This window comes from Glycine max, chromosome 11 (genome assembly GCF_000004515.6).
Source record: "Glycine max cultivar Williams 82 chromosome 11, Glycine_max_v4.0, whole genome shotgun sequence".
NCBI lineage: Eukaryota > Viridiplantae > Streptophyta > Magnoliopsida > Fabales > Fabaceae > Glycine > Glycine max.
In genome coordinates, this window is record NC_038247.2 from 37709643 (window position 1) to 37852242 (window position 142600).

The window sequence follows — 142600 nt, forward strand, 5'->3', positions numbered from 1 at the left end:
CATTTAATTATTTTACTTTTCTTATTTCCACATTCTTATAAAAGTAACTACAACGAATATTATTACGTTGATATACTTATATATATCTTTGTAAATAATATATTTGTAATTAGTAATACATAGAATATACTCTATTTAAGATAATATTTAAATAGATAATATATAATGACCATGAAGATAATATATTGTGTATTTAAATTAATTTAATATTTAAATAGGCAATTTATAATGACCGTAAAAACTATAACATTTGTTTGTTTGCTTATGACATCTCTAATGGCATCATTACCACAACATATTTTAAAGTATTTTATTTATAATTACATAGCGCATGAAATGTAATTAAATGATTATTAAATAGTATCTTTTATGAATGAATATTAATATTAATGTTTTAATGCATTTTAATTTTTTTTTATAAAAAAAAACCGCAAACTTTTGGAGGGGAAATTTCTTCTCCCATGTATGTTACTATAAGTAATAAAGGAAGGGTCCTAGATTTGTGTTCCTCTCTGCACATGAAAAAAAAAAAAAAGCAATGGCAGAGAGCTCATCAAATTCAGGGAAGGGACAAAATGTGGTTGAAGACAACCAAGCCGTAAATGAAATTCTATTTAAAGATGAGTTGCAGCTAGAGTTCATAATGAGCGTGGGCATTGTGAAAGACTTTGAGTTGAGCATGCCATATATGACAAAACTGAGCAATTACAAGTGGAACCTATGCTTGCCCGTGCAAGGGTTCGAAGACATCCTCTTAGGGTTCTTTAAAGAAGGTGAAGATGTTAGAGAGGCAATTTCAGTGACCGTGTATGACAAAGGTTGCCATGAGTTTGATATGATGCTCAAGAAAATGGGTAAAGGATTCCAACCATTACTATGTGCCAAACCTGAGGGTGGTTCATTTTCTGCGACCAACAGTGCTTGAGGGAAAATGATCTCATCGCCTTGCGCACCTTTCGCCATGCAAAAACTGACATGTTATCCTTAGTTGTTACTTTCAAAAGAATGAGGTAAGAAATGGGAAGAATATAATAAACCTATATGATTCTTTTCCAGTTAGTTAATTTGCCATTTTGTGTATGCATGGCTCTTTATAATTATAATAGCAAGCTAAATTGCACCAGAGATTGTTGCAAAAATAGCAGTACGAATAAGATAACGGAAATATGATTGGTTACTTGATAGGAATGGACCTAGTGAGACCCAAAAAGGTAGTTTAAATACTAAATAACTTAGGTGTTATCCTTTTTATATTATTCAGTTTTATTTTATATTTGCTAAAATAATAGATTATGACAAGTGTATATCATCCATCAGGGTTATTTATATAATGCAAGATTCGCACTCTATTGAGATATCAATGAAAAATATATATGTTTATCTTTTAGCTTTTCTTTGTAGTTCTAATGGTATAGATAGAATAGTCTCCTTGAGCCTATCATTACTAAATTTTCACAGCAGCCACCTATTAGTGTGTTAATGGGTCAAAGTCAAATCACAAATTCTTGCCTTTTGTGTTAACTAGTATAGTAATCCGTGGGCAAGAATATTATAATTTACTAGCCAAAATTTTTTGTTTGAAACTGCCATTCTTTACTGAATACCTTTACAACAGCAACCATGATATCCAGAACAGCATAATCAGGCATGCATACTTTGCTTTCACAGTAATTCCTCAGTACCTGTCAACTTGGCATATTCGTTCTCATCTATGGTCCCTTTCTTCAATTTCTTCAATAAGCGGTATTCCTGCATCAACTCTTCCTCGTCTTCCATTGTCTGCTGAGCACGTCTCTGTCGGGCTGTTTTCTTCCGCGTGGCAGTGGGTGCAATTGGGGTTTTCTTCGGTTTTTGAGGTTTTGGCTCTCTCTCTTTGGCTTCTTTCTTTGCTTGCAGGTTCTTCTTCCTTTGTTTCTCCCGTGATTTATCCCTATATTATTGAAGTTAAGCCATCAGCATGGGTTTCTAAGAGAGAAAGGAAGAGTAAAGACAATATGAATCCAGGACACTCATATTAAAGTCAATTGTAAATCTTACAAGACAAGAAAGTAAATTCCATCATTCTATGATCGTAAAAGGGGAATTGGATAGCATTGGAACAATTGATTCTTATTAGATGTACAGCCATTCATGAGTTTTAACCTATCAGATTGACTTTTTGGGAACGAAGGTTCCTGACATGGTATTAGAGACTCTTGACTAAGTGTACAGGACAGAGAGTTTGACATATTCTATCTCCATTCTTCAAATTAAAAAAGATAAATTTTAGCACAAGGTAAGGTGGCCCAGCCCTTTGCTTAAAGCCCAAAAGGCTCCTATGGCATGTTAGACATTATATTCAATTATTTATATCATTCATAAGCTTTTGGGGAGAAATGGTTCTTGACAATGCTTTTACCCAAGAACTAGAAAAGTTAAGCTATGAAAATGTTTTTACCTGTACTTAATGTCCACCAAATTGATATCTTCAACTGGCTCAAATCCATCCGTGGAAAGTGAGTGGTGCTTTACCTCCGGCATTGAAGGAAGTTGTAATAAGCCAAATCCCGTAGCCAATTTACCAATTTCAAGTTCTTTCCACCTGCAAGAGTGAGATAATTAGTTTGATAATGATGATGTTTCATTATAAAATGAAAGCAACATTAAAAATGACTCACCTAAAAATATAGGAACAGTGATGCTCTTTATAAGCACGGATGTAAGAAACAAAAGCCTTAATTCCCTTTTCCATGACATCACGATCTTTTTTTGCGGCAGAACGAATCTTAAGCAAGTTTAATCAATAGTGTTGTTATCGGAAAATTGGAAAATGGTAAATCATATACAATTTGCAGTTTGATAAATATAGGACTGGTAAGCATGTTTACTCAAACAAGCAATAAAAAAAAATTCCAAGAGTGAATGAACAAAATCAGCATTAGCCTAGGTGGCAATCTGGGCTTCATATCATGTTGTATCAGGGAATTTATTTCCACTAACTATTTAGTTGACTCTATTAGAAGTCAGAAAAAAGGATTAACTAGTTCATATATCTAATGAGTATCACTAACCATTAACCAGCATGCAAAGGATCTTTCTACTGTGTTAATACAAATATTATGACAAAATAAAAAATTAAGATTATAAAGGCCTAGAGCAAACCTGAGGAACAACATCGGTAGCATCATCAGAACATATTCTCTCTTGAAGGGGAACTCTTCTTATACGCAGGAATTCTACATAAGATTCCTCCTACACATTTGTATAGATTACATTACAATAAAATTGACACTTGAAAAGAATACTGCATGGAATATCAAAAGCATTACAGCATTAATATACTTTGACCAAACCTTTGGTAATAAGAAGACAACAGCATGACCTTGTTTACCCAGCCGAGCAGTTCGACCTACTCTATGTATGAAAACGTTTGGATCTTGAGGAGGATCATACTGCACAAGAAAAAACATTTTAACCACACTGTATGGTCTATTTTAGCAGCCAAGGGAGAGAGAGAGAGAACCAAAGAAGATGAAATGCAATAGTCAATAGACAGTATCATATACAAGGTCACAGAAGCACAGAGCTACCTGCACTATACAATCTACACCCGGTATGTCAAGTCCACGTGCAGCAACATCTGTACATAGAAGAATTCCATTTGAAAGGGTTGTAAATGAAGCTAGTGCTTTCTCCCTGGCAGACTATATGACAAAATAAATAAATAATCATGTATGTAAACAGTAAGACACTGACAAAATAATGGGAAAAAAGAAAAACAATGCTAATTAATAGAATATTATGCTTCAATATTGAAAAATGCTAACATCCAAAACTATACCTGCTTCATCTTCCCATGTAGGGGAATCAAGGAGAAGCCTTTCAAAACAGAAAGACAAGGAAGGACAGCTCCCCAATAATCAACGCATGCACAAGTCATGAAATATCTGCATTAGAGTCAAAATGATGTTGAGTAAGATAAATTATATCTGATAAATTACTCTTCTACTGCACAAATCACATCATTAATTATCAATGTGTATCTCACATTATAATTTTTTTTGAGCGATTCTTAATAAGGATATCTAGTAGCTGTGATGGCTTCTTATCTTCCTCGCATTCCAAGTACTGCAAACTCAAAAGTATGAGAGGATGAATATATAAGCAAAGGATAAACATAATTGTGTATCTATTAGCAGTACATGAAACCTATTATATGGATTCCAGTAAGACTGTAAGACAGAGAACCACAGGTAAATTACCAAACAATATTGAAATGATTCTGCTACTAAGATGAGAAAATGAAATCATTGGATAGCAAAGTTACATTTAAACTACAGCATTAGGGCATGCCTCATAAGTTTTACCTCAATGTGAAGTCCTGAAGGTGTTTTGGAAGATTCTGGTTGTTTTGATGATGCGGGACCCTTTTCTGATTTTGTTTCTGCTCGAACTTCAACCCTCACAGGGTTCCTCAATCCTGCCTTAGCAAGCTCTTCAATAGCCTCAGTTTGAGTAGCAGAGAACAGACCAGTTCTCCGAAGCTTAGGCAAGAGAGATATAATAGAAGTTATCTGCTTCTGGAATCCCATATCTAAGAGTCTATCAGCCTCATCCAAAATCAAAATCTGTAAGAATAATCATAATAATGTCAAATTGCTAAAATAGTGTGTGTGTGTGTGGGGGGGGGGGGGGGAGGGGGGGGTGTAATACACCAAATCAAATAATCCAGAGTAAAAAAATTTCCAAAAGATCAGAACTTCACAACAGCATGAAGTCATTAACCCATGTTCCTCTGCTAATGCGTACATAGAATAGAAGACCAGGGATCTTGAAACAGGATGCAACAACATCAACTAAATATTATTTTGTCAACAAGACCAAAGAAATCTTCATGTCCTATGTATATAAACAATGTCAAATCATACATGAAAATGAAGCATGAAACACATACCTCAAGGTTTTTAAGATCCAAAACATCCATCCGATTCATTATGTCATATAGCCGTCCGGGCGTGCCAATCAATATGTTTGCTCCTTCCTCCTCTATTTTCTTTATGTCTGTTTTTACTTCTGCTCCACCAACGAGGAGCATGGACTTAACATTCATCAATGTTGAAATGAAGGACTGTGCAACATGATATATTTGAGTTGATAGCTCCCTTGTAGGGGATATAATTATTCCTAGCACCTACAACAAGTGTACACATAATAATGATTATCCTAATTGCTTATTAGATTATTTATTGCTATTAACCTAATTATATCCAAGCTCAACAAAATAAACTGGAACTAACTAAAACACAAGTATTCCGCGATGCACGTATTCTTAAATTCCAATATCACGCTACCTTGTGAGGCTTGGGATGAGAAGAGGAGCGACGTAGAATCTCGACGAGAGGAATGACAAAAGCTAGGGTTTTGCCGGAACCGGTGGCGGCGTCGACGGCGACGTCCTTGAAACTGCAGAGCAAGGGAATGGTGGCGGCTTGGACGGGGGTGCAGAAGTCGAAGCCGGAGTGTGATAGGGCTTGGAGAACCGGTTCAGAGAGTGGCGGATTCAGGTCGGAAAAACGCACGCTTGTTAACGCTTTGTTGGGGAACTCGGAATCCATGGTGGCGCCGCCGTTCAATGTGTTCGTTGCCTTTATGCAATTTCCTTCCTTTGTTGTACCTGTACCTTCTCTCTGGGTGGGTTTATTTCATGGGTTAATGAAAAAAAAAATCAAAATAACAACGAAAAAAATCAAAAAGCAACTTTCTTTTACTAGTAAACCCCTAAATTAATCCTCAAAATTATATGGGTTGAGCATTTTAGTACCTAAGATTTAAAAAACCCTTTGTTAGTCCCTGATTTTGCAAAAAGTCATTCTTTTTATCCTTTTCAGCTATAATTTTCACTGTCATTTTACACCAAAAAGACTAAAGTAAATGACGTTTTGTAAAGAGACAGAATAACGAAGAGTTTTTAAAATTTCAGAGACAAAAATGGTAGAATGACTAATTTGGAAATTTACTTGTTTGTTCAGATTTAGAGTGCTAAAGCCCCCCCAAAAAAAATACAGATTATATTCAGTATTTATGAATTATGTCAATGACCATAGACAGCTAAAAAATAATACTAATGGATGGAACTCTACTAGCAAGAAACCAAAGAAATAAGTGTGACATGATGGAGCCAACCTGAAACCAAAGTGTGGTATCGTTTACTTGCCACTTCGTAAAATCTACAAGCACCGAAATAAATATGAAAAAAAAAGCTTCAGTCAGAACTTTATAACTGCCATATCCTTACAAAGTATTCATATTTTAAAGCTAGTAAATTGTGATGTAAGAACCAATGATCCCACCAAGGTTGGCCAAGTGGTGGTGGGGTTTACGTAGTTTAAATTACCGGTGGATAAGCGGGTCGGTTCACTTCGCGTAAGGCCCGTTCGCATAAGTTCGTATTGGTAATGGACCGGATCAGTCTGTCTCGCTTCTTACGCGGACCAAATAAATAAATAAATTGGTCTGCCGTCGTCCCGCGGACCCCACGGGTCAAACAGGTTTGTCCGCAGGCATAATTTTAAAAGAATTTCAATTTTAATAAAAATACAATACAATCAAATTAAGTTCAATACATAGGTAAATAAAGTCTCAATAATTAGTCAATTACACTAATAAAATAAATAATGTCTTAACAAAAGAAAATTCAAACAATAAATTTAAAATATGAAATTTAAACATGTCCAACAACAAATGATTTCATATTTGAAATAGTTGGAGTCTTCTCCATCTTTACATTTAAAAGTACAACAACAATGAATCAACCCCAACAAAAAAAATAGGATAAAAACAAATTGTAGAGAGAAGAGAGATGTACTTTGCGTGGTGGTGGTGGTGGTGGGTCGAGGCTATGGTGCTAGGTGAGTGTGATTTGCACGCGTGACTACGTGGTGGAGAAAGACCGTGCGGAGAAAGTGCTCTTAGCCTTATTACAATGATAACAACTAAATATGATGTGAATTATTTTTTATAATAAAAGTATATTGAAATATCTTTAAAAATATTTATTTAACAATTATTTTTAGCTTAAAGGATAAGAATTGATATTTTTATTATTTATGACTTGCATATATCAAAAGGATAAATTAAAAGATAAAAAGATTGAGGAAATATTAAAAAGGAAGATTTTTAACATGTTATTACTTATCTTTTTTATCTTAATCTTTTATTTTTCTTATTTTATCTTATCTCTAAATCTTTTATTTTTATCTTTAAATCTTTATCTTATCTAATATATTTCTTTATCTGTTATTTTAAAACAAAAGTTTAAAGTGAAAAAAAGAAAATCAAACCTAAAAAAAACATAAAAAAATCAACTTATGATTTCAAGTCTATTGTTCAAATATGAGAGAGAGAAAATGTTGCTCCATCAAGAATGAGTATAGGAGGATATAAAAACTAAAATCAATTTAGTTATTAAAATATTTTAAAAAAATATATTGATTTTACTTTTTTATATTTAAACTTCATCATTTGATATAATTTTTTCATGAACTCTTATAATTTGAATATGTTTTTAAAAATTTCTAAATCTTTTTTAAATCTTATAAATTTATATAGTTCTTTTAAATCTTTTAAATTCATATGATATACATTAAAATTCAAACTATCATAAAAGTCTTATAAAAAAATTAGACAAATTATAATATTTTTTCATGATCTTTAAAATTTATAAAAAAAATTTATACTAAAATAATATTTTAAAATCATAATCCAATAGGCTTGATTGTACGACTAATAATATATTTTTTTTCATCATTAGCATGGTGATTTTGGGGAAATTGACTAGTTAAATTTAGTAACAGCGGTAAATGTAGGAAATTAGCGAGGTTTAAGAGTGGTCCCCAACAAGATGTTTTCCATTTGTTCCTCTTCTTTTCATTTCTCTTCCTGCACCCCACACATCTCACACGATTTCACCTCCCTTCTTCACTCTCAGCTCAAAACGAAGCAGCATGGAATGGAATAAATAGGCGTGTGTTTTGACCCTTCCAACAATGGTGGCTCAACGCATCATCATCGTCATCGTCACTCTCTTCACGCTTTTTCACCTAACCTCGGTCACAGCCACTGCACCTTGCCAATTCTCTTTTCTCGACGGGAAAAAGCTCTACAATTACACCCTCTCTTCTCCCATTCGCAACTTTCCTCACGGCATCCTCAGCGAAGACGGGTCTCTTCTCCTGATCTGCCCTTAACCCCCTCTCTCTATCTCTCTCTCCATGTTTGTGTTGCTGTTCCGTCTTTTCTCCTTGTTTCTCTGTTTTCATAACCTTTTCATTGTTAGGATATACATATTTCTGTAATTTTTTTATTAATTGAATTATGATGTTTTATTATTCCTTGATTCATGTTTAGAATAATTCTATTTCCTGGGATTAGTTTAATTCATGCTATAAGATGCTTGCTAGAGTTTTGGAATTTAGTTGTTTGGAGGATTTAATTTTCACTCAAGTTAGGATTTTAACAGTTAGTATCTGGATTCTCTGCTTTATTATTGTGATTTGGCATTGTTTTACAAAGACAACAATAAGCTTTGAACTTGAGACCTCATTTAAACTACATAAACCCCACCACCACTTGGCCAACCTTGGTGGGATCATTGGTTCTTATATCACAATTTACTAGCTGTAAAATATGAATACTTTGTAAGGATATTGCAGTTATACAGTTCTGACTGAAAATTTCTTTTTTCATATTTATTTTGGTGCTTGTAGATTTTACAAAGTGGCAGTAAACGATACCACACTTTGGTTTCAGGTTGGCTCCATCAGGTCACACTTATTTCTTTGGTTTCTTGCTAGTAGAGTTTCCATCCATTAGTATTATTTTTTAGCTGTCTATGGTCATTGACATAATTCATAAATACAGAGTATAATCTGTAATTTTTTTTTGGGCTTTAGCACTCTAACTCTGAACAAACAAGTAAATTTCCAAATTAGTCATTCTACCATTTTTGTCCCTGAAAATTTCAAAGCCCTTCGTTATTCCGTCTCTTTACAAAACGTCATTTACTATAGTCTTTTTGGTGTAAAATGACAGTGAAAATTATAGCTGAAAAGGATAAAAGGAATGACTTTTTGCAATATCAGGGACTAACAAAGGGTTTTTTAAATCTTAGGGACTAAAATGCTCAACCCTATAATTTTGAGGATTAACTTAGGGGTTTACTAGTAAAAGAAAGTTGCTTCATTTTTGTACTCCAATGACTGAATTAGTGTTTGTTATATATGTAACTATGCAAGGTCAATCACTTCAGTCGAACTTTCTATGAACAGATGGACTTTCAAAACACAGCATATATGTTTATACAGGATACAATAGTCTTAATGTAGCTTAAAGTTTGTGCTATGTTGATCTATAATTGAATTTTGTGCATTGGTTGTTTGAGCAGCTTTGCGATGGAATGATTTTCAATCATGATCCTCCAATATGTGCTGACTGCTGGGTAAATTTTTCTCTTTTCTGTGAAGCTATTTTTTCTCTGTTGATTGACATATAGCAATCATAATTACTCGTGATTTATGAATTATGATCATACTCTATATAATTAATTATGTTTCGGATAAAATTTAGTTTTATAAAGGAATAGTTTATGGAATCACAGCAGTTGTAGATATATTTGTTGCTTGTCTTGTAATATATCTCAAATATACTATTTCCTTTTTTCTTTTCAGTACATTTTTTTTTTCATCAAGTCATTTTCCTTTGTATTTATCTATCCTTTTTAAGCTTTCTTAGAAAATTGTATAGTAAAAATTATTTCAAAGATCTGAGCCTGTATAAATAAACAGAAACTTAAATATGAAGCTTCAATGCATGCATACTTCCTCTCACATGTATATATACTTAAACAAAGAAACTCAACAACAGATAACTGTGAAGTTGTACATTTTTTAATAAGGAAGAATATGTTGTTAGATTAGTTACCTTACAATCAAACATGATTTGGCATCGCAATCTAATAATGTATGATAAATGTTCCAAAAGATGAAGATAATGGGAAACTATATTTAGTTTAAAACAATTAACAATCATTCAGTCTAGCTTATAGTGCCTAGTGGTCACTGTTAACATAAAATTGATGCTACTTCAAAAGGATGAGATGAAAAGGTAGATCATATCAATGATAAATAACTTCAGGGATAGGCATTGGGTAAGGATTTTAAGGCTGTTCAAAGGTCCTGCTGCAATTTGCATTAAGTAAATTATTTCATGAAATATCTTGAAATAATGTAATATATTTAATAATTTATTGTCCCATAGTTTTACAAATCTTTCTGCTTATTTGTTTGTCTTATTGTTTGCATTAGGATTGTGGAGGGCCAAAACGTTGTGGGATGGAGTGCAATGCTCTTGTGGCAAACAACGTTGGGGGTAGAATTCCTGACATTTCTATTTTCTCCAATTTACTGTCTACTGCTTTATGCTTGTGGTAGTTGTGGGAAAACTGAATAGTTCTGCTGCTTTGTTTAGTTTTTGTACCTTGCAACATAGGCAGTTTCTCATTATGAATGGAATTATATGATAAGTGCGTGTTTGACCTTGGTATGAATTTCTCCAATTGCAGAATTGTTTCTTCAGAAGCATTTTTTTTAGATCATCATTAAGTAAAAATGCAATTCAGGTCATTTTTGCTTCGAGTCTCTATTGCTATTTCTCTCTCACAGATAAATATATTCTACCACCACAATACACAATTTAGGCTCCATTTGGGGTGGTTCTTAAGTTTTAAAAACTAAAACCAGTTTTTAGTTTGTCATTTTAGTTTTTTTCCCCAGTTTTAAAAAGATGTCGTCAATCTTATTATAATTTTCCTTTAAAATGTTAACTTAAAAACGATGCAAGATCAGATCGTTCGAGTGAGGCTGTGATGAGAAGATCTCAAGTGAAGCATAGCAGAAAAGAATATTCTGTCTGCATCCAAAATGGTACCTGATTGATTTCATTAAATGGAAAGTTAGAAACATGGGGTGAAGCAGGGGGGAGCTGACAAAGGTGTTGGGGTCAGTGCGGGTGGAGGAACTGCAAATGGAGGAGTTGTGGGAGGGAGAGTTGTAGGTGGGATGGAGGTGCTGGGGAAGGGGATGTAGGTGGTGGAGAGGCTGGGGGAGGGAAGCTCACTGGTGGGGATGTGACAGTTGGCGGTGGAGACTGAGTAAGTGGAGGTGAAGAAGGACAGAGAAAGGTGGAGGAAAGTATTTAAAGAGACGATACAATTTCTAAGAACTTAAAACTAGAATTAGAATCTTTTTTCCTTCCTGTTTCCAAAAGTGAGTTACAATTTGACCCATCTTTTATCCAAACATATTTTGTTTTAAAATTTAAGTTTTAAAATAATGAACTGGATACTTGCAACAACCCCAAACAGGACCTTAGGTTAGCTAAAAGTGCTTCAATTTACTATAAAAGTTTTTTATATTGAGTGATAGCATTACTGAACTTGTTCATAGTAGCTAATTGCACTTACAGAAAAATAAAAAAAATTATCAGACCTTTTCATTTCTGCAAGTTTTATTGCTAACAATATTTTTTTTTTAATTTTGTCTTTCTTCATTTGTTTCTCATTTTTTGTACACTGCTTTTGGTATAAGAAGAGCCTATATTCTTGTGTGTTGCTGATTTTAATTACTAATTCATTTGCTTCTATGTGTTCATATGTGCATTCTTTCACTTTGTTATTGAAAATTCTGAAAAAAATATGTCCATACATGATAAAAGAAAAAATTGTTTCAGCTTCTGTACAATGGAAATATTTGTAGAGTGGTTAAGTTCTGTAGTAGAGATTATTTTAGGGTCTAAATAACATGTCCCCTTCATCATCTGTAGGCCAAGAAAATTAATTTTGGGGTTATGTCTCTACCTTGCTCAACCATTTAAAGCTTTTGATACATGAACTGTATCCAATTGAAGTCAATTTTTGTGTATATCTTAGAGTGAAATTTTAAGTAGGATGGAATCTTCATCCTCTAACAAAGTGATAAATGCAGGTTATCATGTATGCACAGCCATAGGACGTGGCCAAAAAATAGATGTTGACATTATTGGTAAGCCTAATTTTCCCATCTGTTTCTGTTTTTTTATTTGCTTTAATCCATGGTTTTCTTTTGCTAATTTTGGGTGCTTTATTTATGCTCCTCCTGTTTTGTGTATTATGCACTATTTGATTTAAGTGATTTTGAATAATGCTTCTAAATATGAAGTAACTAGATAATATATGATTCTAATGCTATTCCAATGGCAGATAAGAAAAATCCCCACACTGGTGTCATTGTTAAAATGTCGAACAGTGGCCCTAAGTACAACTGTTCTCTAGCTGTGTCTGTTCTTTGCAATTTAAATGGAGTGCAAGTAGGTTTTTTATTCTTTTTTTTTTTAAAAAAAATTAATTGATTAAACCAGAAATTATTAACCTGATACTGATTGGAAAGTTTCATTATAAATCTTCTGTTTACAGGGACCGCGAACTCTGGAGAGATTAGGGGCCTGTGATTATGTGAGTACTTTATTTTGGGATATCTTTTATAATTAGTGCTTCCTTTCATATTGTTTGTTATCATATGATACTATGATTTAGGTTTCCATCATCCGATCATAGTTCTTTTATGTCCTTGTGTAGTATGTATTTTTATAATTTGTTAACTTTGAAATTGAAAATCACTGACAATTGTTGGAAATCTGGGAAATGTTGAATTTAAAACAGCAAGGAATGTGATTGAATTTGTTGGATTTTCCTTTTCATCTATCTTGTAGAAACTTCATAATATTATCAAATGATATTATGGTCCACATTCCATTAGTGTGGTATATCCTCTGATATTGGCTTTCTTTTATTTACTATTATCATGTTAGTTTATCTTGCTGGCATCCTATCTTTGTCTCTCTTTTTCTGTGAATTAATTTACCAGTTGAAAGAGTTATATAATTTTTTTTTCTTATTTTTCCTTTTCCAGCTATTTTCTTCAACTACCATGTCCCTCAATGATGTGAAGACATTTATTGTTCTTTACTCATGTCCCTGTATTCTTGTCGATTTGAGTTTTAATTGTGAAATTAAAAGCTCAAAGACAAAATGTTTTTTTTCAAGCTATAGATGTTGCATATACATGGCAGGAAAGTTGATAGATTTCACAAAATTGCAGCACAGATCTAAGCTAGCAAGCTCTCGGCTCTAATAAACGAGATAATGAGTCTTTTTCTTATGTCTTCAATTCTTTTTTGTTCAAAATGGAGAAAACTTGACAGAAATTCAATCTCTTATTCCCCTGCATTGATATATATATCTAATGGAACCTGAAAATACGAATGGTGGCAAGGCAAAAGTTGAAAACAAAGGGCAATATGAAGGTGATATGTCTTTTTAAACAAAAGAAAACTATTATTTACTGTTGTAATTTTCTCAAGCAGGTTACAGAGCTAAAGCACCCATCTGGCTGTGCCATCATTGTAAATGTTCATGGAGGAGGGTTGGGGTGGTTTGGCACCTTACTGATCATGTAAGGGTTTTACTGTCGTGCCTGAGACTTAATTATCACAGGGGGCTGTGATTTGGCTAAATTACTAATAGTTGTTTCATCTTATCTCATTCCAGTGTTTTGTGTCTTTTTGCTGCATATCTCTTGGCTGGTATAGTTTACCGATTTTTCTTCCTCGGGATTCGTGGTATAGATGTATGTTCTCTCCTGTCCTTTTGTTTTTTACTTGTCTTGTACTCTGTTTCTTGGTAGGGTATGTATGTCTGTTTTCATTTTATTTAGTCTTAAGTTTGTTTTTTGTTTCTAAACATATGCTTTTTTTTAGTTCTTATTTTTAGTCTCTAAATTTAACAAAAGTATTGTGTTTATAGCCTCTCGTTAAGGACCAAAAACACACAGTTTTTATAAATTTTAAAACTAATAAGATTTAAACAGGAATTGATTTTTAAAAATGCCATTTTCATGGACCAAAAATATATTTAGTATAAACCTTTGTGTGTTTCATATAGGTTTTGTGAATTATCTACTCCGTTATTGTTTCCTTATACTTGCTCTGTCATTTGAATCAACATTGCATAATGTAAACCTTCTGTCAGCAGCTCATAGTGGACTTTTCTTGTTGCCATTTATGTATGCATAACTTAAATGACATGGCTAAATTTTTGCATCTCACGCTGAAACTCAAATTCATTATTGTCCCTTTTTTTCTAATGGTGGGAAATTGCTTTTTAGTTACACACCCAGTCATTCTGTTTGTAATTTTGTTTCTTAAATGGTTTATGATGTTTTAAAAGTTTAATTCCTTGTCAATCATTCACAGCACTTTTTTAGAGCATTAAAGCCACCTTTTGTGGGACTTTACTGCAATTGGGATTGAATATTCTTTCATTGACTCTATGTTACAGATTATCCCTAACCTGGACTTCTGGGTTAGCTTGCCTAGGAGAACACAGGTATTCTTCTACATGAATGCTTCAATTTCAGTTTTTCCAATCTGACATTAGGAAAAGATAAAATAAGTTTTTAAAACTTTAGTTCAATGATATGTACAAGAAGGTTGGGAGTTGCATTCTTCGTGTAAGCATTGTCTTTTATTTTGTCTTTGCAGAGTCTGTGTGCATCTTTGGCGAGGAAGTTTAAGGGACCGTCTGAAGGTCACCGGAGCACTTATTCTCCTGTGAACTTCTGAGATTAGATTTTCGATTCTGGATTTGTCTGATGAATTCTTTAAGGCTAATCTCCAAAACGAGGCCAACATTCTGCCGACAATGCAGAAAACCCCCTTTTCAGATACCCTATCGATCAGCTCTGGGCTTCCTTGATATGGAACATTCCACAGAAATCTGTAATTCTTGTTTTGATTGTCCCTCCATGAATTTAGCATTTAACATTCTTTTGTCTCTCTCTGAAAGAAGAGAAAGAGGAGGAAGAAGAAGAAAAAGAAGATAAAACAAAAAAAGAAGGTCTAGCATAATTCTTATAGAAAAGAAGAATTGTAATGGAGCTAATCTAATCATTTTGGAAGACATTCTTTGGTTGATAATCAGATAATTGAATGAAATTGTAACTTGTTTTTTGTTACTTTGACCATTAATTCATTCTTGTTTCTCATTTTGTAATCATTCTTGCATTTCTAGTTAGTTTTATATGGATGGGGTGTATGAGTGTATCTCTTCATGCTGTTAGCTTTCTGCCAATGAAGCCCGGGTATATTTTAAACTACAGGTCTTTGAACCGTTTGATAAATTTTAATCAAGTCTTTAAACTTGTATTTGTTTTTTTAATTAATGTAAGTACGTATGAAATTTGATCATTCTCTTACTATATTTTACTAATTATATTGTTTAAAATATAATAGAATGAAATATAGCTTATGTAATGCTATTTATTTCATGTAGTACCCCACTTTTTCTTTCTTCCTTTCTTTTCAATTTGTAAATTATGGGGTAGAATTACTTTTACTTTTTTATTTTATCAGAAAAATATTCAAACAATGTGAACACTTCAAAAAGTTCTTTTAGATTAGAACTTGATTGCATGAGCCAACCACCCCTTTTTATAAGCTTCCTGAAAAAGTTATAGTTTTAGATAAGAGCTTGATTGCATGAGCCACTGTTGGCTATTTATGTTTATGTTTATATTACAGTAATAGCAGTGATTATATATCGAATTGAATGCTTGATAAACTTAGTTCAATAAATTATATATATTTTTGTGATAATTTTTATAAATTAACTTCAATATTTTTAATCATATAATTTAACTCCAATATTTTGTGATAGTCTTTATTTCGAAAGATTATCCAGTATTCTTCAAGTTCTACTACATTGATAAATATTAATTTGTTAGAATATTAATTTTTTTAATAGAAAATATTGAATCCGTGATTTTTTTCTTTTTTTAGACCAATAATAATAATAATAGTAATAGCTAGTAGTAGTAATAATAATAATAATAAAATGTAATGTATGCATTGTATATGCAAACTGGAATCAATCATCAAATGCATACAATTAGCAATAGAACAAAGGACTATTACAACTCATTTATTTATTTATTTTTGAGGAAGATTAATATTACAACTCATTAGTCATTATTACTATGTTAGTTTACTCATTTTCAGTTGGCCCATGATTTAATTTTTTTTTCAGTGTCCAGCTAGCACAGCAGCATAATAATAATAATGATATAAATATATAATACTCTGCAGGGTCCAAATATTCTTTTGTTGCTGTGAGAATTAAGAACCAACAGAGCAGCTAAATTCCAAATGCAACGTTACCTAACGCCTAATCACCCTCTACCTAATAATTTCCAAACCCTTATTCATAACCCAGAGAAAATATCCACATATATTCGTGGACACCTTTTTGTTTCTTTGATGTAATATGTATATCCTATTTGAACAGGGAAAGCTATTATTATTATTATAATTTTTTTTGGTTCTTCCTCTCTGTCATTCGGTTAATTAGGATACATAATTTAACTGTGTATGACATTATTTTTATTCAAGTAGATGCATGTCTGTCTCTGGCTTTGACAAACCAGCTTGGCTAATTAATTAGTAAGGTAATCTCTGCACGAAAAAGCACGAACGAAACGTGGCTCATTATTATTGACTAACTGTACTAAGTCATATATTGAAAAATAAAATTGATATATGACGGAAATCACGGTGGATTATTGGTATAAACTTGTCTTCTCTAAGAAAAGACATATGCAGAAACTCCACAATGATGGCTTCAACTGACCAGTTTAGCTTTCACTTTTAATTTAAAATCAGAAAGAATTGTAGGTTCCTATACAAGAATATGAAATTGTTGTAACCAAAACCAACACAACTCCAACAAAGGTTAGGGTTCATGCATGCAAAAAATGATGAAGCCACCTTCTTCTTCTTCCTTCCCCTCTCTTCTCAGAGTCAAGCCTCGTCTCTCTTCTTATCTCTTCACCCTCTTAGCTTTCATTCTCTTCGCCGCCATCCTATATGGCCATGACTTTGTCTTCATCTTCCGTCCACGCCTCCACTCCAACGATCACACCACACAAACACTCTTCTCCACACCCGGTGAGTTCCCTCGTAAATCAAAGAAACTCTTTTTTCTTCTTTCTCTCTTTTTGTTCTTGGCTTTTCAGTGTTCCTAATTATTATCTCATATATATATATATATATATATATATATATATATATATATATATATTATTTTGATCATTTAGTCGATGTGAGATCTTCAACAACAAAGAAAGAAAATACCGAAGAAAATAAGACGGCGGGGACAAAATCGAAAAGGGAGGAAGAAGAAGAGTGTGACGTGTTCAACGGAAGGTGGGTACGCGACGAGTTGACTCGGCCACTGTACAAGGAATCGGAGTGTCCGTACATACAGCCACAATTAACATGTGAAGAACACGGTCGGCCTGATAAGGAGTATCAGCGGTGGCGATGGCAGCCTCACGGTTGCGATCTTCCCACGTAAGTAGTGCTGATTTTCTTCTCTTTTCTTTGTTCAACAGTTCTACGGAAATATTCTCTAATCTCTACCACGTAATTGGATATAATAATTTCGAAATATCTCCTATCGAAAGAAAAAATAATAGTAGTATAATAATTTCGAAATATTTCAAAAGGGAGAATGTTAAAAAATGTGTCGTGCCGTGTGTGTGGTTTTTTCACGGGTTCAAGTTGTCGGTGCGTCGGAGTGGGGTTGTTGAATTCGTTTCATGGCAGCCACGTGTGGCACTGTATGGTGGTTGAACGCTATGAATGTTGTAGTCATAACACGTCATTTATTGAATCACAATTAAATGATTGCATACCAACTATTTTGTACCAGTTAAACCATGCAATGATGGTGGAATCGAATCGGTCGACACTTGTAGTTGTAGCTCTCTTTTGTAGGACGTTATGTATGTTTTCCATTGGTGGGACCTTGTAGCAAGAACATGACATAATGAAGTAATTAATTGAGGATTCCCCAGTCCCAGTTAGACAACTTGCATTTCAATACTACTAATTTGATGTTTTGTGACATTTTCTATTTTAATTTATGTCCAAGCCAGTTAATTTCTTGGACTTGGTTTCGGGTTGATTATTATTGCAAGTTTGAAACAGAAAATTAGACATCTTAAAGTTGTGGCCACGTTTTTTCCTTCTTTCTGGAATGACTATTTGCTTTTGTGATTGAAACTAAAGGAGTTGTAGGCGTTGGTTAGATAGATTTAATTGGTAGGGTCTTTGAAGTTAAGTGTACGTTTAAGAATCCAATCCACAAGCAATGACTTTACCACAAACGAGTGGATGCCAGATGAGGGAGAAGGCTATATAATTAATTGTTTAGTCTCAATGGATCTTCTATAGACTAAACAACCAAATAGTGTAATCAGACATACCTACTTTTTTCTTGTTTAAAGTGAGAAGGAAAAATGGATAGATAAGAAAGTTAACTTCTCTTGTATACCCGTTAAGGCCGTTAAATGAAATAACGCTAATTAAGAGTTTCCAATGAGAAGATATAGAGATCAAATTAATATTGGTACTTCAGGCAAGAAATGAATCAATTCTCTTAATGAGATTAAAATGATATGAATTACGAAGGTTACATCAAAATTTAGTATGCAAATAACTTCAAAAGATACTTTTGGTCCGTTGTTTTTTAGTTATGATTCACTCTTTACACCTTAAAGAACTCAATCCATTGAATGCTTCAAGGAATCATAATTAATTTAAGCTAAACATAACACATTTTTACCAAAATGCAGATTCAGTGCCAGATTAATGTTGGAAAAGCTTCGTGGGAAGAGGATGATGTTTATTGGAGACTCCCTCAATCGAAGTCAATATGCCTCTTTGATATGCCTTCTCCATCAACTTATTCCTGAACATGCCAAATCCGAGGAAACCTTGGATTCACTCACTGTCTTTTCAGCTAAGGTAGGTACACCTCTTACTACTTGCTTATGTAGAATACATAACTTCATTTCATAGTAGTGTTAGCAACAATATCATGTTAGCCTTTTTTTTTTCTCCCTCTTTGTTCATTGTGTTGTATTTAATTAGGAATACAATGCCACAATTGAGTTCTATTGGGCACCTTTTCTTCTTGAATCAAACTCCGATAATGCTGTCATCCATAGGGTAACTGATAGGATTGTGAGAAAAGGTTCAATCAATACGCATGGTCGTCATTGGAAAGACGCTGATATTGTTGTATTTAACACTTACCTTTGGTGGATAACTGGCTCTAAGATGAAGATCTTGTATGTTTCTCTACTTTACTTTACTCAAGCAATTATTTACTTTGCCCTCTATCATTTCTTTGACATTGCCATTGCAAAACATTGCTTGAAGTTTTCTCAAATTTTTAGGCTTGGATCTTTTAACGATGAAGTAAAGGAGATTATTGAGATGTCAACAGAGGACGCTTATCGTATGGCTATCAAAAGTATGCTTAGATGGGTGAGGCTGAACATGGACTCCAACAAGACAAGAGTCTTCTTTATCAGCATGTCACCATCTCATGCAAAGTGAGTATAGTTCACACACATATAATATACCAATAACACATTTTTTTGTGCTAAACATAATGGCATATCTATATTCTGATGTTGCTAACCTTTAGAGTGAGATTGATATGTACTTCTCATTATGCTATTTTCAAGAGAGTATTGTTTATTGAAGAATTTGTTGTATATGGAAGCATCAAATTGTGAGGACTCACATCGTTATGTAAATATGTGGGCAGAAGCATAGAGTGGGGAGGTGAAGCAGGAGGGAACTGCTACAATGAAACAACACCAATTGATGATCCCACATATTGGGGTTCTGATTCTAAGAAAAGCATAATGCAAGTAATTGGGGAAGTGTTTAGAAAATCCAAAATACCTATAACTTTTCTCAACATTACCCAACTATCCAACTATCGTAAAGATGCACACACATCAATTTACAAGAAGCAATGGAATCGGTTGACTCCAGAGCAATTAGCTAACCCTGCTAGCTATGCTGATTGTACGCATTGGTGTTTGCCTGGACTTCCAGATACTTGGAATGAGCTTTTGTTTGCCAAGTTATTTTATCCTTGAAAGTGAATCAAAATAAAAGATCCTTGTTAACTCGGTTCCTTGTGTGGCATGACATGAAAAATTGTAAATGGGAGGCTACAACCTATGAGCTTTAGAAATGGTAAAAGAGAAAGAATGAATGCAAAGAGGATTTGTGTAGAATAATAGTACATTAACATTGATGAAGGAGGAGATTGTATATATAAAATTGAGTTTTTTTTTCTTCTTGTAATTGGATTGACAAATTCCAATTTTTGCTAGTTAATTGTGTCCCCTAGCATTGGTGCTATGCTAACACATATATAGATGAATTGAATTGCTATGGAACATTTGTTTTAACATTAGTACTTATGAAATCAAACATTAAAATTATTTGTTTCTCTTTCTATATTGATAGTTAATGCTGTTATAACGTGGGTTGGTTGGATCTAATTCAATCTTATAAGACTGGTTTACAAGATGAGTAACTCACTTTTTTAAAAATGAAAAGTTATAGTCATGAATAAGAAGATGGTTCCAGTTATGTTGGCACTCACCTCTTGGACACCCTCAGTAAGTCATAAATATATTGAAGACGATGAAAATCGAAAAAATATGAGAAGATTATACCAAGTCCCATGAGGAGGAACAAATGAACAAAACCTGTAGTTAGGACAGTCTAATCTATTGTCCATATAATCATCTATACAAAAAGGGAGAATTGAATCCCACCAAGAGAAAGTGTTAATTGAGAGACCATAATTAGCTAGTATGTCAGCGTTGCGATTACCTTCCTTGCAAATATGAAAAATGCGAAAGAGCATTTGAGAAGTAAAAAAACAATATATAAATGTTGAACTTGAGAACCTTTCGTTGACATTTATATATTCTATTTAGACATTATTTTTTATTGATGTGAGACTTTGAGTAATTTTTTTTTCAATAAATGCTGAGCTTGAGAACCTTTCCAATCTTGTATCTCAAAATAGTTGAAGTGATCCCCAACGTCTCCCACCTGTTCAAGATTCCTTTCTTTTGCATCTCTTCATTAATTTTTTTAACCATAATTAGACTCGTAGTATATATATATATAAAGTTTCAATAACTTTTCTTTGAATATAAACAACCTCATAAAATATGAAAAATGGGATCATATATAGATGTGAATCACCAATCCAAAGTTCTTCGGTCTGCATAGGACTCAGTCCCAAGTCACCAAAATCATAGACTTGTAATAAGGAGTTATAAAATTGGTTTAGTGGTTAAAGAAAGAAAGAGAAAAATATTTATTGATTAATAATTAATATTTATTGATAAAAAAATAGAGTCGACAAAGCTGATTTCTCAAGGTTGAATTACTTCCATCGTACAGATAATTTCTGCTCCAAGAATTGCACGTGCCATTCTAAATGGCTTTGTTTCATCTTCCACTTGAGAATATCACAAAAAAACACTTAACCTTAAGTTCATACATGTTCCATCTATCCAAGCCTAGAAGCAAAACTTAAAAAACAATGTGACTAAGTCCAAAATTCAAGGGTCCTACTTAATTAATTCCCTCCAAAATATACCGGAATTGTGAACCAAAACACGAATAGAGTTTGAACTTTTATTTGAAAGCGGGAGCATAGCGATCATGGAATATCTAGAAAATCGAAAAACAACTAGTCTTAGGATTATTTTTTTACCAATATCAAACTAATCAAAGTGATTAAGAGAGAATGAATAGTTTTAATTAAGTTAAAATTTCATATAATTGTTTTATATGAGTTTTTATGTCTACTTCTCTTGGTAAATTTTAAATAAAGAGAACCTATAAAAGTCAATGAAAATATATTTAAATAAAAAAAATTGATGCATGACCTATACTTGAGAGGATCTTCACTCAAGATGTTAGTTTTAAGCCAACATTTTACCTTGGCAAAGTTAGGTGAATTGCACTAAGGTTCCAAAAGGCATGAACAATCAGTGGAAGATGTTGGTGATATGGAAATCGGTAATATGTGTGTAAGCATGTAGTCGTGATAAGCTCAAGTATGGTTGAAGTAGAGTCAATAAATAAATTTTAAAAAAAACTACATCATGCATAAAAACTGTAACTTTAGACCTAAGAATAGACATTTAATCTAACAAAAAATTTCATCTCTATCGCATCGAATATCATAGTCAAAAAGAGAGATAAAGTCTAAAGGGGAGAATCTTTTCATCAATAAGTGAAATAGTAAGAAATATTACATACACAATTAGTGCAAACATGTTTGGATTGAAGTTAGAAATATTATATACATATTCCATTCCAATACAAATTCAACAAATAAAGATCATAATCTTTTGATAAAATTACTTTTACTCAAAAGTACTTTTTCACCTTAAATCTAAATATGCACTGAATCCATATATGAGAAATTATCGGCAATTTGACGAAGTCTTGTGTGGTAAAATGAGTAAATGACTCATGGGACACTAATTCTTGTAACAGTAATAATAATATATAACAAGCCAAGGTTCATGAAACATTAAAGAAAGGTTTTGACGCCCACTCGGAAGCCAACTTGCAATTCCGTCCATCCCTTCCAACCTACAACTCACATTTGTATAATCAAATTAATATATTGAACGCAAAAAGAGAAAGAATATTAGCTTCGGCAAAGAATAACAACTTGGCATTGTCTGCCCAACAAGTTGAGTTTTACTCGATGGCAAGTTGCAGTTCAGAGGCTGATTCTACAAATTAGTTTATTATGACGTCGTAATCCGTAAATTAATATAAATATGATGATCTATTTGTTAATATTATACGCTCCATATTACGTGCATGGCTATATATCAAAGAGAAATTAAATCTCATTATTATTATTTTTGAAGGAAAACAAAATGCTTTTTCTAGTATCAGGGCTTCAGTTATCCTTTCGCTGATACGTACATATGCACTGCAATTTAGTAGAAGCCAGTGCCCACCGTTTCACCAATTAATTTCCACGCTCAGAAAAGATCAAATGCCTAATTATATAATTTTATTAATTTACTTTTGAAAGATGCATGACAAATATTATTTATATATATATAAATCAATCTGTTTCGGTTAAACATTCGGCTGGTAGTTAATTACTCAATGCATGCCAATATAATTTAGGAAAATGTTCGGTGTGTGTTCATAGCAAAAGAGAAAGAAATAAAGGAGAAAAATAATAATAAATGTGATTAGAGATAAATTTAATTTATATTTTAATTTTATCATAAAAAATATTACATTTGTAAAATAAAATTTACATTCAATGAAAAAAATGACTGAAAGAAAAGAATCTCAATCAAATTTTTTGATAAATATTACTTATTAATAAAACTAATGAAGCTTTGAGGCAGACAATGGGCATGCAACTTGATAGCTTTGGACCACAAACATTGAAGCATATCAGACAGTTTTTGAAATTAAAACACGTGAAGTAGCAACTTGGTTGTGCTATAAACATTGTGTTAAACATTGTTCCCTGATAGAAATTATTTCAAGGACTGATCAATAATGGAGTACTTTCTTGTCCTCATGCTCAAACAAATTGATAAGAATTATTACTAACCTTACACTTTACCTGATCAGTTGGTGAACTGAAGTACATTCGCGCAAACTTTTCAGTGACTTATAATACATCCTCAGTCTTCTAACTTTGCAGCGGTTTATCCGGCGGGTATTATATATATGCATTGTGACGAATGGCGATGGGTTTGGTTTAGAACATTAAAAAATTGCATTAGAAGGTGATGATGATGATCAATCACGCCAAATTAATAGAGAATATTAAAAGTATCAATTTGCTGATAGAATTGTTTTTTTTTTCTTTAAAGAAATGATAGAATTGTTATGTACTATGTATATGTACAAGTGTGTGTTAAGTTGCTTCCTTGGACTTCTTGTCTTGGTAATAATAATGTATTAATGTTCTTGTAAGTCACTTTTCAATAAATGAAATAAAAAAATCACATTATTATTTGAATTTAATTAGAAAGTACTGACACTTTTGTTTTAAAAATAAATATTTAGAAGTCATATAGTTATGATTTCTAATTAAAACTCTTATTCTTTTTTAAACCAAAAATGGACACACCAAATCAACGTGGTAACATTTAAATTTATTACATTTTTTCTTCTCTTTTTTTAAATTAACGTAGCAGTTGGTTAATTAACTCACCAGAAATTATTGAGAATCCAGGTGATCCTTGAACACATGGTCCCTAATTAATCATCATATGACATGTTACTAATTTACTACATACTTTCTGTAAATTAAAAAACTTAAATACATGTTATATGTAAAGATGGGTTGAATTAATCATGAATACTTTGTAGTCTTAAATTACCTAACAATTGTTTCCTTCATAACACTAGCTTTCTTTTAATTTAAGTAAGAATGCTCAGACTATATATGGGATGATATGAAGATGTAAGTAATATTTTATAAGCTTGATCATTTGTTTTAATAAAATATAAATGTTGGAAGGGCGATCTTAGCTAGAAGTGGATAGAGTACTGCCCTTTAAAAAATATTTTGATTTAGATTTTTATTATATGACAAATTTTAACAATATATTATTTTCAATAATCTATTTAATATTTTTAATTATTAGGTCTTTTTTTGGTGAAATATTTAATATTTTATTTATTAGGTCATTTATAGCACATCTCAAATGTAGAATGTATATACCCTGCAGAATATCTAGTAAAACTTACGTAAAAGATATCCAATAATAAATAGTGTATTAAAAATATTTTTTAATTACTAATTAATATATCCATCGTAACATATCGTCCGTACATAATGGTTTATATACTCTTATATTTTGGTGATCGCTAGACCGGGGTTGATTTAGGTGACAATGTTTACATTGAAATATATATCTCTTTTATTTCTACAAATAGATGCTCGAGTGTCCACAATACTTCCTTAATTTAGCTATATTTTTCTTTTCATGTATTGTTCACACGACTTCATATATCGTTTACCATTATTATTGGATTGTAACATTTACCATTGCTGTCAGCTCATCAATTTTCCATATCTCGAGAAAATACGTACTAAACACGAAAACAAATTAGCTAAATATATAGTATTAAAAGGTTTAACATTATTAGCAACTAATTGGTTAATTCATAATTATTATTTACGGTGTGAAAGAGAATATACACAAAACAAGATGAATACACCTCGGATGCTAAGTTCACCGCAAATAGAACACCATCAATCATGATAAGAGAGCCAGGTAACTAGGTAGAATGAAAAAAGAAAATAAAACTACATCATTTGATAATTTATATGAACATTAACATATATTATATATTTTGCATATACATATCACATTGATTCAACCATTGCCGTCCGAAAAACCCTACTGATCTACCCATCCATGCATATCAATTCCAAACACGGGCTTAAATCTAAGTTCATGGTGCAAGATCCGAACCCGAATTTGAAACAAAAAAAAAGAAAGAAAAAAGAAGAGGAAATGAATGATATGGTTAACACTTAACACTGTTAACAACTTGTTAAGTTAACAGTGTTGTGCAGTGTGTTCACAGTTATTGGTTCTGTTCTCAGCGATCTGAGCCAGCGACTGCAAGTTACAACGTACGATTGTGTCGACGAACACGCATGTTTCCTCCTTAGTGTTACCCTGCGGTACGTCAACGACGTATGATTCGATGACAAGTGTCCCGTTCCCGTTGGCGTGGAGCGTCGTCACCGACTGGTAGTTCCTGAGGCGGTGGTCGCCGCCGACCATGCTGAAACTGATGACGTGGCGCTCATCGTCGAGGATCTCCAGCCGCTCCGTGCTCGTCTCGGCGGGGAGCCCCGACACCACCCGCACCTCGCGGACGGCGCCGACGCGAATGCCGTCGCCGGTGATGACGTGGCAGCTCCTCACGAAGTTCTTGTATCCCTGCGGGTTGTCGAAGCGCCGCACCACCGCCCAAACGGCGGAGACGGGGGCGTTGATGTGCTGCGTCACGATGGAGCAGCACTGGTTGGGGTCCACCACGTGCGCGTGGTGGAGCGCCACCGTGTCGGGGGCCGCGATTCCTCTGCCGGAAGAGAGAGAGGGAACCACGAGGCGACGCGCCGCCGTGGAAGAGGGCGGCGCTTGAGGCTGCTTCGGACAGTTTACGCCGTTGGCGATGGCGACAGTGGTGGCGGCGTGGGTGATAGGATTGAACCTATCAAAGTGAAGAGAAGAAGGCATTATTATTATTAGTTTGAATTTATAATAAAAAAATATCTCTGGGGCGATATAGATATGAGTTTGTTGATGTTGAAGCAAAAGCATATATATGAGAGGCAAGGCATATATGGGTTAGAGAGTTAATATTTGTCTAGTACAAGTTGCATTATGGGAAATGAGAGGTTAGAAGGTTGTTGTTGTTATTAATCTCATGCAAGTGGATCCCCAACTTGCTTCTATTTCTACCTTGGACTTGCTTTTTATCAATTAATACCCTTTTCTTTATTTCAAACTGCAACTTTGCCTCTATATATTTCTAAACAACTATCATTACTTTGTTTCTCAACATGCATGTATCACTTTTAATTTTTTTCACACGCGCATCTTTTTTTTTTTTTTTATCAACTTTCTATATTCTATTTTATTCCATTATTTTTATCTTTTCTTTCTTTTTTTTTTTATTATAATTAAGTTTATATATCAATATAATTTTTTTAAAATATGAATCATTTGATTATCTTCTTAATATTATTTAATTTTAATAAAATTTGATACAATTTTTTTAATAATATGTAAATATAATTTAATTGCTAAATCAATAAAAAATATATATATTTTATATTAAATTATAAAATGATGTAATAATTGTGTAAATTAATTCAATATCATCCTTTCTAGTATATGTTACAGAGAAAATCAATGTACAGACTAATAATTAGCATCTTAAGGTTCCTCTTCATCGTATGACTTATATATTATAGTTTCTGTTTTGGTGTGTTAAAACCTTTGTTGTTATTTGATGCATGTCTCTAGGTTTTTTTCACCTATAATTGTTCTTACGAGGAGATATAATATTAGTCCATTGGTTGAGAAAAGGGGTGAGAAAAAGGAGAGAAAAACTAACATTTCTAATAAAACTAACAAATTAATATTAATCAATTATATTTTTTATTGATGAAAAATATTATACAACCATAATAAATAGTCAAAACTACATGGTTGCATGACTATTATTAGCCTCTTGTGGGAAGACTTTATTGGGGTGTCTATCGCCACAGATGTTATCGTTTAGTGGTCAAGGCCTCCCCTTAATAAAAAGAAAAGTCATGTGTATTTTTTAATATTAACATTTAAATATAATCGAATAATTTATAATTATGATTTACCCGATGCGATTTTTCCCACCCAATGTGTTCCATTTTTAATAAAATAACAATGATAAATAATAAATCACATTAATTATTTAACACACGCATTATATATATATATATATATAATCTTTTAGCACACGCATGATACATGGAAGACATCGCCAGTTGTTTTTATAATCTAAAAAACAAATTAAGGTCTATTTTACCATCACTCTTTTACTTTTTTAGTTTCGGTAGTTTTTTTCTCTTTACTTTTCTTCATGCAAAACAAATTCCAAAACCCCTCCTTCTTCTTTTAATTTTTTTCATCCTTCACTTTCTTTACATTCTTAATTAAACTGAGAAACATACATGTGCATGCATCGGGTATCTTAATATGTAGTTCGTATTGTGAAGACTGGGTATAGAAGTGTATATATGCCAATTGTTAGCTATATTGCTCGAGTGTGTTAGATATATACATTATATTTCATTTATTTTTAAAATATTGCAAAAACATTAATGGAGCCTTTGAATACTTAAGATTATAAAACAAAATCATCAAAATTCTGAAGTAAGAAGCAAATTCACGTGTGATGGCGAAACCCATTATAGAATATGTTGGACTGAAAGGTACCAAAATATGTTTTATTGCAGAAACCATAAATTTAACCTTTTGGTTGGATTGAAAAGTGATAAATCATGCATAATAATAATCGAAATATGTAGCTTTTGATTAATTTAATTCAATATATATATTCTTGAATTTTTCAAAGATGTTTAGCAAGGGAGGAAAGCTAAAAAGCACGAGGGAAACTAAAAAAAAAAAAAGATCAGAAGGGAAAAAATAAATACCATATTTAAAATGGAACAAGAAATACATAAATTGACCATTGAATGTCTCTTAAAATATTCCATTGATGTATACATCATAATATATATTATGGATATAATGACGATTGAATAAAATGGATATTCGTATTACGCAATAGCATATTTGTCTACGCAAAAGAGACAGTCAAAAGTGCTAATTAGAAATCGCTCCATAATAAAATTCTAAACCTTTGAAAAGTCAAAATCAATTCTCAAAAGGATTTGTTTTACTTATCTCAGTACCATGCACCATGGTTCATCTTACTGTTCTGTTTAGGAATTTTCAAAGTAACGCCGACAATTTAAGATTGGGCTAAAAATCAAACATGGTGTCACAACTATATTACTAGTATCATTAATTATGTGTATTCATGTTGATATGCATTGTTATGTTATCTTATGAACTAATTAAGTTTCCAAATTCATGTTCGAGAGTACAATTAACAAGCATAGGCAAGAGAAAATTTGACATGTATGATAACGAGCAATATTATATTTAGAGTTCAATATTTAGTTGATGACTGATCAGAAAATCTTCTGTGTCAGCCTCTTATAATTTATATATAATACAAGAAACAATTCAGATTTAGAGGCACGTGATCGAGGAGCATACAAAACTGAAGTCTAACTCTGCTTACGTACGTCACCTAATAATTTATCAAATTATAATATGTTTAGTGTTTCATTGTAATCTCCAAATCATTATTTAAACAAACATTTCGATTCGTACAAAAAACAAATTAATCTGACAACCATCATAATTTGGAATTTTTCAAATGTAAAGCCAAACACATACTTGGGGATAGATGTCTGTAAAAGCTTTTAAGAAAATTTATTTGGACTTATTTCATTTTAAAAACCCTGAAATTTATTCTGATAAATTTATAAAAGATATTGAAATAAAGTAAATAAATTATATGAGTCGATATCAAAAGTCATTTTTTTTACCTTAATCTATCAAAACAATCTTAATAAAAGCACCTATATATAACAAAAGCTCCTTGGTTATAAACTCTTATCGAAAGAATTATTAGTTAAATCATTATCTTAATTATAAAATTCCAATGTTAAGACTTTTATATACAAAAAATAATAAGTTTTATTAAGTTTATAAGTGTTTATAAATAAAAGTTATACGATTTTTAGAGAGAAAAAATTAATGAGATTTATAAATTGATTTTAAATTATGCCAAAATTTAATTAATTAATTTTATGTCCTTTGATCATTTAATGTTCTTCTATTATAGATTTATGATTTATCCAAACTCTTATTTATTTGGGTTGACAAACAAAATGAAAAGGAAGAAAATTCAAAGATAGAATTTAGATAGACAAAAAGTAGTGAAAAAATAAGTAAATTAATAAGTTGTTTGCTATGAGACAAATATGAAAAAACTTACAAGAAAGAAAAGAAATATTATTTTTTCTATTTATTTGATCGAATAGAAATGAAAGGAAATGAAACAGCTAACGATGTCTCAAAATAAATCAATTTTATAAAAAAAAATATTAGTAGAAAACAAAAAGTGGAGAAGGGTAAATATGGAAATTGAAATTTGAAATTCTGCTCTCTACCTTTTCATAAACATTCTTGCTAAAGATGGAAAGAAAAAGTGAGTTTGGCCTAATTTATTTTCCTTCTCGTCTAATTTTCTATAAACTAATTAAAGGATAAGTCAACTTCTCTCTCCCTTCTTTTACTACATACTAATTCTCTAATGATAAAAAAAAATACTAATTCTCCTACTGGTCCCCCTCCCCCCGAAAAAGAGGTGTCGACACATTAAAACATTTTGATTAAAGATCATAATTTTTAATTATATACACTAAAGCTTAACACACGTAAAAACATAAAACATAATCAACAAAAGTATACAAATAATAAATGTATAATCATAATTTTATCCATTTTGTAATCATTAATTAAAAAATTATTTAAAAATAATGTATATTGATCATATATCATTTTTAAATTTAGCTGATGTAAAATAGCAAATTATACATGTATCTTAATTTTAAAAGAAACAGTTTTGCTTGAAATATATATACAACTATTACAAATGATAAAATTTTATCTTCAAATTGCAACTACATATTATAACAAAAATTGATGCCACTAATTAAGTTGTACTAATCACACTTCAATAAAATATTCATGCACACCCAAAGATATATAAATATATAATTTTAAGATTAGAGTAAAAATATAATATAACATAATAGTAATTGTTGGAAATCTTAGGTCAATCAATAATATGGACAAAATAAAGTATTTAAGTGGAGAAATTTTCACACTCAAAACTAACTTTTAATATTAAGTTAGATTAAAATTCAAATTTAAAGACAATATCAAATAATCAAAACCTATTTTACTAATTATTGTTGAGTCCATCGAATCATCTATTATTGGTTGTTATCAAACCACTAGTTATCAAGATATTATTAGACCACCTGCATAGATGTCTAATCCAACAAATTTCACACTTAAGATGTATAGACTTTAGTGTGAATAATGTGTATTAAATATCCTATACTATAAACTAGTGATATAACCAAATAATTATCTGTTTGAATTTTTTAGGTTGAGTTAGACTCAAAATCATATTTTAAGAATAATATATTTAGGTCAATACTTCGGTGGACAATCTTGCATATGGTCCATTATGAACCACTTTATACATTAATCACATCTACACCCATATGTACCAAATTACCACCCTTCAAAATGAGTTAGTTATTGATATTTCTTACTCATCACAACTCAGCCACTGCCATGGCCAACAAGGACTCCTCCAATGAGAAAGACAAGGACTCCTCCAATGAGAAAGACAACTACTCCAACCTCATTAACCAAAACCACCCGCAAGCCTATGTCCGTTCATCGCCATCGCAATCTCGTCAAGTAGAACCATTGCAAGCAAAAAAATGATAATAGCAGGTTCAATTTGGTTTGCCTCGTGCAACTTCGTAGCGGTTGTCTTATGCAACTCTATAACTTCGTAGCGGTTGTCTTATGCAACTCTATAACTTCGTAATCCCTTAAGAGTTATATTAAATAATTTGCATTACAAGCAGAGATGCATAAATAGGCTAGACAATACCTAGACATGAATTACTTAGATATTCTTCCCAAGTTCTTAGCATATAAACATTTCTCAATATCTATATCTTAAAATAATACATGAAAATGGATGATCAGACCACAAGTATGTGAATGAGCATAGAGATGAACAATAATATCAACATCATATTCATAGATAGTTTAGAATCGTTACATCAAAGAGAGTTTGGTTTGTAAAGCTTTCAACAACAGGTGGTTTTAGCCTTTCATTGTCATGAGAGACTTAGAAATAATATAAAATTAGAATGAAAGGGAAGAAAATGAAAGAGAAATTGATTGAAACAGATCAGTCAAAGCTCCGGAACTGATTTCATTCAACAATGGCTTCTTTGCTTCCTTGCTCCCTTGTTCCTCTACTTGCTTTGTGCTTAAGTATTTCAAATGTTTCAATTTTTTTATATGTTTCACCAACTGATTGACCAATCAAAACTCTCTTGTGAGCTTAGCCCAGCACTCGTGTTGAATGTGTATGTCCAGTTGGATCAAGTGGTCACGCATTAAACACAGGATGCATGCTTAGTGTGCTTGCTCATGACAGCTGTCTTCTAATGTGGCTTTTTGCGTTAAGTGAATTACTTAAGTTGAATGATTTTGACTCACTAAGCGAGGAGGTTGAGTTGAGCATGACAATTCAGTTCTTCAATCCTCTTTCATGCCTCTGCTACAATTTTACATAAAATTCAACCAAAATTACTATAAAATTATTAACATTAGTATCTTCTGGATAAAACTCGGAAGAAGTTGTATTCTTGTTGTTTTAATACAAAAGAAGCAATAAAAGAAAAGAAAATGAGATAATTATTATTATCTGATTTCAGTATACAAATAAAGTATACATAATACTTATCAAACATTTATAATGCATAATTATTTAAATGAGTTATTTATTATAACTTTATGAATCTTATAATTTCACATAAATTTAAATATTTTACATGAGATTCACTCTAATGCTAGGTTGTTGAAGTAGGTGATTAAATAAATTTTGCTTAGTAAGAAAAGAAAATTAAATGAGTCATTCTCCCTAATTTCATCTATCAACAACTAGGCATATATTATTATCTCTATGGATTTTTATCTCCTTCGCTATTGGTTTCGGCTTTAGCGTTTATTTTACTCCTGCAACTTTTCTAATGATTCGTTCCTTCTCATGAACTTTCTTTTTCGTCCTTTCGTAACTTTTCCCCTCAATGCTCACCAACTTCCACCAACTTGAATTTCTTTTTCTTTTTAACTCAATAATTAACCTTCATCGATCCCGGATTGTCCTTCTACCCTTTGAAAATTAAAATAAAGCACATGAAAAAATAATAAAATAACCTCGGATGATAAAACCTACTTACTACTTTCATTTCTTTATAGAAAACTCCTTTAACCAATTAACAAGAACAAAAAATTAATTAATTAAATTAATAATATTAAATTATTAACAATTTGAATCATTTTTCCCAAATCACTTTCAAAATTATTGAGACTCAATATCTCAATTTTTTAATTTAATTACTTTTCACTTAATTAATTAAATGTGAAGAAAGAATAATAATTATGTAGTTTATCTTATTAGTTTATACTAGTTATCTTTCTCAACCCTTATAAGAAAGAAAAGATAATTTATTTTATTAATTTATTATATTTATTATTTATTGACTAAAAAATTGAAAAATAATTAAAAATATTTTGGTAGGAACATTAATATAAGAAATAATTTGAAGCGAGTCTTATAGAAAACAAAAACATTTTTTTTAAGAATTCAAAATGAAATATGGAGGAATGAAGATAGTACCTGTATAGCAAATGAATGTGGGAGCGGCTGCTCCTAAATTAATGCCAATTGATATTTTCAGTTACAGAATACAGTATATATTTTTAATTAATACCACTTGATTCAAGTTTTTTAGAGTTCTATAAAGAAAAGTTTTTTAGAGTTGAGACTGCTGCTAACTACTTTTGTACTGTAGAATATTTTATACTCATTCAATGCACGACTGGATTCCACCATGTTTCATTTTGAAGCAAATTAAGAGGTTTTTTTTTCCTTCTTAAATGTAATTTTAATCTCATATTTTTTAAAACATATAATTTTAATCTTTTTATTTTAAAATAGAAATATTTAATCTTTCTATTTTTTAATTCTACAATTTTAATTTTCTGATTTAAAAATAAAAACATATAATCATTCATTTTTGTAAAAAAAAATATAATTTTAATTCTACCATCAAATTTAAAAAACATTGATCCATAAAAAAACTAACTTATTATTACATAAATTTAATAGTATAACACAAGATAATTTGTATAATTTACGTCATAATCAATAGTCTCTTAATAATCAATACTTTTATTTTAAAAGGAGAACTAGAATGATATATTTTATATAAATAGGAGACTAAATGTTTTCATTTTAAAATAGAGAATTAAAATTATAAATTTAAAAAATAAAAAGAATAAATATTTTTATTTTAAAATAGATGATGAAAATTGTAAATTTTAAAAATTAATGGATCAAAATTACATTTAACTTCTTTTATATATATATATATATAAAGTTATTAAGAGGGTTGCGAGTAGCATATTCATGACTCAAAATATTTTGACCAATTCTTTTGTAGAAGTTTTGACGAGCAACTCATCTTATCTTTAGTCAGCTTCTATATGTTCTATATTTATAATCAAATATTCGTATGTATTGCGCCGTTCTAATATTCCAACTACAATGTTACAGTACATGTGTATGTATATCCAACATGCACATGCATGTTTCCAGTGATATAATTTTTTTTAAACATCATCTGTATAATAAGAATTTTCAATCTAATATTTTTTTATATAATAATGTTTAGTAATTAAAAAGCTATTTAAAGGTGTAACAATACTTTTGACTTACATTAATAACTTAATACGAATTAAATTAATCCTTCCTTTCTCTATTTAATTATGTGTATCTATAATTTCATGAGAATTTTTAATTTAATATTAAATTGAAAATTTTTATTACATATAAAAGTTATTGATTAAAAAAATTAATTTAGTTATGTGTTTGTTTGGCGTAGCTAGCTAGTAAAATGAGTGAATTATTACACGGAGTGAAAATTCTATATATATTAAAATCTTCTATTATACATCCAAAAAGTTCACAATTTAAAACGAACGAAATGTTTTGCTTTGAATTTTTTTTTATTTCAATCATTTAAAAAATATATTTATCCGAAATGAGTGACAAAATCGTAATTTTACGATTTTGTCCTGTATATATGTTTTCTTGAATTATTTATACCGACATATAAGACTAATCAAGCCTTGATCAAATTCGAGGAATCTAATTTATAATAACATAAATATTATCCGGCTAAGTTAATTAATTACTCGACGCAATATAATGAGATATAACGATACAAGATATATGACTATAAAAATTGAAGCAATACCAGATACACAGTATAGTACTGTATCAAATTGAAAAAAAATCATATAACGGTGATAATCACTTTTTATATACCTATATGAGTAATATAAAGCAGATAATTAATCAGAAAATTTAAGGAAAATGCTTAACTTTCCGAAGAATGATCGCACGAAGACTTACGAATGTTTTTAATTGGCTAGTTATTTAATATTTAATCTTCTTTTGATTTCCATCAAATTCTAATAATTACTTGCTCACTTTAAAAAGCTTTACACGTGTACTTTCGTGCATAACTGAAACATAATTGTTTTAGATATAGTTATTTATATTAAGAAGAAAATCGATCCATTTTTTATTATTTCATTTTAGGTTTTTTTTAATAGACAAAAGACAAATATATTAAAAAGTACAAGGGTACTAAAAACAATTATTTTTTTATAAAAAAATTAGGTCTTTTCATTTTGGGTCTGGGACACTGTAAGTGACGGATCTAGGACTCAAGATCAATTAGAGATAATTTATTTTAAAAAATTAATCCAGTAATATAAAAGAGTGAAAAAATAGATAATAAATTTAAATACATAAAAACAAGAGATTTAAATATAAAATTTAAAGATAAATACTTATAATTTTAATAAAATAAGATGTGCATTTATTTATTCTCATATAAAGTATGTCAGGAGTTAAAACATATAAAATTAAAAAATGAAAAATATAAGATTTTAAAATAAATACATAATATACTTTATTAAAATGGAAAAATGTATTTGTCCACTCTCAAATACATATACTTCTGCCTATTGCTGTATGCCTGTATCAAGTTGGATATATATATGTATAGCTAATCCAATTCGCCAACTTGACATGCGCGTGTGGTTCATAGAAGCTTCTACCATGATATGAGGGGATTATAAAAGAAAATTGTTAAGTACAATACTTTTAATTAAAATAAAATATAAAAATATAAAAAGAATAATAATTAAAATTATGAGAAAAGTTTTTGCGGGGATGCTTCATTTTTTCATCACTCTCTCGTTTTCTCTCTTCTATGTTCGCTTTAGGTGTGAGAGCAAGATGTGTTTTGGGATTCTTGAATGTTCACCAATGGAGATTTGCTCTAAGAATGGATGTGAAACCAATTAAATACAAACAAGAGTGTTTAAGAAGAAAGATAGGATTCAAAGAAGGAATTAATTATTCTTAAATCTTCTCACGATTTTGAACCATAAGACTTTATTAAGTTCTTTTAGTTATGGCGAGTGCTTTCGATCTAGTGTTGGAGTTGCTTGATTGAAAACTTCACTCTTTCGTGCAAATTTATATGTCATAAACAGAGGGTTCCTTGAGTCTAGTAAGGAGAACCATGCGTGTTTGATGAAGAAATCCTTGAATGATTTGAAACAAGCTTCCTAAGACAATAGGAGATATAACTTATAAGGTTGATCTATTAGTTAAGGGAGAAGAAAAGTAAAAAAAATATGAAGTTTGAATTTTTTCGTTAACAAAAATTAACAATATTAATAATTAATATTTGTTTATAAAAAAAAAACATGAGAAGGAAGCAATGCTTTGCTGGCTTATCCCCTTGCGGCTTCGAAACCAACCGTGCCAAGGAAGCATCGGTGCTTTAGCATTTTTAATTAAAAAAAAAGGTTTTTATATCAAAATATTTTTTTTAATGTTGTAAATTTTTTGGTGGGATTCATTATAAGCATCAAAAGAGAGAGTTCTTCCATTGTAGAAATCAAGTGTTTAGAGTTACTTGTATTGAGAAAAATAAAATTAAGTAATGTGTACATGTAAGATCTATTGGAAGCACAAAAAATAAGTTGCTCCATTGTGGATGTTTTAAGTGATTTCTAGATAGTTTCCTTATATATTTGTTTTCATTTGTAGATTATATGTTTTTTGGCATCTAAAGCAAGGCTGAAATTGATAGTCTTAAGACCATGTTAAGAAGTGAATTTGAGACGAAGGATTTGGGTGCAACCCAGAAGAATTTGACCAAGAATTCGGTTTATTATGAAATATGTAAGTAAATTGATGTGAGGTTAAATTTCATTTAAAATGTGATTAAAGATAAACTGTTTTCAGCAAAAAAGATAACCACATTATACAATCCAGTAGATATGATGACTAAGCCATTGTCTATTGAGAAGTTTAAGCATAATTTGTACTTGCTGAATGTTTGCATATGGGTGAATTGGCACTATAGGAAAGTAATTATTGGTTCTTGCTGCTAACTTGCAAAAATTCAGGTCAAGGTGGAGAATTATTGAGAAGTCTTGAGCTCATGTACCTGACGCCTTAAGTTTTAAGTAGACATATAATGAGTGGTTTTGTCTAAACTAAAAAAAATATTTTTAAAATAAATATTTTCTTAAGAAATAGATATAATTTATTTTTTAAAATCAACAGAAATTTATTTTCTTAGTAGAAATAATTTAAACAAACATAGTAAAAAAATTACTTATTTATTAAAATGCATTTTTTTATAAAATAAGTTTAAATAAACGGAAGAAATACGTCAAGTTCTCTTGATAATCACATGGTGTGGATATCTAGGTTTATAATAATTATGCCGAGTAATATATCAACTATAACACTAAACTCCGAACACAAATGGAAGGTAATTAAGAATTAATTTAGATAGTTTTTTCAATAAATATTTAAAATAAAAATAATTAAATAATATAATTTATCTTTTAATTAAATTAAATCAACTTGTACATTTTATCTTTCTTAAAGTTTCTCTATTTAACTTCTTCGTTACCATTTCTAAAGTTACCAGTATTTTAGGTGTCTTTTTTTTTTGTTTTTTTTAAAGACCAGTATTTTAGTTTACACAAATTATATTATAATTAAATTTTGTAGTACATAAAAGTTTTCAACCTATAAATTACATTTTAGATTTATGATAATATATATATATATATATATATATATATATATATGTATGTATATATTTATGATATAATCCTATTTTAATTTTTTCTACAAAAATATTGAAATTTAATTTAAAAATAAAGATAAAAATGATAGATTGAGAGATATAATAAATTATGAAAAATTCTTAAAAATACTATGGTTGAAGAAAAGATCTAAAAAATGTTCTCCTAAAAAAACAACTCTAGAAAATGTTTTCATTCAGCATAGCTATTCTAATTTATTACTTTCTTGTAAATTAAAATTGAAATACTTCTGTCAATTGAAAATTTCCCATTAAAATAGAAATCAATTCAAGTTAGGACTAACATATTTTTATCATAATGGGTGTGTATCTAAAATTCGGGTTCCATAAGCAAACAGATCGTGCCTTGGCTAGCTCCTTTGTTTTTCGCTGTCCCTGATCCTGTTTCAAGTTTCGGACAAGGTCCTGTAAGGTATTATATGTATAGTATGTTAGTATTACTATTAATGACCATGGTTATCTGATATCCAAATCTGAATTTATAGTAGTATTACTTGTTAACAATGTCACCGGATAAGAGAAACCATGAATTCAATCCACAAAATGACAAGACTCAGACCAAGAGAGGACATGAATGGCTTCAAATTGTGCATTTTGTATTAGTGCTTTCAATTTTAATTTTGGATGATAAGTTTCTACTAAACTCGAACTTGCCCTGGCATTCGAGACGACAAGTGTCAAATCTGTCTCCAACACTGAAGGTGAATGCCAACAAGCATTCTAGTGATCTAGTGCAAACACTGTAAATAACACTAATAGGGAGAATGTAGGATTAAGATATATAAACATAAATTAAGCACATGTTTTCATATGAAAAAAGCGTAATTACCTCTCTTCAATTTATTGAAGCCTTTTCATTCTTTAGAATCATATGAATTGCTTTAGACGTGTCCTCCTCAACCATTTCCCTCAGTAGATCATCTTCAATGTTCTATGCTCGCGAGTGTGAAGGGTTCTCCTCAAAAGCCTCACTAAAAATCATGCTAGTAACCCACTCTTTCCAAGTGGTTCTTATGTACTTATCTTCCTCCAATGTGCCTGTTGCCAAGAGCTGATACACATAAACCATCTTTTCTTGACCGGGACGAAAAGCGCGTGCAATAGCCTGCTTCATCTTCAATGGATTCCACGCTGAGTCCAAGAAAATCACTCTAGAAGCTACTGTTAAACTAATGCCTTCAGCTCAAGCTGTAATTGAAGCAAGGAGTACCTTTGATGCTCCTCCATGCTCCTCAAACTTGTCTATCACTTTCCCGCGTTCAAAGATGTCTAGTTCCCCATTAATCAACAGAATCTCTCAATCTTTTCTCCAGTTGAAGAATATCTCAAATAACTCTATTAGCAAATTCACAGGTGCAAGGTTGTGGCAGAAGATAAGTACTTTCTCTCTTGGCATAACACGGAAAACAAGGCTCAAAACAAATTTAACTTTTGATCCTGCTTTCATATCATACTTGTATTCTTCTAGCAACTTCAGTTGGCCCACTGTGAAAAACTTATTTGCACATGCAGTTGTTTTAACCAACCATGAATGTATTGATCCGAGAGTTACCAAAAGCTCTAGCTCCAGAGAGTAACCAATGCACTCGTCCATTCTCGTGTGCAGTTTTAACAAAATCTCATGCTGCTTGTCAGTTGTGTTCATTAGCAAACCAGGAGTACTATCAAAATTCGCACTCTCATAAGCATCTACAAAACCATTTGTGGTTCCTCTTAACATGTTTAGACCTTGCACCCTCTCATTTTCAATACCCGAGTCAATTTTCTTAGCAATGTTATCTAAGAAATTTTCTATCTCGCGACTCTAGCAAATGGCGTGTCTGTAATGCCGTTTTTTGGCTTTTCCTTCTGGTATTCGGGTCTAATGTATCCAGCACTTCGTAGATAAAATTTGGTCATGCCAAGAAAAGGGTGTTGAAGTATTCACAGAAATTGTTCTGAAATAATGTACCGGAAAGCAGTATCCTTAGATCTGTTTCCACTTTCATCAACCCTTTTCTCAACCTCGACTTAGTACTTCTTGGGTTGTGCCCTTCATCAAGTATCAAGATCCCAGGACCTTCCCTTAATGCTTTAACCATATATTTTCTATGGGCAAACTCTGAACCCTCTCTCATTAATGCTAGAAATGCAGTATAACTCATGACCAAAACACTTGGTTTCTCTTGCCACAGTTTTATCTTTTCCAAGCAGTTCAAAACATGCTTGACCTCTTTATTTGGATTTGGAAAACCAGGAAGAGCAATTGAATTTTGCTCAGTATCTCTCTGAGTTCCACCACGCCCATGAATCGGATACACTGGCATAAAAATCTCCCACTTGCTGAATTCTCTGCACCAAGTGTAAAGTGTGTTTTTTGGAGCAAGGATAAGAGGCTTCTTCCCTGGGAATTGCTTTAAATAGCTAACGAGAAATGCAATGATGAGAAAAGTTTTACCAGCTCCAGGAGCATGAGATATCACACATTGGATTCCGCATCCATAAGTTTTGGCTCTAAAGACCCTCCAATATTTTGCCAAAGAAATTCAAAAGCCTTCTTTTGGTGGTGATGCAACTTTTCTCTAAGTTGGGGAATTAACTTCCAAACGTTGTCATGTTCCATAGAGTTATGTTCATCTGTAGGAGCATGAGTTAAGAACAGATGTAAATCATCAACTTTATTAACCTTTTCCTTTGACTATTTTTCATTGCATTGCTTTTCCTCTTGGTGTCTCACTGAGCGTTGCGTTTCAATCTGCCAATATGAACAGGCTTTTGAACAAATTAGGAGGTTATAGTCAATATGAGGAACTATGTTTATAGTTGCATAGGATTTTTGAAAAGTGAATTAAAGAAATCAAACCTAACATAGTTTTGAACTTGACTTACAAAGGGTGGCGTAATATATTTTATCTCGGTTTTCACAAAGCCACATCTGTAGCAATAAATTCCAATTTCTTCAGAGAATCTGTAATCATGTGGACAAGTGTGATTAGATTCTTCCGTAGTCTCAGCAAAATTTGGCACCATTTGAACCCTGATGAGATAGTTAAATCGAAATTACCTTAGAAAAGAAGATAAAAAAAGAAGCTAGAATATATAAATACAAATCAAAGAAGGACAAAACTTAGTAGCAATTTCATCAGTATTATTGGTGTTGTTCTCTAATTGAAGTTTTATCTTGATAATCTGTCTTAACATTTAATGCAAACTTTTATTATGTAGATTACCTAAGTAAAGCTTCAATTTTGATTGAAGAACAACACCAATAATATTTAAAGAATTGCATCTAAGTTTTCTCCGTAAAAGAAATGCAACATAGAAAAGGGAATCAATTGTCACACCTCTGTTTCTTCAAGATAACTTGATGCCAGTGCCATTTCCATTTCGTTCCACAACATATCGATCTCAAGAGATTTGTTCCTCATCCTCTCTGAGGTATCTCTGCTTCCTTCTTTTGGTCAAAGTTGCCTATTTTCTTCCACTGGTCTATTACAGGTGGATCTTCTTTTGTTAGTGTTCTGTTAGCATTCTTTAAGTATGAATCTATCATTTCCTTGTAGGCAGTTGCATTTAAGCTTCTATCTTTGTAATAACTGTGTCCAGTATCATGGCTCCTGCTTCTTGAATACCATGATGAACCATGTCTTTTCTCTCTAACTCCTTTATTGAAATTTATGCCTTCCCTTCCAGGATAAAAATCTACATCATCTTCCAGACCAACCAATCTCTTCTTCTTAAGCTTAGGGGTGCTGTAATATGCATCACTTATTCTAGTAACATTGACATTGAGAGGATGATACTCAAGGGCTAATGTATCACCTTCTTCAAGAAGAGGAACACTAGCAAGTGGAGTTTGCTTGGCCTCACCTGACTTTAATTCCTTCTTTTCATTTCTCCTCTGGTGCACTAAAATCTCCTGGCAAGAACTCACTTCATGACCTTTTGACTATTGCCACCATTCTCTTGTGCTAGTGGCAATGGCTCTTTATTGTTGTCGTCGTCGTCATCTTTCCTTTTGTTTAACTTGTATGGCCAGGTTCGAAAATTACCAACCTTTGTTACATCAGAAACATTACCACAATCAGAGTAACGTTCAGGTTGTATGTTCCTTCGTTTCGATCGTCGTAAGCCCTCAACACCATTAGATGATAGCACTCCATCATAATGAGAATCATGTTCATGTCCACTTGTATCGATCGGTGTCAGTATCAAATAAAGCAACTAGATGAATAATAATAATAATAATAATAATAATAATAATAATAATAATAATAATAATAATAATAATAATATAGTTGCGTAGGTCGTTTCTAATTTTTTTCTTCTCCTACTCAAATTAAGAATTAGCATCAGATAATAATACAAATATATTTTTAAAAATAATTAATTAGTATTATGGCCCTAGTCGATGCCTAATTTAAAAATTAGTGTTGTCTTGGTTAACACTAAAAATATATTTTTAATTACTACTCCATCGTTTAAAAATGGCAATAACTTTAATTTTAAAAAATAATAATATCACATAATATTTCCATCATTTTTATATAAATATTTAAAAGTAAAAATAAAGTGTTATTATCAAGTATTGTTAAACATAGTTGGGTATTATAAATCAAAATAAAGAAATATTATATCAGTCAATCAAACTATTTTTTTAAAGAAATTTTAAATGCATGAATTTTCATGTTTTAATTTATATTTTTGTTATCAAAACTATTTTTTTATAATTAAATGCTAGGCATAGTTTGTACAAATCTTTTTGTTCTATATTGCAATTCTTGTTGGAGAATCCTTTCATATAAGAAAATATTATCGTGAAACAGCACACATTAAAATTTACTATTGCCTATTTGTTGTATGGTTTAATTTTTTTTATTGATCCTCTCTCAGCCACTATTGTGTATGCCATGGTTGGTTTAACCAGTTATTCTCGTTGACTACACATGTCGTCATTGAACCATTTGTATACAAACTTTTGTTGTGCGATATTTGTGGCACGATTGATTAAAATTATACCTTACGAGACTAAATTGAAATTCACTCTTCTTAGTTTAATTTTCGTTACACACTGGCCTTAGCTCAGTGATAACATATCAATTCTCTTTCCTTGCAAAAATTTGTCGAAACTCCAACTCGGACATTTTGACTAAAGTTATCATTGCTGTAATTGATTTTTGAACCCGTTGTAATAACTAACACCACAATATCAACTCATATTTTACTAAATATAATTATTTTATTTGCCAATTTGATTAGAGCATATAAAAATGCACATATATGCTTTTGTCCTATCTATTACTTTTGTTCTCTCTTAGGTACTGCTGCTTGTGTTTGTGTTTGTTGCGAACACCAACCCAAGAGAAAAAAGGTTTGTTTTTATGGTCAACTAATTTGCTTGGTACAAATTAACGTGTATATATATATATATACACATATATAATGAGTGAAAGTTCCATCACATTGTGCCAAATCATTTTAGTCGGTTTATTCTCTAAAGCCCTTCATTATGTCCTTAGGCCTATCAATACACCCAAATTCATCTGTTGCGTCATCGTAAGCTTTTCACCTATATTCTACATTTCTCATATATAGGTTAATTTATTAGTAATTTTAATTATATTACTATTGTTCAATAAACATCATAATCTTATGATGTTAATAATTTTACAGGCTGGCATTCTGTTGGGGCCAACATTCTTGGGGCGCCATGAAGAAATATTGAGGACTCTCTTTCCAGTAAAACAATCTATGTTTCTAAATACGTTGTCTAAAATAGGCACTACTTATTGCGTGTTTCTCACATATGTCTGAAAATGGACATGGTGACAACATTAAAATCAGCCAAACGTTGTTGGCGATTCGGTGTGTTTACCTTCTTGGCTTCTTTCTTGGTCACAGCAACCTTGTTTTCTTTGTATTCTCCCAACGGTGATGCTAAACAAAGTCAAATGTCAATACCACTTCCCCAACATCTTCACCTTGAGCAGTTTTGCTGTTTTATCCGAAACCTTGATGGAACGCAACCTCGTGGCCACGGAATTGGGCCAAATTGCTCTATCTTCAGCCATGATTAGAGAAATATTGCAATGGATTACGATGGAACTCCAATTCAACACAAAATTCAGCTTGCAATTTACAATCGTATTTTTGACAGGTGCAACTGGATTCGCTGTGTTATTACTTCTTATTATACGACCACTAGTGAATATTGTTGTGGAGAGAACACCACCGGGGAAGCCAATTAAAGAATCATACATTGTCTTGTTACTTCTGGGGCCTTTGGTTTGGGCAGCTATTAGTGACACATTTGGCATATATTTCATCATGGGAACTTTCCTCTATGGTTTGGTTTTGCTCAATGGACCCCCCCTCGCCACAACAATTATAGAGAGATGTGAATTGATCGTGTATGAGTTTTTTATGCCTTTCTTCTTCTCGTCCATTAGCACAAATTAAGATAGATTTGACTGCAATTCATGAGCATTGGAAGGTGGTTTTAGTAGTTCTGTCTATCTTGTTTGTGGGGTGTTTGTTGAAGGTACTTGCATGTGCGCTCATTTCTCCCACATATAATATTAAGCCCAAACATGGCGTTGTGCTTGGGCTCATATTGAAGGTCAAGGGTATAGTCGAACTCATCTTTTATAGTAGAATGAATAAACTCAAGGTAATGTATATATATTCTCTTATTAATTTCTCTACTTTACTAGAAAAAAGAAAATTATTGTATGATATTAGAACATTGCATGTCTATGATTCTAGTCAATCCTTACATGACATAGTCAAAGTTAATAAGACTCAATCGTGTGTTACGTGGTGTAGATTGACAACTAGGATCCAAAATACATGATAGTTCTAGATCATATAATAAAATTCTTTAAAGTGATCTGAATATCAATACTCATGCTTTTTAATTTGGGTGCTATATATAATGTTAGTGCAATGTTAAACCTAATGTATGTTACGATGTTACTTTTTTCAGGTTATTGATACAGAAGTATTTAGTGTAACAGTGATGTATGTGGTGGTCTTGACATCACTGTGCATACCCTTGATCAAATGCTTGTACAGGCATCGTCGAGTGTGTAAAACGCAAAGGCATACAAGAAGGCAGCGTTAAAACAATCCAAAACATCACCGAAAACACAGTTCAACATGGTTTCATGTGTACACACAGATGAAGACGTGCACAACATGATTGCCCTAATAGAAGCATGCAACCCTACCACACAAAGCCCCTTATATGTCTACGTGGTACATCTCATTGAGCTCGTTGCAAAAAGCACTCCCATTCTTCTTCCCATGAACAAGAACAATAGAAAATCTTTGTCCGTGGACTACCCCAACACCAACCATATTTTACGTGCCTTCGAGAACTACTCCAACAACTCAAGTGGTCCCCTAACCGTTCATTCATACGTTAACGTGGCTCCCTACAGAAGCATGCACGGTAACTATTGATGAATGGTAAGTGCACCAATAGGTTCAAACTAATAAAATTAAAACAAAAGTTAGAAGATCAAATCTAAAGAAACTTTATTTATATTTAGGTAGATAAATATTTTATCAATAAAAAAATTAAAGAAAATCTAGTTGAAAAGGTTATGAAAAAAAAATAAATTAAATTGTCAAAAAATTAAATTAAACAAAAAGCAAAATTAAACAAGAATTTAAATTAAAAGACAAAAAGATTAGAGAATCTAATAATATTATAAAAGTAAATTCAGAAAATAAGAATGTTGAAAATTTAGCCTATTAGAGCTACTCTTTGATGTAATGTTAATGATTTTTCTCTATTTATAATTATTTCAATTTACATATACATCTACTAGTATACTCTAAGTTTGATCCCCGCATGAAAATGGCTTAATTTATTTATTTTCTCTCCCAAATTTCTTTGTAAAACTAAAATAGTAAATTGTATTAAGAATAGACATGTATAACAAGCTAAACAAATATCGACTTATCCCTAGTGATGACTTTATTTAGATATTATTTCCGGATACTATTAGATAACAATGTTTTCCAACGCTATTCCTAAAACTTATCATGCAAATGGGTGATCAAGGCATAAACAATAATATTAAATGTAATATTCATAAAAAAATAGGAAGAGAAATTACATCAAGAGTAGTTGATTATCACGTTCTCAAGGGGGTTTAGTCTCTCATTGTCATGAAAGCTTTACCTTTACAAGAGGAAAATATTTAGTAAAGGAAAAAAAAGAGAAAGGGAATGGAGGAAAAGAATGACTATCAATACTTCATTCTCCTTCTTCTAGCCTTTGTCTTCTTCTATAAGAAATTATATTCTCTTAACTAGAATTCCAGTGTGTCTTTTTCTTCTTATCTTTTCTTCTTTTATAAGTGCAGATTAGCGAACTTCTTGCACCAAACTTGTCTTTACTTTCCTTAATTAGTCATAGTTTCCTTAGTTATTATGTTTTCCTTAATTATTATTCTTTTCTTAATTAGTCACGTTTTCCTCAATTAATTTTTTTTAATTAATCTTATTTTTCTTAATTAGTCTTCTTTCCTTAATTAGTTATGTTTTTCTCAATTAGCTTACTTTCCTTAATTAGTCTTTCTTTCCTTAATTAACTCGCTTTCCTAAGTTTTATTTTATTCACTAAGCATCATAAATTCATCACTTTTAATATTCTATACACTTAAATGATGTTAATTTAATAATTATTTATTCAAAAATAAAAATTAAGAGAAAAAAATTACAAATTTTTATATAATTTAACCCCCAAAATGTACTTATAATTAACCCTTATTATAGTAACAAAATAACTCGGTGCATCTTCTAATTATACCATTTCACCAAAATGATCAAACTCTAGGAAACCACGTGGCCAACACCATTCGCAACCTTAACACAAAGGGTACGTCGGGGATACTAGTGGATAGATACTCAGTGCTAAGTTGGAGTAGCTCCAAGTTGTCTTTTGATGTTGGTATCTTCTTCATTGGTGGAAAAGACGATAGAGAAGCATTGGCATTGGGGATTCAAATGTTGGAACGCCCCAACACTCGTGTCACTTTGTTCCGGTTTGTTTTGCCCACAAAGCAAGATTCAAAGTTTGTTATATACGGACTTAAAGAAAATGAAGAGGAGGTGTTAGAGAGCACGCTGGATGAGAGTTTAATAGATGAGTTTATTTCCAAGAATGATATTAGTAGTGATATTATTAATGTTGTTTACCATGAGGTTGTGGTGGAAGATTGCATTCAAGTGTTGGAAGCAATTCGTGGAATGGAGAAAGACTATGCGGATCAGCTGGGAATTTTGGGGGATATGTTGGCATCCAATGAGTTTTGTAATGGGAAAGTTCCCGTATTGGTGATGCAATGCGGTGATGAGAAGCGGGTAAAACAATTAGAAAAGGTTGGCCATAATCAACTCTTCCTTTAATCTTCTAGGAGCATTTTTGTTGATATATATTAATTAATTTGTTTATACAACTTTCTTTGGATGCTTTTGGATTGCATTAATCCGTTTCTTTTGCTCATCCCTATGCATGGTTGTAATTTTTTTTATTTTAATCCTTCGGTCTATTAAACAAAAAAGATTCTGATTAATAAAATTTAATAACTAATTATTTCATAATCAAATTCGGATAATATCCCCTCATTAATCATGTGTTCACTCACTTTATTATGCATAATTGTACATTACTTTTTATTTGGAGAGAAAATTAAATTCATGATGAATGAGTATGCTTTTTTGGGGTAGAAAATGAATATTCCTATTCATTGTATATTAAATTTAAAATTTGTATCATACCATGAGTTTTTGTAATGTCGTCAAAAATAGACTCTATTTTAAGTTTGTTATAACACGAAATACCAATTATTTCCCTTATCACTTTTTTCCCACCTTAACTAAAAAGTAACATAATAAAAATTTATTTGTTGCATGATTACACGTTTCTTTTACCACTTAAAGTAATTAGAAAGGCTTTAGTTATGGTGATTTTTTTAAGAATGAATAAAGAAGACATTTAATTTGAATTCAAATGAATTTCACATGACTCCGTACATTACTTTTATTTTGGCATATATACCATGTGGAGTATATAGTATCACTTGTCCTACAACCACATTTGATGAGACTTGCACTTTATGTGACATGAACATAAAAAAACATTGAAAAACAAATGTCACATCTGATACAACCTTCTTTAAAAAAAAATTTGATACAATCTTTTTAAAAGTCAATTTGAATAGTTTTTCAACAGGAGAAAAAAAAGATAAAATGAATTAAATTTGTTCTAAAAATTAAAATCAAATTATACAAGAAATAACTTTAAGGAATTTTTTTTTCAAAAAGAAAAATAATAGCATTGATTAAGAATAGGCCTTAAGTTTAAGCACAAGGTTTGCCCAAATAAAGACCAAAAAAGATAGTACAGATTACAGAACCCAACAATGTTCAGAGCTAGGAATATGCATGTAAAGGCAGCATTTATAGACCATCATGATTCATGACTAGCAAATGTCTAAAGGCACATAGATGAATTAATCTATGCAACAAAATCTGTCACCAAGTTACTGTAGCAGAATCATGCTTTTGAGGGAAGTTAAATAAGAAAACTTTTAAAAAGTTGGAAATGCACAAGTTATGAAGTTTGATTTTTTTTTTCTTTCTCGACAAGTAGTTGTTAAGAAATTTATACAGATTAAACATAAATAAAGTTTATGAATATATCCTTTCTTTTCATTCCTTTATTAAAAAAAAAAAACATAGGTCGAAGAAGAGGCCACCTTTAGAATTTATGAAGAAGGCCCAAAGTTTAATTCGATGAGATTATTGGGCTAAAACTCAAGAGGGCTACTGGACCAGTACATTTGCCACCCACTCACATGACCATCGACAGTAGCTTTCTGCTTCTCAATTACAATAGTCTACTCCATGTTAATACTCCTCTATCAGCTTGCACATTCAGCTTGATGAAAACCTACAACACTATCCGAAAAGTAGTTATCTTTTTATCCCATAATCCATATGTTGACGACATTCGTTGAGGGATTTGAATACCTGAAGCTATGATATGCACCCCTATGTATATACAATATACTGTAGAAAATTTTGTATCAGTTTATAATCGCAAATGGTTAGGGGACTTTGAAACTTAATAATTATGACATATAATATATTTATATTCAATAGACCAAGACTAGTAAAAAAATAAAGAAAAAGAAATCCAGGGCAAGAGACCAAGAGTTGTAACAAAAAAAATAAAATCCAGGTGATATATTTATATTCAAAACTTGCAATCTGTTTGTAACATGAACTCTGAGGGAAAAATAACATCATCAATTTAACTGGTTGGGCTATGACTATTTAGATGGTATATATTTGGGTTAAAACCGCATCACCACCTTTCCTAGGTTTCAAACCCAATTTATCTGTCTATAAAAAGAACGTAGAATCAAAACAAGCAATGAAGCAAAAAAAAAAACCCTCCCAAAATGCAAACATAAACCAGCTTCCAAACTAAGAAAATGAAACTGCAAAACTCCAATTGTTGGGGACCAACGATTATTTTGAAATGATATCCTAACAAAGAGGAAGATCCAGCGGAGGAGGCTCTATGGATTGCAACTTCCCAACTCCGTTCTCCACCAACAACACCGTAGCCAAACCCCATCCGATGTGAACGTCCAAGTGACAATGCAAAAGCCAGGCACCTACAATTAACATACATTATTGCATTAATTATGCAAATAAAGTGAAAAAAATATGAAATGATTGAGTTTTCTCCTTTTTATAAAAAGGACATTACACAAAAGAAAATTAGAAAGATAATATTATTTTTTTTATATTTTTCCATTTATTGAGTTAGAGATGAATCTTATTCACGTAATTGTAATTGGTTTAAGAAGATTTTATATTCATATAAACAAAGTGAAACTCGTGTATGTGAATCCTTGGTTGGAAAGAAAGTATTATATATATATTGATAAAGAAATATAATGAATATTTATATTTTACCAGGGTTATCAGCGACAAATCGAATAACAGCCCATCCATTTACAGGCACGGCCACAGTGTTCCTCAAAGGTGGATCAACAAGGTTGAATTTGGCCGTATCTTTCTTGGCGTCGAAGTTTCCGAACCCCTCAGCAACGATGTAGAAATCGTAGCCATGAAGATGGATAGGGTGGTTCTCAGGAGTAACAATGCTAGTGTCCTGCAACACAATCTGCACCCTGGACCCAAACTTCAACTTGTGTGCCTTTGTCCCGGGAACAGGTTGCCACAGCGAACGACTCACGTTGCCGGTGTAATCAAACTTCACCGGCGGCTTCCCCGGAAAATCAGTGGTGAACACTCCGGGGATTCCGAGGTGGTGAGCCTGCAAGATGGACACGTTGTTCGGGAGAACGAAAGACACGTTGTTCATGCTCGCAGTGAACCTCGTCCCATTAATGGGTCCCTGGTATACAAAGTAGTTGAAAGAATAATTATCTTCATAAATGATTCTAGTTGTATATGAGATCGATCCATGTAAAGTTTGTGTAATGCATAGAGTAAAAAAGATTCAAAAGTGCTTGTATAAGACTAAAAAAAATATATGGTTTTTAAGAATAGTGACTAAAATGTAAAGTTTGTACAATTATACCGAGAAAATAAATCATTTTTGATAAGATACTTACATGCAATTTAAATTAATGATAATTGCAACAACAAAAAAGTTAAAATTTTGACACAAAAATAAAATGATAACAAAATTAGGTCAATAGTACAATACCTGACACCTCTTTGGTCCAAAGTTTTTGGGGCACTTGTTGATTCCTAAGCCCACAGTGAAGAACAGGCTCTGGTCGATTTCAGCGGGGACTTCAACTTTTCTAGGGCTTCTAAAGCTTTTGCTGAAGGCAGTGACTGTGTTTGTATCGTTGTAGGCAGGGAGTGAGGGCATGATCGGTTTGGTTTTTTTCTTCAGTGCTCCTTTGGAATGATGGTGAGAATGATTACTGTGATGAGGTGACTTGTATTCGAGTATGGCGGTGGTGGTGGTGTTGTCGAACGCGGCGTTTTGGGCAGATTGGTACGCACGCGCCGCCATGTAGTAGGGGGAAGGTGGCTGGTCGCCGGTGATCAATACATCGGTGGTTTGACCGGGTCCTAGCATGAGGACTTTGGTGGTGAAGGGTTTGAGGTAGGAGGCGTCGGCGCCAACCACGGTGAGTTTGTGGTTTGCGACGGTGAAGAAGAGAGGTTGATTGAGTGCAGCATTGATAACACGTAGAAGGTTAGTCTCGCCGGAATGGATTGGAACAATGGTAGTGTCTGCATTTCCATGTCAAAGAAAAAAGGTCATATTCATGAAATCAAAGGGTAAAACAATTTATTGGATCTATTTTTAGATTGAGTTTTTTTTTTTTTTTAAAAAAAAAGAGATACTTTTAAGCAAGAAAGGATCCTTGTAATAAAAAATAGTAAAAAATTTATATAATGATAGGATAATGAATGTTTAAATTGTTATTTAATTACAAATTAAAACTAATTTAGTGAATTTTATAATAATTATTTAAAAATTAATTTTCTAAGAAAATTTAAGAAATTAAAATGATACATCATCTAAATAAATGAAAAGTATGATTAACTTATGTTTTAAAATGCCTTTTTGTCATCTGCTTGTGCTCTTTTGTTATTGACTTGCGGGCAAGCTTGTTGGTTGCAGAAAATCATTAGAAGCAGGTTTCATGTATAAAATCTCTTCGCTTTAAGTCATTTCGATGAGTTTTTTTAACGGACAACTTTATAATATAATTATTTTGAAGAAAAAGTGAGTTTTTCTTTCTAATTTATGAAAAAAATATCAAATTATATATTTTTTAAATTTGTTTTGCTAATTTTCGCTAAAACTTGCAATTTTTAAACTATATTTTTTCTTAAAAGTCTTCTGTCTTTTTTTTTTATTTTTATTTGGTGGGGAAGACACTTTTTGTCTTTAAAAGAGAATAAAAAGTAGAAAGGCCATCAAATAGACGCTGTACCAAAAGGCAAACCTATTGTTGACTTGTTTCATAAATAATTGACATCTTTAATAATTTCATATCATATGTCTTTTTCCTAAAAACGCTTCTCTTTTTCATGACTACATATCTTGTTTTAATTATGTCAAATCTTTTGCAAAGTAAATTTATTAAAACAAGACATGTGACATGTTCATTGTAGTCAAAATTAAGAAGAAATCAAACCTTTGCTAGAGCACTTGTAAAGATCACCAGGTTGACCATTGATAGTGTATGCATCAGACACGTTTGGAGCTCCCCCAGTTCGCGTGGCCTGCCTCACAACATCAATAGGGTTTGCGTCCCACCATTCCCCTAAATATTCACCATCATCACTTTCACCGTTTAATCTTTGTCCAAAAGCAAATTAAACAACAAAAAACAATAATTTCTCTCTCTCTCTCTCTCTCTCTCTCTCTCTCTCTCTCTCTCTCTCTCTCTCTCTCTCTATATATATATATATATATATAGTCTCTTTGCTTCAAAAGTAGTATTAATTAATTCCAACTATCACAATCACTTTTTAGTTTTTAATTAATCTTAATTCTTTTTTAGATTGTTGCCTCCATGCATGTTTTTCATCAATGTTATAATTACAAATAGTGCATGCATGGGTAAATTAATTAACAAGGAAAAATTACCAAGAAGAATGGGTGTTTCGTGCTTAGGCTTGGGGAAAGGGTAGGGTTCTCCTTCCCTAGGACGAATGATTAAAGCACCGTAAACAGTGGCCCTTAACCATGAGCTATGAGCGTGCCACCAAAGTGTGCCTTCTTGTCCTTGAACGGTAAAACGGTAGGTGTAACTTCCTCCAGGACGAATCGGGCACTGAGTCACAAATTCTGGTCCATCTGCCCATCCTGTTCTCATTTGCCTAACACCGTGCCTAAGAACACATATTATAATTAAGAAAGAATACGAGCAATAAAAATCACTTTCAATTATATTAATTCACTCCTAAAATGAAGTCTTAATTTGGACTCTTTCTTGCTTTTAAAACTTTCTTGATGGTATCACATACGTACGTACGTACGTATCATGTGGTATGTATTAGGATTATGAGAAATTATTAGTTTTACATATGTGGTTGTCAATGCTTTTCATTTTCACATTCTAATGGAACGCATTCACCCTTTGGGAGATAGAAAAATGAGAATAGAAGAGAGAATACATGATAAATATCATGAGAAGGAAAGTAAGGTAAAAAATTAGAATGCCAAAAAGTAAAAAGTGTATATATATTTTTATATTATTCTTCACGTGGCGTAGAGAGAGACTCTTTCCATTTTAATATAAAAAGGAGTGTAAGGAGTAGTATATGTATATATAACGTACGTGAGAAAAATGTTTTTCGTAAGAGTGTAATGTCTATGTCTATAAATCGTGGTAAGGACTAAGGAGACGTGCAAAATTAAGTAAAGTGTCTTCATAATGTAAAATGAAATTAAGATGCTAGCTTGATATTATACCAATGAATGGTCACATTGTAACGAGCTTTGTTAGTGACTTTGACAACCAAAGTGTCTCCATTGTTGATTTCCAACGTTGGGCCCGGGTATTGCCCATTCACGGTGATGCTGTTGTGGGTTTTGCACAGCCTCTTCACTGGAGTTGCTTCAACCTATTCCATTACAATCAGCTAGGTAATTATTATCTAACGAAAAAGAGTAAAAAATTAAACAAGAAAAAAATAAGCCCCGAGAAAATAATTGAGAAAGAGAAAGAGGGTGAGAGAACGTACAACAAACTCGTGCTCGTGAATTTTGGCATTTGCTGAAGCTAAGATCAGAACAAAGATCATGGCTAATAAGAAGATGGAGGAGTGTTTGGCATTCATGTTAATGAACTTGACAGACTCCATTTTTTTTATGAGCAATTAACACCTTAGTGTGAATGCTGAAGGTTAAGGTTGCAATGCATGTAAGAGTGGGAGAGGGTGCTTTTATAGGGTGGATTAGAGGTGAGGGAGAGAGATAAAGTCCTTTGAGGTTGGCAGATTAGGTTAATTTAAGGTCAAACTCAAAAGGGAAACTTAACTTGGTTCAAGCATATAAGAGTTGTTGCACCCGCTAGTTAATTAAGTGCATGAATGCTTACTTCAGAAGTCTTTAGTTAGGGGTTGAAATTGAATTTGTCCCAAGAATAATTATATTGAGACTTTGTTTAGTTTATATGACGGGTTTTAATTAATATGCTGGTTTTACACTTTCTAGCTCGCATTCAAGAGGCACGTAACAAGGTTAATTAATCCCTTATTTTACCAAGACCATTATATATATATATATATATATATATATATATATATATATATATATATATGTTCCTGATTCATTTTTATTTGATATATAACTGATATTTTTAATTTATACTAAAAACTAGTTAATAAAACTAGATTATATATATCATGTGGAGATTGACTGTGAATAATAATTTTAGATTATGTGATAATTTCTCTCCTTTACCACTTATATATATCCATTCCTGTTTTAACAAAAGTATAACGTACAATCCAAAAGCAAAAAGACTAATTAAAACAGAAAGCATTTTAACTTTATTCTTTCCTTAGCAAGTCAAGCTCGCCATTGCAAATTACCAACAGCCTTAAATTCTTGAAAATTAATTACGTGCAGAAAACTGCATATAATAATTTAGTGTAAACCGTCAACTTAACATTCTTTTCATGTAAGGAATTCTTGTGATTTGTGGAAAAGGGTATATTTTGATGCTAAAGAGTTCAAGCCAAAGATCGTGCCACTTTTGCATTAGTCCAATTTGACTTCTTTTTTTTTCTTTTTCTTATTTAGGTGATTGATTGTGGGACAAAGCGCCCAATAATATTTATTCTCTTTGGTCATTAAAAAAAAGCTTTAAATCCTAACCTCTAATGATCATTTTTTTAATGAAAAAGTAATCCGCGTTATTCAATTATTCTTTATACCCGGATAATTAATTAGGCTAATAGTTTTGATTGATTATACCTAGATAAGTACCGTAGACTTCCATGATGCGTGCAGCAAATAAAATAAAGTACTATAATTAACTAAAGTGATTTGATTGCATCTAACAAGAATTTAGTTAGAGATACTTATGAAAAACATTTCTCAAGTATTAAATTAGGTGGTCTGTCATCCAACATAACTTAACTAATTTTATTTTACGCATGGATGAGATCAGCAAAGAATTACACGCACACGAATGTCATACTCAAAGATACGTACTTGGATGTACCAGGCACACATCATTTTTATTTTTGACTAACATTAGGTCACCATACTGCCACGTGTTCAGCTATAATACCATTACCATGGCTTAAAAATTTTCAAATGTTAGACAATATATAGGAGAATATGGTTTTTGCTATATTTTCAATGATCTGTTAATTGTTTGATTCCCCTCAATTGTTTTTTTTAACACAGCTCGAAAGCTAAGTAATGATCAATTACTTAATTGAAAGGACCTCTTTATGTTACATTAAGAATTAATTTTTCATTTGGTAAAAAAATGTTTTTTCATACCATACATATATAGGATACGATCAAATCATATTAGATGTGAAACTTTCACACTTTCATTACTTAAGAATATAAATTAATTCATATAATAATCATTGAGTTGAAAGTTTTTACAAAATAAAAAATTTATGAAAATTCATACAAATAAAAAAGTAATAATTATTTATTATATTATTTTTATTTTGATAGATAATCTTATTTAGAATATAAATAAATGCTTGTTGATGGCTCATAATATAACAAATGTTCAATTTATATAAAAAAATAACATGCATAATTAAAAAAGATAATATCAAATTACTTGAGACTTTCACTGGGGTAGGTTGATGAATTGTTTTTATTCGTAGGAATCAGAAAAATGATTTATAATAATTCACTTAATATGTTGAATCAATTCTACTAGATCCTTCTTTATAAGTTGCGATTTAACATAGGTAAACTAACTGCAATTTAATTTTATTTGCTTGGTCTATTTTGGGAGGATGAGTTGTATTTTATTTTGATATATGGTGGGTGGAATTTATTAAGAGAGGGACTCTTATAGTTACTCTTGGAATAACTTGATCAAAATAAATAGTTAACATATATATTTAAATGATTGTATTAACGTGATGATTATTATGATTTTGTAGAAAAAATATCAGAAAATGATAATGATTTCTCATAATATAATGTATTTGTATATTTTAAAGTTAGGTAGATAAAATTGAATTTAAATTGTTAGATATAATTAAAATACATTAACATGACTTTTAACAAATTGATATATAAACACTTAAAAAATTTTCAATTAATGACTATTTACATATATTGTTATTATGAAAATAACACCAATTACTAATTAGAAATTATCATTGACATTGCTTTTAAAATAATTTTATAAAAATCGATAAATTTATTATAATATAAAAATTGTTTAATAACGTAAGTGTACATCTTATTTTCTAAAATATAAATAAAAATTACTAGACCAAGCAATATGGACCTTGTGCTTTCTGAACATATATAACACGAAAATTGCATAATTATTTTTCCACCTTCAAGCTAAATCCGCAACGTACTGTGGACCCTCATGAGTGTGAGGATCTTCCACAGGTCACTCACTTGCTTTGACATCTGAAAGATCCTTCTCGAGTAAATCGTGGAAACAAGAACAAGCTTGGACTGGTCTACGATTTAGTGTTCTTATTCCAAGTAATATAAAAATCTTAAATCTCAAGGAATGATGCAATGCTTCCTCTAATTGTCAGATATCCCTCCCACGCACCTAATCTGAATGTTGTGTCTAAATTGGCATAAAAGGTTTGATTGATGAATGATGTCTACATGTGAGTTTGATAACAACAGCTACCCCTTAGCCAAGCCACTAACTAGGACATTAGTTTTGGTTGGTTGTCAGACAAACCGTTAGACCCTGAGAACGAAAGCGTGTCAAACAAAAGATAATAGACTTCAATTAATATAAAAAGAGATGATCAGAAACCAAATTGAGATTTGATAGGTGAACTATAAATCATGACAGTGCATTAGACAAGTTGGTAGAGTTTGTTACTGACCCATCTGATTCTTAAGAAAGGCAAAAATAGGAACTACACCAGATGTCGCTAGCTAGCGATCGATAACGTGCAAATTATAAATAAATGGCTTTATTTGAAAGTTCATCTTCATATGGTTAGTTATAATTGGGTCAAATTCTTAATTTATTAGAAACGTGCACTTCATTTTGAGTGTATAAAGTTGGAAGAAGAAAAGGAATATAGAAATTAAAAAAATAGAGAAAAATCAATAGATGTAATTATTAAATTTTATAGTGCAGCAAAGACATCCGAAAGGTCCCCTTAAAAACTAGTTCATAAGGGGGTGGTCTACCCAGCTATATAAACACTTATTATGTTGATGAATTACCCGATGTGAGACTATTCTTAACCGTAATAATTAAGTTATGTTTATGTTATGGAAAAAGAAGACAAAATAAAAATGAGAAGAAATTCCTATGAGATTGAGAAGATATGAATTGTATTTTTTTAAAATGATATTTGTATACAATAATTTTTGTCGAAGAGAAGATTAATCTTTAGTAACTAACTAAAAATACACATAAGATAATTATTTTTCTCGTAACATAATTTATTTCATAAAAAAGATTAATCAGAATTCAAATATTGATCATTTGATTAAAAAATATAAGTTGTTAACCAGTGTATATTCATATACAAAAATCCAATTAACTATCTAACTTTTGATTCCACCACACATCAATATATATTCTCTCTGACCGAAAATTATGATGGTTAGTAAACGAAATTAAAGACAAATACACCATGTTCTTTTGTTTCAAAATGGGGCCTTCTTAAGGGTCACGCCCAATGATACGTTGTTGTTTAAGTTGTTAAAATGCATGTTACCCTCCTCATGAAGCTATAATAGGTTTCAGAGATAGTCTTTAGAAGTTCGATAGAACATGTGGATCTGGGAGTGAGAGTGAGGTCGTATGTCGCTATAATGCTGTATAAACTTTTGGTGAGCATGCATTGCCATTTTGTGGGTTTCGGTGATAGTCTTCTCAAGTTCATTAGTCTTTACAAGTTCAATATAGATAGATAGAATTTGTGGACCTTGGAGTGAGAGAGGTCGAAAGTCACTATAATGCTGTATAAACTTCTGATGGGCATCCAATATGTCCCCTAGGGGCAACAGGGTACCTAATTAATTGGTACCACAACGGGGAGAAAATCGATCAACACGTTTCTGGAATATACATATATACCTAGAATTGAAGGGCAAGCTCAATTAATCAAGTTAAACATGAATTCAACTAATAGAAATTAAATTGAAATTTTGTTACTCGGGACCATTAGTTATAATAAAATGCGTTGCACAACTTCCAACGCTTTTGGCATAGAATTAAGCACTGATGGTAATATAAAAAATACTTTTAACCTCAGTTATTTTGGATTTTTTGTTGAGTAAGTCAATCAATTTTAAATTTTGCTTTCTAAATCAACTATTAAAAAAACTAATGCAGAAATACATCTACATCGTGGCTAGAATCGATCTAGAAAACTTTTTTTAATGTAATTAATTTCTAACTTTTTGCATCAATATTATGAATAGAGTCAATCTAAAAAAAACTATATATATTGGTTCTAGTCTTTTGGCATAGCTACAACTGATTTAAAAAGTGACTTTCATTGATTACGATTATACAAATGTGGAAAGACTATTTAAAATTTATATATATGGAAGAGAATTCAGATGTTTTAAGAGTAAGTATAAAAAATTACATTAAAAAAAAATTCATTGATATATTAAAAAAAATCATAATATTATAAAAACCGAATAATTGAAGACGTGCACATTAGTAATGTACTATGGTAGAACATCCAATGCACATAATTGTTTGTTGGTCAAATGATATTGGCAGTACTCTTTGATCTACCCATGAGATGGTGTCTCTTCAGCACCAACTTAGAAGTGTTAGTCTGAAGATTGTTTGTATATGTGGTTTTGGTTGATACTAGGTTTGGCAGTGGTTGAAAGACATTTCCTCTTGGATTATCACACAATCATTTGTGGAATTTTTTATGTTTTGCTTAAATATTCTTCATTTAAAGTTTCATTACTAATTATCAGTTTAAGAAATAAATAGAACAAGTAGTATTGATATTAAATTTTGCAAATTATATCCAAACCTAGTCGCTAACAATATCTGAAATATTGTTACACTTGATTGTGTGATACTGTGATCTATTTATGTTTTCTTTTTTGACTGATAAGTCTGATTTAACGATAGGGTTATTTCCATCCTCTTTTTAGGCTGACATTATATTTGGATAAAAGTTAGAAAAGTATTGTTGTGATTTGTGAATTTCAATATGCATATTTCTAAATTTCGATGTACAAAATGAGAAAGAAAGAAATTGTTGTTTTAGAAGTAAAACTCTCTCAACTGAAGTACAAACATGAACTGAATCTCTTGTGAGGTTTCCACATGACATGGGGGAAACAATGGGTGAATAAAGATTGGGTTTTGTAAGACTTAATTTGAGAATTGAGACAGAAGAAGCCTTATTTGTTTGTGGGAGAATACGAGTAACTGACATGAGAAATGTGGCAATCTGCAACTATTAAACCAAAGAAGATTATAAAAAGATATATATCAAAACCTCAAACATTTGGATAACATTCTTAAGCTTGTAATATTAATGTGCATAAGAGACTTTCACAATGACAGATCTGCTTAAGCTTGTAACATTTGGATAAACATTCTTTTTTGTTTCTTTTTGTCATTGGTTATGAATTAGTGTATGCTTTCTTTGTTTATGGGTTTTGTTTCCAAGTAAATTTGAATGTTAAACTTTTTATTGAGTGAATTTTGAAGTTGGAATTATGTCGGGTGGTTTTTTCTTTCTTCTTTTTTTGCCATAATAGGTTCTAACTTCCTTAACTATCCGTTATTTATCCCTTTTTTCTGGGTCTCTTATTTATTCCAGTTAGAGATTTTTAATTCAAGATGTGATTCATATTGTTCACATCAGTTCAATTTTATATTTCTATCTCCAATAGATAAATTATATAAAATTAGTTCAAACGTACAGAGCCAGTAGTGTTGGAACTAGGAAGTCATTATCTTTGAAGTTGTTGTCATAGTTATCAGATGTGAATGTGGAATGTTTGCAGGAAAATAATATTAGTAAACTTGAAAGAATTTACAATGAAAGATGATGACTTCACATGTATAGAAGGTAGCAGCTGAGTGAAAGAGAATCTCGAAGAATAAATAATGGATGCTCCTGAGTGAGCAACTATTTCAACTATTATGTGCCTTGGAGGAAACAGAATTACACACCAGCTTTGGGGGTAGAGGCAAAATTAAACAGAAACTACACCTTATTGTAGTATGTAGTATGTACAATTTCAAGCATTCAAACAGGCAAAATTAATATAAGAATGAAAGAATCATAGAACATATATATAGTACTAATAGTAGTAGCCTGTTCGGATACAAAAGGTAGAAGGTGCTGCTTTTAAGAGCTTTTCAAAACATCTCAACTGGAAAAGCTCTATATTTCCAGGAGATAAGTTTTCAAAAGCACTTATGACTTGTATCAAAACAACTACGTTTGGCACAAAAAAAAAAATCAATGCAAAAATTGTGCTATATGGTATCGTCCCCAGGACTGGCTGTGACTGATCTCTCTGGTCTAATCTCTTCTAGCTGCTGGAGCACTTGATGAACTTCCGGGCGTACTGATGGAGAAGGATCAACACAGTGCAAAGCGAGCTTCAACGTGTTCAGCAACTCATCGCCAACTGTCGATGCATCTCTCATCATGTCTGCATCAAAAACCTCATTTGTCCACTCCTCTTTGACAATAGAGGCAACCCACTGAGGCAAATCTAGTCCATTCATAGACACCCCAGGTGACTTCCTAGTTAGGAGTTCTAACAAGATAACACCAAGACTGTATATATCAGTTTTAGTGTTTGCTTTCTTGAGCTTTGAGAGCTCTGGTGCCCGGTATCCCAATGCTCCAGCAGTAGCTATCACGTTGGAGTTAGCAGCAGTTGACATCAACCGAGAAAGACCAAAATCTGCAATTTTAGCATTTGTGTTCTCATCAAGCAACACATTGCTGGATGTGAGGTTCCCATGTATAATGTTCTCCAGGGAATGAAGACAAAACAAGCCACGAGCCATGTCCTGTGCTATTTTCATCCTTGTTGGCCAATCAATGAAGGTTTCAGTTCCACCACCTGCATCAAGATGAACAAGAAAATACTTCACTTATTGATAAGCTATATGAACAAAACAAATATGATTAAAACTAAGGTATTGTTCATTAGGTGTTTTTGTTTGTACTGTTCTCCAATTAGAATTATACATATTACTAAGGTAAGTAAAACTCCAATTCTAATTATGGAACAGCACACACAACACTTAAAGAACTATGCATATTTAAGTTTTCTCCTATTTGTAATGTAATCAAACTTAAAGAACTATGTATATCTAAGTTTTCTCCTATTTGTAATGTAATCAAACTTAAAGAACAGCACACCAAACTTACCATGTAGGAAAGAAGCAAGACCTCCTTTAGGCATGTAATCAAAAACCAGAAGCTTTTCCCCTTTGGGTCCCAAGTAATAGGCCCTCAGAGCCAAGACATTGGGGTGTCTAACTTTTCCTAGAACACTGACTTCTGATTCAAATTCTCTGTGACCTTTAGTGATCTTTTCCCTCAATCTCTTCACTGCAACTTGGCTTCCATCCTCCAAAATAGCCTTATACACTGTTCCATAGGTGCTCTTTCCCATGATCTCAGCAGTTGCACACAAGAGATCATCGGCTGTAAAAGCCAATGGTCCATCAAAATGGACTAGTTTCCCTCCAGCCTCCCCACCTGCTTCAACATCACCAGCAGAAACTGGAGGGACTCCTTTTTCTGTCCTTCCAGCGGCTGCTCTCCCCGTGGCTTGTCCGTTCTCAGCCTTCGATGTTGATCTCTTTCTGATCAAGCAGAAAAGCAGGATGCAACAAAGTATAATCAGGACTACTAGGAGAACTCCTGCTACTATGAGAATTATGTCTTTGGTACTGAGGTTCCTACGATGGTGCTGTTCTGACAGTACTTCTGGAGTTGGGGCAATGACTCCTTGTGATGGAGCTTGTGAAAGACATGGGGTTGAAGGGCTATACCCACATAGTTGAATATTTCCCACAAATGAGCTTGAGTTAAATTTCTTGGCAAGTAGAGGTGGAACAGAACCTGAAAGGCTATTGTAAGAAACATTGAAGAAATCAAGACTACGTTGACTTTCAAAGGAGACTGGAATTTCTCCACTGAGATTATTCAGTGACAAATCAAGCTGCCTAAGCATGGAAATGTTTGCAATGCTTGAAGGAATATGTCCACTAAATTGGTTCCTACTCAAAATCAGAACAGAAAGATTACGCAATGTACCTAAACTTTCAGGGATTTGATTTTCAAGGAGGTTGTTCTCTGCATTCAGCAATGTAAGTGAGGATAAATTAGAGAGGGTAACAGGCAAGCTCCCATTGAAGGCATTATTAGAAATGTCTAGTGTCTTAAGCCTAGAAAGAGTTCCTATTTCATTTGGAATAGCTCCACTAAACTTATTATGACTAAGGGAAATCTCACTGAGCTCTCTTAAGCTACCCAAAGAAGCAGGAACATTACCAGTGAAAAAATTATGATCTAGGATCAAATTTTGGAGCCTAAAGAAGCCACTCTTGGGACTCCCACCCCAAGAGTTAGGAAGGTTGCCAGAAAGATTATTATTTTGAAGAGAAAGGAAAGTGAGAGAAAATGAGTGAGTTAGGCTAGTTGGTAAAGTACCAGAGAAGGAGTTGAAACTCAAGTTAAGCCAATAAAGCTTGGTGGAATTGGCAAGGCTATAAGGGATTGCTCCTGTGAGCAAGTTGTTGCTGAGGTCAAGAGACTGAAGCAAAGGACAGAAACCTAAAGAAGAAGGGATGGAACCAGTTAACCTATTGTTGAATAACTGAACCCCTCTAAGGTTGGGAAGAAGTCCCAAAGTTGAAGGGATTGAACCACCAATTTGGTTATCATGAAGACTAAGCTTCCTAAGGCCTTGAAGTTGGCCAATTTTGTCAGTGATTCGACCCTTCAAACCCTTCCAAGGAAGCTGGATCACGATAACCTGTCCCTGAGCACACTTGATTCCAACCCAACCTCCTGAACAAGCACCATAGCCACTGTCGTTCCAGCTCCGCAAGAACCCTTCTGGGTCCACCAACTCTTGCTTGAAAGCTTGAAGTGCTAAGAGGTTTGATGCTGTCACAACCACTCCGTCCCAACTTTCATCTTCACACAAAGCTGGTCTCACGCATGAAGGGAGCACAACAAGACTCCACATACATAAGAGAAACAAAACACGACATGGGTTGTTGTTGTGTGTCTTCCATCTTTCTTTCTTCTTATCAGAAATACGGTTGAAGCATTGTGAAGTGAGGTTGGTTTTCTCCACTAGTAACATAACGAAAAAATCAAAAGAATAAAGGTAATGAGAATGAGAGATTTTGATTTAGTGGAACAAAAAAACACTGTGTGTTGTAAGTTGAAGAATGGTTTTTGTAGTGAGGAGAGAGAGGAAGAGTGAGGAGGAGCACGTGATGACATAAAGAAGTATAGGTGCGCGCGCGGGTTGAGAGCGTGAGAGAGAGAAAATGAACATGCGGGGTTCAGAAGTGAGGCTCTCTTCGTTGTTAAAGAAACAGTGAGTAACGGCTAGTTTTCCTTGTAAATTGTGACTGTAGTGTGTGTATAGTTGTTTTTTTCTTTATTCAAACAAATATAGATCTAGTCAAGAATGGAACTCATATCTCAAGAAATGAGTTCAATTTTCATTATGAAAGAATATTATTGGTAAATAATCTGATTTTTATGAACGTTATTTAAGTTTTGAGGTATACTTTAATTTTAGTAAACTCTGAGATTTAATTTATCTAATTTTTTCTTAATACAAAAGTGAAAAACAATTATAAATTGACCAAGATAAAAAGTTTTATAACATTATTCAATTTGTTAACTTTATAATAATTATTTAAAATTATATTAATAGTAAATTATGATTAATCCCATACATGACCATTAAATCCATTAAAAAAATTGTTTTTGTTGGCAGGATTTATTATAGATTATGGTAAGCTCTTTTTTTTTTTTTCCTTCATTGAAACGGGGTTAGATCCAAGAAAAGGATTACATAAGAATAGTTCTAGAGGATTCAATCACCAGAGATGCCTAAAAAAAATGAGGTTGTTGCTGGGAAACCATAGTGCAACCCTCCGTATTGGCGCCCTCTTCTTTTATTGCAACACCCGCGCCTCTCCATCACCAACGGCTATTTTCTTCTTCACTACTTCACACTTAGTAGGACCATACTTCTTCTTCCTTGTTTTCTTGCTTCCACTTCCACACACAACAAACACTGAAAAGCAATACTACTAGCTTTAATATTCTCACGGGTAAATTGTGTTTTCCGTCATTAAGATCTTGTCAAAATTATTCTTAGTCTCTCCATTCTAAAAATGGTGGTTTTGGTTACCATGTGTTCTGAAACATCCTGAATTTAATTGAGATAAAATGAAGTATAAGATTTGGAACAAAATTCAATATATTTTGAAAATACGAATATCAAAACCACTTTTTCAGATAGAGGAGACTAAAACTAATTAATTTTAACTAATTAAACCTCGAGAAATCTAAAACACATTTTATTTTTATTTTTTATTTTTTTACAAATAAAATAACTAATTATCTAAAAAAATTCATTTTTTTAAAAAAGAAATTCACTTTGTAACAACAAGACAATAATAAACACATGTTAAAAGAAATTAATCTTAGCAATCCATCCTAACACGTTTTTTTTTACACACTGCGAAAATTATGTATGTCTCACACTCTCACTGAGTAAGTAAGTAGAAAATACATGTAGGCTTAAATAAATAAAATCATTTTCAAACTTTTATTGTAATGTTTTCATTCTAAAATTAGTGTGGCTTATTTGAATTTCAATTGATGAAAGAAAAATGTGCTAGAAAGTGAGTTAAAAAGAATATAATACTAACCAGACTATCACTCCTCGAGTCTCCGTGCATTAATGATTATGTATGAAAAAAATGTTATTTTTTTAATTGATGAATTGCTCTGACTCTGAGGCCTTGGCTGGCATCTCCAAGTTTGACTGAAGTGTCACGTGGTGGAAGGAAGGAGCTAACTGGGTTCTGTCAAAGACACTTGTTGCAAGAGAAATTTATCAGAAACAGGCCTGGTTCTGGATATAAGACACAGGCTACATTAACGTCCAAAAGAGAGGTAAATGTAATTGTTTGATGATGATGACCCCGGTTCCTAAGAGTTGGTAGAGTAGTCGCAATTCATATCATAGCGGCTATGAAGCACGGACACTTCAGCCCCTTATCGTGTCTGGTGTTCGATAACATCCATGTCAGTGTCCGACACTGACACGACACTCATACTACGTTCTATATTTTGAACATTACAGATGTACACGTGTGTCTGTGTCCGTGTCGTGTTCGATGTCCGTGTCGGTGTTGGTGCTTCATAGCATAGCGGTCCCAAAATCTGAGAAGAATTGTCGTGATCATCATGTTCATGGTACTTCGTTATTGGTCCACAACATGTTTGAAATTGGAAGAGCTCATAGCATTAGCGCATCCATCTCCTTTCCTTTGACACCTTTGTTCGCGTCGTTTTCTGTAAAAAGAACAACGCTCATTATATTCTGTGTGACACTAAATTTTGTGGGGTTTTAGTTTTGAATTTTGACCTCCCATACAAGATTTTAATTCATAATCCAATGCTTGTGCTAGGAGTTGTATTTATTTATATACTAGTAGTTTTTATAATGTTGTAGTTTATTTCCCTTCGTTATGCTCATTATTTTATCTTATATGTATATATTTTCTTTTCATTGAAAATGAAATTTCTCAATGCAAATACTAGTAGTCATTTTTTAAATGATATACACCTTAAAGTCTCACGTTATTTTCTCAATTCTCATAAGCGCCTTTCAAGAACAAAGCCGGCCATTAGACTCATACCAATGTCAAAAGCGAACAATTGTGATGCAAATTCCACACAGCCATTATCTCTTCTTTCCCAATAGAATTTTTCCCTCAAAGATATAAAAATCTCCATATCTTTAGAGTCCATTGGCCATACTATTGTTAAAGCATATCACACAATTGAATGTTTCTTACTTTCACACAATTTTATCTCCCCATATAACTCTTTTTATTCTTTGTGTCGGGCCAAGGATGGTAGTTATGAGTTATGACCACAAGCTAGGTTAATGAAACTGATAGTTATCACTTAGAAGACATTAAACGAGTGGACAAATGACTTGGGCAAATTAAGAGACATGGGTAAAGGCTGTCACCATAGAAGGTTGAGGTGTGTACACTAGAAATAACCCAAATTTAAAGACTGATAATTAGGGACGAAACAAAATGACGAATGCATTAGATAAATGGTTACTATCACGATATTAATCAAGTTTCGTCTGCTGGAAAATAATATTCTTCACTAGGCCAATTTCAAACTCGTGGGATGATTAGGATCACAATGAAGGAAAAACCAACTAAAGGAATTGTTTACGCCTAGAGGTACTCCTCACCATAATGTAAGTAAAAAATTATTAATTCACACTAGTTGATAATATTAGTTAATCTTATTTAAAAAAATAAACTTTATTTTCTAATGTATCTTTCATGTTAATTAAAAGAAAATTTTAATTTTATAGAATCTTATTTTTTAAATGGAAATACTTTTGTTTTGAAAGTCATGTTGATATCAGGATAATATAAAAAAACTCTAAATTGAATAAAAAATATTTTAAGAATAATTTCATTAAATAAAGTGAAATCAATTTGGTAATGTGTGGAGTGTGGGGGGACTCTGCCTTATCTGCATGGTTGGGCTTGGATGATTGGTTTGATTACTACTTTACATTATTCTGTTGGCTTAAAGGAAAAACACTTTTTTTTATAACATTTTTCACTTATTTTTAAACAAACAAGTTACTATAATTGAAAAATACATCCAATATTTAAGGTATATATAAATAATTTATATTTTAAAAAATTAAAAAAAGATAAAATATACATAATAAGTAATGTGCTCAAAATAAATGAATAGCTAGCTAATATCACTAATCATCAAACCTTATACATAGTCAGCAAAAAAATCAATCAACCCTTACATATGCATATGTGTGTACGCATGATTATAAAACCTTACACGTAACTCAAATTAAACTTGCATGTTCCATATATCTTAACAATTAATATGAACTTATTCACCCTGTCTTATTCTTAACCAGATCTCAAATTCCCTTAGAAACAAAATTTGAAACCTGAATAATATGGACAGAAATTTCTTTGAAAGAGATCATCTATTACTTTTAAACGTTATCAACTAAAAATTTGGTGGCGTAAACATTAGACTAACTAACTAATTACGGGCTCTTTGGTTTATCATTGAGATTTGTATTTTTCAATGCTAAAACATGAATTCTAATGTAATTTTTTTCAAAACAATTTGTTCTCACTTGGTAGAATTCTGTTTTTAATATTGGACTTAGATTTAATTTTGCTAGGTCTCTTTCTTTTTTCTCGTTTATTTCATCGGTATTCTATTTTTAGTAAGAGATGGCTTTATGTGAAAAAAATAAAGGCAATTAAGTTATAAGTGGAATATTACTGGTATTTAAAAAAGTAACAAAAACTACATTTTGTTAACGAGAATTAATGAATAGATAAGGTTTAAACTTATGACTTTGTTCAAATTACTCAAATTCCTCGCTATCCCAATTTTAGTGATTTCATAACTTTCTCTTTACGTGCATGTAATTATCTCTGCCTAATGAGCTACGGTCTGTCAAACTGATTTGATATTTTTCTTACTAATAATTGCCTGTGCAAAGATCTTTCTATCTCAATTTGTTATCTATCTCGGTAGGGTCGTCACTCTCAATGCCAACAAACATGTGAAAAGAAGTTAATTAATGAGATCCAATAAACAACTTACCAGTTAATTAGCTCTAATAATAACAAACATTTATCATACACGAATCTTCATCTGTAACAGAATATCTTATTCATGAAGCATTACATTTATCTTATTACTATGATTTTCATATACATATGGTATATTATGTACGTAAATGAATCAGTGGTCCTTTTACAATCAAAAAGGTGACAGTGACAAGTACTAATGAGGCAACGGATGCTCACTGTAGTGATAACTCTCTTTGGTAAATTAAAATTGAAATTACATAAACTACCAACAATAAAAGATATATTTTTTTATTTTAACATTATGATCCGTCACGAAAAAGTAATTCTGAGTAATTTAAAATTCGATTGAAAAAATAAAAAGAAAATTAATTAAGAATAATTTTCATCAATAATCAAACTCAAATAATATTTAAACAATTTAATTATAATTTTAACACATTAATCACATCACATATTTACTAATAATTAAACGTATAATTTGTTTACTAATAATGTAATATGGAGAAATCAAGCCTATATTCACTCAAGATTATTTCCTTATTATAGAAATTAAATACTGTAAGGCCTTTATAGATCTTAATTAAACACTTAAATGTGTATCATATAAGTTTTTATTTGTAAGTTGTTTTTATAATTGAAAAGCAAATAAGGTTAAATTATTTTCATATAAAATTTTAATTTTTTTTATAAGTTATTTTGAAAATTTTATTAAAATATATTGAAAAAAATTTATAATAAATCATAAACTATAATTTTTTAAGTTTTCTTAAATACTTAAAGGTCACGACATAGAATAATTTCAAATAAGATATAAATAAATTCCTCCAAGCACATCTTAAATCTACATTTTTTTTAAACAAACTTTCATCGTTAAAAGCAAATAATAATAATAATAATAATAATAATAATAATAATAATAATAATATATTTATATATGCTTTAACAATGATAACTAACATTTATCAGAAAAAAAAATTAATATACTCTCAAGCTATTTTTTAAAACAAATAAAAATTACATATTATAATTATATAATTTCTCTATATTTACACTTTTTTTAGATAAACAAATTATAAAAATGATGTAAATAAGACGTATAATATTATTATTTTTTACAACAACGTATAATATTATTTATAACGTAGATAATGCGTTTTTGATATTTTATATATATGTGGTGTAATTATTTTCTTATCCAATAATTAGCAATCTTATCTTGCTTTTATCCATGGGAGCTAATTAACTAATGGTACCAATCTTTTCATTCTTTTAATAATTATTCTTTCCCCACTAGAAGACTAGAAGAGTATTTGCTAACTACATATATCATTGTGTAAGAGTCTACAAATATATGTGAAGTGAAGCTCCACCTGAATGCACCCGAATTAGAGAGAAGAGAGAGAGAGAGAGAGAGAGTTATAATAATTAGTTGCTTCAATTCGATATATATAAACATGGCTTACAACTTCCCTGATGTGTTTTGCTGGATTCAGAGTCTTCCACCAATCTCAGAATGGGAAACAAGTTCCATGTCCTTAAACATATGTTCTTCTTCAAGCTCATCATGCCAACCACGTCTTAATCTCACCGTATCCAAAAACAATAGCAATAATCATTCCTCATCAAACCTCTATTTTGTTATTATTGCAGACTGCAACATTCCCATCCATCTTTGGACCTCTAAACCTTTCAAGCCAAGCAGCACCACTATTACTAATAAAACCCACAATAATAATAAGTTAATAGATGATGAAGAAACCATTTCCAATCTCTTTGTTAATTTCATTCAAGCCATCCTTCTTTATGGCTCCAACAAAAACAGCACTCCCTTCCTCAGATTTCCAAACCTTGACTCCATCACTTCCAACAACTTTTCAGATGTTTTCAATCTTTCTTTCTTCACCCTCTTGTTCCTAGTTTGCATATATGAAGCTCCTGCTGCAGATTTTCGTTCTGGGTGTATTAGCAACTTGAAAGACCACTTGACAGGTTTCAGTCAAGACAAGCATCACATAAGATTATGAAACTCCTAGGGTCTAACTTGGAAGAGCATTGGATGCGTTCATTGAACCTCGCAGTTACTAACTGGGTTGGGGAACTTGAAGCACATAACAACCCCTTCAGAACACCGTGCCCTTTGTTTTCTTATGCATTTTCAACAATTGGGTTGTGGAAGGTGCAGCTTTATTGTCCCCTCTTGGTCATGGATGTTGAGAATTCAAAAAGCAATCCAGCTAGCGAGAGGCTTCAATTCTCCCTCAGATATCACCATGTGGAAGGTGTTCTTCAGTTCAATCACAAAGTCTTGATCAAAGAGGAGTGGGCTGAAATCATGGTGGACATTGACAACATAAGGTAACCACTAATTAACCACCAATATATTATCCCATTAAGAGATAATACATGTGGAGCCAATAAATAAGCATCTTAACAAGACAAATAAATTAGTCATTAATCATGCCCATATGTTGTTATTAGAAGTTTAGGAAAAAATTCTCATCATTTGTACAATCTTTTTTTTTTTTTAATATTTTATACAATCTTTCTCATTAGCTTGAATTCTTTAAAAAGAGGTACTTTTTTTTTTTACTTTTCTTTTCTCTAAATTGTTCAACTTAACTAAATTTCTAATAGTTCAAGATTTTGGTTTAGATTTGAAATAAGTGAAATTCGCTTAAATTTTATATTAGAATAAAAAAACAACATTGTTCCATTTCTTTTTATAAAAATTGACGATCAAAATTACAAGGTTCTTTTATGAATCACATTCATCCCTATATATTTATTTCGATATATTGAAGTGATTAACCGAATTAAATAAGGTTATTTGATCCATATAGCCAACGTTATATTATAGGTTTTGTTATTGCTGTATATATATTGAGTATTTTTTTCTTATACATGTTTAAATTAATTTCCTTTATGAATGGCAATCATCTTTATGTGGTTACATACTTCGCTATATTAATCAAGTCAAAATGATGTTATGTGATCCATCTAAATTACTGTTATTATTATATAATGAGATAAGATTTTGTTATTATTATATATTAAGTGATTGTTTTTCTTAATCCTTTCTAATTTAATTTCATATATATTTAATTTACATTAATATTAATTAACTCCTTGTGGACAGGTGTGATGTTATAAAATTGGTGAATGAGTCCCTTATGAGCCAACGAGGGGTAGGTGCAGCTGAAAAACATTTTCCTTCGAGAATATCATTGCAACTTACACCAACACTCCAAGACCAAGTGTTGAGCCTATCAGTTGGCAAGTCCTCAGAGAACCCTCGAAAAGAAATTGGTGTTGACAAAAGCGTGGAAGCTTCATTTGAACCATCCAATCCCTTGGCACTTAAGGTGTCAGCTGGAGAATCCTCAACCGTTAGTTTGAAGCCTTGGAAATTCGAGGAATCTGTTTATGGATACAGTGCAAATTTGAATTGGTTTCTTCATGATAGTGTTGATGGCAAAGAAGTTTTCTCATCAAAGCCTTCAAAGTTTGCAATGCTTAACCCAAAGTCATGGTTCAAAAACCGATACTCTAGTGCTTACCGACCTTTCAACAAGGAAGGAGGGGTTATATTTGCTGGTGATGAATATGGAGAAAAAGTGTGGTGGAAAGTGGACAAAGGAGCCATAGGGAAAACAATGGAGTGGGAGATAAGGGGTTGGATATGGTTAACATATTGGCCTAACAAACGTGTAACATTCTACAATGAAACTAGGAGGTTGGAGTTTCGAGAAATAGTCCATCTCGACGTTGCTTAGCCTTGCCTCAAGATCGTAGTTATGTGCAAACTATTTGTTTAAACGCGTGATTAGTTCCTTAATTGTAAGATAGAACTTAGAAGTGATCCTTTAATTAGTTTCTGCAGGTTGATATATGATCAATGGATACGAGTATATATTATTGTCAAACAGACTACTTTTAACAATTTATTTTAAATATGTATTCTTTATCATTGGCTTAATTAATTGTATGTCCATCCCATTAAATAGACTAATAGATTACTCCTAATTCCAGACTCAAATAGTATTATGAAAAAAAAAAAATTCATGTGCTAAAAAAGCTGCTATCTACGACATATGTTCAACAACGGTTACTTAAAAATGTCGTTATTTAACATTCAATGGCATTTTGGTAAATATGATATCATTTTAAAGTTGGGTTTTGTAAAATCGTTTTTGAATAATGTAAAATAAAAACGGTTTTTACGAAGTCGTTTTTGTTTGTGTTTAAATTTGAAATTTTTTAAAGAATTAAAAGCGATGTGTCCTTTCGTTTCGCATCCTCTCCTCTTCTCGATACGCCTCTCTCTCTCTCTCTCTCCTTATTCATGTGCGTGTTTAGCACATCCGTCGGTCTCCATTCTTCAATAAACAAAAACCAGAGAGAGGAAGAGAAGAAAGCCTTGATGGGAGAAATCAAGGAGGAGTGCACGAGCCTCGACAAGAGCGAGCAGGAGAAACAGTTGCATAGCAAGGTCTCGAAGGTGGCGCTATACTCGAGCGGGGAGAGCAAGGCAATCGCGAGTGCGTGCGAAACGGCGTCATCGCTTGGAAGCGTGGGCCCCGAAGTGTCGCATCTCGAGTGGGGGAGGTGGTACAAGCTCTGAGAACTCGAAGTCGCCACTAATGGGTTGTGCGAAGAGAACGTCATCGACGAAGGTGGCTACAGAATTGTGTACCATGGCTTGTTTCCCGATGGCACCAAGATTGCTGGAGACCTGGATCTTATTTGCCCAAAGGTATTTTTTATCATAGGCGTAGATGTTTTATTTCCCTATTTTGCTATTTCAAGAAATGAATATTCTTAAAGATATTTTGTGGTATTGTAATGAGGTATTTGGAGCACCTGGAGGCTCACATTATGCTCATTATCATTTGGTTGGAAGAAGGACGGTATGAAATTATTCCTTTGGTTGTTGATGTTCATGTTCTTTTAGATTAGGAAATTGTCAACAAGGAAAGAATAACATGCCGAATTTTATATTGTAATTAATTGGTTATGGCCTTGTTGGTTGTCCCATACAATGGAAGACTTGAAAAGATATTAATTGTTTTCATGAAAATATATAATATAGGAAGATGTGTAGCTAATGGTTGAAACAGGGCTTGATGCCTATAGATTTTCGATTTCATGGTCAAGATTGTTACCAAGTACTATAATATTGAACAAGCTCCCCTGCAAAATAAATTTGAGAACTCCTACCTTTTAGTTTTTGTAGCCTCCTATTTTTTCGGAAGCAGCTCTGGACTATTCTACAACTGCAGTTAAGAGATTGGAAATTACGTGTTTTTGGACATGGCTACCAAAAATCCACCCTTCAAGGTTTGTGGCATTTTCCTCTTTATACATTTCAAATCATGTACCTACCTACCTACCCATAAATGGTGCAAAGTTTATTGATAAATAAATAACTGAATAACTGTGTGAAATGAACTCTATTTTTCATATCTTGTAACTCCTTAATGGATGCTTTATTACATTCTTATAATAATTTCATGTTGCAATGTCTTTTCATGTAATTGATAACTACCCTATTTTGTTTTGCCTTTTTTTTTAAGTAATTGAAAAAGATAAAGCAATTAATGCAATCTGAGTTTGTTATCTTTCAATAGATAATTCTGGGCTCTTCTTCAAAGGCCCGTAGAGAGATTCTTGCTGAGATGGGATATGAGTTCACAGTAATGGTATGTGTTAGTGTTATAATGTAATTGCTTCAGTTTTGTTACCATTATTCATTAGTTTGATGGAAAGATTGAAAGAGCTTAGCTTTTAGACTGCAGACATTGATGAGAAAGGTATTAGGAGGGAAAAGCCAGAAGATTTGGTAATGGCATTAGTTGAGGCAAAGGTATCAATGTCTTCATTGGTTTCCTATTATTTATTATTTATTTTTTAATTATGTGGATACAAATCTTACAATCACTTCCTCTTAGGATGCTGTGGAATAATAACTATTTAAGAAATCTTACAATCACTTCCCTCAACCTTATTGGATAATTTCTCCCCATAATACATACATAAATAATATAAATCCCATTATATCTATTTTAGAGATGTTCACAAGTCAAAGCTCTATGCAGTTACATTAACAACATTGTTGATAGATTAAGTTGCAAATTTGGTTTATTGTTCTCCTATTTGGTAAATTGTAGTTGTAGTAATCCAATTTCCTAGGCTCTCCATATGATTTTGGGCATCTTTTTCATTTTTTGGGATGTAAAGGCTCCAAATACAAAAATTTTAAAAAAAATTAGCATTTCTACATCGGTTCTGGCATGATCGATGTAGAGATGCTCAGCATTATACATCGGTCTTTCAGTTGTGATCGATGTAGAATGTTTATCATTTTACATCGGTTATTCAACGACCGTCGTAGAAAACTTAGCATTCTACATCGATCCTGCAGTTGTGACCGTCATAGAATGCTAATTTTTCTACATCGGTCACAACTGAAGGACCGATGTAGAATACTGAGCATTCTAAGACGATTCCTGGCAACCGTCGTAGAATAAGTGATCACTTTTAACGTTGTCTCCTACGATGACAGTCGTAAATCGATGTAGATAGTCTCCTATAACCGATGTAGATTGTCTTTTTTCTAGTAGTGTAACTTTTACAATATGATTACTTTAAAAGTCATATCTAGTAATATATGTTGTCAAAATGAATCCAAATTTTTAAATATTAGCGCAAGTGAGTAAAAAAAATTAAGAAGTGCATTCCAAAAGGTAAAATCAAATGTATCCTTTTTGTTTTGAAACTAAAAAAAAATGAAATGTATATTGGTTCAATGATTCTTGCCTTCACGAAGAACTCTAACTCTACTAACATAATGAAAAGGTAGGTAGAGAGATGATATAATTAAAATTCATCAAATAATATCATAAATAGAGTTATTCACCTTCATTATAAAAGGAAGTTCTTGAGATGAAAATAATCATCTAACCTAAACAAGGAGATACCATTACCCAAGTGTGTGTGTGTGAGACAGAGAGAGATAGAGAATATTATGAAGGAACGAGTTTCTCATGTTTTTCTAGAAAACTTCTAATAGGGTTTGTTTTCCCAATAGTGATATCAAAGTTGGTTGGTGCACTCAAGTGACTAGTCAAACAAGTATTAAAGCAAGATGAAGCTAATATTGGATCAATGTATTGAAGTTTTCTTAGCGACGTAGAACTCAAGTGGTATGTCTTATTAGTGTAAGAAGAATATTCATGGTGAGTAGGTGTTTGTGAAGATGCTAGGATTGATGTTTGGAAATTTTAATTGAGAGAATTGAAGGGGTTATTAGGAAAATCAATATAATTTTCAAATACTAATATAAGCGAGGAGTGAAAAATCAAGAGGTGCATTTTTTGAAGTAATGAAATGTATTTTGACTCTTGAAGAATCTATTACTATAATGAAAAAGTAAGTAGAGAGATAGGATAATAGAAATCCACTAAATAATATTCATGAATGAGTCATTCACTATCACTATAAAAAAAATTATTGAGATAAGAATCATCATGCTCAAATAGGAATTCACAACCAAAGTGAGGGAAGAGGCTTGTAATAAAGAGTTTTTCAATTTTGTCTCTAAAACTTGTAATAAGATTTGTTTCCCAACAATATACTTCCCCTTGTCTCAAATATAAGAAAAATATGGCACATGATAAACCATAATTTGAGTGATATTTTATGTGAGTTTTTGTGCTATTTCATGTATTTTCTTAACAAAACTCATATTTGGACATTAGTTTTTACCTTACATAAGTACAATTGTTCAATCAAGTGAAAAAGTTGAAAAATGCATAAATTGATGAATATTTGATACTATTTTCACTTGACTACGACTGTGATACATTGACCACAGACGTGGTCAATCAAGAAGGTCATGGTCAATCATGAGGGTTTCTTCATTTCACAACATCTCAAGCTTCAACACCAAGATTCTGATAACGACCGTGGTGGATATCATCATGACCATAATGAGCTTAATTAAGGAAATTTTCTTTAGGAGTCTAATTAAAGTAATTATCTTTAGGAATCTAATCACAATATTTGTCTATAGTGCATCGAATTAAAGTGATTATCTTTTGAGATCATATTAGAATATTTATCTATAGTGCGTCTAATTAAAATAAATATGTTTAAGAGTCTATAAATAAGAAGTTGGAGTCTATACTTGGGAGATTTGAAATTCATTATACCTTTTATGAATAACAAGAGCTTTTGAGAGGAAAACTACACCGAGAACAATAGAGGTTCAAATCTGTAAGGGTTTCAATCTCTTTTATTTCTAATGGAATATTGTATGTTGTTTAGTTATTCTATGACCATAATTGGCTAAACCCCTTAAAACTCGGATTGTGATGTAGTTATACCCATGTACTCTAGTTCCTCTTTTTAATAAAGTTCTTCGATGTTATTTGGTTAATTGTATCTTTGTGTGTTTGTGATCATCTTCTTATAATTAACTGACCTATAGAATGATAGGGTTTATAAAGCTTGCATGACCAAACTGGCGGTATGAATCCCATTTTTACAAACTTTTCTGTTATTCATCCTTAATCCTAAATTAAATCACGAATGAACAATGCATGGTTGATTTAGGGGGAAGAGTATTCTTAGATCTTGACTCATAAGATGTTACTAAAATAAGAGGTAGTAGACAATTAATTGGTAACTGGGAGTTCTTAATTAAAATAAGAATTAGGGGAAAATGATACATATGAAATCATAATCAGAGTCACTTTTATTCATACATATCTCTTCTTTAAAATTGTTATTTGTCTGTAGTTTTATTTTCTAAACACAAACAATTTCCAACTCAATATAAAAATACAAAATTATTTAGTTTATGCAAATTAGATTATTTGGGAACTCAACTAGTCTCTAGAATATGATATCCAGACTTTCAAGTCCACTATTGCTATTGTATAGGGTATACTTGCCTTTAATGAGGACATATTTTATCCATCAACACACTAACTAAAAAAGTAATTTTTTTTCCAACTTACCTTTGATTGGAACTTGATATCAAGGATAAGAAAAATATATGAAAACTAAAACCTCAATTAAATAAAGGATATTTAAGAGATAGTAACATTAAATAAGATAAAGTTAGTTAAAATTTTCTTATATTAGAGACCAGAGGGAGTAATTTTTTATTACTTCACGGTATAAAAAAAATTATAAGATAAATAGTCATTTTTAATCCCTAAAAGTGTAGGGCACAGACAAATTTGTCCTTAAAAGATGAAAAATTAAAATTTAGTCTCTGGAAGTGTAAAAAGTACAACAAATTTATTCTTTCATTAACTTTCCTTCGTTAATGTTAATGGATCTGCCTACGTGGCACATTAGGACGAAAATATCAAAAAATGTTTGCTCATGTGGCCTTCATTGTTTGGCACTGTCTTTGTCGAGATTCTAATATGTGTTGGTGCGGATTGGGGGCCTTACCCTCCATTTCTCAGATCTGGAAATCACAACCTCCTTTTCTTAAACCAAAAAGAACACATTGGTGTCATCGACACTCTGCGACAACCACCCTCCGACGACATTGGTGTCATCACCGACCCTAATCTATTAAAACAATAAAAAAACCAATTTGAGATATGTACAAACAAAATGAAAAAAAAAATACAAATAAATAACAAGATCAAAACCCCAAGTCACCACTGTAGGTGTGACCATGATCATTCTCAGTTTGCTGCTCTCGCCGTCAACAATCACTGATGTTAAGCGCTTTTTCTCCTTGCACTAAGCCACCACTTCCTCATTTATCATCTCCAAATTTTGTAACCCTTAGTCGCTTGGTTTGTCAGTTATTTTTATCAAAACACTATCTACGCCAATAGCCTTAATCTCCTCATTATCCTTATCACAGATTTGAAACCTTTCCAACCTCTACCAACACCACCATACATATGAAACTCCCTACCAATTTCTTTAAGAACAAGCCCATAGCAAAGAAAAATCCAAGCTTCAAGCACTAGGTGATAAAAGGCCCGACAATAATGGTGATTGTGACTTCGTTGTGGTTTGCACAGTCCGGCCACACCCTCTATGTCGCTTCCATCCTTCGCTCCGACTACTTGGATCTTTGATTTTGGCTTTCGATTTTTGGTCTCATATTTTTGTTGTTTGGATTTTGGGTCTCGAATTATGTGTTATCCTCTATTTTGGGGTTTCAATTTTGGGTCTCAAATTTATGTTGTTTGGATTTTGATTGTTTGCAGATCCAATTATGGTTACAGGAGGAAGGAAGAGACACCGTAGATAACAACGATGTCATTTTGCAAAACCTAATTGACGATGAAGTCATATTTGTGTTGTTTATGTGAGGAGGGTGTTGTTGAAGTGAATGGGGTAATTGACGAGGGTGTAAGAGAAGATAGGTCGAAGCTTCAATTGACGTTTAATTAAGTACAAACTTTCTATTGTCAATTTCATCCTAATAGACACGCCGTCAACATAGGTGTCACGTAGTCACAATACTTAATATTAATGGGGAAGAATTAACGATGAAATAGTTCTATCACACTTTTTACACTTTGCGACTAAATTTTATTTTTCTTTCAAAGAAAAATTTGTTTTTACTTTACATTTTCAAGAATAAAAATAACTATTTATCCAAATTTATATTAATTATGTGGAAACTACTAAATTAGACTTTTTAAAACTATTTATTATTATTATTATGATGATGATAGTCGAAGAAACCTACCCTGCCTCGAGGGGAGGGTCCCACGTAAAAAGAGGAGGCAAGCACTAGTCACACACAGGCGCACGTTAGCGAGGAAATGTTCCTAGATTGAAACGGAGAAGGTAATTAGAGGGGCGGAAATCTCAAAGTGACACACCTCTTTCCTCCTTGGCTTAACTCAATTCAACTCAGCTATTCTCTCTTCTCTATAAGTTCCTCTCCTCCATTGTTTTTCCCTCCCATTCTTCCATTTCTGTTTTCTCCCATCCCTCTCGCGCGCTCTCTCTCCCATGGAATCCTCCGCTGCCATTCGATCTTTTCACTGTATCTCTCTCTCTTAATCTGTATCTGCATTTTTGTTATCAACGTGCTTTGCCGAGTGTGATCTCTGCTCTTGTGTTTGCGATTTCTGATCTCGCCGTCTCGCTTTTCTATTTTATTTGCTTTAATTTATGTGACATATATGAGGGGAAATCAAAATGATTGAGTATATACACTGTCTTGTTTTCTGTTTTATTTGCTTTAATTTACGTGATTTTTTACTTTCGAGCTAGAGAGACTGAAGTAATGGCGAAGAAGCTCGCTAGATTTTTGATTTTGTTACAAATATTTAATGTTTGTTGCGTTTAAGCTCTTTCCGCATTGTGTGATTTCTTGAAATTTCATTAGTTATATGAAATGTTATAATCATTTTGAATTGAATGCTCAACAACTTAGGATGGAGTTTCTGCTTCTGCTGATTTATTTGTACTTTTTTACGAGGAAATTGAAACGTGTCTACTGCAAAGGATTGTAGAATTTTTTATATATATATAGATTTGCACAGAACAATAACATTGAAACGTTTCATCCCGAAGCAACTAGTTGTATAAGCTTGCTTGACTTGTTCCTTATTTCTGAAATGTACGAAGCTTAATTTAGTCTACTCTGTATGCAAAAAGAGTTGAAGGATAACACCAAAGAAATTAACAGAAAAATGAGGTAGCTGTGCCAAGTTATTTTATGCTAATGCTAAGTGTTGCTTATTTATCAGAATCACGAGCATAACATTTTCATGAAGGCAATTGAATGTATCCTTCATGTTTCTACAAATATATAACCAAAGGATGCTCTGCAATCACCCAAGAGCATGTAATTGGCATTCTGTTGGGTCATATAGTAGGACACAAGGGACTGTTTTTTTTTTTTTCAAAAAAAATTATTATTTATCAACTTTGGTGATACCCATAGGCTGTATACTATTTTTTATTGGAAACACTTGTCAGAAATATTTGTCTTCTGTTGGTTATTGTTTTCTTTTCTTAATCTATTTCTGTTAAATAAAACAATAAGTTCTGTTCTTTTTCCCTGCCTTTTTTAAATAAGCTTACTTCTTTTTGGAAAGATTCTTAATGCCTTCTTAAAGGGTCAATTTTCATAAATCATAATACAATATTTTTGTAATACTTCAATGTTTTTTTATATTTTTAAAGGGGCAATTTTACCATTGCAACCAGATGCTTACTCATGACTCTTGGATTTCAGATCCCATAGGCACTATGTCCCATGTGCGAGCCTCCCTTGAGAAGCAGGCTGTAGTTCCCATTCATAATGCCGGATGGAACTCTAAAAGTAGGCTTTTCATCCAGCATTTGGCATATGGTCAGAAGCACATTAATTCCCACACGAAGGGGAAAAACACACTAATTTCATGTGGAAAAACAGCTGAAGCTATCAACGCATCCAAATCTGATGGTGGGTTATATTGATTGTGAAATGAATTATATCCTTATGTTTTTGTTCTATTTGGCTATTGTTTGAATGAGAAATGTCTGATACTATTATTTGTTCTTAGTGTAATTATCTGCTTAGTTATAAATTTTAAGTGGTTGTTTTTATTCTTAAGATTTTGAGATACATTAACAAGTTGCAAAATTTTTGGGCTGCAATTTCATATTTTTATATACATGATCAAAGATAATGTTCCTGAACCATTATCTACTTGTTGGAAAGAAAGAAGATAGAAGAAAATCCATGCAAACAAAAGATGTCATTTTTATTGTTTATCTGTTTATTTTTAAGGTATTGTGTTATTTACGTAGATACGTAATAGTAGGAAATCATTCTTCTCTGTTGCTAAAAATTATTATGGTAATTGAGAAAGTCTGTATGAAGGTTATATATATATATATATATATATATATATATATATATATATATATATATATATAGCTTTGTTATAGTTGGCTATTAGAATAGCTTCCCTTTAATAAATTTTACTTTAACATTCGTATTACTTTACCTAACAATTATTTATGATGGTGCAGCTTCTTCAGATAACACTCCACAAGGCTCATTGGAGAAAAAGCCTTTGCAAACTGCTACTTTTCCTAATGGATTTGAGGTCTATAGCTATTCTTTCCTTTTATTTACCTGCAAATCATATTTCTTATTAGTGAAAAATGATAGTTTGGTGGGAATTAGCAATAGTATACTCATGAATACAAATACCTTATGTTACCTATTAGAAGAAATAAATACAAGGTATTTGTTACTTATGATAGCTGGTTTTTATCCAAGACTGCATAATTGCATTTGTTAACAGCCATGTTTCAATGTGAATCTGATAAACCATTACTTATGTCTGGTTTGCTTATTATCAGGCTTTGGTATTAGAGGTCTGTGATGAGACTGAAATTGCTGAACTGAAAGTAAAGGTGAACTTCTTCTCTCTTGTTTACTGCTTATGTAAAACTTGAAGTGCAGTATTTTAAATATAATAACAAGGATGAAAAGAATCTCTGAGTGTATGTTTTAAAGCAAAATGTTATGTGGTAGGGTTCTTTTTGCAATTCGTAATTAGTGGCTGGATATGTCTATAGCCTGCCATATACTGTGTATTGAACTTATGTCAAAGGATGATTTTAATTCACTTAACATATACTGGTATTTATGTTTTTATCAAAATGGTAGCACATTGTAATTGAAACTTGAAAATGTGGTGCTTTTGTGCCTAATGTCCTATCTGAATATATAATTTTTCTTGGAATTCAAATTTGATCATAAAAAGTTGTGTCATCTCAGCTTTGTTTTTACACCAAATTGTGCTTAATAACTTTAATATAACTTCAAATCTGTAATTTCTGTCTGGTTCATCAAAAGAAGCATGCTTTTAGCTGGATGACCTTGTACACAAACTTATTTGGCTTATATATTGTTATAGGTTGGAGATTTTGAAATGCATATTAAGCGAAACATTGGAGCAACAAAGGTTCCTTTGTCTAACATTTCACCAACTACACCACCACCTATTCCAAGTAAACCTATGGATGAATCAGCACCCGGTAGCCTGCCACCTTCACCACCAAAATCATCTCCAGAAAAGAACAACCCATTTGCAAATGTTTCCAAAGAGAAATCACCAAGATTGGCAGCATTGGAGGCTTCTGGTACCAATACCTATGTCTTAGTATCATCTCCCACGGTATGTCATCCATCAATAATATATGTTTTAACTTCTGCTTTCACTCATTATCTGACTTGAGCTATGTAGATCACTAATCTTTCTTTCTCATTAGGTTGGCTTATTCCGAAGAGGTAGAACAGTGAAAGGGAAGAAGCAACCTCCTATCTGTAAAGAGGTACATGTGATATGCCTGTCAATATCCATAATTCACTTGATACTCCCTCCACTGGATTCTCATTATGAACTCCACCATTGGATTTTGGTGCATGTGTTTGCGGTTCACTAAGATTTTGCAGTGCTGAAACTAATTGTTTCTAGTTTAGAGCCCAACTATGCACTGTGAGCTGCCCCATGTAATACTGCATAACAATAGTTGCAGTCTATGCATCAGCCTGATTGCTTGTCGGCCTAGTCTCCTGATTTGACCTTGCTGACATGCATAAGTTGGCTTTTGAAATAAATTTAAGTATTTAACTGAAAAAACTGGATGCTATAAAAAAAGAAAAAGCTGACAATAATTAACAATGATATATTTTGGAACAAAAAGGAATATTTTGTAAACTTGTCAGTATAATATACTGTTAGACCAGGCCAGCAGGTTGAAATTGGGCTTAGTCAAAACAAATTCCCAAAGCCTTGGAAAGAGAAGAGAATCAACCCTGATGAGCAGAGAGTTGGTTTGGAGGGAATTGCCAGGTAGGTGCTTAGTTGGTGAGGATTGTGTTATATGGGAGGGGATATGGAGGAGGGGGTGTGCGCATTCTCTTGGGTAGCTCTTGGGTGAGAAAGTTCAGTCAATCTATAAGGGGCTTGGTCCTGTGTAGTGTTGAATGGTATGACACAATGACTAGTTGGCTTCTTCCTCTTTAGCTACTATAGTCTGCCCTGTGTTTTAGTGTTTTAATCATACTAGGTAGCCATTTCTTCCAAATTAGTGATAATTTATTGAGTCTATCAGATACAAATTAAATGTTCTTTGGTTCCCAAATATAGATTGACCTATATTTTTCTGCTGGTGTAGTTATTAATATATTTTGTAACATACGATTGCAGCATTAAGTTGTTTGAGGACCTCACTTTCATTGAACTGACTACAAATTATATATTCATTTCCTAATTGAATTCTAGGGTGATGTAATCAAAGAAGGGCAAGTCATAGGGTATTTGGATCAATTTGGCACTGGACTTCCTATTAAGGTGATCTGTCTCAGTTTCAGTAATTCTGGTTCCTTCCTAAATATTTACTACTTCTGACTAGTTTAATTTTTGGAATCTTGCAGTCTGATGTGGCTGGAGAAGTGTTGAAACTACTTGTTGAGGATGGAGGTATAATAATGTCTATTACCTGTTACAAAAATGCCTAGATTTATTGACATGGTACTAAAGTAATACAGGGCTTCTGGGGAAAGAGTGATGATAGCATACTAGCAGTGCTGTTCATCCAAAACTGAATTAGTTAATGCAATAGTGTGCCTCAGCAATAAAATATGGCAATCCTAATAATTCTAAATTCTAGTAGTTTTTATTTCAAGTATTTTGAAGCTTAGTTGCAAGGAACAAGCAAATTACTGGCAAGTGATAAGCATTAAAAATGAATTTTACCATCTTGGAACACTTAGTACTAGAGCATTTTCTGACCTGTACTTATGATACTCTAGTATCATGGATGCCTAATTGCTTTATGGCTAGCATGCTGTTATCATATTAAAACATGGGGATGTTGGGTTTGATTTGTTTAGTTTGAGCTCTGAAGCCTTGATACTCCAAAAATGGCAAAGTTTCGATGTTGTATTTGTATGCAACACCGATACGCATAAGATACTCGTGTAGTTATCCAATTCCAAAGAGTATCCTCTATTTGTTTTTCCAAAATTTTATTGACTGGTATGGTTGAGAACGGCTCCAGTACTTTGAATAGGAATAAAATTCACTACAGCTTTATCTTTTCCTATGTATCTTTAAAGTTATAGTAAATACTAAGCATTACTAGGCAATCATATAGATTCAATACTTCTTTTGAGTTTTGAGTAGGACAAATGATGCACATTTTGACACAAGTTAGGGGAAGATTTTGTAACATGTTGGAAAATAATACATTCTGGTATGAGTAATGGAAACATATATCACTGTTTATTTGTTTTTGTTTTTTGTTATTATCATAGGTATTGTTTTTGTGAATTATGATCATCGTTCACTGAGATAGTTATGTATTAGTGAACGATAATCCATGTCTCTTAATAAATATTATGCATTTGTATAAAGTATGTATGTCTCTATCTATCTATTTGTCTGTGTGTGTGTGCATTTGTGTTAATGCATCTGAGTTGCATTGTATCTTGAATTTTAAGAATTTCCTGTATGCCCTGAATTTGGGTTGTACCAAGTATCTAGGCTTCATAGAGTTTGAGAAAACATTTTTTGCTTTCATTTCTTGTTTTCTCTTATAATTAGAAAAATATCTTAAAACAGAAAACAAAGTGGAAAATAATATGACTTGGTTGTAATTATTAGTGTCAAGCTTATAAGAATCTTGGATCCATACTCATTTAATCATCATACCAGACAGTGCGGATCTTGAATCCTGTATACCTTTTTATCTGATTTGCTAAATGATGGAAGGTAACAGGATATTCATGATAGATTAATTTTGCTCATTGTAATTTACAGTATATCGGTTTTCTAGTTAGTCCTGACTATTGACTGAATGGAAAAATATTGTTTAGCTCTTAAGGTCTTAATTTCTGCTATGCCTTTTTATTGATTTATTGATTGCGAATTCCGTCCTTTTGCAATATTTAAACCTATTTTGGCGCATCAATGATGGCAGTTACACTCATCCATAGCTGTGATGAATTTCTTACTATTTTTTGTTTGCGAATTACAGAGCCTGTTGGTTATGGAGACCCTCTTATTGCTGTGTTGCCATCTTTTCATGACATCAAGTGAGATAGCCTTTTCCTGTTAATGATTAATCATGCGGCATTTTTTTTATTAGGGGAGCTATTCGCGTATTCGCAAAAGTTTTTAATAGGTTACAAATAAATGTGACTAAATATTTGGTACGGAGGTTCCTTATTGAAAATCATACTTTGTATACCAATTGCTTAAATTGTACCGGATAAGCTATTCTGAGACCGCCTCATTATGTATCTTACTTGCTGGAGTTTGATTACTAGCTTGTCCTTTTATTTTATTTATTTTCTCCCAAAACTATATTGCAGAACTTGTTTTTGAGATTTGGAACCAGAAATAGAAACATTGCACTATTGCAGTGCTAGAATATATAGAAATACTGTATTCTCAACAAAATTATGATCTAATAATCATTACTTATCACCAGATTGTAGCAAATTCTTAGAGTTTCCAATCTATTCAGTCACATTCCCATATGGTAAGGGCAGATTGTGATGAATCATGTTTTAAGGCTAAACCATGAGAAAGTGAGAAACCATTGTATCCCAGAAAAGGGCATGTGAAATCTGTTTGTCCCTGCCCACATTTTATTTTATAACGCAAATCTTGACCCATCAAACTAGGTAGTCAAACATGATTATTACATGTAGCAAGATATTTGATGTGTGATTTAAAACTTGAGTCTCACTATCAAACGTGGATATAATTTGAAGTTTCTCTTACTAACTTTGCATTAAAGCAAAATTCATAAGTTGAAAAGGTTTGATAAGATTGATCATGAACTTGGGGACCGAAAGGAAAATGATACATATATTATTGCTCAAATTTAGTTAATCCTAATTTTGATACGAACTTTAAATTTTAAATGTTGATTCAAATAAATTATTTGATGCCTTTTTCACCTTAATTTTTAAATTTTTTTATTCCTTTAGGCTATGTTTGACACATCATTTTATCTAATTTTTAATATTTTTTATCAATTGAAAAAATTGTTTAATTATTCGGTAAACAAGTTTTTTAGTAGTTTTTATCATTTTTTGAAATATTATTTGAAGTAGTATTTTTTAAAACGTTAATTTCTAACTTTTATATTGTATTCTTTTTTATCCATAAAGTATTTATTAAATTTTCTTATTATCCTTTTTAAATATAACATGATTTCATTATTTATTTTTTCACTCATTCCTCTCACAAATTTTTTATATTATACTATTTGTTTTAATCAATGTACTATTTATAATAATTTCAACATTATACTTCACAAAATTGATAATGATAAATATAAAAAAAATATTATTTTTTGAATATTTTTTACATTAAATGATTTATTTAACTATTATGCTAATTCATATAATAAAAGTATAATGTCTACTTAATTGTATGTTTTTTTAACTTTATTTTAAACTTGGTTTAAAATATTTTAAGACATTATATAAGATTAATAGTATAATACATAATATGAAAAATGTAATAACTGAAACTAAAAATGTAATGAAAAAAATAATTTACCTGTGGATAAAAAATTATAAAAGTTTAAAATTATTAAATATAAAATTATAATACATCAAAATATATTTTTATCCATAAAATGACATTGAAATTTATATAAATATATTATTCTACTCGGACTCGATAACTTTTGTATTTGGTGGTCGATCAAGTCAGCTACTGATATCCTAAATATCTGGGAGATTTAAATAAGGCAAAATGGAAAATTTATCCCTTAGTCATAAGATAAAAATATAATCCTAATACCAAAAAATATAAGATTGAGATTAGATAATTCAATCTCTCCCTATATAAGAGACGATTGAGACTTAGGTAAAACATTTTGATTTCAACTCATACATTATTACTCATATATCTCTCTACGCCTCTAACTTGAGCATCAAAGTGTCTTTACAGGTACCTTCCCATCGCAATTCATGGAGAGGCTTATGAAAGAGCACCATCGTGAGCAGGTCTTGTTGAATATGGTAAGAACATTTGGCGTCCACCGTGAGACCAAGGAAAAATTTTCCTTCAACCACATCATCATCATTAATGGTGACAAACAACGACAACACCTCCACAGGCAACCAAAGACCACCACTGGGGTAGGTGGCCAACTTGTTTGGCATGCCAGCCATGAGAATCCTTGAAAATGAGAGCCCAACAACAATGGTGAAAATCTTGTGTCAGGTGCCTGGTGAACATTCCTTGATCGTTGCCTTGCAAAGGGAGATGAATGGCATGTAGTAGCAGAATGCCCAAGAGATGCAGGACCTCCGAAGGGAGAACATCGCCCTTAGAGAATAGTACCAAAAGATTCAGGAAGACAACAACGTGCACTCGGTCTCTGCAACCAGCACCCATCAAACTCATCTGCCAGAGACCGATGAAGTTGACATGACATGGAGGGAACAAACTTCATCAGTCACTCAATAGGTGCATAGGGTGGAGAATCAACTCCATCCTTTCATTGATGGCATCATGGAGACACGGTTACCACCCAAGTGGAAGATGCTAATGGTAAATAGTTACGATAGACTCTCGAACCTAGATGAACATGTAGATGCATTTGCCACCCAGATGAATCTGTTCACTAACGACGATGCCATCATGTGCCGAGTATTCCCGACAATCCTAAAGGGAGCAGCACTTTGTTGGTACACTCGTTTATCGAGAAATTCAATTAGACTAAACTTATGTTTGGCTCATTGATAAAAAAATCAAAACTCGCGGACGTCTAAACTAAAGACCACTATGCGTAGTTAGCTCAAACCACGAATGACTTAACTAAAAATTTGGTTGTGAAAAAGACCAAAAGATCCAGTTACTTGGCTAAATCAAAAGATTGAGTTACTTGGCTAAATCCAAAGACCGACACTAGCAGTCGACTTAGACCACAAACAACTTGGCTAAATTTGTGGCTGTGAAAAAGACCAAAAAATCGAGTTACTTGACTAAATCCAAAGATCGACACTAGCAGGCAACTCAAAACAGAATTTTTTTACTTTTATAAGCTCTTCCAGCTAACTCTAGAGCTTAGGGGCATATGTTGTACTTGAACTCGATAACCCTTATACTCGGTGGTGGGCCGAGTTGACTACTCAGATCCTGAATATCTAAGATTTAAATAAGGTAAGAGAGAAACATTATCCCTTAATCATAAGATAAAGATATAATCCTAATACCATAAAGTATCTTTTATTAGAAGAAAGATAAAATAATTACCTTATATTTTCCTATTTTCATTATCTGAAAAGAAAATATTAAGATTAGATAATTTAATCTCTCCTCATATAAGAAACCATTGAGACTCAGGTTAAACATTCTAATTTTAACTCACATACTATTGCTTGCATACCTCTTTATGCCTCTAACCTGAGCGTGAGGTGTCTTTGCAGGTACTCCCACCACAGTTAATGAAGAGACTCACAAAGGAGTACCACCGTAAACATATCTTGTCAAATCTAGTAAAAACATATATCTATTTTTTATATTTTACATTTTTCAACTATTTCAGTAGACAATTCTACCGAATTCTTATAATTTAATACGTTAACTTAAAAGCTTTCCGCTATCAACTAATTTTACCAAAAATAGTGTTAATTTATTTTATATAATAAAATAAAATTCACATGATTAACAATAAAGACATCTTCTATTATATTTTTTTCTTGAAATAAATGATAATATTTCATCATTATTTGACAATAATGATATTTTTATCTCTTATATATTATTTTGTTTTAAAAATTCTCTAAATTTAAAAATATTCATAACACTTACGATTTCTTTATATCAACAAAGAGAAATGTATATATAAATTATAGGTAAAGAGGTACCCAAACTCATATACATCCAAAGTACATTAAACACCCCCACCAAGCATGTTAGTAGCCATAAGTTATATTGTATTTAGCTGTATAAATGACAAATAAATGCTGCATAGCCAGTGCTACTAAGAAAACCAGCCAGTGAGAATGTGCACCTAAGACCGTAAAAGTGTAAATCCCTACCCGACCATTATTATTTTATGGGAACTACCGTTACTAACCCACGGAAAAATTGTTGTTTATAATTAAATCATTACTAAGTTACAATAAATCAAATATTACTTTAAGTTAAAAATATAGTCAATTTATACTCCAGATGGTCAATCACTTCATTTGGTTAATCTGGTATAACTTTTTTTTTTTTTTTTACTGAATTTGGTTTTAGACGGTGTCGTATACTTGATTTGTATATATTTTTTATTTTTACTTTTGCCCCTTAAATATAATCAAATTACAATAGAAGCCTTGTATAGGCAATTAGGCATATACGGATATTGGATTGGCACCTGTGTCACATCTGACTCAGATGAATTTTATCTTACATGAAAATTCCAAAAGAATGGAAGATATGGTAAGGGATAATAAATCCACTTGGCGCCGTATCTGTAACTGTATGGACACGAATGCTTCACGTAGAGCTCTAAATTTGAGACCTTATATATACTTTCAATATTATTTATTTTTTTTGCGACCACGAAAAGTAGGAATTTATTATTGAACGCAGAAAAGGAATGTTGTATATTTTTATATTTTAAATCTAGGATTTTATGAGAGGCAAAAATACGAAGAATCTCTCCATATGTTTTCTGATACACTTTCTCTGTTATATTTTTTTAATAATAATTAAAATTTATTAAAACAATTAATTTATATGGAAATATCATTAAATAAAATATGAAAATTCACAAAAAATATAAGTTTAATAAATTTAAATTAATAAAAAAATATTTTTAAAATAATGTTAAAGAATTAGAATATATTAGTAGTATCTTTTCTAAAAGCACATGAATTCCACCTAAAAAATTGATAACTTTTAATATCACGAACTAAAATTAATACTTTTCTTTTTCGAAAGATATCATTGTCTTTTTTATTTCTTAAATATTTCATCATGAGTTGAATCTATAACCTATGTTATTCGTGTTTTCTGAAACAAATTTTAATACCTCAAAAAGATTATTTATCTTTTGACTTGGGATATCCTTGATTGGGAATAAAAACATGTCTTCTTTATTAATTTAGTATTTAATCATGTTCAATTGAAATTGTCTAGGAAGAAAAGAATATTTGAAAGAAAAAACTTTTCCAAAATACACAATAATAATTTTATATAAAAAAATACATAATGATTAATACAATCTTGTAAGGCTGAAATAAATGTTACATGTTTTGTGTGGCAGAAAGAAAGTTGAAAAAGTGATCTGAGAAAACTTAAACCTTTGCGGTTGATGACAAGCCCTGATTCAAGCGAAACTAATGAAGCCCCACACTACGGCTTCTTCTTTCGCCACTAGTCTCCCGCACGTGCCTTGCTTCCGCGGCACCACTGCCGCACGTGCCACTCCATCGGAGCCTCATCATGACTCCGCCGGAGGCCTCGAATTCCGACGCGTCTCGACATCCAAACGCCGCCTCATCAACCTCTCCGTCCGCCACGCTAGTCGCGTCACCGCGGCGTCGAATCCCGGCGGTTCCGACGGCGATGGTGACACTCGAGCTCGGAGCTGCCGGCGCGGCGTGCTGATGACGCCGTTCTTAGTCGCCGGCGCGTCAATCCTGCTCTCGGCGGCGACGGCGACGGCGAGAGCGGATGAGAAGGCGGCGGAATCGGCTCCGGCTCCGGCGGCGCCGGAGGAGCCGCCGAAGAAGAAAGAAGAGGAGGAAGTGATAACGTCGAGGATTTACGACGCGACGGTGATAGGAGAACCGTTGGCGATAGGGAAAGAGAAAGGAAAAATATGGGAGAAGTTGATGAATGCTCGAGTGGTATATTTAGGTGAAGCAGAGCAAGTTCCGGTTCGAGACGATAGGGAATTGGAGCTTGAGATTGTGAAGAATTTGCATAGGCGCTGTTTGGTGAAGGAAAAACGATTGTCTCTGGCTCTTGAAGTTTTCCCCGCTAATCTTCAGGAACCGCTCAATCAGTATATGGATAAGAAGTATAACAATGCCTTTCAAATTCTGATTAATGCTTAGCCTCTTGCATCAACCTACTTGTTAAACCTCTTCAAATTCGATTTTAACATAAAACTTTTAAATGTTGTTGATATTGCGGCAAATCGCGAACATTGATGATGCCAATCGCGGTCGCGGCCAATTTAAAAACCTTGATGTTGCCGCCCAAATCACGGTCACATACCGATTTTAAAACCGTATGACATCAATAAAACGTGATTTTGCCCGCAACATTAAGTTTATTCAAGTGTCTACAACCGCAATTGTGGCCGTAGAAAGTCATGTTAGCTAAATTAACAAAATTTCAATCAACAATTATAGAAGAGAGAACTTTTTGTTGGCAACCAATTTCTGTCTGGCAATCTTTTTTCTGGCTCACTATTTTCTGTTAAACTCTGCAGTTCTATTGTCTTAGTCAGAATTACTTTCCACAATTCTGCATTACTTGTACTGAAACTTGACTTTCATGGCAGGATAGACGGAGACACCTTGAAGTCTTACACGCTACATTGGCCGCCTCAAAGATGGCAAGAGTATGAACCTATTCTGAGCTACTGTCACGAAAATGGAATTCGTCTTGTTGCTTGTGGTACACCACTGAAGGTATGCATAAATTTCATCCAAACTAATGTTGATCTTTCAAATGTTTATTTTGTCTCTGAAAATTATGGTTGTGGCTATAATTAGGAGCAAGGGGAAAATGTTAGTGTAGTAGATACTTTTGGTACTTGCCAAATTAACTTACAATAGGTGCAAAAGGTAGGTTCTGTAAAAAGTTGCCCTTAAGGATTTTGATTGTGTTAGGCCTAGAAAAATCTAATCTACAAAGGACAGACCCTGAGTTGGAAATAAACTCATAATCCTCAAAGATTCCCTCCCATATTAAACTAAAAGTTAAACAAAACATTTAAAAAAAATTGAGGATATGATTATGAAAAGTTGCCTCAAGTGGTTTGATCATGTCAAGATATGAGAAGGAAATATAATCTGTTAAAAAGGGTAGAGGGCAACCCGAGAAACTTTATTGCAATTTTTGGTTTTTGATAGAGCTAAAAGTTTTCAATTGATCCATCTAGCAAACTCCACCTTGTAGGATTAGGCTCAGTTCTTGTATTGTTAGGTCAAGACACATAAAGATGACAATTAATACTTGAACTTTTCTCATCAACAGATCTTAAGAACTGTCCAAGCAGAAGGAATTCGTGGGCTTACAAAGGATGAACGTAAACTATATGCACCTCCAGCTGGTTCAGGCTTCATATCTGGCTTTACGTCTATCTCACGCAGATCTTCAGTTGATAGTACTCAAAATTTGTCTATTCCTTTTGGTCCAAGCTCATACCTTTCTGCACAAGCTAGAGTAGTTGATGAGTATTCTATGTCCCAGATTATCTTGCAAAATGTGCTTGATGGAGGGGTCACTGGTATGTTAATAGTTGTGACTGGTGCAAGCCATGTTACATATGGATCTAGAGGAACTGGAGTGCCAGCAAGAATTTCAGGAAAAATACAAAAGAAAAACCAAGCAGTTATATTACTTGACCCTGAAAGACAATTCATTCGCAGAGAAGGAGAAGTTCCTGTTGCTGATTTTTTGTGGTATTCTGCTGCCAGACCCTGTAGTAGAAATTGCTTTGACCGTGCTGAGATTGCTCGGGTTATGAATGCTGCTGGGCAGAGGAGAGATGCCCTCCCACAGGTAAGCCAACAATTACAGTTACTAATTTGCTTGACTGTTACTCTTCTTGCTCCTTAGACCCTCCTTCCAATTTTTAGCCCTTTTTGTCCTCTCATTCCTAGTGGGATAAGACTTTGTTGTTGTTATGCTACTAGGTGTCTTGTGTCAGTACCTATTATTTTTTATTTTTTTTTGTATGAAATTAACTTTGGCATTTCAGGAGCATTTTAGAGCCCACTTGTTTCAACCTTTTTCATGAAAAATCACTTCTAAAATTTCTTAGTGTGTTTGTTCATTTTTTTTAATAATAAATCAGAATCTATCTATATGATTATTTTCAGAAGCTACTTTGAGTATTAGCTGAAAAAAAGTCAAAATTATAAGTACTTTTTTATAATAAAAAGTATATTTTATAATTATTGTAATGAAATAAAATAACTACATAAAATATGTAAAGGAAAGTACTTTTTTTAAAAGCTTAAACAAATGGGTCCTTATCTCTTTAATTGATATCTCTGTTTTGCATTTTATTGATTGACATAAATTATGCAGCTCAACCTACTGCTGTGGGGGATTTCAATTGAATGTTTACAATTTTGTAGTGCTGTCTTTGTGCTATCTTTATTTTCCTTTAAATTCATATTCCTTTTGAGGTCAGATTCATTGCACAGAAATATATAATTTAAGGACTTAAAAACTTTCCAATGGGTGAATTGTGATAATGAGGTCTTTATTTCTGTTTTCTTTCTCCTAAAATAAAGTACCTCTATTCTATAATTTGGCATGCATTAGTTGCATACTTGCATTTGATGATTAGGTAGTTAGTGTGTTTCTACTTTCTAGTTCTTTTTCCTAGGCATCTGTTTACTCTTTTATGTGCATGCCCTAGACAGGATACTGTGTGCCGATATTGGTTGTAAACATAGGAAATATTTTCCTTTCTATTTCAGGATCTTCAAAAGGGAATTGATCTTGGTTTAGTATCACCAGAGGTATTGCAGAACTTCTTTGATCTAGAGCAGTATCCTCTGATTTCAGAACTCACTCACCGTTTCCAGGTAATTTTTTATTTGAAAACGAAACCTTTATTCTGCTTTTAATCGAGATAATTTCATCACTTTGTTCCCTTCATATTCTTACCTATCCATCTGGTTCTTTTAATACAGGGATTCAGGGAAAGATTGTTGGCAGATCCCAAATTCTTGCACAGATTAGCCATAGAAGAAGCTATATCGATAACAACTACATTATTGGCACAGTATGAAAAGAGGAAAGAAAACTTTTTCCAAGAGATTGACTATGTTATTACGGACACCGTCAGAGGATCAGTTGTTGATTTCTTTACAGTGTGGCTTCCTGCACCAACTTTGTCATTCCTTTCATATGCTGATGAGATGAAAGCACCCGACAACATTGGTTCTCTAATGGGACTTCTTGGCTCCATCCCGGACAATGCATTTCAAAAGAATCCGGCAGGGATAAACTGGAATCTCAATCATAGGATTGCATCAGTTGTATTTGGTGGTTTAAAACTTGCTAGTGTGGGATTTATTTCAAGCATAGGAGCTGTCGCTTCATCAAATTCTCTATATGCAATTCGTAAAGTCTTTAATCCAGCAGTTGTCACTGAACAACGGATTATGAGGTCACCAATACTCAAAACTGCAGTTATATATGCATGCTTTCTTGGAATATCAGCAAATCTCCGTTATCAGGTATGTAGAGAACTTGTCTGTTGCATAAAGTTTTCTTTGTAACTAATATGTAACAATAGACATTATGGAAGATTGAACCTAGTTTCTGTAGGAAATGAAGGCTTCTATATTGTCAGGTTGATGGTTTATGTTTCAATACTCAATAGTTGATTATGTGATGTCTTGAATTTTTTCCTATATATATTAAAACCGGACAGAGAAATACAATTTGGAAATTCATGTAGACATTTTGAAAGCAGGACTTGACCAGCTGTGTCTTGAATAACTAGTTGTATACTATGTTTTTCTTACCACTTAGGCATTGCTTGAAGTAGATGGTGGGTAGCAAGCATAATAGAAAAGATTGGACAGTAATGTGGTATGCTTTTGGATCCTCTACAATCTATTTTGTTCAAATAAAGGGAGTAGAGGGGAGGAACACCTGGTGTGGTTCACAGGGAAATAAAAGAGAAAATATATATATATATATATATATATATATATATATATATATATATATTATTTTTTTTTATTATATCCTCATAATAGGATAAATCATTAAGGATAGTTTAGTCTAATTAGTGTAAAACTTTCTCCTCTCCCAAATTCTCCTCTCCAAATTGATAGGGGGATTTTACTCCCCTCCTTTCTCCCTTTCCTTCCAAATCTTTGCCCTCCTTCCCCTCCATTATTTTCCAACCAAATATTATGTTAATAAACCCTGGATGCCATTAAAAGTAATAGTGAAAAAAAATACTCAGTTCAATAATATCTATTATATCTGATTTTGTAATTTTCTTGCCCTTTCTACTTCATCTGCACTTCGCTGAATAATTATTTGAGGCTCTTTCTTTTTTAAAATTGGATTTTGATTCTTCTGTGACTACGTCTTTGGTTATATCATATTCAATAAATATGCATCCATAATGTCTGTTCTTTTGTATTAATACGGAAATTATAATATTTTGTTGAGCAGATAATTGCTGGGGTAGTGGAGCATCGGCTTTCTGAACAGTTTGCTTCTCAAACATTCTTTGTAAATATGCTTTCTTTTGTAGCACGGACAGTAAATTCGTATTGGGGAACCCAGGTCAGTTTTTTTATTTTTTATTATCTTCTATCTGCTTTTGTTCAGTTTCAATGCTCAATGTTAACAATCTCTTCAGTAAGCGGATTTCATTTACTTATGATTGAACACTACAATCGGTTATCTTAACATCTAATATTTAACATGTGGCTTTTAATGCACGGCCATGTCAGCACATTTATTGAACATTGGATGTTAAGTTAATTGATAGACCAAAATTGCATGATTAAAATAATTAGAGATCAAAATTGTGGAAAAAACAATAGAGGGACAAAATTTGTGATACTGAAAAAGTAAGAAGACCAAAAGTATAATTAAGCCAAAAAATATAGAGCATTTTATGAAAAGTACAACATGTAATGCATTACTTTTCATTTAATACATTTTATTTTTTTCGCTTAACAAGAGTCTTAAGGAATCTCATTAGCATTTCTAATAAGGTCTTGAGGAATTAATAATAGAGTTTTTTTTATTAGAAATTTGACTATATTATCCTCTTCCACCGTTATTGCTCTTTCATTTTAGTTAGTGAAACACCAAAAGACAAAAAAGCAATGTCGTCTCTATGTTCTAAAGTGACATAATTTGAAACAGACTAAAACCTCAAGAATCAAGAGTAGCAATTGTTTTAAAACCAATGGAGTATAATTCAGTTTTATGTGAATTATTCATCTGCACATAAATTTCAAAATTTGACTAGTATAATTCTGTTTTAAAATTTGTTATTTTCGTGAATTGCTGCAGCAATGGATTGACCTAGCGCGCTTTACTGGCCTACAAGTTAGAAAGACAGAGTCACCAACATCAGATACTCCGAATCCTGCTGCAATTTTGTGCAATGAAACAGAAGAAGCCAGCATTGATGAGATAGAAAAATAAATGCGGTGAAATTAGGTTGCAACATTTTTTTTTTCTTGGTAATTTTGTATTATTCTTGAAAAGCTGGTAAAATAGGCACAAAGGAATAGGTTCTGGTTTTCATCACAATCTGGTTTTCTTGGTAATTTTATACTATTCTTGTATACGTTTTTGATATTTCCCATTTCATAGTTTGGTGAATGTAATATTTTTATTTTTAAATGTAAGTGGAATAAATAGAGGTGTCTCAAATCGAAACCAACGCAAGTACTCTTGGCTTTAAGGGATATATATCTCTTGGTAAGTCTTGTTAAAAATGATATAAGAAATCAGCAGTTGTACATCTTATATAGTATTAGCAATTTATCATGGAACAATGAACTTTCTATAGATTTGCAGTAACATTTGGTTAAAAGTTTTACATTATTTCTCTATAATCCAAAAGATGCTCTGTAGATACATTGATTGAAAAGAGGTTCATGTCAAGACCCCACAGGATCACTTAGTACTTGGTAGTGTACTGATTTATTTATTTGGAAATGAAGAGGTAGTTGAGATTTGGCTTGAAATTAAGGGAATCCATTCAGAGAACCAAACTGGACTTAAATGGTTTTAGGCATTGGCGGCTAAATATATATATATATATATATATATATATATATATATATATATATATATATATATATATATATAACTTTGTGAAATTACAAATAATATGCTCGGGATAAGAACCCGGGAACATTTTTATCGCAAGCGATTGAACATAAACCAGTCTCTTTGGTTTGTTGTTTGAACTTCAATTTGGTACTAGAAAACCGAAATGTGAGTAATTTATGATTGGAACTACAGGAGGAATTTGATAATTAAAGAAAATATCTTATAAAATATATATGCATCAACTTTCGGTTCTTTTATGACCCTGCTCCCCATTCGACCTTTGTATCATCAGCGTTTCTTTGACTTTGTAAAAGGCATGTTCAAGGTTTTCCAACTGCATATTTTTCACAATTCACAATTCATGAGTCTATCTTGAGGTACTTGGTTTAATGCTTTAAAAAGGAATTTAAAAGTAAATAAGCATTTCGCTGGTAGTTCCATTACCTCTTGTCTGGCGAATCTGTTATACACGAATAATCCACTGTACAAATCAAAACTATTTCTCATCATAGTCTCCTTCTGCAAGTAACTTTCCATATGTTACATAACCACATATAAAGGAAAACTTTTAGAGGAACTGGGGGAAATGTTGACAACTCTTTACCAATTTAACAAGTGTCTCAAAGCCCTTAGTGTCAATAGGTGTGGATTGAATATCCATTTCTCCCAATGTCCTGATCAAGAAGCAGCCAAAAGTTGCATCTAGTGAGCATTTACATTAGTGCTTTTCTATTCGTTTATTAGATATTAAGGAGGCTGCATACCTGCCAATTGTGTGTGTGATAAATTGGCTCTTAGCAGCCGCTCTGTCATGTTCCTCACAGGACATCTGTACCATCTTGCAACCCTGCTTAATACAAAAGTAACAAAACACAGTGAAATAGATCTACCAGGGATGAGTCATAAATGTAAGGCATTCATAACTGAATTTTGTGATTCTTTTGTAAACCCAAGCAACAATGGTCTAAACTTATGAAGAATCTATTCGAGCTCGCTCCAGGGGAGAATTTAAGATTGAATTGTATACTAAACATTTATTTTCAGTAATGACCCTGAGGTTCTATAACCTTGGCTGTAGGATCGTATGGTTAGATTCTTTCAATTTGGACTTTAACCTAATTTAATCTCACTTGACTTAGGATATGAGATTTGCTCCCCAAGTATATACACTACTTTAGTCTTAACTATAGTCGATAATACACCCCTTCACGACTAGTATTATTGGATTTGGTAGTAAGATAAGTGATCTGTTGATAAGCCTTGATACAATCTTAGATTTGAATTTAGGCATAATTTAATCTCATAAACCAACTTTAAGGTAAGGTGATGGTTGTTTCTATTTATATACACTATTTTGACCATTTTGTCTCTAATAGATGTGAGACTGATACTTATATTTTTCCCAATATAGATATCATATATCTTGATTTATCAAATGCAAACTCAACGTCTAACGTTACTTAGCTTCCACCCTCTCTGTTTCTTCCGTCTTGATTAACACAATTTACCTGGCCCAATGAAAAAAATGTTTCTTTCTTCTTTCGTCATTGACGGGTATTGACAATATTGGACCTGTTTGGATATAGGCTAAAAGTTCTTTTTGATAACTTCTAAAAATTTCTCTATCCGAAAAAATTCTATATTTTCAGTAAGAAAATTCTTAAAAACACTTATACCTTATTCAAACAGGCCTAAAGGCATTTAACCTACCTCAGTAGCAAAGATTTGGATGAAACTAGAGCAAGTAGCTTCGTCTCTTATCCGAACTTTGTCATACATGAAAGTGTGATCTGTCCATCCATTATTGGCAGTCTGAGGACCAAACATTGGGTGCGTGCAGAGTATGTCTGAATCCTCTGGCAACTCTCGTAGTAGAAGCTCTCTTGGGTGCTCTTTCACAGAAAGAACATCAACAAAGAGCGTTGGTCGCTTCAGGGAAGTGAGTGGCATTGACCCTACAACCTCGGATAGCGATAATATCGATGTGCACAACACTATAACATCTATGTCTGCGGCGAGGAATGCGCTGACATCCCTGTGCAATGTTTGAAATATGGATCATGGAATGTCTAAGAATTTGCCTTTAGACATAACTTCACAAGATAGACTTGTTCTTTACTTATATACATTTTTTTTATTATATTACTGGTCGATTGTATGTGATGGATCAAGTATATATGTATTCATGCATGGTATGGTTTGGTTTGGTTTGATTTACCTGAAAAAATGGATCCCCATTTGGAGACAAAGTTGAGAGTAATCAGATCGAGAAGTTGCTGTGAGAGTGTGGCCTTGTTTAATCATTGTCTTGGCCAGAAACTGGCCAAAGTTGCCGAATCCAACAATGCCAATTTTGAGGCTTTGGGAAGAGGATGAGGTTGACATGGTTGTCATAGTTTCAGGAAAACAACAGTATCAGAGGATTTTCGCTGCTCAATTAGGTTGAAACTTGAAAGTAACGAGGCCTATTTAATGCTGCTCTGTCCATTGCCATACACGCTTGCGTCAGGTTCAAGGCTTAGGTTACTAGTAATTTAATAGTTTGTCTATTCGTTTATTTTTTTTATTTGTACTTTAAAGCTCCAACTCAGGAACTTTAAATATAGCATCTTAATTCTTATGATTCCTCCTCACACTTTTCTTGTTTTAGAAAAAGAAAAGGGAAAAAAATACAATTATCTTCTACGATATTTACATGAACAGACACGGAAGCCTAATAATATTCAGCAAAAAAAATGAACAGAACAGGAATAATTGCCGTAAAATTTTCACTAAAGTATGTATAAAAAATGTACTTTAAAAATAAAAATGGTAATTAGAGAAGAAGTAAATACGTTTTTGAAAGAGTAAATTACTACTCCCTCTGTACAAAATAATTGAACAGAACAGGAATATTTTGATTGTTGAAAGTGTAACGCATTAGTAACTTTTACACAATATTTCTTTGGTCTCATTACAATTTGAGAAAAAAAAAATATTATTAAGACCAGATAATAAAATCTATAAATGCATTAATAAGATTAATTTTATAAAATTGATATTTTTTTCATTTATTTATTTATTTTTTAGTCTCTATAAAATAATTTAAGAAGATAATCATTTTAGTAGTTCCCAACAATGGTTTCTTAATCTCTAACTTCTTCTAAAAGCTAATCAAAGTGATGCGTAACTTAAATTTGTTCTTAAAGCTTAATGAACGAAAGGTAACGAGGATAGGACGATATTAATTATAAGTTAATTATTAAAACAGGATTACTTATGAAATATTTTTACCAAATTAAGGAAGTATTGCCACTTCGCTATGGATTAACAATTTTTAGTATTACATGAAATCATTTATATTTATAAATTAGAATAATTATCTTAAATGACAATATTCTTAAAAACTATTGTACCAACGAAGATATTTTTAATAAGAATATTTAAAAAAAAATTCTTAACCTTTCATCTCTTTCAATATATTTTTCATCCGTGTTTCTAAACTAAATTTTAATATTTTAAAAACAATAATTAAAAGTAGTTTTATATTAATATAAGTTATTTATTATGAATATAAATATAATTTATATATTTAAAAATATTTATTTATTATAAATTCTAATTTTATAAATTAATTTTTTTAATCTATGTATTATATAGTGGGTTAAAACTTAAAATACTATTTTTCTTATTTTTTTCTTAAAAAAATAGATTGATGGCCACGTAACATTGCGTTAGTGAAGGTGGTACTTTTTAAATTGCGAAGTTGGTTTAGCGTGTCCCAAAAAAATACTTTTTAATTGTCATATATTTTAGTTAAGGAAGGTACACGTACACGTCTCAGACACGACATGTATGGTCGGTCGACAACAAATATTGCTTCAAGACTTTCTCGGCCTTCTGAACTTTCTTTAGTCAGAATAAAGATTAGAGTCTCGAATATCATGTTAAATTTTCATAGTGTAACAAAATTATCTAAAAGATTTCTTTAAAAATGAATTTATAAGGGATGGTCTACCCAATTATATAAACACTTTATGAATCATTTGATGTAGGATTATTTTTAACAAATTATCTTATAACAATAAAAAAAATCTACAAAAATCACCCCACTTAATTTACTCTTTGAACAAAAATATATCAAATGATTTTTTGAATTAAAGTTATAAATGTAAAACATTTTGATTCTTTATTCATTTTAATTTAGATTTTTAAGAATTAATTTGAGTCACTGATTATTTTTTTAAGAATTAGACTGATGCATATTTTTTTTCGACTAATGGTGCACTAAAAATAAAAAATAATAACAAAGATTAAAAAAATTTAAGATTTTTTTAAACTAAATTAAATACTTACTATAAAAGAACTAATATAATAAAAAGTGTTAATTAATGTTCAATAAACATAAGTTAAGAAATTAAAAGGAAAATCTTTATTAAAGAATATTAGGCGTTGAGGGTGGCGCGACATCAGCTCATGCATGATATTTATATGGTTTGTTCTTTCTTTAAGAGAAAAAAAAAATGGTTGTGTACGCCATGCTGCATGCCACTAACTAAGTTTTGACAGACAGAGCCACTAACTAAGTTGATGATTTAGAAAGTGCTACTTTGATTAATGCATCCCATGTGACATTGTATGGTTTTCAGCCCAATTTTTTCTTCTAAAAAATTGTGGCATTAAATATTACCGATTTATGTAACAATTTTAGGATAACGAGACAAAAACTTCCTAATTTGATAAAATATTTTAGAATAACTCCTTTCTAATAATTAATTTGCATATGTGTACTAAACTATTAATTTAATTAAAATTAAATTACTCATTCTGTTCGCTATAGTTTTATAATTTTTAGTTTTTTAGTCTTTATAATTTGAAAGTGATTTTTTTAATTCCTATAATTTATATTTTAATTTTCTTTTAGTCCATGTAGTTTTAAAAATAATCTTTTTAATTTTATGATTCTTACTTTTTAGTCTCTATAATTTTCAAATTATAAGGACTTAAAAAAAGAATTAAAATGTAAACTATAGAGGCTAAAAAGATTATTTTTAAATTTTAGGGACTAAAAATATAAGAATCATTAAATTATAGGGATCAAATGAGTAATTTAATCTTTAATTAATCAAGTTAATAGAAAATAAGTGTATATAATTTTTAAGGTGAGTTTTAAGATGGGTCCAAAAAGCTCATGTGAAGTTAAAAATAACTGTTTTTTTTAAGGAATTTAAAAATAATTGTTTGGTCATGATATACAGGGAATGATTCAATTTTAGCCATTTATTTATTTATTTATTTAATAATATATGCAATCGTTATTTTTAATCCCACATAGGTGAGGGACATTTTTGGCTCCTCACCTAATAATTCACCATTTTTAAAAAAGTTTATTTAACTTAGCACTAGACACCACCAAAGTGTAAGCTAGTTTCCTAAACAACTTGATTGTTTCGGCTCAAAAGTGTGTTTACGATTCGGTAAGAAAGAAATAGCTAGATGAAGCAGATAGAAACAAAAAAGAGAGAGAATAAAGTAATTAATAAAAATAGGTGAGAAAATAGAGACAGTTTTCATTGATTTTCACTGAAATGTTTTAATACTATATATATTACTTATTTTAAGACTTAATAACTTGTATATGAGTTTTGATTTATTAATTTATTTAGAGACAATTATTTAACTACTAATGTAAAAGGTTATATTATTATGTATTTTAAAGAGACTTTTAAGTCAGACTTTTGAAAGTAGTCTATATCAACTATATAATTTAAGCAAGAACCTTACTTCTTAAAAAAAAAAATCAAACTATAAAGTCTAACCTAATCTAACCCTCTAATAAATAATAATAATAAAAACTGATTAAGTTAGAATGCATAAGAAGAGTGACTTTTAATTAAGTCAGAATTTTAAAACTAGTCTATATCAACTAAATAAATTAAGCTCGAACATTGAGTTTTTAAAAAAAAAAAATCAAATTCATCATGTTTTATAAAGTCTAACCTAATCTAACTTCCAGTAAAAAAGAAAAAAAAAAACTAATCTAACTTAATCCATTTTCATTATTATGTATTTTAAAGAGACTTTCAAGTCAGTCTTTTAAATGAAATCTATATATATCAACTAAATAAACTAAAGCTCGAACCTTAAAAAAAAAAAATCAAACTCATGCATGTTTTATAAAGTCTAACCTAATCTAACTTAACCAATTTCCATCCTTCATCTTCACGTAGTTTCGCACTTCCTCAACTTTTTTTTTTTTTGTATACCTTATTATTCTCACTAAACCCTATGTGTATATTTTTATATCATTATATAAACTTCCATCTTTTCCATTATTTAATTAAGGTTTTAGGATTATTAACAACAGTTTTCAAAGTGATTATAATAATTTTCACTTTAACAATTAGTACAGTAAATATATATATATATATATATATATATATATATATATATATATATATATATATATATATATATATATATAGCGAGTAAATTAAAGTAAGAAATAATTTGGAACTAAAGTGTAATTTTTTTTTTTGCCAATATAATTTATTCATTTTTTTTATTTGGCGAATCGGTATTATTCGACGAGAACGATTTAGGTTCTCTTCTTGTGTACCCCTCAATTACAGCATGAAATGGTACAAAGTGGAATCACATTAAGATTTTTTCTTCTTCTTTTATTTGACATGAATACGCACCATAAATTGACACATAAAATAGAGATGCTGCTTCGTGACGCCACTATCTTAGTTTACATAATTTCTTGCTTTAATTTACCAAGAAATTCAGGTACTTTCCTTCCAAGTATAGCCTTCCATGATCATTGCTTTATCGAAAAATTGGCTTGCTTCAGCAGCTTAGCATCTTCTAAAAGACTTTTTAGTTTACATATTAAGGAATCCACCTTGTGAAGACGTGCAGTTTGAACCTTTCTGTGGAAGAGAATTGATAAATTATTTTATGATTTGAGATTTGAGATTATTATGTATATATAATTTCTGCAAATTTACAAAACGTGTAGTTGGATTTTTTAATTTACGAAAAAATTAATATTACGTGTTACAAAGAGATTAATTGGGATTGTAAACATTTGATGATTCTGGATCATTTTTTTTTTCTGATTAGACTTGTAGCTTAAGGATTTTATCTATATTTTCTTTTTTCTCCTTGTTTTGAGTTTTATTTTAGTAGAATTAAGGGGATTTCCTCGTTACATGCCCGTAAGGTTGAATACCAAGCAAAGTTGGTTACGCGTGTATTTTCCAAAATGAAATCACATTTTCCCATATCTATGCCTCTTCGAACCTTTAAGGAAGTTATTAGTACCATTTCCGTCTTTTTTGTAATTCAAAATTATTAAGTGAGGACAACGTATTAGTATTAATCGTGAAATTTGTGTTTGTTTTCATTAATAAATTATTAAATTGTAAAATTGTATATATTTTTTGAAAAAAAAATATTTTTAAGATAGTAATTTTTTTTTAATGAATTGTTCTATTAAGAAATAAATGTTTAAAAGTGAGACATCAATTTTTTATTATCAGTCTTTTTTAGTCAAACAAATAAATTTTTAGTTTTTAACTTAATGGAGAATTATTTAATATTTAATGTAAATTACGATAATAATTTAGATAAATATATTCATTTTAGTTATAATAAGGTTATAATTCATAAGATAATAGAATAACTTTTGATAAAAGTATTTTCAATTTAGTAATTAATTTGTAAGTAATTTTGACAATAATAAAAAATAAGGATTAAAAAAGTAAAATTTTGAAAAGAAATAAAAATTAAAAAAAGTTAAGGGTGTAGAAATGTACAGTAAAACTGACATGAATTCATAAAATTAAGAAACTGAATACATACATGATAATATATTGAACATGTGCTAATTTTGATGTAGGCGTGTTGATGTTTTGAGAAATTAAATAATTGTGTATCAATTCTCTTTATTACAACATACAAGTTCTATATTTATAAAGTATAAATTATAACTACTCATAACCGCTATAAATTTCCATTAAATTTTCACTGGCAATGACTTTAATCTTTGATCTCTACCATTGATGACTTTGTCTTCAATTTTTACCGTTGATGACTTGGGTATTCGATCTTTACCCTTGATAACTTGTATCTTCAATCTCCATCGTTGATATCTTCCAGTGTCTTGATGCTTTCTAAATCTTCATTTCTTCTATCACCACACAATTAGCCAAAAGATTATATTTTGACACTTAGTCTAAATAGTCTATTAAAAGACTATTTCTCAATCTTTCGACGAAGATAATTTTTCAGTAATAAAAAAAATCTCAATGTTAACACAAGCATAATCTCATAGGTATATTCAAGGAAGGAGACAATTCTTCCTCTAAAGGCCTTTTATCCTCCTGGTAGGCTCTTCGTCATGAGTTAATGTTAAATTTTTATCAATATCAAAGATGGATCGTTGAAACAAATTATAAATAAAAGAGCGACGAGGTTCAAAAAGAAATAGATATTGAAAAAAAGTAAAGTTTCGAGAAATAACAAAGAATGAGAAAAAAGTAAAGGGTTTAGAAAAAAATAAGAATTGGAATTTAAATATTGGTTGAGAATATTGTTCTAACATGTCAATCCATAAATGTTGCGTAGACTTATGAGCGTCGCGTGAACTTAAAAAGATACGAGGATGATACATGGTTCAACATTTATTACAATGATACAAATTGGTATTTACAGACAATAATTCATAATTACTCATAACTTCTCAAATACCTTATAGTAACATCATCTTCACCATTAATGATTTTTGTTTTTGATCTTTACCCTTGATAACTTGTATCTTAAATCTTTATTGTTGATATCTTTTATTGTCTTGTTGTTTTTCAAATCTTCATTTTTTCTATCACCATATAATTTGTCAAAAAATTATATTTTGACACTTACTCAAAATAGTTTATTAAAAAAATAATTTTTAAATATTTTATCGAAGAATATTTTTGGTATGTTAATAATTAGTATTAAGTATCATCCATATGTGATCAATTTTCTTTTTTCATTGCTTTGTCGAAAGTAACATTGTGGATTTAATATATCTACACTCTGTCATACTTGTCCACTGTATCATTTGGAATATCATATACGAGCTGATCTCTGTGATTAGGCACTGGATTCGCATTGACATTGTGTTTAACAAGCGTCCCTCTTATTTTCTGTTGTTGCACAACCAACAACGATGCCTTGGTCACAAAATCTGGTGATGCTAGCATGTCCCCAATTACCCCTAGTTCTTGGCACTCACTCCATTGATCATGTCCCTGAAAAATAACACTGTCTGGATGCTCCCTTCCCACCATCACTAGATCAAAATAATCTATCAATCTTCTAATACATGTTGACATCTCTATCCCATTTTTCACCACTTCATTCATAAGCTCAAACCTTTGATTTCCCGCATTGTAGTATCTATACTCATCTATAAGATCACTGTCACGTTTTCTATCTTTAGAATTTTCCTGTCCAAATAAAAGGAACCTTACCACAGTTACATACACACATTCATGCCTAACCATTCTGGAAGCATAGGCTAATGTCTCGGCGTCATCTTGGCCGCCGATGAAGAACACAGCGACATAGAATGCTGCTCTAGCCATCAAGAGTGAAGGAGAAGGACTCAAGATGCCCCTATCAACTAGAATTCCAACAGAACATGGTGCCCTTTCGAGGACTTCAATGTTCATGGTTTGGATGGTCCTATGAGAAATCTCAACGGTGGCATCAATTTCCCACCTCTTGTGGAATGGCAAGATCAAAATGTTGGATCCAGTGTCTAGTGAGATTTTACAAATATCATCATACATGGTTTCAAAGGTGGAGATTGAAGTGAAGGATTGAACAGATACATATCCTTCGTTCTGTTGTGCGTATTGCCTCAATGCATTGTCAATGTGACTTGCATTGCAAGACATTGAGCGCATCTCATCATGGGGTTGTTCTTGATTAGCAAAAAGGATAGGCCTGGCTCTTCCTTGAAGCTCCACTAGGACTAATGCTGTTACCTCAATCCTGCTCTCTCTGCTTGCATAGGATGCTTCTAAGAGGTTCAGGATCATGGGGAGATTTTCGTTGTTGTGAATGCACACCATCACTCGGAGCTCCAAATCTCGCCTAGTATGCTGAATTGTGCATCTTTTTCCGGTCTGATATAGTTCTGAAGGATCATATATGTATCTTATGAGTGGTACTAGGATACAATTTACTACTATAATCGAGGCCACCATCAAAGCGAACTCTTGTTCCGATATTAACTGCCATAGACAACAAGTTTTAGACTACGTTAGTTAGTTATTTAGTTAATCAACCAAGGGTAAAATGTCCCTCAATTAACATTGGTTTTAATTTATTAAATTTATAGTGCACATAGGCATTTGAAAGGTCCCCTTAAAAACCAATTTATAAGGGAGTGGCCTACCCAGCTATACAAGCACTCATCATGTTTGTTAAACATCCGATGTGAGACTATTCTCAACATAATCCATATCCATATACTTTAAAAATGATAATTTTGGTTTTTCGTATTGAAATTAAGTTCACTATTCTCGATCTCATATGCACATGCATACACTAAAAGGGTCTAACTCAGTTAATTGATCTGAGTGTATAAGTTATTGTAAAACTCCTAACACTATCTTTAATTTCCATGGATAAAAGAAAAAGATGCACATACACACCTTGCCTCTTTTCCACATATTGTAAGTGGCAAGCTCAGCTATACCCCTTCCATTTAGAAAGAGGCCAATGACAAAACATTGTTTCAAGGGTAGATTGTAATAGTATCCTGGCAACATGACAGCACCAATCTTTACAAAGAAAGCGACAATCAGAATGACACACACAATCCACAGAGACTGCTTATCAATTTTGAAGAAATCAGTTTGCAGTCCATTAACAGCGAGAAAGATTGGATAAAGAAATGCCGTACAGATTGTCTCCAATTTACTCATCAAAGCTGTTCCTATGGGTGGCCCTTCTGGAACAGCCAAGCCTAAAAGTATAGGTCCCATTATAAAATGCTGCCCAATTAACTCACTGACAAATGCAGATAAGAGAACTAAGAGAAAGATGCAAACAAGGCAGATTTCATTAACCGAACCTCGACCTGGGTGCTTTACCATCCAAATTATTGTTGGCCTCATTACAAATATAACAAGAAGCCAGACTCCAACTATGGACAGAAGGATGCATGCTAGTCTCACAAAGCTACCACTCTGATCCTGCAGTATTGCAAACAGAATCACTGTCAAGATAAAGCCAGCTACATCAGCAAACATTGCTGCTGACATCGTTAAGCGTCCTATATCAGTGTTAAGGACTTTGAGATCGGTCAAGAGCACTGCTATGCTAATGAACACAGTTAAGGTTTGCGACATAGCTAGAAATGGCAGTGCCTTTGCGAGGCTCCCGTCCATCGCAATGTATTTCATCATCAGGAAGGCCAGTCCAGTAGGGATTATCAATGTAAATGCGAATACAGAAATACCAAGAGTGATGGCCACCTTTTCAGTCTTCATTAATGTGGCAATATCCATTTTAACACACCATATGAAGAAGAAGAACATAAGACCAAACAATGAAACTGTGTCAAGCACTACAGCGCCCTTCGTAGGAAATAAGGCTAGCCCCAGAATCTTTTTGTTCCCCAACATTGATGGCCCAAACAGCACTCCACCCTGCAATGTCACCATGCATCATTTCTTAACACTGGTTCTTGTAGCAAGCAATGAACTTTATTTTCAATTGATACACGAATAACATTTTTTTTCCCATTATTGGTGGTAGGAGTGGCAGCAACACACACTATCGCAATAATTATTACATGGTCCTGTCAATCTTCATCTGCCTTTATTGTAAATTGGAAATTTCGATTCAGTGTCTTGTGAAGATGGACTGAACCATGGTCCCATGGTGACCGAGGACCATGTAATATTTTCTCTTCTAACACACTTTTTATTATTGGTTAAATTTATTAGATACTACAAAAGCATGAGTCAAGCTCATTGAATAATATGCATGCAATTTTTTGTTGCTTTTGTAAGTGTCATTAATCACTATATTTAGAATTAGATGGTTATAGAGCATTGATTATAGTGACCATCATTGATTAAACACCTTGTAAAATTTATGAGCTTAAGAGAAAGCTTACCATAATCTGGGATACAATGGAGGATTGACCTAGTGACTTGAGACATGCGTCCATAAACTGTGTGACCATGGTCATCAAAGAGACCTGCATATAGAGAAGACAACTGGGGGATTCTAATGGGTTGCCTCCTTTCCAGATATCAAGGTGACCAAAACTGTGGGGATCTTGGCATACCATTGACTTGTTTCCAATTTCAGATGCAGCGGCCATATTTGTGAACCAATATCAAGGGAGAAAAAACAAACCTTAGTTGTTATTGTAGTTATTGTTAAATAAAAGTACTTTTCCTTGAGAAAAAAAAAAAAACAAGTATACACGAGAGAATAAGAGGTTGACCTTGTATTTTGCATTTTACATATTTAACGGTTTGCCTTCAAGTAAGGTGGTTATAGCAGCCGTTTACTCTTGCAAAGTCATGGAATATATATATCTATAATTATACAACTTGATTTTGGAGGATACAAATGATATTAACTAGAGACCTTTTAGCAAATCCACAGAACTATGTAAAATGAAAAAGCTATTGCACATTTGCCATAGAAATGAATCGTGATTATTAGTTAATATTGTCAATTTACATTGCTTAGAAATCTAGAGTCCACGCTTACTTGAGCTAGATTATCTGAAAAGGAAATTAAGGGACGTGTAAGTGTAACCTTGTTTGCAGCATGGTCATAGATGGATCCAACGTCTCAAATCCAACATTTCTAGATAGCAATCAGAGACTGCGACTTTTACCTTCTTAATATCATCCATTTTCATTTTCGTGTGGTGCAGATCATGTTACTTTTTGCTTCTTTCATTTTTATCCCCACATGTATGCATAATAATCCGAATATAACATTAAATAAATTTTAATTTTCATGTGCTGTTAAGTATTTATATTATCAATTAATTAAAAATTAGTTGATAAGTAGAACTCTAAATTAAATTTCTCAAATAAAAGACAAGACTTAATTATATGCAGTTTAGTGTTGTTTTTCATTAAAATTAAAATAGAGATTTCATGTCAGTAATTTACATAATAAAAGCTCACATTAAAAGTAAGCAGTGAAACTTCAGAACAGCTAAACAACGGCATAATCAATCATCCAATGGTTCAAATATATCTATATATATATATATATATATATATATATATATATATATATATATATATATATATATATATATATATATCACAATATATAGATTATAGTATACAAGGATAGGTTTCGAGGGGAGAAAAAGTGTACTATTCTAAACAAGTTCACTTATATAAGGGGGTTAATTCAGGAACTTGAGCAGGGTAGGTGTGCGAGTGTTGTAAAACGTGTTGTAAAACATCTGATACAGTGTTCAATTCCCCTACGGACAAAAAAAAAATTCACTTATTGGTTTCAGCATCTTCCCAGGCAGTTGCATTCTTGCCAATCTTTTGAAGGACTCTGATCACTTGTTCTGTTGTGACGTTTCCCGTAACCATGACCTTGTTCAGCTGTGTGTCCACGTTATACGTTTCAATATCTGCAAAGAACACAAGTTTTAAACTACTTAACACAGTCAAGGAGTCTAATTCAACTTATTGAACAAGGTGAATTATTGTAAGCTGTTGACACTATCTTCAATACCCAGTTACCACAATAAAAAGAAAAAACTAATTAACACAAAAATATGATTGTGTTTTTGGTGATGGGAAAATTAAGAACCTTCAATTTTCTTGATGGCCTTGAGGATTTTCTTGATACAATCTTCACAGTGCAAACCGACTTTCACTTCCACAACCTGATGGTAACATGCAACAAGAAAAACCTTCTCAGTCTCATAGTTGCAAACAGAAAACATGAAGTTAGTAAAAGCCTTACATTTGCCATGAGGAGAAGCAGAAGAGGTGTATGTAAAACTCCAAGGCTTGGACAAAGATGAGAAGTGGAAGAGAAAGAGACAAAAGAAAAAAAGAGAAGTGGGGTTCTAATGATTTATGGAACCGCGTGAAATGGAGCAAATACAAGATGGAATTGGATTCTTAACGTGAATTATGGAAGCTTTTACTTTCTGTAAGAAATATTTCGAACAAAAGGTGCAACTTTATTCCTATTTTAAGGTTTGGGACTTGGGAGTGTCTGGATTCCCCTAATTAGCAATTGAGGTCGGCAAGCATCATGCTTCGCCTCAAAACAGGATAGGAATATGTAATGAAACAATAAGGAAATCTTTATCTTCAATTATCATAAAATCCAGCGTGATTACTATTACATTATTATTATGCGTGTATGCACCAGCATCTTTAATTCATAATTGATTAAATAAGTTATTTATCTTAATTTTATGATATTTTAATTTCAAGAGTAGCTTTAAGTATTTAATATAAAAAATATTTTAATGTTAAAATTGTTAAAATAAGTGTTTAATTTAATTTTACGGGTCTTATAATACTTAAAAATATATATTAATTTTAAACAACTCATGTAAACATCTTCAATAGAGATGTTTTAAGTGTGTGCATAGCTAAAACGCACAACTCTATTCAATGATTTTAATATTTTGTAATTGTGAAAATCTTTCATTAATTTTTTTTAAGTTTGCTTTTGTACTATTTTATTTAGTTATTAATTGAGTTTCACATAATAGATTATAAAATTTATCAGAACAGTAAAATGATCTTTTTATTTGTTTTATCTTAAATGAATGAATTTTAAGCATAATTTTTTAGTTATTTTCTTTATTGATGGGGTTAGTTTAGTTTAGGAAAAAATTATGCCCTTTAGTTTATTAATCATTTGAATTAGATAAGTTTCCTTTTTGGGTTTATATATTATATATACCGTTACTCTAAACATTTGTAATATTGACTATTTTCATGAAGACAAGTTTTCTTCATTTATCTGATATTTGAGTTAGCGACACCCATTCACAAAAATTACCCAAGTCAATTATTAATATGAATTCTTCTACAGTGTCATGTCCACATGTGTGATATTTATTACTTACAAAGCACCCTTTACCTAATAAGCGATAAAAAAGCAAATTAAGAATTTAGGAAAAAAGGCAATAGCACAACGTAAAATGCCATCACAGCCTAGACTTCTCTTAATTCCATTAGTTGGTCCTGATTGTCAACAACCATGATAGCATGCAAGCTTTCTATTTGTAAAACCTAAACCAGAAAGTGATTATGCATTTGTTATCAAGAGCAATTATATGTCACAGTTTTTATGGTAACTAAATACAGTGTGATCCTATTAATTGACTCAAAGACACAAGACACAACACTGAATGCACACTATCAATTGTACTTGGCAACTTAATATACTATATACTGATTGCAGCAACACCCAAATACACTAGATAATAGTAAGGGCTTGTTTGGTTAAAAATCTTAATTAAGCACTTATTAATTAAGTGTATCATACAAGCACTTTTGTACAAGTTATTTCTAAAATTGAAGAGAAAATAATGCTGAATTGTTTTAATATAAGTTGTACGGTATTTTCATAAGCTATTCAGGACTTACAGAAATAAGTTAAAAGCAACTTATGAACTGATCATAAACTAATTTTATAAGCTTTCACAAACATTTACACAAGAAATTATATCATGAGATAATTCCAAATAAGTTGTAAATAAGTTCATCCAAATGCATCCAAAGTGTTAATTGATTTTGACACGAGATACACAAAATAGATGTCAGTGCCCAGCTGCCTGACCTTTTAAGCCTTCAGATTAATGGAATCATATCACACTAAATTTAAGGTTAAATAGTTCAAGTATTATTCGAGTTTGATTCTTAACGAAAATAATTTTTTAACAGACTTTATTTATCTTTCGACTAAACTTTGAATTAATCAGTCTCTTTTTTCTAATGAATCAGAGAATTAAGACAAAAAAAAAATATCCAAGATACTGGTAATACTTCTAAACTGCTGCTAGTTAGTGAATGTTTAGCAAATGGTTATTTTTGGGAAATGTTCGCTTTTCTTTTATAAAAACTCTCTTAGGAAGCTGATAAAAAAAAGTGATTATTTTTTCAAAATGAACTTAATCGAACACATTTAGTTTCAAGCAGCTTATCATACTAATTGCAGTGATGCCAAAGTAAACTAGATGTTAGTTAGTAACTATTGAACTACAAGTGTGAGGTGAAAACTCATATTATGTAGGAATAGGAAGGTTGAACACCATATAAGTGAAGGAAAGACCCATAAACTTGAGTTTTAAGGTTTTGGGTTAAAGTGTGATATCAAGTTCACTTACATGGTTACTCATGCCTCATTGGTATAAATCTACTCGTTGTTTATCCTCCTCGATTGCACAAAATTGATATCGATTCAGGCAGTGCAAGTAACTAGAGCAAGAGGGGAAGGGTTATCATGTGGAAGTAACTCACATCTAAAGGAAAGATGGCTGGAAAAGATTGCCGGAATATAAGTGTGATGTAAAATCAGACATCAGACTATTAGAAAATAACATCTGTAGCTATGATCTCACATAGAATAGAGGAGAATGGATTAAAGCGTCTGTGCAAGAGTTACTCTCGAAGTCCTAGATGCAGAGTGGTCAATGCTAGGAGCATATCAATTTGAAGTTAAAGGGGGAAAGGAAGTACAGAACACAATACTTACCTAGGCATAATAAATAAATCATACAATAAGGCACACAGTTGATGTTTTAAGTTATTATATCATAACATCTTCCTGAACAATGAACAACACAATAACAACTAATTCAAAAATAGAGACATCATTGTTGAACAATTGTCAGTTAACAAAATTTGACTTATGCTTTGGATGTTACAATAAGTTCACATATACTATACTCTAGAATTGAAATTGAAATTCAATCTCTTTGAAGAAACACGAGTTATACTTGCAAATTAAGGAAAAGATTCATCTTAGTTCTCCAATTCATGAATCAGAATCGCTTGCTCTGTATCCTGAATGTCACAAAATAGAGATCAATCAGGACACATAAAACCGCAATTCTTTAGTCAAACAAAAGGTAGAGCTTACCTGGCCGTTTACCGCACACTTTCCAAACTGAATTTCGATTTCTTGATGCTTTACTAATCCAAACATGCCCCTATAAACAAAGTTTGTTACAGTATAGACAGTAACCTGAAGTTGAGAAGCAGCTAATAGCATACCAATTACATAATTCAAATTAACTGCAGTCATGGGTCTTGATGCCCTAACAGTCCCATCCACCAATGCAATCTAAGGTTTTGTTTGGATAAACTTCTCCATAAGCATTTATAGGAATAAGGAAAAATGAAATAAGTTTCTTCCATAATACAAAAGAACTTCTACAAGTTAGCAAATTAGCTCATGTATAAAAGAAGCTTATTTCATTTGCCTATGAAGAAATTTATCCACACAAGTCCTAAGGAAAAATAGAATCACAATTAAAAATTCAAAACAGGCAATTGAATTCGCCCATATATTTTTTTTTAAGTAAATATCAACAATCTGATAAAAGTTATAATATATATGAGTCTATTTTTTTTATATCGGCACACGTTCGTTTGTTAGTCTTGTTAGAATTATCATTCGAACCCACGACCTCTTTTTCTCCCTTCTCCTTTAACCATTCCTCAATCACTAAACCAAACTTATATCTTCACATGAGTCTATGACCATACCCTTTAGAAGGGGTGTGCAATCAATTATCAATTATAGTATTATACATAGATTGAAAAGAAAAAAAAAAGAAGAAGAAAGGAAAGACCTTTTGAGGATCCCTTGGAACACCATATCCAGAGTAATACATTTGGCCAACCAAAACCTGCATGGCAGAGTCCCCAGCCTTGGCCTCCTTGAGGGTGTCCTGGAACCAGCGCTTGGAGCAATCTGCGACAACCTTGGCGAGGGGTGTCCGACATTCCAAAGGTTCCATCTTTTTCGCAGGTTCGACCTTAACACCAATTGGGTTCGCAATTCGAGGAGTGGCAACACGGTTGGGCGATCTGGGTAGCGTTCCCTTTGACCTATTGGGCTTCGCAGCAGATGACACAATCCGCGATAGCTCTTCCAACCTCGCCGCAGATTCAAGATATTTTCCCATCAAATCAAACCTCACACACAACAAATAAAAGTGTGGCTTTTAAGTTCAGATATTTCAGGGCTTTTTTATTTTTAAGTGGACGATGTTGTTGGCGAAGACAAAGATCACTATCCTCAGACCTCAATCTAGCTTGAAAGTCGAAATGGTTAGAGTTAGTTAGACCTTAGAACAAAGGTGTGTGTAATTGTGCATGGTATGTGTTAAGTGTTACCTGTGGTAAGAGGAAGATGATCAATTGATACAAACAACACACTTAGGTCAAAAATTGAAAGGCCTAGGATAATTGTTGGCAATGACAAAGATTGCAAATCTACCAATAAAAAGGTGTATTTTTTTTTTCAAGAAAAGTAAAAGGTGTATGCAGTCACAGGTAGTTACACTATTATTTAAATAAGTTATTTTCATAATAATTACTTACGGTTATATCTTATTATACTTTTTATTAATTGTTGATGTAACTTTTTTATATATATTAACGACGTATGAAAATTAATTTTATTTTCTATATTTTTTTACAGAATTTATTTTTTCTTCCTACTTTATCTAAATATTTGCTTTATAAAATGTTGCGCTATTTAAAAGGTAGATAAACATTATTAAAATCTACTGGGTTATAAAAAATAGGAAAAATAAATAATATTTTTATGTAAATATCATAAATATAATACATAAAAATAATTAATGAAATTTTTTAAACATAAATATATTCATTTATTGAAGTATCATTCAAATCATCACTAATCAAAATTATTAAATTAAGTAATTAATCATATATAAAAATTGATTTGATTCGAACAAAGTCATTAACTTTTATAATTTATTTAAAAAGTTAGAAAACAAAAGGTTAAGAAATATGTACATGAAAAATAAAAGTAATTAAATAAAGTAATAAAATAAAAATAATTCTAAAACTGTTGTGATACTTTTAGGGAAAATATTTTCATACTACATATTTCACATTTTTCTTCCTCTTAAAAAAATACGTTTGGACCCCAGCACCCTCTATAGAAAAATCAATGCATATTCATATATTTTTAATCACTATAAATAAGATTTTTATTCTATAATGAAACTTAAAATATCTTTACAATCTTAGGTCAGTTAGATCGATTATGAAACTAATTAATAGTCCAAAAAATCACATTTAAATTTTTTTTTTCTTTTTAAACATGTATTCTACAAAAATTAAACATAGATTATTCTTCGTAAATTTGACATATGTTATCAAGTAAATTATACAATACATATTCGTATCAATAACAATACAAGTCTCCTGTTTCGATCAAGCATCTTTTCCATGTTCAATTAAAAGTCTTTTTCTAGTTCAGCCATTATCCTTTGATATCCTTTGGAGTTATGAGTTCCTGAATTACCAGTGCTACCATTCATTCCTTCGTCATGTAGCTCAGAATTATTTTTTGACCATCTAACAAACCATTTGGAATAATAATATGCAGATATGCGCTTGGTTGGCCTATCTATTTTTTTACATAGATTCCTTCTCTATTTTGGTTTATCAGTAGCTGAATACAAAGATTCCTTCTCTATTTTAACAATACAAGTCAAGCTTGACTTTTTACAATTTGATTTTTTTTATAAATTTAATAAGGGTTAAGAATCTTGACTTCTGTACTTTGATTAATGGATTTATTTACGGTTCATGTGTCTGCGTTTTGATTCATTTTAAGAATCTTGTCCTTCGTACTTTTGATTTTGATAAGTCATTCCAAAAGGAATCCTTTACGTTTACGTTTGTTTTTTCGGGAATGCAATTTGAAATGTCAATCATCATGAGATGAGATTTTACGTAGAAATTGCTGTGTATGAAACTTGGTTTATAAAATGGTGCTTGGGCTCTGATTTTTTTCACATGCTCTCGGCCATTTCACCCCATCTTCCACTCTCGGTAGAAAGATATTTGACAGCGTGAGAGATATTTTTCCTGCAAAACAAACCTGGAAAATGAAAGTGAGCGTTGTTGATAATTGATAATTGTTGCATACGTCCATTTCAATTATAAATAACACAGTAATTATTTATTTTTTTCTAAAATTTTATTTTAGTTTAGTCTCAATTTAATTAGAAAATGTAATTTTATAGAATCTTAGGCTGTAAATAAAATTATAATTCATTTCTCCTAATTTTTACTTTTCTTTTCAAAGATGTTAGAACATCAATTGAAGATGTCATACACAATGTTTGGCCCAACGAGTTATGTTGGTCCAACAAAATTAATTGTGCAAACAAAATCACATAGCAACTCAAGAGTAAAGAAAAATGTCAAGTGATCAGAAGAACTTGTCCAATGAGAAAAAATTCAACTAGTGAGTAAAGATCACAAAGTGAAGAAAAAATATTCAAAATATCAATTACAAAGAATTTGCCTAGCCACTGGAATCACATTTGAAGTGTCTTTTATAATTCTTAAAATAACTTGCTCATTGAGTAGATTATACTTTGAAGTGACAAGATAAAGATTTTGAATCCCATATAAAAGGACATTATCTTAGGATTCCCAAGGGAGGCATAAACCTAGAATTGTGTGTGGTGAATGGAACTCTCATCTACTTTCATCTTCCATTTTCATCCATTCCCCTTCATTTTCTCCTTTCCATCTTGTAATTTTGAGGCTTCTCATGACAATGAGATACTAGTTCATCAATTATTGGGGGATTGGTATATTAAGTTACTCCCATGTAATTAATCTTTATATTTATTCAGTGTCATTTCCTATGTTATTGCTTTTCTTCCATTTTGATTGCTTGTTTTATGGTTTGATTATCTTAGCTTCAATTCTTTATTTTTATTGTTACTGGAAAATGCTTGAAAATTGGGTTTTGAACAAAACATCTAATGAATGTCTTATCTAGGGATGGAGGGATGCTTGTTAGTATCATTACTAATCAACCATATGAAAATGTTTCATAGTTAAACTCCCTTTGGAAAATGTTTTTTGATTAAGATTTGAAAGTGGTATCTAATGGGTGTTATGTCTAGGGATGGAATAACATTTGTTGGCCTTGATAAACTTTTGTTTTTGAATTCAAATGGTTTAATTTGACTTGTAAAGGAATTAGGAGTTGAGTTAAATAACTTAAATTATTAACTTAGTGTAGTCAAATTCCCAAAACTTTATTTAATTTGTATTTGGTTCCTTTTGTCCACCAACTGTTTGTGTTTTTGCTCACCTTTTATTTGTTGTATTTTTATTGTTTTTAATCGTCTTATACCAAACCCCAATTATCCTTTGCCTAATTGTGTAATTTACACCAATAGTCAAATACACACAAAATCATATGAATACGATACTCAAACTTTTTATTTTATACTATTTACAAGATACTTTGATAGCTTACCAAAGATTCTAACATTTATCCATTTGTGGAAGATGATTGATGTCAATTAGTCAAACAAATCTTTAGCGGCAGAGATGGTTCTCATTGATTCGGCAGAAAAGTTTCTTTCTTTGCCTTTTCCCAATTTTTGCATATATTTGCGTTTCTTATTGTGTTGGATATTAATTTGACGTGTAGGGCTCTAAAATTCAAGCCACTATCAGAAAATCGATGCTCAGAAAACTTTCGAGTTCAATTAAGGAAGGTGAAGTTTGAGGATATTGAGAACAGTAATGGGTTCTATTTTTTACATGATAATATTATTATTTATTAAAGTTATCATTAATTTGGTTTTAGTTTTGGTATTTTCCTTTTATTCTGATACCAAAGGAGCTCATCCCAATAATAAATATGCATGCATATTCCTATATTAACTTAATAACTTCACCGTCATCTTTGTAAGAAAAAAATAAACTTTACAATCATAAGCTGATTTCATTCAACCCCTCGTGTACCACAATTTTTCAATATCGAGCACTACACCAGTTTGATGATTTCATTTTCAAACCACACTCAGTAAAAGGAAAATCCTTATCACGTAAAGGAGAATTTTGTGATATTTATTTGTTTAATATTTTATTTAATTAATAATGATTATCATTACTTTTTTAGTTGTCAATGGCTCATCACGCCTTTTATTTTGTTTTTTTTTTCGAGGGGAAATTACAGTTGAACAAGTCATTAGCAACATCATCAACCTAACTTTTTCCTATTCCCCCTTAATGGTCATTTGTTGGGCTAATTATAAAAAGAACTATTTACTTCTCATGGTCATGGATGGGCAATTGCTTCCTGGACCCTAATCCAGAAATGTAATTTACATTCAGGATTAACCATTTCATAACGTAAAAAAATTATATTCTGGATTACATTTCGGAAAGGTTAATCCATAATGTAAAATTACATTCGGATTAGGCTTTCCAAAAGATAAATAAATGTGCAGGAAGTATGTTCGGAGGTGCAGGAATCAATTGCCTCATAACACCAATTACAAACCCATTTTGGAAACTTCTATTCTTACCAATAGTTGTTCAAATAAGGCCCAAATGTTGAGAATATTGGGTCTTTCCACTGAAACCGCACAAATTTGTGGATCAGAAACGAAACTGCCCAAAATTTAAAATACAAATGGACATTTTTAAAATTCCATCTTTCAATGCCCACTCTAGTTTGAGTAATAGATTTCATTTTCGTGAAAAGTGAAGGATGCTAATGCAGTTCCACGAATGGTTCTCAGAAATTCTTAACGTCAAGTTTCTTGCATTGTGCGGAGATATTAATGAAAACTCAATGTCTAAAATCTGATGAGATCTTAGCAAAAATTCTGGAGACGGTCACTTCAAAATTGACAGCAAATAATGTAGTAAGCTACCATATTGAAAGTTGCAAGTAATGCACCCAGCATGTGTTTGATGCCGTAGAAAGTGGATAGAATAGCCTCAAGTTGTTGAGAGATAAGAAAGCCAAGGTCCAAAAATCTGATCGACCAACCATTTTCATTTAGATGTCATTATACATGCTGACATGGCAGATATATATATATATATATATATATATATATATATATATATATATATATATATATATATATATATATATATGCTTTTATTGCTTTATACTATTATAACAACTTCAAGTTGGATATACAACAAATAACAACTAACGAATAATTGATTCAAGTTACATTAAATTTATTTATTTCACCTAAAATTTTAGGTTAAATCTCGTGAATAGAAAAAATATGGATGCAAAAGAAGAATTTCACTAAAGATAATTAGATCTCTTAACATAAATTAATCATTGACAAATATTTCATATTAATAACATGATTATAAAAAAATATAATGATGGTTGAGGTGAAGAGAATTTCAAGTCAAGTTGGATGGACAAATATGACTATTTCAAATTTAATCTAAAACCTAGCTCAATTTATTAAATGAGACATACAAATTGTTTGAGAAAAAAAACGGACTAACGTACTAATCTATTTCATTACAAGCCGGCCTACGTGGATCAAGTTAAATCAAAATTAAATTGAGTTCAAAATTTTCAAATTCAACCAACACATTTTAGCTTATTAAATTAAACGGATCTACTTATTCCAACAACCTTAGTTTAAGTAACCTATAGACTATAGTTAAGAAATTGTCACACTTTTTATAATATTTTACATTATTTTTGGTGATATATTTTTCCATTATTATTATTACACAAATATTCAAAAAAAATTCGCACCCTAAAATTTACATCTATTTTATATCATTTTCTATTTCTCTTTATTTTTTATTATATCATCTATCAGATTCACAATCATTCCCTTTCTTTTATTTCTCTCTTAAATTCCAAAATATATACAACATTTAGAGTGTAAAATAAATGTTTTTCATAGAAATTAGCCCATAATAGAGTTTGTACATGGCTAGATACTGAACTAATGCATATAATTTCTTACCTTGCCAACATAATATGAAAAGCAGAAAGTATTTTTTTAAAAGAAAAAGTAGAAAGTATTTTGTACATTACCAATACGTACTTTTAAATATAAGGTATCACAAATATAAATATAAATACTTAGAAAAGATTGATTTAACTTTAGAGAAGACTTTTATGATAAAACATAAAATTACATACGTTTAAAATTTAAAATTTTAAAATATAAAAAAGCGTTTAACTAATAAAAATAATATTTTAATAGTAATAATTTTTATTTAATAATATTTTAATAGTAATGCTCAAAATTTTAAAATATCTGCTTATTTTAATATTTCTTGAATTAAGAAAGAGAAAATACTAATTTAACATTTATCATCATTCATCAAGTAAGAAAGATACATGAATACATCAAAAGATAAGTACTTTTACAGATGACATTATTTAAATAGCCTAATTTTTTTTAAAAAAAATGTATCTTATCTAATTTCAATTTAAAAAAAAATGAGCTATATTAATTACTAAAGCATCTTAGGCCCGCCGTAAAATTGGCCAAATTATTCATTTTAGGCCATTATTCCAAAAACTTTGAGCAACCACTGACTATTATAAAGAATATATCATATTCCAACTGATGTACGAATATTCTTAAAACCTAGCACGTTTGTGAATTTTATTCCACCTCTATCTTTATTTCTTGTGCTATTTTCTTCTTCTTTTGTTTAACCAAAAAGGGTAGCCAAGGAATAAGATACCGATCCGATGCCATTTCAGAATCTTGCTTGTTCTCAACTTTCAACTCTCAGAGTTAAAAATAATATTCCACTTTGATATAAGAATATGACTATGACATCTATTGTATAATTTAGATCCGAGAATATGACTATGGCATTACGCCAATTAATGTCTTGAGGAGTAGTATGTTTGCCTTCATCCCTTAAAATAGTTCCTATATATGCTAATTTACTTCCACAATTCAACATTGAAATTGGAAGTCTAAGATATAGAAATGGAAATATTTAAGCATGTGAAAACTAAGCCCAATTTGAATTCATTTTGAATCAGTCTTAATTAATATTTCTTCCCCACAGTTTTGATTTGGACAACTCATTTTTTTAAGCTTGAAAGTTGAAATTAAGTAGTACTTATCCTTTGCAGTGATGTAATATAATGTATTATTACTCGTTAACACCATATTTCAGTTTCTAATATAGATAACACAAACGTAGGGTTATATGTAAATTTATGATAAGGACGCAACACAGGCTTAAAAATTCATATATCAGTGGTGGTATATGATAATGTGATATGAATAGACTGCCTCTTACTTATCTTATCTCATAAGCTAGAGAAAAAGAAAAAGAAAAAGAAAAAAGTAAAGGTCATGGAAAAATGTAGACAGTGATGTGGAAACCGGAGAAAAAACAAAGGAAATGACTTGACGCAAGAATGGAACTGACTAAGACGCGAAAATAGTAAAACTTCCCTCAATTATATATATAAAAATACATATATTTGGCAATTGGGATGAGTTTGTGTTATGTTATTAAACGTAAATATCAAATAACTTCAATTTTGAGTCGTGTGGTTAACTAATGGCGTCATTGGTATAGAGCCATCAAATTTAAGTTGCTTACTGTCTTCAAAATTAACTTGAATGCTTAGATTAGGTTGTATCTAAATGTTCCACACTAAGATAAATCTTAGCTTTTTTTAGCAGCTAAGGCTAATGGATTTTAACCAAAATGATTCATAAGTGGGGGGTGTGTACTGATAATAGAGGGGGAAGTGGCATGTTAGTGGTGGATTCTGTTATTTTCTCCTTTTTATCTTAATTTGTCGGTGTAGCTACTAAGCTTCTTCCTCTGCTGGTTATCCAATATTTGTATTTCATCATATACAAATATATTATATTGTGTAACTTCGTTGATGTATTGCTGATTGGTACTTCTGGTACCTCTTATATAAATTGCCTTTTTTTCTGATTGAAAAAAACAAACAAACATAAGTGACGGGAACTGGTGTTTGATAGATGATAACAACACCTTAAATAAATTAAAGTCATGGACAATTTCGGTGACTATATAGATTCCTCCAACCACTAACTATGTATTTGGAAACCACTTCCATATCAAGATGTGGAAAACTTCCTTATTAATGCGTGACCAATCACACCCTTAACTAATAACTAATTCAATTCTAAGATAAAAACTTGCTGTAGCTTGATCTACTTGTATTAATAGTTATAGCAATAACGATAATTTTTTATTCTACGAACCAACTGCACAAGTTAAAATAATAAAAATAAAAATATTACATTAATACAGAAGACCTTCTTTTTCATGTTTTGACTCTTTGATTTAAGTACTTAATGGGTGTACAACAATAATAACAGCAATGAACTGAATAAATAAGCAAAGAAAAACTGAGTGGCTATTGACTTATTAAAGTTTAGGGCACTTCTTTTTTTACAACAGAATATTCGGTGAAGTGGTCCCCATTCTAAATTATGGTACAAACTTTTGCGCAAATATCTAAAATAATATTTTTTTTATAATAGGGTTTAATTTTTGTGTTACACACTTAACCTTTTCCTAATTGAACTTTATTCTACTTATGAGATTATGATAATAGTATACGTTAAAAAGCCTACGTTGATAAAGGCCTTTTTCAGGAGTTTATAAGTTTTTTTTATTAGTTTATAAGTATTTTTAATTAAAATAAGTTTATTTGATATATGAAATTACTTTTTTGATAATTTATTTTTTATAAGCTACTTCAAGTATTACTTGAAGTAATTTATAAAAAATAAGTTAACTTATAAGTTAATGATTTTTTTTTTCAATTTTATTTTTATTATTTTATTTGAAATTTTATTTTATCATTTTAGTCAATTTAAAATTCTCTTATTTTTTTATTCATTGTATAAAAAAATCATCTATCTAATTTTATATTCTACATATACACAATAAACACAAAGTCAATTTATCAATTGTCATTATTACATTATTTCTTAAGGTTATAAAATCTTTCAATTATATTAACTTTATAATTATTTCTTGAATTATTTTGTTTTTCTTTTCCCTAAAATTATGACATAATTTGTTTCTTTATATATATTTTTATTTTATCAATTCAATTCATAAAAACAAAAATTCTTCTTTTTATTAACTAAACTTCACATAAAATTAAATGTTCTTTTATATTATTTGACATTTATTAGTTAACTTATACGTTAATCTTATTAAATACTTTTAATTAAATCAGTTAATTTCTAATCTTTTAGCTCTTAACTTATAAATTATAAATTTCCAATTAACTTATAAGTTATTTATAAAAAAATTGTAAAACCACTTATCTTTCAAACGATCGCTTTCCTAGCTTAAAATTTCTCAGCACTTCACAATTAGCATCAGATCACTAATCAGTGATTTTACATATTATCACATATTGTGGCATAATAAATAATTCATATTGATAAGACTATTCAGGTTTGTTAGTGGAATCCAATGATGAAATATTCCTTAACTGTGCAATTGGGAAGCCTGGGCCAAAACACCACCTAAATGGAAAAATGGAGCACATAATAAAAAAGAAATGAAATTTGGATCCTGTGTATTTTATTTTTAATAAAAGAATTTGGATTCTGTTATCAGTGTTATGTGAATACTTGTAATAATCCAAGTTCAGGGAAACTCCTATAAAGAGAAAATCAAAATTGTGTTTATGCGATATTCTCCAAAGATGCCAATGTTATCATCATCAAACGATCACTATACCCCGACAGTATGTCCTGTTATTGGATTTATTCTCTTCCTTAGTTGAAAACAATTACAGAAAACAAATCGATCGGGCTTGAAAAAATGGGAGGAAAAGTAGAATGGCATATTGAAAACGAAGTAGGTGACGTATTTGTGCACTTAATTAACTTATCGATATCCCCACTCAACGTGATAACTTCTCTCTCCTCTCCACTGAATCAAATTGTCAATACACACGAAATTAGGGTATACAAATAATAATGTGTTTTTGGTACACCACACATAAAAAAAAAATTCATTTCAGTTTTGTATATAAGATTATTATTCCTCCTCCAGTATTTAAATTTTAACATAATTGTATATTCAATTCTTGAATTCAAAATTTCATTTGTTTTTCAATAAATACTTAAGATCACATATTAAATCAAAATAATTCTATATTAGTTAATGCACATGGTCGGTTGTATAGTGTATTTGAATTGGTGGTAAAAAAATTTAAATCAATATAAAAGTCATTTCCAAAAAATCACAATGAGTTGAACTCACATGTTACCAAACGCACCAAGTAAAACTATTTATATCAAGTTCTTCATAATTTTTTATTAAATATTTATTTAAATGATGATATGTGAATATTTATAATAATAAATAACTTTTATTAAATATATAATGTGTAAAATAAAAAACGGTCTAACTTCTCATGTGTGTCAAAAGCAACACCAACGTCGCCCAAACATCCCAAATCTTAATCCATGGAAAATGTTCTTTCATCTCTTTCAAATCGACCATTAGTTAAAACAACCTAAAATTCGATCAAGGTTAATTGCCCAACCTCGAACTCATTAGTACTAGTGTAAACTATTTGAGCAATTAGTTTAATGGTTAGAGTCGTATTTCATATTGATGTACATAGACAAAACCAAAATCTTAATTAAAACTAAATTAATTATCAAAGTAAATTTAAGATAAATTTGCAACGGAGAACGATATAAAAAAAGTTATATATAATTTGTGAAATCAAGGTTAGTCTAACGATAAAGTAGGATCTAAACTGACTTTTGAGAGAATTTTTTTTTTTTACTTAATTTAAAGAGAGATATCTTCTTTCATTTCTCTGGTGGGAAAGAAAATCTCCTCAAATGGGAGAAAAGTCCTCCTATGAAGGTAGAAGCTCTCCATTGAGGGAGAAGCCCCCTTAAAGGAGGCTTTGTTGTGCTCTAATACTAGGGTTGTTAAGGTGTCATTGTTGTTAGGGTTGTTGAGGAAGTACACTTATAATTTTTTTAATTATGTTATTGGGTCAAAGTATTTATCAGTTTTGTCGAGATTAATGTGCATTCAAGAATTCCATTGATCTTTGGTTGGATTTTCTCCTCCAATCATGTATTTCTCATCTACAAAGCTTAAACCTGATACCTTATCTAAGAGAACCAGTCCAGTAATATCAATCAAACTAACGACTTGTTAATATTCTTATCCTTTAAATGAAAGATGTATGTGTTGGGTTTTTTTTTTTTTTGCAATATATGTGATATTTTTGTTTTATAAAAATAAATAATATATATTTTTAAATGAAAAAAGATAATATTTTTTTATATGCTTACAATATGAGTTTTAGTAACTTTATTTTTGGGCTGACCTGTGTGAAATTACAATAAGTTTATAATTCTATGAGAACTTATGCCTTAAACAAGAGGAAAACACAAATTGGTTCTAATGGATCTCTCATTCCCTGTGCAAATAAAGGCGTATAGCTATGATCAACATTATTAATTGTTAAATTTGGATCGTCTATTATTTTTTTCGTTCGAATAGTATGCGTGTTGAATTGTTTATCTTGTTATCTTTGTATTGTAATCCATTTGTTAATTTGGGTCTGTCTAAACTCAAATTCCAATAAATAAGTCACATGAAGTTGTATTGGATTAGAATTTTAAAGAATTATAAAATATTTTTTTATATTCAATCAGGACTTTTAAATGATATATATAAGTTTTGTGGTATTCAATTAAAATTTTTAAATAAAGACAACAAAATTTAGTGATATTCAATTAGAATTTTTTATAACTTGTAAAAAGTCTTTTGATATTAAAAAAAATACAAATTTTGATAAATTATTTTTAAAAAGGATTTTGATGGATTTCAACATATTTTTAGTATAAAACATCTATCAAACAATCTCACCTAAATCGTTGAGATTTTACTAAACTTTTTTCTTTCTTTTTTTATTGGTTATCATACTTTATTTTCTCTCATCACATGTACTTTTTCTCTATTTAATATTCTTGAAGATGTTTGTGACATTGATAACTGCAAAATCTGAGTTAATTTGATAGTCAATTTTGGCTAATAATGAGTGCAATTTTTTCACTTTACTATTGTTTTTAATGAAATAACGAAAAAATTAACATCTTTGTAATTTTTTTATTAGCAGAAGTCAAAAGAAAAATGTTTCAAGTGCTTTAGAGGAAAATTGATGCAAAATCAAGAAGAAAAAGTCTTTAAGAAAAGTTGGAAGAATTGGACTACTCGCTCAACGCACAATTCAGGCTTGGTGCGCACTCTCGCTTAGCCGGCAAGTCCAGACTTAGTGCACACTCTCGCTCAGTGCGCAATTCAGGCTTAGCGTGAAAAATGCTCACGAGGAAGCCCAAAGGTACGCTTAGCGCGAAAACCCGTGCTAAGCACGAAGTCAACGTGAAAAAGCTACCTTAGGCCTATAAAATGAGTAAGAAGTAGAAAGAAAAAATAGATCGAGTCTCGGAGCTTTCTAGTGAAGAAATCAAAACTCTAGCCTCTCCCTTAGGGGAACCCTCCTTCTTAGACATTCCCCCTTTCTTTTTCATAGGCATCTAGTCCCTTCTTCTATCCATATTAGCCCCTGAAGTGTAAAGCCTCTCATGATTATGAGAGGCTAAACCCTCATTGTTGGGAACCTGACAGGCCAAACTCTTATAATATAACTCTATCTATTATCTATTTAATGAAATTCTGCTTCTATTATTCTTCTATACGCTTTCCTGTTATTATGGTATGATCATCCATATAATGTTTAGAGGGTAATACATTGAAAAATAGTTATTTTCTAAAGAATTAGAAAATGGTATCTAAATAAATTCATTGCTAGAAATAGATTGATATTTGTTTTGTCCAATTTTTGCATCTCTTATCTCTATGCTTTTGTTATTTTTATTTCTGCAAAGAAATTTGGAGGAAAAGGATATATAAACTAGGTTCTTCATGTGGGAAACCAAAGATAGAGTATAGATGTGAGTGGAAACATGAATTGCATTAGATAGAAAAAATTATTAACATTGCATTACATGTAGTCTTGGCATGCTAGGTCCCAACATCCTCATATTCTGATTTCATCTTTATGCATTTTAATCATTATTTATTTTTATTGTTATCTCTTTCTTTGTTTTACTCCAAATTTCACACTTACAATCCTTTATCTCTTGTACTTCTTCTAATTTCTTACAAATTGAATTTGCATCACTTAAGTACAACCAAAGTCCTTGTGGATTCGACACTTGGACTTTCATTTTAACTTTACTACTTGTGACAAATTAATACACTTGTCAATGAGTTAACAATCATATATGTGCTCTCCTATCCTTTTGCAATAAAAATATTAAATATACTCATTCTCTCTACACTTTTTCATTTGTTTCTAAAATAATGTTTGCCTTATGTGTGTTAGGGTTAGTCATGTTTTCCTTATCTTAACCGTGTCCATCACTTACCTGATGCAATATTCATATGATTGTCATCCTTAATTTTATCATCATCTATATAATTCAGTAATCTTCTTACAAATTTTTTACCTTCACCACTTCGATCTATCCCGTTTAAACATATAATTGGATTTATCATGAAATAATTATAATAATTAAAAAAAATAAAAAATAATGTATAATTTTAAATCTATTATTCAAATTCAAAAGTGAAAATGAGAAAATGATATTACAAGAAAAATAATATATGAAAACATAAAGTTAGAATCAATTTAACTATTAGAATATTAAAAATACTATATTTAATTTATTTTTTATATTCAAATCTTATTATTTCTTATTTTTTCACTAATTATTATAATTTTGAATGTGTTTTTAAAATTTTACAGAATTCTTTTAAATCTTATAGATTTATAAAGTTCTTTCGATTTCTTAAATTTCTTATAATATAAATTCATTAAAATACACACTATCATAAAAATCTTATAAAAAAATATGATAAATCATAATATATTTACATAATCTTTAAAATTCATAAAATATTTTTATACTAAAATGATTTTTTTAAAATTTTAATCCAATACAACTCTTAAAGTTGCGTTGCGAAATCATCAACCATACATAAGAGACGGTGAATTGTTTGTCTTCTTGTTTGAGTTCAAAATTAATCAATGGATAACCAGTGCCGGATTTGTGGTTTGGTGTTTGATGCAAGGAGATAGATGTTAAATTGTTGTGTTGTATAGTAAAATCTGACCCTTTGTTTCTTTTTTGAAACAATTATTATTGTTTTCCATTCATAAATACATTTATTATTTTCTACTGTAACTTGTTTTTAAATCTTATCTAGTCAAAGTGTCAAACAAATGTATAAAACAAAGAACCGCAGGTTTTGTTCATGCACACTAATCACAATTATCCTGAAGGAATAAAATCCTACCCATATAGTTTATTTTAGTTAGCACGCTCACAATAAAACTATAAATTAAGCTATACTTAATTGAGTACCAGATCATGCTCCACCTAAATTATTAAGTTTAAAAGGGACATGCACATGGTTTTTTTTTTTATTTTAATTTATAGTTCCTTCCTAAGATGTAAAAGCTTCAATATATAAAAACGTGACAAGGAAGGTATGAGAGGAAACAAAAAAGATATCAACGGATGCCCCTATCTGGCTGGATATGTGTTAGCATTTAACATAGAGATTCTTTTCTCTTTTGTTCCTAACATGTTTGTAAAACATGTAACAAAATGAATGCACATAGTACAGTGAATATGTTGAGTCCACGAATCCTGGTGTGACAAATGGGTCCTAGAAGAAAAAATAAATGGTGGTGGCTAATTCTGCCGCGACCGTGGGAAAGTGACCAATCATCTAACAAAAGCAAGACCATGAGTTACCATGCGATGTATGTGATTATTGCAAGGCAACTGAAGAGCTTTTTGTTGTATTAGCCTAAGACATGGTGGACCTTCATCCAGCTTCCTATTAGCTGGTATATATATATAAAAAAGTTATTTCATAAAAAGTGTAATTGTCATTATTATACATCCTACATATCAATAAATTATTAACATGACTGATATTAAATTTGATATTTTTATTAAGACATTAAATTCAAATCTTATAGATAAAAAAAATATTTGATGTCGTTAAAAATAATGAATTAGATTTTCTGATAAAGATTAATGGACAATAAAATTCATAAATATTTCACATTAATTTCATGCTTAAAAAAAATACAACCTACATATCTTATTAGTTGAGATTCCTAAGATGGTTTTTGAAATTTGATTCAAAGTTGCCAAATTCAATTGGTTATATGGAAAATATACCATGCGTATCTCTATCTCATTTCTGTTACATCATTGATATAATCTCTTAGACCAATTAAAACATAATTTAGAGTTGTTGGCAATTTGATAAATAGACAATACACACACGTAACAACTAATTAGAAGTTTTGATGTACTGTAAAAGGGTATTGTATTGTTTATGTAGCATGCCCTAAAATTGAGTCTTTTCAATGAAGTATGCACTAAGCCACGAGCATATGTAAAGTGCAACGTCACATCGAATAGTAGAACCAAATTTATCTTTCCCTTTCTTAAATTATTGAAGACGAATTTTACTAATTTCTCTTTCAATTGCACCCCTTTTGGAATTTTCCTGAAGGATCTTAGCCCCACCACTTCCAAAAATTTAAAAATGAGTCTAACCTTTTCTGTTCGTGATAACACAAGATTAATGTAATTGAAAGAATTACATAATTCTTATTATTTTTTTATACATTAATTCTTATTATTTAGTTATAATTGTTTGGATTGATTATTTTCCCTTAAACTGAAGAATTAGCTATAAAAATAGTAAAACTTACGTATTATAAATATTGATGAGAAGTTTTTTTACACGTTACAAATGACAACAAAATATAGTGCCTTGTTCATGATTAAATAAACGTATTTTCAGGGAGGCAACTACATAGATAGAAAAAAAATAGAGAGGACTTTTCAATTTTGATTTTTTTATTTAGTTTAAATTTTAAAAATTTAATTCATTTATTTTTATTTTTTCTTTGATTGAATAATGGACAGAAATTTCTTAACCTCCGGGAGCGTTTGTTTCACAGATTTTTTTTTATTCTTGAAAATATGAAGTTTGGAAAATTTATTATCATGTTTTAAGATAATAAAATAATTATTGCTGAAATATAATATACTTATGTAAATACTCAAAAATAACATTTTCACGTTATATTTTAGAAGAAAAAAATCCCACGATTAAAAAAATAATACATGAAACAATCACCCCCTTTAATTATATTTTAGTAAAGTTAACATGTCACTTCAACAAAATCTTTACTTTAATTTCACCTGAAAGAGAAAAAGAGAAAGACATATGTGTCCCTCTCAAACTTTATACATGTTATTAAAAATAAAATAATCTTAGGACATCGTTTCAAATTACTTATATTTTGCATTACCAAAAAAATACTTATATTTGACCACCACAAATGTTGGAATTATCTAATTATATGAATTTAAGGTAAAATATTCAGATTTTTTTTTATCATGTGATTATCTTACATAATTCAAACAGAAAAATGATACCTATGATATGAGGGATTTGTTCCAAAAAGTTACTTATATGATGTGCATTTATGGATTTAATGCAAGTAAAAAAAATCATTATTTCTTTTAGATTTGATTCATGTAAAATGAGGAAATCACATTTTAGAGGATAAAATATAGTACTAACTATTAATTAAAAATTGAAATTATCCTTAAGTTTAAATTTTTGTTTGTATATATTTGTTTGATTTAAATATATTTTTAATCCTTTAATTTTGAGTTATTTTATTTTTATCCTTCCAATTTAAAGTTATTTTTTAGTTCTTAAAATTCATAAAATATTATTTTTACTCCTATTATTACACAATACGAGTCAAACATAAAATAAAAAATCTATAATTTATAATAACTTTTAAATGTTCAAAATTTATATTTTAAGGTATAATTTTGAAAGTTAAAAACTATCATAATTGAGAGTTAGTAAAAAATTTAAAATCTCATAAACTACTTCAAAAATTGTTAATTTTTTTTTTTATTGATTTGCCTATTATAGTTTAAAATCACAAAAAAAATCATATTTTAAAATATAAAATAAAAAATCAATTTCTGACCATAAAAATGACAAATTATTAATCTTTTATTTCTGATTTGACTAACTTTATAAAAGGATTAAAAAAATATTTTATAAATTTCAAAAAAAAATATGACTCATATTTAAGAAATTAAAAACATATTCAAGCCTATTTGATTTTATCACAATTATAATTATCCACAAATTATTTTCTAATCAATGATTTTAATTTTATTTTCATTCTCTAAAATACAAAACCACATTTTAGAGAAAAGAAGAGATAACTTAATTTGGGTGTCAAATTAGATTTATACCTTACCCAATTAACAAACTTGAACAATGAGAAGACAAATATACTAAATAAAATAATAAACGAATTTAGCATCATCACAACACAGTTCTTAAAACCATAATCCATAGATATTCTTATTGCATCATCATCATCATCAACAAACCGCATTACAAAAGAAAGATACAGCCACCTGGATAGGCCCATAGTGGTTCCCAAAACACACAAGCAAACAAAACAAAAACAAACCAAACCTGAGAAAATTAAAGAAATAAGAAACCCCACCAATAGGGTCTCACATCTCTCTAACCTCTAGAACACACCAATACTACGAAAATATATCAATGTTCCCTGAAACCGTTCGACCCAGTCACCGCCACGTGCACAACCTCCTTATTTAATTATTATTCACACGTGACCGCGTTCTTCCCTAATTACTTGTTAATAATTATTTTATATTGCAAGAACCAAACCGGGTACGGATTTCCCGACCCGACCGGAGACGCTGCTTTCCCAGACACAGGGCAAACGGCCGGCGCCGGAGCTAGCCGGAACAATCTCGCCGGAATCGTGGATGCGGGTGACGGTGAGGGCGGTGTTGAAGTACTCTCTGATCTGAGTAATTATCCCATCCGTGACGGTGCAGGCGTGGACCCAGGCAATGTTGCGGGCGGTGTCGCAGCCCTCGACGATGACGGTGGAGCCGAAGGCGGCGATGGACTGCGGAAGGAAGCGGAAGGAGTTGTCGGCAGCGGAGTCGCCGGTGAGCATGCGCATCAAAAACTGGTGTGAGGGCGGACCATGGAACCACCACTCGAGGTCGGCGGCGACGATCTTGACGACGGCGTCGGAGTCGCCGGAGTTTAGGGCGTCATACAGTGCGAGCACCAGCCGCTTGTTGCTGGAATCAGCGTCCGAACCACTTGCCTGAGAGTTAGCCAGTTCGAGAAAAGAGATTCCGCGTTGCGGTTTAACTAATCAAATACAAATTAAGCGATTCGAGGAAATTCGAGCAAGTAACCAAACCAAACAATGTCTTATTTTTGTTGTTTGAGTTGAGTCTTGAAATGGGAAGGAAGAGGGGTTTATATAGGAAGTCCGCATGGGGAAGCTTGTGATCGAGTGCGGACGGTACTAGTTGGAACATTTTTTTATTTGATGACGTGTTGGTTTTTCATTGGAAGTTGGAATACGAGTGGATTAAGATGGAAATAGTACGCGGGTTTTATTTAAATGCTGCAACGTCATTAGGGATGAAACTGAAGCGACGGTCAAGCCTACTTTATTGACTTAATTTGAGCATTTAGTTCAGTGATGTGTGTGAAGGGCTTTCACCAAAAACACACAAAAACTGTGGGACTCAGACTCCAAAACAAGAAACTTAATTGATTTCAATTAAATTATATATTATTCATCACTATTACTATTATGATATCATTGACCTATTTTTAGTTGTATCATTAATAAATATTCTTTAATAAAAGTATATTTTTATACCTTCAAACTTCAAACCTTGTTGCTATCTTTTCTTTTTAAAAAAAGTGATAAGTGAAAGCATGTATGTTATAAATGCGTTTGCTTGTCTTTGTTTTTTTGGTTACTTTGTTACGTTAACGGGTTTAGCTTACCTTTGTTTGGTGCCTTCTTAACACAGTAGGTACGTTACTTGTTTTGAAAATTTAGACTTTTCAGTTTTCACTCGCGAAAAAACCCAAAACAATATACTTTTGTCTTAATGCTAATTACATATTATCAAATTTAAGTGTATACGGAGTATTAAAAAATGGGTAAAGAATATTAGAAAATTGCGTCAACTAATATGTAATGAATAATAGGATTTAATGATTTAATAAATTTCACTTAAGTTTTGCTTGATATTAAAAAATGAGTTATAAAATTACGTCAATTATAGCCTATTTTGGTTAACATTAAAAAATTTATTATCAATTTTTTTGGCAAGTGTATACTGTAAAATAATAATGAAAAAATAGGTTATACTTTGATAATGTAAATAATTTTACAATGTTATTCAATTAAGAAAATGTTAAGATGCCGTTCATAAATTAGTAACTAATATTATATGTTTTTAAAGTGACATATAAATATATAAAAAAAAGTTAACTACAAATTTAGTTGTATCTTGTACGCAATTAGATGTATTGCAGGAAACAAGGATAAAGGAAATTTAAATTAAAAAAAAATAATATGTTTCCATTCTTTCGTTAAAAACAAATCATTGCAGGAAACAAGGCAAAAAGAAATTTAAACTAAAAAGGGTAATCCGTTTCCATTCTTTAGTGAAAAAAGCAAAAATGATTTTCTGAACTTTTCTGCATCTCAACGAACAACGCCAACATGAAGCGCAAAGTTAGCAACTGTTTTGGTTTTCTTGGTCGGAAAGCACTTCTGTGTATTCTTTTTGGATTCAACTGACGGCACCGATTAAGATTCCAAACAAAAGCCATCATTATAATAATAATTATTATAAATTTAAGAAGAAGAAAAAACATGCTTAATTTTTTCAACTTATAATTCTTTTTTTTTTGTTGACTAACTTATATTTCAAATGGTACCATATAAGAGAGGAAATTTCGCTTATAAATTTTCAGCATACCATTTTGTCAAAAAGAAAAAAATGAATGGTAATGACTTCTGAGTGAATACACATAAGAGTGGACATAGATCTAGGTCTACTAGATGACTCATGAATCCAAACTAAGTCGAAGAGAAAAATATGAGTTAATTTTAATCATCAATTTGGTTCAAATTTAAAAATTACAAATTCAATGAATTAAAATTTCTGAGGTTTATAAGGATCAAAGGCAGTTTTCAAAACTTAAAATTACTTATACTAATATTTATGCCATTTATATATTATTCATTTGACAAAATTCTCATATTAACAGTTTCATTTAATGAGTATGTATTGATATTATAAAATTATTTTATAGTGTGATATCATTTAATTATAAATTAACATTTATATGATTTTAAAGTAATTATTATAAAAATTAATTATATATGATAATGATGGTTGTGATTGAATAATAATATAAATTGTTTTAGCCTTGCTAATAAGTTAATAACCATTTTTCTCAAATTTAAATACGAATGGCATAGTAACAATAGCAACTGTTCCGATATGGGAGTGCAATCAATCCAAATCACATAAGACATAAGCATGGTCCATGATGTCCACTGTACTATTTTATCAGTGTATGTATTGTGTTGGATTGTGTTGGATGGCAATTGCCATTTGCCAATGCCCCAAATAATCACTCCCCCAGAAGCAACTCTCCACTACTCTACTGTCCCATACCATAAACATGCTATTCATTTATGGAGAAGCTCCTCAATCAGTCATGGCATGCATTGCTAGACACAATGCATCAATGTATGTAGCTATCTAATATTTTGGTGTCCTTGTCAGCGTGTCACTATCTATTTCGTCTTATGTTTCACTTCAAAGGTGGCAAGTTTGCAAAGAAAAGAAGATCTCAAACTCTAATTTCACATAAATATCATTTTGTTTGATTTTTATATTATTTTTAGGTTTGGGGAGTAAGTGTATTATATTGCTTGCTGAGTCAGGGTATTAAAAACACTAAAGAGTGATCTGTGGGTAGGGCACCATTTATAGAGTGTCGATGATTTTAATGTTAAAACATTTTTTTTTAGTTTCTTACATTTATTTTTTCTAAAGGTAGTTCTATTTAAAATATGATCGGATATTAAATTTGGACAAATATCAAAGTAGAAATTAAAATTTTAGTTCATCAAGCTGTGAAGAATAAACTCTTTTATGTTAAACCCAACTTCATATGCTTTTGTTTTTGGTACTAAGGAGGGCATAGGCCCAACTTCATTGGTAATGCTAAGGCAAATTGTACTAATAGGATTTCTTTTACAAATTAATTCTACAAATAGGACTATTTTAAAACAAATTCTAACGTGGGGCTATTTTATTATGTAAAATCCATGCAAAATGCCAACAATAATGGCGAAATCGCCTCGTGCAAACATGTGGCAGTGGACCCGCCACTATAGTTGGCGAGAAAGGCAAACTCGCCCGTGCTGATATGCTTTTTTGTACCGAAAATTGAAACGGGTATAACTTTTGATAGAAATGTCTGTTTGAGACTTATAATGTGTCAAAATGCTCGAAATTGAATGAAGAATCCCCTGACAAATATAGCATATCGTCATACGTCACTGTTGCACTCTAAATCGCCACTAGGACGGGCGGTACCACTGCTGCATGGCTATCTCATTATCAGCAGTGGCGGGTTTGCCTTTCTCGCCCGTTGTAGTGGCGGGTCCACTGCCACGTGTTTGCACGAGGCGGTTTCGTCATTGTTGTTGTCGTTTTGCATAAATTTTACGTACTAAAACAACCTTATGTTAAAATTTGTTTTAAAACAGTCTCATTTGCAAAATTAATTTGTAAAAGAAACCTATTAATGCTAATCAACAATGAATCATATATTTTTTTCTCTCCTTTGTTTGTGGTAGTGTTTAGCAAGGAAAGTTGGATTGTGTGCCGTGACGCGTCGACCATTTATGTTGTGTTGGGTATCTCTACTTTACAGCAATGTCTTGCAAGTGTTTTGTTTGTTTTTTTGTTATTTTTTTAAGTAACCTTCACTTTAGTATAATTATTAATGGCTTAATTATTTATTGATTGCATAAAATCTTCACTCTGTTTCTTGATGTGTAACTTATTATAAAATATTATTCATTTTAACTTTTTGTAACAATAAAAAATGTAATGAGAAAAACTAAAATAGATGATATTATATGACAATCTATCAAATTAATTAGAAATTAAAGTAAAAGACATTATTTTTAAGAATCAAAGTTCGAGGTTTATTTGTCCTTTTTTACCTGTAATTTGTTCAATAAAGACAATGAATATCTCGAGAAGCTTTTGTAAGCCTAAGAAGAAGACAAAAAGCACTCCAGTTCATACTTCATAGTTCATACATCCTCCAGTGTTCAGTGTCAATGCCCATGAAATTCAGTGATACTAATGTTGATATATGCATAGAAATATATTGAGATTCATAAAAGATGATAAGACAGGGTTAAGTCTATAGTATTTTGATATTATGTTTGTAAACAGTTTTTATAATTTACTTTTTTTCTTTTATCTTGTTGACATATCACTTTTTTGTTTCACATCTAACTTCTTGTTTTCTCTTTTCTTCTTGCAACAAATTTTTAAAATATCTTTTACAACTAATTGCATTTATTTCTTTTTACCACAACACTAATTAATTTTATATTTTTCTCTTCTCTTCCATCTCTATTATTTATAAGAAAATTGCATAATTTTTTCCATCTCTATTATTTAAAAGAAAATTGTATAAAATTAATATATAGTATAATTTATCTTCTTACATCCCCTACTCTATCCAATGTTGCAATCTCTGAACTCTGAAGAAATGAGGGACAGCTAACAAACGGGACAATATTGGTTTGAAGTGACCTGAGAAGGCAATTGGAAATACTTTTTATAATCTATCGTTGGAAGATTCAAACAAGACCAAGGTGCAAGGTTTTCTTTGTTGCATTCCACGTACGTAGCTAAAAAGAGAACGTGCAATTGTATCATTGGTCCGTGATTATAGGTGTAACTTGAAGTATGACTAGCCATTCTTTTACCTTACTAGTTCCTTTAGTTATTAGTTAATTTATTTTCTAAAGAATTGAGATTTTTTAGTTAAAATTTGGGAATGTTTTTCCTTTATTTCCGCTTTTTATTTTATTTTCCCTAATTAAATTTAGTCATCTTTAATTATGAAATATGAATTTGTAAAATTATTTTTTGCAATAATCTACATATTTGTTATTTAATTTATGTCATGTTATATTTTATGTTAACATATCTATACCTTCAATTTTTAGAGATTATCGTATTCCATACCCGAATCGTTGCAGCACAGGCTTCGACCTTTCTCATGCGAGTCCAAATGGATAGATTTCATGAGAAAAGCAGCGGTTCAGTTAACTACATATGAATCAGTTTTTTGTGCATCATTATAGAGAAAGTAATGTAAAAGGAATTGCATATAACTTGTTGAATAATGGAGATATTTGACCAAGCAATTAGGCGTCCATGCCAAACCTCAAAAGCAAGCCTATTAAATAGTATATTAGATTAAAATTTTAAAAGATTATTTTAATATAAATTTTTTTTATCGAATTTTAAAAGATTTTGTAAGAATATAATGACTTCTAAAATTTTTGTTAAAAGACTTTTATGATTATGATCTTGTAGTTTGAATTTTAATGAATTTATAGAATATGAATTCATAATATTTGAAATGACATTATAGATTTTTAAAATTTTAATGGTTCCTTGAATTTTTAAAAAATATTTAAAATTATTGATAAGGATTTAATTTTTTTTTCACCTAACACTTAAAATCCATCTTGTACAAAGAATCCTAAACATGTTGCATAACAAATAAATTTTTCCTAACATATTTACAAGTATAATAGGCTCATTTTTCTTCAATCATCATATTAATTGTATAAAAACTATATACAACAATGTGGTAGCATGAATTCTTATAGTCATTCTCATAATAATGATCTCACCAAACAAAAAACATGTCCATAATTGTTTCAAATCCAATTTATATATTTATCCATTTTTACATAAGTCAACTTTGTACGTTTATTAAAATGACATATTTTTCATATTTATATATATTCACATTCATTCATATGTATAAACATGCAATCAAGATACCCAAAATTCAAAGAATTGAAAAGATATCTCATATCATACATTTCAAGGCATGTTGTCCGTTGGTGGAAAGTGTAAAAAAATTATGAATGTCTACCGCTTATGTGTAATGAAAAAAGAAATACATGTCACTTGACAAAAAAGAAAAAAAAATATCATAAAATCTCATGAGTTTGAATAATATTGTTTAATGTGTATTTTCTAATAAACAATCTTATAAAATCCATTAAAATTCATCCTAAAAAAGAATTCATCAAAAATTGTATACTTTTTAATACTAAAAAACTTTTTTTTAAGTTGCAAAAAATCTTAATTGAATACCACTAAATTTTCTTGAATTCCTTAAAAATCCTAATAATCTTGATTGAATACCACAAGACTTATTTTTATTATTTAAAAATCTTGATTGAATACCTCAATTTTTTTTAAAAAGTCTTTTATAATCCTTTAAAATCTCAATTGAATACACCCCCAAACCTCATAAGATGCAGACAAACTTGCAAAAAATGCATATAACTACACATTGGGTATAATTGTTTTCTTATACTTTTCTTATTAAACATAAAAGCTTGATTTTTATTACTTTTATATAGAAAAGTTTATCTACACAGTGCAAAAATTAGCTTCATTTCTGTATTACAGTTACTTAATTTTTGAAGTAACCTCAATGTAGAAACTAAAGTTCCCTGAAAGTGGAGCAAGTTGTATCTTTGGATTGAACAAGAAGGAAAATCCATATATTGTATAATCATTCACTGATGCCTATCTGCCAATGTCATAAGATCAGCATGGAAACTATATTAACCAACACATTATTTGCTAAAGGCAAGATGGAGAACAAATTAACCTGGTTGCCAATTCACAACCATTAATACTCACTTAGTCTCAGTATAGATGGAACACACATTAAAATTGTAAAACTCAACAATCATTCTCTTTGTATCAATGAAGGAGCCGGCGGGTTCATTGTTCCATCTTTACCTCTTTCACAATTCTCTTGGTTCAAATTAGATAGCATCCTATCTGAAGTGTAATATCCCTTTAAGACATTGCTTGAATTTGGAGGACTAGATGTTTTCATCACATAAGGGGAAGAATTGCTAGTACTACCAAGAGGAGAACTTGTGCCAGATTTGGTTGATACTACATCTTCACGAGCCAAAGGTGAAATTGATGGTTTTTCATCTCTAGTATCAGTTTCTTTCCTTGAGAATTTATCTTCTACAAGATCATAGTTATTCCCCGTCCTTGCTTCTTGAGCAAGAGTGCACCAGCAACAGCATAGCCAAAGTATGCAATCAGAAACTGAATGCTTGCCAAAACAGAAGTCATAGGCAGGTAAATTGAACCTCTTTCTCATTTGGATCCTCCAAAATCCACCATACAGTAAACCAAGAAAACAAAGAATGATTCCAACAGCTGCTAGAGCCTGCCTAACATTGTCATCATCTATGTTAACAGAAGCCAAAAAAAAAATCCAGAAGGGTGCCATACAAAACAGCATAAAAGTGGCAATATGAACATACATGTTTCCAAAGCCAAGTCTCTCCATATTCCACCCAAACACACAAAAAGTGCAGAAAAGTGAGAGATATGCCAAGGAAATATCGTTCCAAATGTCAAGTATTCCTCCACTCCACTTAGGTCTATTTTCAACAAACCTTTGTCGATCATCTTTGGATGCAAATGAATAATTCTTCTCAAATGGTTTCTCTCTCAGCTGCTCTTGCCCTTGAGAAGCCGTAACTTGAACCTGTGCTTCTTCATCCATCTCACAATCATAGTCCTTCCCAAGTGGGCTAAGAATGGTGTACAAACCAGCAATTGCAGGAGCAGCAATTGCAAAAGATATACATATTCCAACTCCAATGGCAGGCCTCTCAGACCTTTTATACCCTAAGTTTAGACCACAAAGTGCATATTGAGCAAAACAGTTAACATGAAGGAGAATCACAACTACCATCATATGTGTCCACTCGTGAGGCTTGTAAGTGCCATTCTTGCAATATACCTTTCTAAGCCTAGAGATGTCAGTTGGTCTCCATCTGATCAGAAGAACAAGGTGGTAGAATCTCTTAGGGTGTTGGTACAAACACATGAGTGTAAACAATGCATTGAGTATTTGGTTGTTTATTTCAAACCATGTATTTCTCTGAGACTTTCTAGGTAGTAGACCATTCAACATACCTGTCATGACAAGGAACAGAATTGCTCCCGAAACCGCGACACAAACAATCCACACAAAAAGGGCCATGTTCATTGGACTTCTAATCCATTCAATGAACATTTTCTTGACTGAACCCCAGTCAAGTTTCTGAGCAAACATGCCACTGAAACGTGATCTTAAGCTCTTTGGACGAGGAGAAGGCACAGATAGTGAAACCTGGTCTCTCTCAGTAGCAAGCCTTCTGAATTTGGCAGATGCAGAATCAAATTTAAGAAAGTTTATCCTATTAGGAACAGAAGAACCTAACGTGCCCTGAAGCCTTCTCTGAGGATCTTCACTGTTCACAAATGTTTTATGAGTAGTTGAAATATCTATAGATGTAAACTCATTCACTTTATTCCCATTAGATTCCTCAATTTCATCTTTGGAATTCCCAATCCCATTATCAACCGAAACCATTCTGATAAAAAAAATCTGAGCTTTGTCGATCAAATCAGAACCGTAGTATCATCAATGGTATAGGTACAGAACAAATACTGCGAAAAAGACATAAAGAAACTATGCTAAGGTTACAAATCAGTGGCAAATTTTCTATGCATTCATATAAGCACCGGGGAAGGTATCAATGCAAATAAAAAATATAGACAGAGAATTGATTACTTTTGTTATGGTGATGATGATTGTGTTCATATACCTAATAAACAATTTTGAAATCAGAAATGAAAACAGAAAATCTGTTTTCTAATAATTCAACAAAATTCAATTCTCAGAACAGTGAGAGAATGTAGCAAAAAGAAAAGAAATCTGAGAATAATAGCATTAAATTGTTGAAGGCATAATAATAAGGTGGTGGTGAAAATTAGACATACCAATTAATTAGCTGAGTCACGACGCGGAAGTGTGAATGCAAGTGATTTATTTCCTCACAGATAGTTATGTGTGTTTGATTGATAATATTCAGAAACAAGAAATCGTATGGAATCAAAAGTCTAAGCACTGATACAAAGGAAAAAGTTAAACAAAAAAAGCAGTTTCAGAAAGAAAAGAAAAAAAGTTAAACAAACAAGAGTGACATGCAAACATACAGTTGGCGAAACAAGAATGACTCCACGTACTCGCAGGTAACAACCCAGTCAAACAATGAGCGGTGAATTAGAATTAAGATTGTCTCTTTAACAGTTTACCGTCCAATATGACTGCTGGTTACAGGCCGCCACCGGCAAGAAAAAGTAAAGGCCAAGGAAGCACTCAATGTATGGAAAATTCACATTTGGGAAGAAAAAAAGGACAAAAATTTTGCCAACTATTTGTCTCATAATTGCA

The 142600-nt window shown here is 31.4% G+C and overlaps 15 protein-coding genes and 2 pseudogenes across 23 annotated transcripts; 6 read left to right on the top strand and 11 right to left on the bottom strand.

Annotated features, from left to right (window-relative positions):
- Window positions 1-594: 594 nt before the first annotated feature.
- On the bottom strand, window positions 595-6179 carry LOC100807011 (DEAD-box ATP-dependent RNA helicase 18). 2 transcript variants are annotated; one of them, XM_003538433.5, is made up of 13 exons: window positions 6163-6179; window positions 5331-5666; window positions 4934-5170; window positions 4347-4607; window positions 4028-4107; window positions 3821-3926; window positions 3570-3683; window positions 3333-3431; window positions 3142-3231; window positions 2658-2764; window positions 2438-2581; window positions 1683-1930; window positions 595-953 (listed from the first exon to the last, which is right to left on the bottom strand). In XM_003538433.5, the coding sequence occupies exons 2-13, from the start codon at window positions 5592-5594 to the stop codon at window positions 706-708; spliced, it is 1998 nt and encodes a 665-aa protein (XP_003538481.2). In that variant the 5' UTR covers window positions 5595-5666; window positions 6163-6179; the 3' UTR covers window positions 595-705. The 2 variants fall into 2 exon arrangements, with proteins under 2 accessions (XP_003538481.2, XP_014619727.1); XM_014764241.3 differs by lacking the exon at window positions 6163-6179 and having other exon boundaries at window positions 595-970; window positions 5331-5766.
- Window positions 6180-7890: 1711 nt separating this feature from the next.
- Window positions 7891-15083, top strand: LOC100809288 (uncharacterized). The gene is made up of 11 exons (XM_026124484.2): window positions 7891-8200; window positions 8745-8787; window positions 9422-9475; window positions 10341-10404; window positions 12018-12074; window positions 12272-12378; window positions 12485-12523; window positions 13435-13523; window positions 13619-13697; window positions 14408-14455; window positions 14611-15083. Exons 1-11 carry the CDS (start codon window positions 8025-8027, stop codon window positions 14689-14691), a joined length of 837 nt encoding a protein of 278 aa, XP_025980269.1. The 5' UTR covers window positions 7891-8024; the 3' UTR covers window positions 14692-15083.
- A 1589-nt stretch (window positions 15084-16672) lies between these two features.
- Window positions 16673-20435, top strand: LOC100807879 (protein trichome birefringence-like 33). 2 transcript variants are annotated; one of them, XM_003538435.5, is made up of 6 exons: window positions 16676-17070; window positions 17220-17475; window positions 18762-18933; window positions 19060-19259; window positions 19368-19526; window positions 19745-20435. In XM_003538435.5, the coding sequence occupies exons 1-6, from the start codon at window positions 16869-16871 to the stop codon at window positions 20082-20084; spliced, it is 1329 nt and encodes a 442-aa protein (XP_003538483.1). In that variant the 5' UTR covers window positions 16676-16868; the 3' UTR covers window positions 20085-20435. The 2 variants fall into 2 exon arrangements, with proteins under 2 accessions (XP_025980272.1, XP_003538483.1); XM_026124487.2 differs by having other exon boundaries at window positions 16673-17070; window positions 19060-19526.
- Window positions 20436-25309: 4874 nt separating this feature from the next.
- On the bottom strand, window positions 25310-26538 carry LOC100808416 (abscisic acid receptor PYL4). The gene has a single exon (XM_003538436.5). It carries the CDS (start codon window positions 26355-26357, stop codon window positions 25584-25586), a length of 774 nt encoding a protein of 257 aa, XP_003538484.2. The 5' UTR covers window positions 26358-26538; the 3' UTR covers window positions 25310-25583.
- An 11873-nt stretch (window positions 26539-38411) lies between these two features.
- LOC100809824 (SNF2 domain-containing protein CLASSY 1-like) lies at window positions 38412-40759 on the bottom strand (annotated as a pseudogene).
- A 3069-nt stretch (window positions 40760-43828) lies between these two features.
- Window positions 43829-47149, top strand: LOC102659995 (cation/H(+) antiporter 15-like). Its single transcript, XM_006591741.1, has 5 exons — window positions 43829-44080; window positions 44271-44399; window positions 44715-44817; window positions 44910-45182; window positions 46578-47149. The coding sequence occupies exons 1-5, from the start codon at window positions 43829-43831 to the stop codon at window positions 47147-47149; spliced, it is 1329 nt and encodes a 442-aa protein (XP_006591804.1).
- A 1812-nt stretch (window positions 47150-48961) lies between these two features.
- LOC100808948 (laccase-12) lies at window positions 48962-53681 on the bottom strand. The gene is made up of 7 exons (XM_003538437.5): window positions 53504-53681; window positions 53232-53383; window positions 52404-52648; window positions 51949-52077; window positions 50493-51034; window positions 49733-50177; window positions 48962-49428 (listed from the first exon to the last, which is right to left on the bottom strand). Exons 1-7 carry the CDS (start codon window positions 53621-53623, stop codon window positions 49298-49300), a joined length of 1764 nt encoding a protein of 587 aa, XP_003538485.1. The 5' UTR covers window positions 53624-53681; the 3' UTR covers window positions 48962-49297.
- A 6538-nt stretch (window positions 53682-60219) lies between these two features.
- Window positions 60220-63490, bottom strand: LOC100810353 (probably inactive leucine-rich repeat receptor-like protein kinase IMK2). The gene is made up of 2 exons (XM_006591331.4): window positions 61343-63490; window positions 60220-61031 (listed from the first exon to the last, which is right to left on the bottom strand). The coding sequence occupies exons 1-2, from the start codon at window positions 63291-63293 to the stop codon at window positions 60433-60435; spliced, it is 2550 nt and encodes an 849-aa protein (XP_006591394.1). The 5' UTR covers window positions 63294-63490; the 3' UTR covers window positions 60220-60432.
- Window positions 63491-69222: 5732 nt separating this feature from the next.
- On the top strand, window positions 69223-71826 carry LOC100810883 (uncharacterized; annotated as a pseudogene).
- A 6817-nt stretch (window positions 71827-78643) lies between these two features.
- Window positions 78644-85361, top strand: LOC100809495 (biotin carboxyl carrier protein of acetyl-CoA carboxylase-like). 3 transcript variants are annotated; one of them, NM_001415814.1, is made up of 10 exons: window positions 78737-78892; window positions 79602-79699; window positions 80093-80302; window positions 80875-80951; window positions 81211-81264; window positions 81771-82031; window positions 82126-82188; window positions 83142-83210; window positions 83294-83339; window positions 84898-85361. In NM_001415814.1, exons 2-10 carry the CDS (start codon window positions 79648-79650, stop codon window positions 84957-84959), a joined length of 894 nt encoding a protein of 297 aa, NP_001402743.1. In that variant the 5' UTR covers window positions 78737-78892; window positions 79602-79647; the 3' UTR covers window positions 84960-85361. The 3 variants fall into 3 exon arrangements, with proteins under 3 accessions (NP_001241967.2, NP_001402743.1, NP_001402742.1); NM_001255038.3 differs by lacking the exons at window positions 78737-78892; window positions 79602-79699 and adding an exon at window positions 78644-78690; NM_001415813.1 differs by lacking the exon at window positions 79602-79699.
- A 4755-nt stretch (window positions 85362-90116) lies between these two features.
- On the top strand, window positions 90117-96461 carry LOC100810366 (protein RETICULATA-RELATED 5, chloroplastic). Its single transcript, XM_003538440.5, has 7 exons — window positions 90117-90906; window positions 91396-91525; window positions 92094-92621; window positions 93551-93658; window positions 93767-94315; window positions 95271-95384; window positions 96126-96461. The coding sequence occupies exons 1-7, from the start codon at window positions 90224-90226 to the stop codon at window positions 96258-96260; spliced, it is 2247 nt and encodes a 748-aa protein (XP_003538488.1). The 5' UTR covers window positions 90117-90223; the 3' UTR covers window positions 96261-96461.
- A 494-nt stretch (window positions 96462-96955) lies between these two features.
- Window positions 96956-99340, bottom strand: PDH2 (prephenate dehydrogenase 2). Its single transcript, NM_001317578.2, has 6 exons — window positions 99115-99340; window positions 98607-98931; window positions 97661-97743; window positions 97501-97570; window positions 97341-97415; window positions 96956-97230 (listed from the first exon to the last, which is right to left on the bottom strand). Exons 1-6 carry the CDS (start codon window positions 99288-99290, stop codon window positions 97135-97137), a joined length of 825 nt encoding a protein of 274 aa, NP_001304507.1. The 5' UTR covers window positions 99291-99340; the 3' UTR covers window positions 96956-97134.
- A 5452-nt stretch (window positions 99341-104792) lies between these two features.
- Window positions 104793-110184, bottom strand: LOC100811954 (cation/H(+) antiporter 15). Of its 4 annotated transcripts, none has more exons than XM_041006925.1 (4): window positions 109234-110184; window positions 109060-109143; window positions 107588-108586; window positions 104793-107164 (listed from the first exon to the last, which is right to left on the bottom strand). In XM_041006925.1, the coding sequence occupies exons 1-4, from the start codon at window positions 109267-109269 to the stop codon at window positions 105953-105955; spliced, it is 2331 nt and encodes a 776-aa protein (XP_040862859.1). In that variant the 5' UTR covers window positions 109270-110184; the 3' UTR covers window positions 104793-105952. The 4 variants fall into 4 exon arrangements, with proteins under 4 accessions (XP_040862859.1, XP_040862861.1, XP_040862860.1 ...); XM_041006927.1 differs by having other exon boundaries at window positions 107588-108130; window positions 108413-108586; window positions 109060-110184; XM_041006926.1 differs by having other exon boundaries at window positions 107588-107901; window positions 108010-108586; window positions 109060-110184.
- Window positions 110185-110271: 87 nt separating this feature from the next.
- On the bottom strand, window positions 110272-111207 carry LOC100812505 (copper transport protein ATX1). The gene is made up of 3 exons (XM_003537451.5): window positions 110904-111207; window positions 110748-110823; window positions 110272-110565 (listed from the first exon to the last, which is right to left on the bottom strand). The coding sequence occupies exons 1-3, from the start codon at window positions 110910-110912 to the stop codon at window positions 110426-110428; spliced, it is 225 nt and encodes a 74-aa protein (XP_003537499.1). The 5' UTR covers window positions 110913-111207; the 3' UTR covers window positions 110272-110425.
- A 2495-nt stretch (window positions 111208-113702) lies between these two features.
- LOC100811436 (uncharacterized) lies at window positions 113703-115404 on the bottom strand. Of its 2 annotated transcripts, none has more exons than XM_041006929.1 (4): window positions 115310-115404; window positions 114763-115227; window positions 114048-114117; window positions 113703-113971 (listed from the first exon to the last, which is right to left on the bottom strand). In XM_041006929.1, exons 2-4 carry the CDS (start codon window positions 115096-115098, stop codon window positions 113943-113945), a joined length of 435 nt encoding a protein of 144 aa, XP_040862863.1. In that variant the 5' UTR covers window positions 115099-115227; window positions 115310-115404; the 3' UTR covers window positions 113703-113942. The 2 variants fall into 2 exon arrangements, with proteins under 2 accessions (XP_040862863.1, XP_040862862.1); XM_041006928.1 differs by having other exon boundaries at window positions 114763-115223; window positions 115310-115386.
- A 17064-nt stretch (window positions 115405-132468) lies between these two features.
- On the bottom strand, window positions 132469-133423 carry LOC100813044 (wound-induced protein 1). Its single transcript, XM_006591334.4, has one exon. The coding sequence runs from the start codon at window positions 133131-133133 to the stop codon at window positions 132810-132812; it is 324 nt and encodes a 107-aa protein (XP_006591397.2). The 5' UTR covers window positions 133134-133423; the 3' UTR covers window positions 132469-132809.
- Window positions 133424-139825: 6402 nt separating this feature from the next.
- On the bottom strand, window positions 139826-142403 carry LOC100811964 (uncharacterized). Its single transcript, XM_003538442.5, has 2 exons — window positions 142147-142403; window positions 139826-141813 (listed from the first exon to the last, which is right to left on the bottom strand). Exon 2 carries the CDS (start codon window positions 141734-141736, stop codon window positions 140039-140041), a length of 1698 nt encoding a protein of 565 aa, XP_003538490.1. The 5' UTR covers window positions 141737-141813; window positions 142147-142403; the 3' UTR covers window positions 139826-140038.
- Between the last annotated feature and the right edge of the window lie 197 nt (window positions 142404-142600).

Coding starts and splice junctions, on each gene's coding strand:
- LOC100807011 (XM_003538433.5), bottom strand. CDS start 5,594: ATGGATTCCGAGTTCCCCAACAAAGCGTTAACAAGCGTGCGTTTTTCC. Junction 3,927..4,027: donor CGCTCAAAAAAAATTATAAT/GTGAGATACACA, acceptor ACTCTAATGCAG/ATATTTCATGACTTGTGCAT. Junction 1,931..2,437: donor TTGGTGGACATTAAGTACAG/GTAAAAACATTT, acceptor TCAATAATATAG/GGATAAATCACGGGAGAAAC.
- LOC100809288 (XM_026124484.2), top strand. CDS start 8,025: ATGGTGGCTCAACGCATCATCATCGTCATCGTCACTCTCTTCACGCTT. Junction 10,405..12,017: donor TGTGGCAAACAACGTTGGGG/GTAGAATTCCTG, acceptor TGATAAATGCAG/GTTATCATGTATGCACAGCC. Junction 13,698..14,407: donor TCGGGATTCGTGGTATAGAT/GTATGTTCTCTC, acceptor TCTATGTTACAG/ATTATCCCTAACCTGGACTT.
- LOC100807879 (XM_026124487.2), top strand. CDS start 16,869: ATGCAAAAAATGATGAAGCCACCTTCTTCTTCTTCCTTCCCCTCTCTT. Junction 17,476..18,761: donor CACGGTTGCGATCTTCCCAC/GTAAGTAGTGCT, acceptor ACCAAAATGCAG/ATTCAGTGCCAGATTAATGT. Junction 18,934..19,059: donor TCACTGTCTTTTCAGCTAAG/GTAGGTACACCT, acceptor GTATTTAATTAG/GAATACAATGCCACAATTGA.
- LOC100808416 (XM_003538436.5), bottom strand. CDS start 26,357: ATGCTTTTGCTTCAACATCAACAAACTCATATCTATATCGCCCCAGAG.
- LOC102659995 (XM_006591741.1), top strand. CDS start 43,829: ATGGAACTCCAATTCAACACAAAATTCAGCTTGCAATTTACAATCGTA. Junction 44,081..44,270: donor GAACTTTCCTCTATGGTTTG/GTTTTGCTCAAT, acceptor TGTTTGTTGAAG/GTACTTGCATGTGCGCTCAT. Junction 44,400..44,714: donor GTAGAATGAATAAACTCAAG/GTAATGTATATA, acceptor TACTTTTTTCAG/GTTATTGATACAGAAGTATT.
- LOC100808948 (XM_003538437.5), bottom strand. CDS start 53,623: ATGGAGTCTGTCAAGTTCATTAACATGAATGCCAAACACTCCTCCATC. Junction 52,078..52,403: donor CGAAACACCCATTCTTCTTG/GTAATTTTTCCT, acceptor GTGAATATTTAG/GGGAATGGTGGGACGCAAAC. Junction 49,429..49,732: donor ATTTGTCGCTGATAACCCTG/GTAAAATATAAA, acceptor TGTTAATTGTAG/GTGCCTGGCTTTTGCATTGT.
- LOC100810353 (XM_006591331.4), bottom strand. CDS start 63,293: ATGTTACTAGTGGAGAAAACCAACCTCACTTCACAATGCTTCAACCGT. Junction 61,032..61,342: donor TCTTGCTTCTTTCCTACATG/GTAAGTTTGGTG, acceptor ATCTTGATGCAG/GTGGTGGAACTGAAACCTTC.
- LOC100809495 (NM_001415814.1), top strand. CDS start 79,648: ATGTTTCTACAAATATATAACCAAAGGATGCTCTGCAATCACCCAAGA. Junction 80,952..81,210: donor CTTTTCCTAATGGATTTGAG/GTCTATAGCTAT, acceptor GCTTATTATCAG/GCTTTGGTATTAGAGGTCTG. Junction 83,211..83,293: donor GCACTGGACTTCCTATTAAG/GTGATCTGTCTC, acceptor GGAATCTTGCAG/TCTGATGTGGCTGGAGAAGT.
- LOC100810366 (XM_003538440.5), top strand. CDS start 90,224: ATGAAGCCCCACACTACGGCTTCTTCTTTCGCCACTAGTCTCCCGCAC. Junction 90,907..91,395: donor AATCAGTATATGGATAAGAA/GTATAACAATGC, acceptor CTTTCATGGCAG/GATAGACGGAGACACCTTGA. Junction 93,659..93,766: donor AACTCACTCACCGTTTCCAG/GTAATTTTTTAT, acceptor CTTTTAATACAG/GGATTCAGGGAAAGATTGTT.
- PDH2 (NM_001317578.2), bottom strand. CDS start 99,290: ATGACAACCATGTCAACCTCATCCTCTTCCCAAAGCCTCAAAATTGGC. Junction 97,744..98,606: donor TCCAAATCTTTGCTACTGAG/GTAGGTTAAATG, acceptor TGTATTAAGCAG/GGTTGCAAGATGGTACAGAT. Junction 97,231..97,340: donor ACAGATTCGCCAGACAAGAG/GTAATGGAACTA, acceptor AAAAATATGCAG/TTGGAAAACCTTGAACATGC.
- LOC100811954 (XM_003537450.4), bottom strand. CDS start 109,269: ATGGCCGCTGCATCTGAAATTGGAAACAAGTCAATGGTATGCCAAGAT. Junction 108,587..109,059: donor CCATTGTATCCCAGATTATG/GTAAGCTTTCTC, acceptor GTGACATTGCAG/GGTGGAGTGCTGTTTGGGCC. Junction 107,165..107,587: donor ATATGTGGAAAAGAGGCAAG/GTGTGTATGTGC, acceptor TGTCTATGGCAG/TTAATATCGGAACAAGAGTT.
- LOC100812505 (XM_003537451.5), bottom strand. Junction 110,566..110,747: donor GGCCATCAAGAAAATTGAAG/GTTCTTAATTTT, acceptor TGTTCTTTGCAG/ATATTGAAACGTATAACGTG.
- LOC100811436 (XM_041006929.1), bottom strand. CDS start 115,098: ATGGGAAAATATCTTGAATCTGCGGCGAGGTTGGAAGAGCTATCGCGG. Junction 114,118..114,762: donor TTCCAAGGGATCCTCAAAAG/GTCTTTCCTTTC, acceptor CTTTGTTTATAG/GGGCATGTTTGGATTAGTAA. Junction 113,972..114,047: donor AGTGTGCGGTAAACGGCCAG/GTAAGCTCTACC, acceptor TGTGACATTCAG/GATACAGAGCAAGCGATTCT.
- LOC100813044 (XM_006591334.4), bottom strand. CDS start 133,133: ATGCGCATGCTCACCGGCGACTCCGCTGCCGACAACTCCTTCCGCTTC.
- LOC100811964 (XM_003538442.5), bottom strand. CDS start 141,736: ATGGTTTCGGTTGATAATGGGATTGGGAATTCCAAAGATGAAATTGAG.